We start from the raw sequence: 144,179 nt of genomic DNA on the forward strand, positions 1-144,179 counted from the left end.
ATCAAGTCTCCCCTTGCTGTTATTTCAGATCATTTGAAACCATAGCAGCAAGTTTTAGTCTCCCCTCCATCAAGGCCAGAGGTTTGGGGAAAATATCAGATATTTTGTAATTCATATGCAAAACTTGGGAAAACAAATGACTATGATTGAAACGATTTCTATATAAAAAAAAAATCTGAGATGACTGAGTCGTGAAATGATTCCTACAAATGCAAAATGCAAGTAGCTCTAATAGCTTACCCTCTTTTCTTCTCCACTTTGTTTGGATTTGCTTTCTTCCTCACTTTCTAAATCAAGTAAGTTTTCACAGGGACGCGTTAACTCAAAGTATTTTCAACCAATGAAAATTGTCCCAAGCTCCAAAAATATCACTTACGTGTGAAAATAGTAAGCTAATGCAAAGTTAAAAACTTAGATAAAACAGATTAAAACTAGAGAGACAGAGAATTCTCAAGATGGCTCACCTTTAACAGGACTCAATAACGTTTGCTCAAGATTCTCCTCTGGCCTTTAGTTAGAGGAAGTGGGAAAAACTTCCTTTGCTAAAACATAACTTTTATACCCAATTTACAATAAATGTTGGTGTGTGTTAGGAAGTGAGTAAGAGATCTCATTTCGATTGTGAATCTTTCTTTGCGAGAAAGCAACAAAATTAGCAGGAGCAGCGAATACATTGTGGAACGTTTCAGTGGTGCGTGCAGCTGCTGTATACGGTGCAGGATATGACCTTAAACTATATCCAGTGGTGAGGCCCCAGCTTGCAGGCTTTGGGGAGTGTGGAGCCACCCTTTAATTGCCATTGCTCCCAGGTCCACTCTGACCCAGAGTCGTAGTACCTGTAAGGGTCCCAACTATGGGTTAAATAGAAACTGACTTGAAAACAACAAATATATTCTATTAAAAGTTTTTCTTAAATCTTTGGATTCGGCATTAAACAACCTGAAAAGGGTTATGTTGTAAAACAAAAACAACCAACCAACCAACAGCTGCTGTATACACCCACACAATTTTTGCGATTGTCAAAACTAAAACTTGTCTTGTTTTCGCCAGCACAGGGATGTTGTGTTTTAAGCCAATCACATTGCAAGGAAAGAGAATATAAAAATATTTTCCTTAACAGCCTTTGCTGGGGGCAAATGCGCCATAACCCGTCAGTCGAGCCCAGAGTTGAAGTTGAATCAGGATGCTGTAATCACCGGCTCTATCGGATTTCTTTTTCCCGACGTTAAACAATCACCTTCGCGCACATCATTCATCAAACTTCTCCACGTGGAAGCTCCAACAGCGAGAATTAACATTTACATTTCTTATTTCATCAGGTTTCCTATTAGCGCCCAACTTTTCTCTCCTAAGAAGTTACAAACATTAACTTTACACCAAAAATCTTCTTCCCTGAGCATCCTCACATCCTTACGGACTTTGAACACTTTAGTTTGTTTTTGCTTTCGTTGTTTTTTGGGTTTTTTTTTTTAAATAAACGATTGAGAAATCAATCATTTAAAATTTAAATACATATTGTTTGTCTGGTTCCTTCTTGCCACCATACGCTTATGCATAATATAACATGTGGTTCTCAGCAATACACAGGGGGCAAGCCACTGTAAGTCATCATGACTGCTACAATCTATCTATATATATATATAAAAACGAAAATGTGTGTATGTATGTATGTTCGCTTTTTGTGTATGTCCGCAAAAGGGTTTTTTCCGGTAGCTTCTCGAGGCCGTCGCTCATTTTTAAAACTTTTATATCACGTCAAAATCATAATATCTACGAATTATGAACGGGGGTCGCATGTGTATTTAATTTGCCCAACTTTGAAAAGCTAAATATTCAACATTTTTCGATTGCCGCATGTAGATTCACCTTTTTCGTATAATAAAAGTGAAACTAATACAAAGGCTGTTGCATCGTTCCCAGCGCGATCGCAGGGAACGTCCAAAAGCAATCAGCTTTGATCAATGCATTTTTTTCCTTATATCAGACAATTGCTATTCAATTTGAACAATGCCCTTTTAATGGGGAGCTGGTTTCGCCCTCCCATCATCTTGGGGAAGCCCAAACTACCCCGCAGTAAATGAAAAAACGACCCTGCAGTGAAACAAAGTAAACAAACGCCAAAAAACTGCCCCGTCATCGTGACGCTCCCGCGATGACCTCATTAAGCATCCACCTGTCAATCAAACCTCCTTGACTTGATTCACTTTAATCGCTCTTGCATTAACATTGTTGCCATAGCACAGGTGTTCAGGCTCAGTCTATAGGGCTCCGGGTTCGAGCCCACGTGCCACCAACCCCCCTTTTTTTTTTTTTTTAAATCGCTATCATTAAGTTTCCTTTTTGTTCTGATTAACCCCCCACCCAAACACACACACCTATAAATACCCGAGCAACGCCGGGGTCCCCCCCCCACTAGTTACATATAAAACTAACTCGGTTAAAAATTGGACCATACTGCAAAAAAGAAAATGTATAATATTGAAATGTTGTGCTCAATTGATGATAATTAGAATTTATTTGGTTTTGTTCAAGATTTTTTTTTTTTTTTTTTTTTTTTTTTGTCATTTCACCCCAAACAAGGCACAGAGCCACTTTGTCGTGAGGAGCTACTATTTAGGACCAGATTTGTTGCAGGGGTACTATTTATGGTTTTGGGCAGTGAAATGTCTGTTCACATTACACTTGAATTTCTGCATGTCAGTACAGTCAGGGAAGCAGGGCCTGAGCGGAAATTCCAAAGTGCAACAGTCCGAGGAAAAAATCTATTTGAGTACAAGGCTTTACGGTATCTAGGGATCTCTACAGTGAAGGGGTTGAATTTTGCTGCTTGTTGTGTTTGTCAAGGGTATTGTCATCGATGGGGTACTAGTGTTATGAGTTTGCTAGAGCACTTGCCATTGAAATACTATAAAACAGGCACAAGAATGCCACGTTTCAACGATGAGACAGAGATAGGAGTTGCTGGTTCAGGACCTTTCAGGTTGGTGACACTTTTTTAACCCTGTCTAAGAGTGAGAGACTAGTGGCAGCTGCACCAGCCCAGATATGGTAACAATGCTCCATGCTGGGGCGAACCATAGCCGTGTAGAGATACGAGATACTCACAGTTGTGAGTAGCCTTTTAGCACGGTAGACAGAGCCCACCTTCCTCGCAGCAACCTTGACAATTACCTCAATGTATTTGTTCCAATTCATGTTGTCTGTGAATGTAAACCCCAGGAGCTTAAGGAAAGTACTTTCAGGCAGTGTATCATTAACCATGGTAATTAGTGGTTGAAAAGGTTTCTTGTAATTATTAAAGGAAATGAGCTTAGTCTTGACAGCATTGAACATTACCAATGAGTTCCAGCCCCATTCCATTACTGGAGATCTTCCACTAGAGTTTCCTTAGATGTGTGTTTATTAGTTTTACCCTTGTATCTGTTATAGAGCGTGGTGAAGTTGAAAGCAGAAGTGTATCCGTGGGACCATTAAAGGTAAATTTAACGGGATCGCCAATTAATAGAAAGGTTTCACCAATCCACATCTTTACACAAAGAAATAAAAATGAAATCCAGAAAATAGCGGCACTCGACAAAGAACACAAAATAATAACAACATTTATTTATGTGTTAGAAATATTAATTTAAATTGTTCCAACATAAATGTGTGGAATGTTCATAATGAAGGATTAATGAAATGAGGATTTTGTGAGAATAATACGAGGTTTGAAATTACTGATTTTTTTATGATAAGCGGGCAGTCCACGTGGCTAATTTTGAGAGGAACAGTTCATAAATTATATAAGCGAATACGTGGGTGTGTGTTCATATCATCCCTTCCCTGTATAAATAAAATGAACTCATTTTTCCCCTATGATTTTGACCTTAATAGGATTAAAAATCAAGACATTTCATGCAAATATAATATGCACAAACTGTAGCACAATATCTGAGGTGTGTTATAGGCATATTACCTCTCCACTTCTTCAATAATCGTAGATCCCTATATTTTTTCTGCTGAGAGTTTACTGCCATAATCGGCTAAAATCAATGGAAGTAGTAAAATCTTTTCTCTCTAATTAATTCCTACTTCCCCCGCCACTACTTACACCGTGTCTATGATCGTTTACAAGGGACAGTTACAAAGGAACACCGGTTTGGGTTTTCTTTATTTCGTAGTTGCTTAAAAAAAACTAGACTGGATTTTAACGTTCCTTTTTTTTTTTTTTTTTTCACATGGAAGTCACCACTTATCAACGTTGGAGGCCACTCGGGGATAAAGGTTACTGCGTGTACAGTAATCAATGAGATAGTATTGTAGTAATCATTAGTATTGGAGATTTGATAGTGTCTTACTTAAGAGAGCGGTTTGTCAGGAATTTGTTTATGTTGGACTTGAAGACATCCAAATTGTAGTCAGGTGGGAAACAGGCAAACGAAAGAGAGTTCCACGGTCATGCACTTCTGAGAAAGAAGCTTTGCTTATGGAATCTACATTTGGATTTAGGCACAGATAAAGAGTGGGGAAAATTATTGATAGTAGTTCAGCCAGACGGGTGTTTGCCATGAAAGATTGGCGAGGGGGGATGAGAGATTGGCGCTCAGACGAGCACTTGCCATGGAAGTAACGATAAAACAAAGAGAGGCTTGCAACGTCTCTTCTGTGGGAGAGAGGCTGCAGGGAAGAGAAAAGGGCATTCCCCACTAAGCTACAAAGTCTATTTTGTACTCTTTCAAGGCAGGATAGGCTGTTTTTAGAAGCTCCTGTCCACATGTGGCAGCAGTACTCCATCCTTGGACGTACTTGGCTTTTATACAGATAGAGAATTGCATCAGTAGTGAGATATCTTCTGGAGCAGTAGAAGGATCCCACCATTTTTCCCACGTCCTTGGCAACAGACCTGATGTACGTGTTCCATTTCAGATCAGGAGTAAAGGTCAAACCCAGAAGCTTGTCAAAACATGGAGCCTCTCCAAGACGAGACCCATCCATTTCAATTGATGCCAGATGGGGATCAGAGCGTTGCTGATGTAAAGATAGAAGTTTGGTTTTAGATGCATTAAAAGTTACCAGCCACCTCTTCCCCCATTGTACCACACGCTCAAGATCAGAGGAGAGAATTAGAGAGAACTTTGTCATTTACGGCCTTTGATGTGTTGCCATAGATGGTCGTGTCATCAGCATAGATGTTATCGAATGATTTAAGTATCTGATTTGGGAGATCGTTGATGTAGATCAAGAAGAGAGTTGGGCCCAGGATGAACCCCTGAGAGACTCCAACATTAATACTGTGGGCCTCTGATTTCTGCCCATCAACCATTACTCTTATGAACCTATCGGAGAGAAATGATTTAATGATTGAGAAAACATTTCCAGTGATACCGTAGCTGGAAATCTTGTGAAGTAGGCTCTTATGCCATACCTTATCGAAGGCCTTCGATATGTCAAGAGCAATTGCCCTCGAAAGGAAGCCTTTGTCAAGAGATTCACTAATCCTGTGAGATATAACCGTTAGCACATCTGCTATAGATCTTGCAGAGCGGAAACCATATTCCATGTCATTAAGAAGGTTGTTTCTACTGAGGTGGTTGACTATTTCTCTATTTAATATGGATTCTAACAACTTACTCATGACACACATGAGACTTATTGGTCTGTACTGAGAGGGAGATGACTTTTCGCCTGAATTCTTAAATACAGGGCATACTGATGAAATTTTCCAGGGAGATGGGAAACTATTCTCCTTAAGACAGCGTTTAAACAGTTTTGTAAGTATGGGCGCTAGTTCAGGTTGAAGTTTTTTGAGTACTATAATTGGAATACCGTCAGGGCCAGTTGCTTTACTGGAATCAAGGTTTTTGATTTGCTGATGAGGTTTTCCAGGTTGTTGGAAAGAACTTCTCCTTAAGGCAACGCTTAAACAGTTTCGTAAGTATAGGAGCAAGTTCTTGTTGGATCTTTTTCAACACTATAACCGGAATGCCGTCAGGGCCAGTTGCTTTACTGGAATCAATGTTCTTGATTAGCTTGGCTGCCTCACACACGGATATTTGTTGCATAGTGTGTTGTCTGTTATAGGAGGAAATATGGGGGGGGGGGTGATGGCCTTCGTCGCATAGGGTAGAATTAGCTGCAAAGTTCTTGGCAAATAGTTTGGCCTTGTCTGATTCTGACGAGATTAACTCAGGTCCATTGATGATGGTTGGGATAGAATACACGCTTCTGTCCAGGATCCTGTTTGCTATTTGCCAAAACTGGTGGGAACCAAGCCGTTGCTCAGCTACTTTGGATTTAACGGACTGAGCATATAGCTCTCTTGCATTTTTTATTACTCTTTTACAGTGATTGCTGGCAGTCCTGAAAGCAGCTTTAGTCTCAATACATCTATTACGTTGGTAGCTATGGAAAAAGTGATTTCTGTGCACAATGGCAGCAGCACATTCTGGGAAGAACCGTGGCTGGCTGTTAGGTTTTTGTTGGAATTTTTTGGATGGTGTGAATCGGTCTATGCCTACAAGTAACCATTCGGTCAGGTCTGATACTATAGTGGACACATCATTTTTAAACATGGAATGCAGAGGTAGATCAGATATGAATGTACGGAAGCTATCCCAGTTAGCCATAGAGTATCGATATACAGTATGGTGGAGAGGTACGTCTGAAGACTTATTACATTTCATTTTTATCTTAACTGTCAGAGTATCCCAGAGGAGATAGAACGGAACTACTGGGTGATACCATTTTTTTTCGCTTTATTTCGTTTTGTAGTTGCTTAAAAAAACTGGAATGGAATTTTAACATTCCTTTTCGTTCTATGCTTTCTACTGTGTTAAACGCACCATGGACTTAACTGAATCGAAGGGTTATTCATGCCATTTTTTTTTTGCTTTTCACTGTGTTTTTTTGTTTTTGTTTTTCCAAACATATTCATAATTTTTTCACCTTATTTTTGCTTTTTGTTTTTCTGATTTTTTTTTAAAAGAAGTTTTATGTTTTTTCGCTGTTTTTTTCTTTTTTGTTTTTGTTTTTGTTTTTCCTATTTTTTAAAGAAGTTTAACATCGTTTTTTTTTTTTTTAATATTTAAACAGGGTTATTACTTCGCTTATTCTTTACTTTACCCCCCCCCTACACACACACCTCCAAACACCCGGGAAACGCCGGGTACCCCTGCTAGTAAGAAATAAAATTGTTTAAAAAGGAGATTTAAATCCTTGCTTGATGATGTAAGTTTCTACACTGGGTATTATAGTTCATGTCTGTCGCACAGAATATCATGACAGGGGGTTTCATGCCTCTCACAGACGGAGGTTACTTGACGTGTGTTGAACTTGTGAAATTGAAGAGATAACTGATTTGATTTTTAGTGGGCAAATCTTTATATGCAGGCCTTCTCGAACATTCCAGCCTGTTTACTGTATTTATATGCAAGGGAGCGTAACATAGTTCCTTTTGTTTTATGTGTGCGGTGGTCGCATCACAATGTTGTTCCTACACTTACTTCATACGCATGGGTGTATCAAAGCGCTAATCACTGTGAAATGTTCCTGCCGGCTTAGCAGTTGCTACAGATCCAAGGATTGACCTCTGTGGCACACCCGCACTTAGATCATGTTGTCTTGATGTACAGGTCCTGGCTATGACCTTAAACTATATCCGATGGTGAAGCCCCAGCTTGCAGGCTTTGGAGAGTGTAGAGCCACCCTTTAATTGCCATTGCTCCCAGGTCCACTCTGACCCGGAGTGGTAGTACCTGTTAGGGTCCCAACTATGCGTTAAATAGAAACCAACTTGAAAAAAATATTCTATTAAAAATTTTTTTTTCAAAATCACTGGATTCGGCGTTAAATAACCTGAAAAGGGTTGATATGCCGTAAAGCAAAAACAACCAACCAACCAACCAACCAACTTGATGTACAAGAACAACCTGGATTTTTCTCTTATCTAAAAAGGATTTGATCATATTAAGTTTACATCCAGTAATACCATATAATTTCATTTTCATGAGAAGTTCTGCATGTTTGCGTTTACTTCTGTTTTCTGCAGATCGTTCTGCTTCATGATAAACGCCCTGAAAAAGACCCTCCTGATTAATGTTTATCAGTTTTAAAATAAGCAAACGAATTTGTCTGTTTTTCAGAATATTTTCAAACTGGTAAACATAAATGAGAAGAAACTTTTTCAGGGTATTCCTCGTAAATCGGGACGATTAGTAGAAAACGGAAGTGAACACAGACATGCAAAACTTGAACAAGGCCATTTTTTTCTTAATTCTGTAATATTCATTAAAAATTTGGAGGTAGGTGAGGGAGGGGCGATGTGTGTACATGTTCGTCACTTTAACATTAGATTTTTTGGCAAATATTACCTTTCGCTACGACAGAACACCGACCACTCTAATTTGTTTTTTTAGGGGTATTCGAGGTCGCTAACAATGAATCTGATAATCAAACCCGTCTCAAATTTACCGTTTGCATGGTATGAACCCCTGGAACCTGGGACTTCTTTGCCCCATTACACCACCTTCGTTTACGCAATGCATGATCGGTTTCTTACTCAAATGTACGTTCGTGCATGGACGCGCATAATTACTTGATGTTTCACAGGGCGCATGAATACATGGCAGACATTGTAAATGACAAGAAATATTTTTCATCCAGAAAAAATGTCGTTCATTTTTGTGTGTATGTTACGTAGTTTGTAATGCTTTTTAATAAATCTAAAAAATTAAGTTTTCATGAGCGGTTTACAAAAACATATTTTTATGTTTTTCGTTTTTTTGAGGGGGTGGGGGTTGAGCTTGTCGAGTTCAATATGTGCTTCTGCAGTTTAATTAACCGTTTAAAATTAAAATTAAAACCAATGTAAACAGAATTTTTGTGAAATGTTAAACTGTATTCTACTCGGTAAATGTCGGCGCCTTACTTACGAAAAAATAGTTAATTAAACTGCAAAAGCACTTGTTAAACTATATGAGTTTTATAATTGAATACCCCCCCCAAAAACAAAAAAGAACGAAAAACATCACCTGTTAAACTACACTAGTTCTATAATTGAATACTTGTAGTGAACTACTACTATGGTGTTGCTACGGTATGCTTCCCTTATTTCTCTCTTTCTCCCTACTCTCCTACTTTTCTCTTCCTTTCTTCTCTCAGCGTCACCAGAGGTTTCAGCCAATCGGAATAGAGGACTGTCTTGGAGGGAGATACAAAGAAGAAATCTGTCTCAGACATGTGGGAACGATAGAAGCATCATAAAAAAAAAATGTACTATCCTCTTTGTACCCCTAAATCTTGGAAACCTTTATAAAACATCATCTATCCTAAAGTCTCATCGCCCTTAATTATAATCCAATGTGTTCTTTTCCCAATCTTTCTTTTTCAGCACTCTTGTTTTCGGAGGTGCCCCAAAAAGAGGACAGACCAAAATGGTGACCCTTTTTCAAACGTCGTTAAAATTTATGGTAACCGCCATATACTCCACCCCACCCAAACTCGTGAAAACTTTTTAGATCAATTAAAAAAGATTAAAGATTACATAATAAAAAAATTAGACCACATTTTTTTTAACTTTATCTGAAAAGATTCCTCCGCGATGTAATAAGTCATTTCACTACATGCAACCGCACATGACACATCATGTAAGAAAACACTAGTGAAGGCGGGGAAATGGCGTAAATAGTCTTAAGTTTCATACCATGCAAACGGTAAATTTGCGACGGGTTTGATTATCAGAATCGTTCTCAGCAACCTCGAATACGCCTAAAAAAAAAAAAAAAAAAAATTAGAGAGGTCGCTGTTGCTGTTCTGTTGTAGCGTAAGGCAATATTTACCGATATTTTTAATCAATTATAACTATGTCGATAACTGTTAGATTGTTTTAAATACCGAAATTCCAATTAAAAGAAATGAAAGTGAAAGGGAAGGAAAACGTGTCACCGCTAGGTCATATGAATGACCTCTAAAAAGCACGTGCTTTTTTTTTCGTTTTAAACTATGCTGAAAACCAAAGTGCAAAACGGAAGTGACGTAAAACCCAAAACCGGATGACGTGTAAGTTAAAGATGGCTTCCTTCACACAATTAACGAAGCTCTTTAATAAAAGTCAGGTTCGTATAACGATTATTGTTATGTTTTAGAGAAAGATATTATGCGTTTTTTAGTTTCATGCGAATTGAAGTTTCAAGTTATGTATTTCCTCAGATTTTTGATCCGTTGTTTCTTTCAATAAAGCCCGTTTTTGCTCGCAACAGTTGTGTATATTCGACACGGGATATTATGTAAAAAGCACATGTTCAGTTGGACGTAAAGAAAAGAATCCGGCTAATACATTTCCAAAAACAGATTTTTGCAATTTTTTTTCTACAAAATTATCGATTTTTTTTTTATTTCATTAAAAGACTAAACATGAAATGGTAAAATTGTATGGTTTTCTCATTCAAGTCGATTATAGCATTTATTTTTTAATAATAAAAATAGATATTAATACGAACCATAGTATTTTTTCATAGGATTTTCGGGTATTTTGTACTATAGACAACAGAACTAACCGCTAGTAAAGAAAAATAAATGGGTACTAGTGAGTGCACGAGTCACGACTTATTGGTCAGCGCTATTTTTTTAAATAAAAATTTTCAAGTTTAAAGTTTTATGATATCTGCTTTTACCAAATTGTACAGATTAGATACAAAACACCCTCCCTGCTCCCCACTCCATGTTAAGAATAGCTTTCTAAATAATGTTATTTCAGCACGGATCAATAAGTGCACTAGTACGAATAAACGTCCTCAAAAGAAAGATAAGTTATTCTTCTACGTAGCTGGATGAGGTTTTAATGTTTTCACTTATTTTAAAGCGTTTATTCAGTTAGAGAAAAAAGTGTCGAAGATTAAGTGAGAACAAGAAAAAGTCTGAATAATCGTTCCAAAATAGGAAATTACATAAAATACTGATAGAAACGTTACGGTAACATTTATTGGTTGGGGTTCTACCACTTTTTCGTTTTGTTTTCTATGGTAAAAAATACCGTATCCATGTTAAGAATGAGTTTCTAAATAATAACATTATTTCAGTACGATCCGTATTCTGCAGTTTAAGACTTCAGTAAATATTGAGATCTGAGAGATTCTACGGATAAACTTTCTGATAAATTTGTGTGAAATGGTTCATGGTTCATTTATTTAATAGTGGCACTACCGAACAATACTGTTTTATTCTTTGATTTTTCGGAAAAAAAAAAAAAATTGTGGTTCGATTGCATTTTTATTTTTAAATTCTAGCCAGAAATTTCGAATAAACTATATTTTCGGATTCTGATGCTTGATGCTACGCTTCAACTTTTCTGACCTTGGCCAATGAAGGAGAAATCTTTATAGACTGAGGTAATTTTTAGGTTCGCCCATATCCAGGGTGTCCCTTTTGAAGAGCTAGATTTTCTTCGCTTTAAAAATCGACTTTGTGTCTAACTCTGCCCTCATGGTGAGGCTGGTAAAATAGGGACAGATGAAGGAAGACTTCAAAAATTACTTGAATTTCTCACGGCCAAGGTGAAATCAAAGTGATAACATTTTTTTATCTATAATAATGAGGATGGTGCCGAAAACATAGTTTTCTATATTCGAAAGTGATTTTGAAGTCTTTAAACTGCCACTCGGAAAGAAAGAATTTTCTGAGTAAAATGGAAGTTTATTGGCAAAATTTATTATAGTTCATTTGTGCAACAACAATTGGCCTTCGGGACAAGATCAAAGTGTAGTATCTGTTCTTCTGCACTTCAATTTCTTGTTCTCTGTTGGTGGAGGAGAAATCCTTCACGACTGAGACAATTTTTATTTTTGTTCCTTTTCTCCACGTTAAAAAACGACCCTGGTGTTTAACTCTGTCCTGTGGGTAGGCATTGTAAATAGGAACAATACAAAGCAGTGTTTTTTATTTATTATTTTTTTTACTGCACCTCTTTTGTATTACGGAAGCAAAGTGTAAATTCTAAGTTCATCTTCAAAAAAAAAACAAAAAAAAAACGGTGCTAGTGCAGCAGCAGAGAGTGATCCGCGCTATTTGTTAAATCGTATTTCTAAGTTTATTTAAAGTTTTATGATATATATTTTTTTTTATTCAATTGTAAGGTTGAAGTATAGAATAGGCACAAAACACCCTCCCCTCCACATGTTAAGAATGTTTTTTTTTTGTTTTTTTAAATAATAACGTTATTATTTACGTCCGGCCGGGTCACTCTTCTGCACTAGTACCAAAAAAACTTTTCTCGAAATCGAATGACACCCTTTTTACCGTTGTGTACGTTTTCAGCGTCCCAAATTCTCTCTACAAGAAGTCTGCATTCTATTAATTTTTTAATTTTAAAATCGCATTTTACGATGTAATTAACAACCTGAGAATATTTATAAAGATTTAAATTTAATATCAAGTCTTTTAACATAATGTTCTTTTTCGATACTGACCGTGCTGAAATGGTCGGTGCTTGTTAAGTCAGATCGATTTTTGAAAAATATGGCATTTTTAGCAAAAACAATATTACGTACTTAATTGCCATGCCGAAAATAGTAATATATCCAGAAATTACGAAAAATCATCAACTAGAACAAAACAACTGATATTGTGTTTAAAAAAAAAAAAACGTATATCGCTATAGACAACAAATATTACACGTCATGAATAAATAATTTAAATCTAACGTTCTGAGTTTGTCCTCTGTGTATGATGAACTCTTCATCGTGTACTTTATAACATAAAAAAATGCAATTTTACCCAATTTTCCGTAAAAATTACTTTAAACTATAAATAACTTTCTACTCGACGAATTTTCGTAATTTTTGGATATATCACTATTTTCGACATGACAATTAAGTACGTAATATTGTTTTTGTTTAAAACGATATATTTTTCACAAATAGATTTGTTGACTCTATCTTAAGCACCGAATGCTCTTATTATTTAGAAACCTTTTCTTAGCTTCGGGAGGGAGTTTTGTAAATATTCTGTACTTTCACTTATACCGTAAAAATTAAATTTACCTTGAAAACCTTACTAGTACTAGAAAATAGCACGGTCAATAAACTGCAGAAGTGCTGAATATTTGTTAATACCATGAGTTGCAATGTAATTTTAAAATTGTCTTTAAAAAAAAACAGAAGAATTTGGGATGCTGACTCCTTATTAAATAAATAAATATTTTAATTTGTCCATTTTTGTCAACGTTTATTTCGTAGTTTTAATGACAACATTTACAAAAATCTGTCAAGGTTAATCTTTGCCATTTTCTGGGGCGAGGGTCATTGCCTTCTCGTTGAGACAAAAATGACCATTTCCGTCTTTTGTTTTGTTTCCGACATCAACTAGAAAACATTTCTGATGCAATTTTGTTTTTTATTTAAATTACATTTCGTTCATTTTCTTTGTGTTTTTTTTTTTTGTTTTTTTGTTTTTTGCGTTTGAGCTAAGTATTATTAAATGCTTCACAATTATGCTTTATTTAGTCATTTTTTTTAATATAATATTTTAGAAGTTTGTGTATAAAATCATTTCCTTTTCCACCTTGAACATGGTGACCCGACGTTGTTCGGGATTGAATGAGGATCAAGAAATGTTCCACTCTCCCATAATTTATTATAAAAATTGGTGTAATCGCCCATTTTTTTAATCAAATTGATTTGAAGTCTAAAATGCAAAAGTCAAGTATCATGGTTCAATTGTGCTCTAAACAGGAAACTTCATTTTGAACGCCCCCCCCCCGTCTTATTAAAGAATCTACAATTGATTTTATTTAATAAAAATAAATTTATTTAATAAATGCACTTGTGATATTAGGTTATATCAAAATGCACTTGTGATATTAGGTTATATAAAAGTGTTATTTTTGGTAAAAATCAGACTTTTTCTTTTATCGGATTTTATCGATTTTCGATACTTATCTGACGCATTCCGGTACAAAACCTACATAAGAACCCTACCAGGTATATCAAGTGCCTTTGTGTGAAATTTAACAAAAAAATCAGCCTAGCCATTCTCGAGTCCATAGGAAACGAACTTTCACACACAGAAATTTCCTTTTATATAATAGTAGAATATATATATATATATATATATATATATATATATATATATATATATATATATATATAACAATCATTAAAGATTAATTTTAGAAGCCAAAAGATTCTGTAAACTTAAAGTGAAAATAAATATTAATATTTATATAGTACCAAATAAAAAATAAATAAAAAAGATCAATACATTCAAGATAGGAAATAGAGCTTGACATTTCTGAATTTTTTGAGATGAGGATGTGTTATTCGTATTATTTGGATTCATCAGACTACTGTTCTCATCTTGGGTCCTGGATATGACCTTAAACTATATCCAGTGGTGAGGCCCCAGCTTGCGGGTTTTCGGGAGTGTGGAGCCACCCTTTAATTACCATTGCTCCCAGGTCCACTCTGACCCAGAGTGGTAGTACCTGTTAGGGTCTCAACTATGGGTTAAATAGAAACCGACTTGAAAACAACAAATATATTCTATTAAAAAATTTTTCTTCAAAATCTTTAGATTCGCCATTAAATAACCCAAAAAGGGTTGATATGTCGTAGAACAAAACCAACCAACCAACCTGTTCTCATCTTGAGTGTGCTTTTCACAACGTTTCGGTCGATGTAACCTCCGACCTTCTTCAGGTGTATCTTGTTGAACTCGGGAACGTTTCTACCAAATTCGGGAAGTTGGATGGAATTTCAAGCAGAACCCTTTATTTACTTCACGGGGGGTAGCATGCTCTTGTTCTGTCAGCCATGACTGGATAGTGGTCCTAAGTATTTCGCAATTGTATTTTTCGGTTGCCCACACTGAGGATTGAACCTTCAGCCTTCAGGATAATATCACTTTTTACAATTGATTTTTCCAAGTATTCTAACCGCTATGCCACAGGTCCGCAAATTCCCGTGTTCGACACAAACATTTCCGAGGTCGACAAGATACACCTGAAGAAGGTTGGAGGTTACATCGACCAAAACATTGTGGAAATCACATTCAAGGAGAACAGCAATCCAATGAATCCAAATAATATGAAATAAAGTTTCAGAATACAAATTTAAAATTTCAAACTGTGGATTTAGGAAATCGGTATATCTTATTTGTCGAACTATAAATTCATGTAAAATATCATCAAGAATGAGAATTCATATAGAAACGTTGATTTAATTTGAATAAAATAAAATATGCATCAAGTGCGCTTGAAAGCCAAATCACAACGTAATATTAGAAAAATAAACAAATATTTTACTTGTTTGAAAGTTATCACAAATATATTTCAGAGGTATACTCAATTTTCAGCGTATTGTTTTGTTTCTTTTTTTTTTCCTTTTCTTCTTTCTTGCCATGTTGTAAAGTTGGAGAAAGAAGTCTGTTTGTAAAGAGCCGCGTGTTGTATCTAGCGGTTGTATTTTGAAATGTTTGAACTGTGCGTAGGCAACGCGAGAATAACGTCAATATTACGTTGTGATTTGGCTTTCAAGCACACGTGATGCATATTTTATTTTATTCAAATTAAAACAACGTTTCTATACGAACTTCCATCCTTGACGTTATTCTCACATTGCCTACGCACAGTTCAAACCAAAATATATCCGCTAGAAACAACGCGCGACTCTTTACAGACTTCTTTCTCCAAATTTACGACATGGCAAAGAAGAAAAAAAAAGAACAAAGAAAACAATACACTGAAGATGGAGTATACCTCCAAAATATATTTGTGATAAATTTCAAACAAGTAAAATATTTTTTTTATTTTCCTAATATTACGTTGTGATTTGACTTTCAAGCGCACTTGATGCGTATTTTATTCATATTGTAAAATATCTTTTTTCAGTCTTGAATTTGCATTCTTCTCATATTAGCAGTTCTGTTTATACATGTTGTGTTTGTTATGTATTACTCTTAAACTTTGTTAGAAAGGATACAGTGTCTTTGGTGTATCCAAGTTCTCGATTATATATTCATATGACCAAATAAATCTGATGTAGGAATACAACTATACTTGTGTAGATATTTTAGATTAAAAATCATATTATTATTGTTATAAAGCTTTGCATTATATTGAGTACATTTGAGATGAATACAGGAACCCATATGCTTTAATACACTATGTTGAGACGACAACAACAACAATAATAATGATAATGATGATAAATTTTTAGCCGTGAGTGAGCTGACCAAAGAGAACTCTTCGAGGTAGTCGGTTTGAGGGAATCCTGATGACGTGACCCAACCATCGAAGCTGAGGACGGATAAAGAGTGACTCTAGAGGGCAACTCCAGCTCTACTGCGAATCTCTGAATGGGACACTTTGTGCCACCACCAATAATAATAATGATATTAATAATAATAATGATGATGATGATGATGATAAATGTTTAGAGTATAATTAATTAATTCTATCAATTCATCTTTCTAAAACCAATGAAAAGGTTTTTCCTCTGTGTACCTAAAATTAAACTAATTTCCATGAATTGAGTATCATTCTTTGGACACATTGCCATGGGACTGCTTCGCTGCATATTACAACATTCTCACATTTTCAACAAATCGAGTGTCATTAATCAAACTGTGTCCATTGTATTAATCATTTTCAATCCTCTCATATTATTGTTCATAATCCAATTGACATTCTCATTAGCCCTTAAAATTAAGTGGCTTTTTGACTATAAATGTTGATAGATTAGAGTGTGTGTGTGTGTGTATATATATATATATATATATATATATATATATATATATATATATATATGAGAATAATGGAAATAGTATTTCGAAATAGAGAGATAAAAAAAGGAACAAACCAAGTTGTATGTTCGTTTCATCTTTATTGTAAGACTTCTTCTGGATGAAAAAGAAGTCTTACAATAAAGACGAAACGTTGATGGATGTATAACTTGGTTTGTTCCTTATATATATATGTGCAAAATGGTCCTAAAAGAAAGAATGTTGCCTAAATACACACAGACATACATATATACACCTAAATAAATATGCACATATATATACTAGCAGGATGGCCTAACATTGCCCGGGATTGAATGATCCACAAATGTTTCACACTCCCATATTTTTATTGCCATTTTGAAATCAGTGAAATTGCCCATTTTTCAGTTACCTTCTCTATTTTGAAGTGCACCTGGAAGAAACGTCACATGCCTCTTGCAGCAACTTCATATACTGTAGTTTACATTGCACTGTAGAAAATCTACTGTTGATTTTATAACTTTTTTTAATAAATATCTTGCATTGAAGTTTAATGCAAGTCAAGTATCATAGTACAGTTGTGCTCTAAACAGAAACATTGATTTCGAATGCATCCCTGTCATATCAAAGAACCTACTGTTGATTTTATATGTCGGGCCTTTCGGCTTGTGTGGTAATAAAACTTCTCAAGTGCACTTGTGATGTTAAACTGTGTAAGGTGTTAACTTTGGTCAAAATTACCTGTTCCTTCTTTCATCGGATTATTTCTATTATCGAAACTTATCAAAGACATTCCGATACAAAACCTATCTAAGAACACTGCCAGGCACATAAAGTACCTTTGTGTGAAATTTAATAAAAATCGACCCAACTGTTTTTGAGTTCATAGGGAACAAACTCACACAGGCATATAATAGTGGAGATAGAGATTATTATTTGGATTCTTCAAACTATTGTTCTCATTTTGTGTGTTGAATGCACAAGTTTCTGGTTGATGTAACCTCCAACCTTCTTAAGGTATATCTCATCAAACCCTGGAATCTGCACAGAATTTCAAACGGCACCCTTTATTTAATCCACGGGAATAGCATGCTCTCGTCCCATCAGCCATGACTGTGTAGAAGTTTTAAGTAATTTGCAATTTAACAAGATATACCTAAAGAGGTTACATTGGCCGAAACGTTGTGTGAATAACATGAAAGATGAGAACAGTAGTCCAAATTATGAATCGTCATCTAAAAAAATCCAGAAACGTAATTGTTTTGCTTTGTTCAGTACCGTGAAGGGGGGGGGGTATAATGACAAATACCCATTTTTCTTAAATATTTGTTGAAATCGAAAATCGACAGCATAAAATAAAACAAAATTCAGTTAAAAAATTCACAAAATTAAATCCACCATAATGCTTTTCTGATCCTTTGAAAAACAAAACAGTCATTTTAATCTTAATTATTTTTGTGATTATTTGGAATTTGGAAGCATTAAATATCATCCTGTTTGTCTTCTCATCTGTTATAAGCAAAGTTTTTGAGAGGTTGATCAACAGCAGGTGTGTTCATTTTCTGGAAAGTCTGGGCCTCTTTAGTCATATTCAGTATGGCTTTCGTGGTTTTCATTCAATATCTGATCTATTAACTGTTGTAATTAAACAGATTTGTCTGTTTAAAGATAATTCAGGTGAGAATAGAATCATTGCACTTGACATTTCGAAGGTATTCAACAGTTGGCATCATAGTCTTCTACATAAACTTTGAGGTTATGGTATTGGTGGTAAAGTTCTTGACATTGTTAGGTCCTTTCTTTCTGATTAAAGCTTGTGAGTAACTCTAGATGGAGTATCTTCATTTTCTTTTCATATTAATGCCGGTGTTCCTCAGGGCTTTATTCTAGATCCAATGTTGTGTCTTCCTTATATAAATAACTTTCCACAAAACATTATTCAGAAAATTAACATTTATGCTAACAACACCATCATCTATTCCGATATTGTTTCTAGCACATTTTCTTTTGATCAACTGAAATATGCAGTTGATCTAGAAATTGATCTGTGTTCAGTTTTGGATTGGGGTAAGAAATGGATTGTTTCGTTTAATCCTGTTAAGACTCCGCTATTGTCTTTCAGTTGTATTCGTGTCCATTTTCTTTCTGGCATTCTTATGAATTGCTCTGCTCTTGATGAGAAATTGACTCTACAACTTCTTGGTCTTTCTTTCTCATCAAATCTTTCTTGGAGTTCATATATTAAATCCATTGCTCTTTCTGCTTATCATAAAATCAGTTCTAAATTGCTCTAAATACTTTCTCACACCTGACCCTATTCTCTAAATCTACTATCAGACCATGTATGGAGTACTGTTGTCATATTTTGGCCGATGAACTTCTGTGTTCCATTCGAAAGTTCTTGATAAATTACAGAAACATATGAGGGGCGTGCAATAAGTAATGGCACTGACCCACTTCAAGTTGTCTAATCTAGCTGAAATTTTGCATGTGCAATGATTTATATCTCTACGGGTTATGTGGCAAATTACAGCTCTGGACTAATTGTGGTTTCTGTTTTACAGGTGTTTGAACGGAGTCAGGTGTGAAATAGAGCCTGTTGAATGTCGAGCAGTGATCCGGTTTTCGTATTTGAAAGGGCGCACACCACAGGAGACTTTTGATGAAATGAAAGAAACTTATGGTGATAATGCCCCATCATATGACCTTGTAAAATGCTGGCATCGTGATTTCAAACATGGCCGGAAGTCTGTGTAAACAGCTCCCAGACCTGGTCGCCCCCCCCCCCTTCTGCCATTGATGAGGCATCTGTCCGTCAAGTTGAGGCTGCCATTTTGGAAGATCGGTGCATTACTATTCGCCAAGTAGCCCAAGATGTCAAGATTAATACAGGGTCTGTGGAAACTATTATTCATGACCATTTGCATATACATAAGGTGTCTGCCAGATGGATTCTCAGGTTGCTCACACCATTCCAGAAGCGAGAACGCGTCGAGTGCTCGAGAATGAATTTGGAGATGTACCAAAAAGATGAGTCAAAGTTTTTCAAAAGACTGATTACACAGGATGAAACCTGGGATCATCACTATGATCCAGAGACCAAGGCCCAGTCAATGCAGTGGACTCACCACCTCCAAAGAAGGCAAGGGTGCAGCCCTCTGCTGGCAAGGTCATGCTCACAGTCTTCTGGGACCAGGACGGAGTAGTGATGACAGATTTCCTGGCAAAGGGTACCACAATTACAGGAGCCTATTATGCTTCACTTTTGAGGAAATTAAGGGAAGCTATCAAAATCAAGAGGCGGGGCAAGATCAGCAAAGATACCCTCCTCCTGCAGGCCAACACTCCAGTTACCAACTCGCATGTCGCCAGATCAGAAGCACGGGCGTGTGGTTATGAAATCCTTCCCCATCCTCCCTACTGTCCTGACCTTGCACCCTCTGACTTTCACCTCTTCCCAGCCATGAAGTTGTTTTTGAAAGGAAAACATTTCCCAGATGATGCAGCCTTGATTTCTAAAGTCACGTCGTGGTTGGAGAACCAACTTGGGGTGTTCTACAAAAACGGTCTCCAGAGCTGCATCAAACGATGGGAGAAATGCATAACTCTGGGTGTTTCCTATGTAGAGAAAGACTAATAACTGTGCCAAGTTTCGTTACTCTACTGCTATGGGAAGTGGGTCAGGGGCATTACTTATTGCACACCCCTCGTATTTTGATTGACTCTACCATTTCTTCTTCACTGCAACCTCCCTCTTTCACAGATGTGATGTTGCTAGTCTCAGTCTTTTCTACAAATACTATTATGGCATGTGTTCTTTCAGAATTATTTGATCTATTCGCTGCTTCTTTTGTTTCAGCTCGTTTGACTTGTTGGTCTAATGGTTTCCATGAATTCATTGATTTAATACCTCATTGTAATACAGCTTCCTATTCCAGTAGCTTCTTTCCAATGGCTGCAAGATTGTGGAACTCTCTTCCTGCTCACTGTTTTCCTTCTACCAACAATCTTGGTCTTTTCAAGACTAAGGTCAATAGGGATCTTCTGTCTTTGCAATAATCAGCTTTCGTTCTTAATAACTCATTACATCAAGTGGTTTCATACCTTGTCTCAAACGATTTTCATTAAAAAAAAATTAACTAAGCTGTCAAATAGAAACTAATTTTTGGCTTTACAATTCTTAGCAAAAGTTTTCGTAGCAATCTCCAATAATTTTAAAGATATTATAGAAACATGAACTTGATAAAAATAGTTATAGTTTCATAACAGTTTGGTTCAATTAATAATTTAATCAATAAAAATATGAACAAACTGATCAGCAAACTTTCCATTAAAAACCAGAAACGCTGTCAGGCATGTGTATGCAGTGTGATGATGTATCATAGTGAAACGTGGCTAGTGAGGGTTGAGGCCATGCTTTTGCATGGAGAGAAATGAGACGAAAATGATCCAATGAATGTATAATTTGACTCTTGGAGACAGATTTAGATCAGATGACCTCAGAGGAAAATTAAATCTTGACAATATAGAGAGAGATGGTTGCAGAATAGATTTTGGTGGCATAGCCACACTGAAAGAATGGATGATAATTCTTGTGTTCGTAGATGTAGAACAGTTGAGGTAGCAGGTTCATTTCACAAAAGGCCAAAGAAAACATGGGAGGAGGTGATGAAAATTCTCCTGTGGGGTATGTAAAGACTTGGGCATAGATAGATTACTTAATTTAATAATTAAATTTAACTTTCAAAATGTTTGGTATTTTTTAACAAGAGCAAACAGAACAAGAATGAAAAAAAAAATAAATAAATAAATATGCAACAAATAACTGTTACCAAAGGCAAGATAAGTGACTCTTCTTTTTACCTGGAATAGCTTTTTGTTTCAATTTATTTTAAAGTGTTTTTACTTCAATACAAAGCTAGTCTTAGAACAAAAAAATGGCTGACATTAGATTACTCTGTGAAGTCTCGATTATTTCAGCATCCAACAAGGTCAAACCTTTCATGTCAAACTCCACCCTGTGTGATAACTGGCTACTCTCTTAATTTCCTCCCAGGACTGAAAATACTATAAAAAATATTCATATATCTGTCCTAGATGCTTCCAAACTTAAGAACCTTGATTCCAGCAAAGCAACTAGCCCTGACAACATTCCAATCATAGTGCTAAAAAAACTGCAACTGGAACTGGCTTCCATACTTTCAAAATTGTTTAAATGATGCCTTCAAGAGATGCTTTCTAATACCTTGGAAAACCTCGTCTGTCCAGTATTTAAAAATTTCGGAGATTGGTTTTCTACATTTTAGTACAGACCAATCAGTTTCCTGTGTGTCATAAGTTGCTTGAGTTTGTGATGGAGAATCACCTGAGCAAAAACAACCTATTCAGTGACAAGTAATATGGTTTCTGTTCTGAGAGATCCACAGCTAATGGTAGTATCATAGAGGATCAGTGAATCTATTAAAAATTGCTTCATTTCTAGAGCAATAGTTCTTGACATATCTAAAACATTTGACAGGATTTGGAAATAAAGTCTTATTTCACAAGATTTCCAGCTGCAGAATAGCTGGAAATATCCTCTTAGCCATCAAATCCTTTCTTTTCGATAGGTTTATTAAAGTAGTTCTTGATGGGCAGAAATCTGAAACTCGCAGTATTAACACTGACATGCCTCAGTGATTCATCCTGACCCAACTGTCTTCTTGATCTTCATCAATGACCTCCCAAATCATATACATTTGGTCAACAACTAGGCAAACGATACTACCATCTATGACAACATTTCAGTTGCCGATAATAACCAGGATCTTACTGATTATGCGATAAAAAAAAAAATGGCTAGTTACCTTTTAATGCATCCAAAACCAGACTTAATGCTCATATCCGCACTTTGTCCCAATTGAAATGAATGGCTTTTGTTTGGAGGAAGTGCCTTGCTTTGACAAACTTCTGAGACTGACTTTCACAAAGAGTAGCAAGGAGATAAGAGAGCAGCAGTGAGGAAGAGGAAAGACACAAATGGCAGAGTGCTGTAACAGAACTCTTACAACCAGTCATCACCACATCTGTTGCATTGGTCACAGAGCCTGTTGATCCAGGATAGACTTGCAGACACTGTAATCTACCGATGGACTAATTTGAGGACTCTATCGTCTCCTGAGGCAAACAGATGCCAACAACCATGTTTTGTAATTTGTACGTGTTTCTTCTTGCTTGTGTACGATTTGCTGAGGGCCTTCTAGGTCCAGTGAGGTCTGGGGTGAATTGTGATATTTACACACTTTTTTTGGAGTCACCACTTATCAAGGCCCGGAGGCCACGTGAGGATAAAAGTTAATGACTGTATGGTAGTCAATGGGACAATATCATACTAATCGTTAGTAGTGGAATTTAGTAAATTGGATTACTTAAGGGGAACGGCTCATCAAGAACTTGTTTATGTTGGACTTGAAGATGGTCATGTTGTAATCAACTGGAAAGCAGGCAAATAGAACAAAGTTCTACAAGCATGCAGTTTTACAAAAGAAGCTTTGTTCGTGGAATTCATGTTTAGGTTTAGGCACAGATAAAGATTGGGGAATTATTGATAATGGTTTCAACTAGATGAGTGTTTTTCATGAAAGTTTGGCAAGGTTGGGCCATACATTGGTGCTCAGACAAGCACTTGCCATTAAAATAACGATAGAGCAGAGACAGGCTTGCAATGTTTCTTCTGTCGGAAAGAGGTTGCAGGGAAGAGAAAAGGGCATCCCCTACTAGGCTTAGAACATCTATTTTGAACTCTGTCAAGGCAGGATAAGGTGCTTTTAGCAGCTTTTGCCTAGGTATGGCAACAGTACTTTATCTTTGGACATACTTGGCACTTATACATTTGTCAAGTATGGAAGAAAGTACTTTCCCTTCCACTAAACAGAAAGCAGAACTTAAAATGACATAAGTTTTTTTTTTCAATTTAACTTACAGCGATTATGATTTGAAGAAATTGTATTGTTAGTCAGACATTTTTAAATTATAGAAACTAGAAATAAAGCATTTCTAAAACTCTTTCTAAAGATTAAAATAATTTACAGCAAATTTGAAGATCAAATTAGTTTTTTAAAAAAAAAAGTATATCTAGAAAATCATCAATTTTTAAAAAAAATTTATCCTTTCATAGAAAGGTATGTAAAATAATTGTCAATTTTTTTTTTTTTTTTTTCCTAAAACAGTGCGTACATTTTATTTACATTTAAAAAAAAATTTTTCTTTATAAATAGTTTTTGAGTGATGCAAAACAGTATTTCTACAAAATTTGAACCAAACTTTTCTATTATTTTTAATCTTAAACTAATCCTAACCTAAATTTTATGTTTAGTTTGTCAAAAGTTGGTTGGGTTCTGTTCAAATTTTGGAAAAGCTTTTGGACAAAACTTAGGTTTTGTACAAAAGAAATGGTTTCATATTATTTCAGGAAATCTTCAAGAAGTTCATATTATTCAGGAATGAAGTCAAAATTACTGCTTTGCTTTCCTGTAAGCATAATACTCAACATTTGCTTATAAACTTCATTTCTAGCTAGCAATAAATTTCTATTTACACTTTTGAATGTTTTTAGGTATTTTTTTTATAATGGCTGTACAACATTTCAAAATGAATTCCTCCTATATTAAAAAACAACATAAAGAAAAATCTGTATGATGTATGTACCCGTGACAGAACAAAAATATCATATTCCAAAAATCATATAAATTAAGTAGTTTCATTTCTAAAGAAATCAAATTTTATGAATAAGAGAGGAGCGACTATCTTGTGTCACCATCTTGAAAATAATCTAAAGAAATAAGGAAGATAATTCAATAATAATTCAAACTTGAGATTTTTATTTGTAACATCTACAAATTCCCATTAATTGCTTAAAAATGATTTTTATAAAATTAAACAATTGATAAATTTATATGATTTTTAGGATATGATATTTTCATTTTGTCAAGAGTCATACAACATACAGATTTTTCTTAATTTTTGTTTTTTAATATAAGAGAAATTTTGAACGAGAACAAAAAATACAAGGTGTGATAGAAATATCTCTCACATTTTAACATGTGGTCTTCCCAGTCGTGTTCCTGCAATTTCTAAGCAACCATTAATTTGTATGGATGGAATTGTATATCAGTGAGTAGAATTCTTCTGACTGTTCGATTAGACAATCCCAAGGCCAAAGCCGTTTGCAAGCTGAACGTGTAGGAGACTGAGTAAGAGGCTTACAGCTCGAATACTGTCTGGCATTCGAGGCCTTTCAGGTAGCTTTCTTTTAAGTGCCAAACTCTGAAATTTGCAACTCATAGCTGTGTTGATTTTCTGTCTGGAACATCATCCTGTTGTCCTAATTTGTAATGAACTCCGAAAGCTCTCTCTCTCTCTTGCAGTTACCGATTCATCATTTTTCAAAAATGTTTCTACATTAAAAGCACAATGTGCACCAGTCCGAACCAATATTGCTTGATGAAGGTATCTGAAAAAATGAGTTATTAGCTAAATGAAAACATCATTGGCACTTGCATACGTTCACTAGCAACATATAGTAAAAAGTTTAAAATGAGAGAGGTATTTCTTCCGCATCCTGTATTATGATTCTTTTTTTTTTTTGGTTCCTAAATTAATAAAAAACCGATGTTATTTTTGGGTTTTTTTGTTCCTAAATTAATGAAAAACCGATGTTATTTTTGGGGGTTTTTTGTTCCTAAATTAATAAAAAACCGATGTTATTTTTGGGGTTTTTTGTTCCTAAATTAATAAAAAACCGATGTTATTTTTGGGTTTTTTTGTTCCTAAATTAATAAAAAACCGATGTTATTTTTGGGTTTTTTTGTTCCTAGATTAATGAAAAACCGATGTTATTTTTGTTTTTTTTTTTGTTCCTAAATTAATGAAAAACCGATGTTATTTTTGGGTTTTTTTGTTCCTAAATTAATGAAAAACCGATGTTATTTTGGGTTTTTTTTTTGTTCCTAAATTAATGAAAAACCGATGTTATTTTTTGGGGGGAGGGGGGTTGTTACTAAATCAATGAAAAGCCCACATATTTTTTTTTTTTTTCTTATTATTATATTAATGGACCAGTTGTTCACCATTTATTTTTTTGTGTCATGTTTTCTTCATTCTAAATCTGCCATTTTTTTCTCCTGATCATGTTCCTCTTCATTCCTATTAAATAAAAACAAAAAAAAATGTTGATTATATTTATTAGTTTTTTTTTCTTCTTTTCAGATTCTCCGCATTAATCAAGGGAGGCATCAAATCTGTCATCATGCTGGCGTGCTTGGCGGACGTTGTCCCTCAACAATCGATATCGAAAGACACAAATTGTCTAGCACGACACATCATGTCACCGTTTCTCCAATGCATATATCCCAGGTTAGTTTTAACATATTTTTTTTCCTTTTTTTCTCATAGATTTTGTCAATGTTTTTTAATTGTTATGAATTTTAGAAACTATGATTTGTTGTCAAATAAAATGTGTTTCTATCCCGACAAAAAAACAATAACTTACTAAACTTGTTCTCGGGTTATTTCAACTACTGTTCTCATCTTGAGCGTTATTCGCACAATGTTTCAGCTGATGTAACCTCTGATCGTCTTCAGGTGTATCTTTTCAAACGTAAGAATCTTTAACAAACTTGGGAACAAATCCACAAATTTAATCCACAATGAGTTGCATGCTCTCATTCTGTCAGCCATTATTGGGAATTTGTTCTTGGAGTTCATATGATAGAGGCATTGCTCTTTCTCTTCTTGTAAAGTCGTTTCTCTCTATTGCTTAAAACACTTTATCACATCTAGGGCTACTCTCTATCTCTCAGACCATGTATGGAATACTGTTGCCATATTTGGGCTGGTGAATCTCTGTCCCGTTTTAAGGTTCTCTATAAATTGCAGAAATGTATCTATAATTTGATTGGCCCTACCCTTTATTCTCTGTTCTGTTATTAATCTATTTTTTTGTAAAAATACTATAGCCTGTATTTTTCAGAATTATGTAATCTACTCCCTGCTTCCTTTGTTTCAGCTCATTTGACTTGTTAGTCTAGTCATCTTAATCAGTTCACTATTATAATACAGCTTTCTATTCCAGTAGCTTCTTTCTTAGACTCCAGGCTTCTAAAACTCTCTTCCTGCCACCTTTATAGCCTTCGTCTTTTCAACACTAAGGTCAGTAGGAATCTCTTCTCTTTGTAATAACTATCTTTCATTGTTTTTAGTTCCTTGCATCAAGTAGCTTCATGTCTTGTCTGAAGCTATTTCTATAAAAAAAATAATAAATTAAATAATGCACAGAGGAACATTTTTTCAGCTTACCATCAAAGATGTCATGACAATAAATAACGCAATTCTATTACTGTAAAACTCTCGAGAACTGCAAAATATCAACTAAAAGGTTTTGTTATTAAATGGGCTGATTTTCATTTTTGAAATTTATTTTTTTTTTTTTTAATATTTGCTTCATTTATGTGATCATCTACAGAGTGTTCTATAATGTTACAATTAAATAAATTATACAGATTAAACCAAAATAAACAGATATGCCATTCTTATTTCCAAATATCCAAAACTTATTCAATATGATCCCCATCAATGTCAATGACCTGCTGATAATGCTTAGGGAACACTCTACAAGAATCATGTCTTAAGGGATTTTGTCATATTTATTCCTCAGTTTTGTCTTGAAAGCATCCAAAAATCATGCAATGTGAAGCTGAAACTTTGCTCTCCAAAATGGACCAAATACTGAAATCCAGAAGATTAAAATCTGGATGTGGTGCCGGTAATTCTTCCTTGGAAATGAACTTTGGAACATTTTTGGATAATCATTTTAAACTTATTTTTTTTGTTATGTGTAAGGAAGATGACTGCTGTTGGAATAACCGACGACGTTTTGCAAAGTCAAGATTCATACAGACTTGAAAAGCTCAAGCTCAAGGTAAAGTTCAAAATTCAAGAATTTTGAACTTTACCTTGAAAAAGCCTTATTTCTATTATTACCTTGAAAAGATGGGAAATTTGTTGAAAAGGCTTAGAAAATCGTGTTCTTTATGTGAGTAAAAATTAGTGTCACAATATTAAAAATAAAATCAAAATAAATACTATTTAAATTATTTTTTAAATATTGACTTTGAAGCCGACTTCAAAGATGTGAGGTGGCATGATGTGACCCACACTTAAAACCACACTAAAGATCATAACCGTGGCCGGAAACTTAGTTTTCATCACCCTGGGTACATCGCTGTTATTCATGGCAATCCAATGATGCATTTTGAGGGTGTTGGCAATGGTCCTGTTGTCATAACTTGGTAGAGAGCATGAGTTGTACAGTGGCACATCTCCAATCTTGCTCGTTGAACATTGTGTCACTTTCAGACATGATAGAAGGCTCCTATTACTCTTGGGATTTGTACACAACTGGTCAACTAATAGATGGTCTGCAATAAAAAAGAAAACCTGTTTTCAGCAAACGGAAATGGAATCATGTTGTCTTTTCTAGGGCAACAATTTTATCATTCAATCCTGTGTTTCTGTATGAGATTACATTGCTTGTTCACTTGTGTGATTTTCATTTAACACACATCAAACATGTCAGACTACCAACTACATTAATACTACAAACCACAACAGATACTATGTAGTCTTCCTGTGGAAATCATTGCCACAGGACTCTTTCCCAACAGATTACAACTTGTCTTCAAAGGTAATAGCAACAAATTCTTATCAAGATCTGTTTCGACGAGTATTCAACCTTGGTCCGGACAATCATTCTATCTCATTATGTAACGCATCCACTGACATTGGGTTAGCAGCAACAGCAATATGCAAATGACCAAGCTGCCTGCACAATGTGAGAGCAGAAATAAAGAGAAGTAGGTATTCAAGACGTAGAGGATTCGAGATGTGTTCAAGGCACAAGAGATCGGAAATAGATTTGTTACAAACATGACCACAGACAGGGAAAGATAGGTCTTAAACATGGTCGGACAAAGACAGAGTATCACGTCTTTGATACGACAGTCTTGTTTAGCACATTGGACAACGAGAAGACTTTTGAACAAGAGACAAAGCGTTATTCTGGAAGTACCTGTAAATAAATGTCCGTTTCAATTGAAAAATAAGTGAGTCGAATTCTTTCCTTGTCTTTGTTTCCTTGCGGCTGTCTGCATAAAACGTGTGGGTCCCGGGTGTTAACATATAACAACTGTTATAATTAATCCTTATCCTCAAATGACATCTCGCCTTGATAAGCGTTTGTTTGAGTTTAGTGTTTATTCACTGTAATATACACGTGTGTAAACTATTTTTTTTGTGATATATTTTATTATGAAAGTTGTCATAATGTGTTTTTTTTTCTATAATTATCTTCTTATCTGTTCATGTCTAAATGACATCAGTTTAAATGTTTGAAAAACTCATACAATAACTGAAGAAGAATATATCTTTGAAATAAACAAATGTGTTATTTTTGATCTTAATATTTGTCTCTCTTGTCACTTCTGACAATTTAGAATAATGCTGAAGAAATGGTGAGATTTCTGTAAATGCTCTTGGCCATCAAAAGATTCTGAGTTTCCCATGTTATAAACTAACTTTATATCAGATCAGCAGGCCACCTAGCGTTGCCCAGTCATAAAATATACTTAAATATAATATTTTAATTTATGCAGATTTCATATTTATTATTATAGAATCAATTCTCTATTGATTATTATATTGTACCCAATATATAGTAATGATTTAAAAATAAAAAATGTGACTTGGGTGCCATCAGCTAGAATCAAAATCAAAATATGTAGCTCACCAGTGTTATTCGTTACTATTTCAGCTAAATCCATATGTATATCAAAACTTTAATGTTGTTAAATTTATATTTACGCATGCGTAGAAGATACATGTTTAGTTGACTTATGCCTGCCAAGTTCCAAATTTTAAATTTTGACTCCTTAGCAGCTATTTTTACCAAAAACTTTTTCCACAAGTCCAAATCCTCTATATCTCAAGTTTCAAGTATGTAGACCAAAAACTAACAGTAGTTTGGTAGAGACTATTCTGCACACAGAGAAGGTCACTTTTATATAAATAGATGGATAGATTATACCAACTTGAGTATTTACTATGAAGTACTTAAAAAAAAAAAAATAAATAAATAAATTTCTTGAGAATGTCTTCTTTTTAATTTTTTTTTTTTTTTTTTAAATATGGAAAAATATTAGGAAAATGATACTGCGTGTGAAAATGACTTCAGAAATGGTCACGTGTTTATGTGCTTTGTAGAGTCCAATTACCAAAATGGCAACACACAGCTGATTTTATCCTTCACGGTCATGTAAAATTATATAAATTCTTGTCGCTCATATGCAAATTAACTGATCCTAGGCTATAAAAACGCAAGCTATTTGTACCATGTTGAGGCATGACGGATTACTTACTTGAATCAACAAAGAAAGGTGAAAAGGAGACGAAGGAGAAAAATACAGTTTTTCATTGCTGGAATGGTTATTTTGTTGGAAAAAAATTTTTCTTTTCTTTCTTCTATTGTAGATTTGATGTGCTCTTATTTTTGTAAATTTTTTTTTCTTTTATGATACATTTAACATTTTGTTATTTGTTCGAAAAAAACTTTTCATTTTTTTTTAATTGTTTCTTTCTTTCTTTTACAATAGATTTGACATTTTGTTATTTTGTAGAAAAAACTTTTCATTTTTTTAGTGTTGGGACGATTCCTAAATTTTTTCCGATTCCAATTCCAGGAAAATGTTGATTATAACAAGAGAGGCTTATCACCAATTTTCCTGTTAATAATTGAATAAACACCGGCAAAAAAAAAAAAATGTCCATCCATCCAAAAAAAAAAACAAAAAAAACAACAATAAAATCATAATAACAAAAATTGGTGAAGCTTAGACAAGTAGGTCTGGTAGATGAGCCTCATTCTGACATTCGGAAAATTTACAATAGATTTGACATTTTGTTATTTTGTAAAAAAAACTTTTCATTTTTTTAGTGTTGGGACAATTCCTAAATTTTTTCCGATTCCAATTCCAGGAAAATGTTGATTAACGATTCCGATTCCCGTGGAATTGTTGTTTTGAAATATACCATTATATAATCAAAAGTTTTTGTGTAGCGAAAAAATTTGGTACAGCGAAAAAATGGAAATACAATTAAGGGAATTTCGAAAACGATTTGATTTTTTTCGGAAAATTTCTTTCATTGAAGATAAAAGTCAAAAAAGATATTTTAACCATGAATTAAACATGCACCATGAATTTAAGTTTATATAATTATTAACAGGAAAAAATGGAATTGGCGCTATTTTTAAATATTATTTTCAAGTTAAATTATGTTCACGGGACTATAAACCATTCACAAAATTTTTTTGATCCGCTTACTAGTGTTTGCACCAACAATATTGAAGCCTACTGGTTTCGTATTAAAAGAAGACTGAAATACACATCGGGATCAGTAGGAGAAATGAAATGGTCTCATGTCGATGAGGCCATGTATAAAGAGGCTTATAACAAGAGAGGCTTATCACCAATTTTTCTGTTAATAATTGCATAAACACTGGCAAAAAAAAAATGTCCATCCCCCCAAAAAATAAAACAATGATAAAATCATAACAAAAATCGGTGAAGCTTAGATAAGTAGGTCTGGTAGATGAGCCTCATTCTGACATTCGGAAAATTTAGGTTAACAACCGGTGAAGCTACCGAAAAGGGCGAAGCTGAGATAAGTAGGTCCCGCAGACGAGCCTTATTCTGACGTTCAGAAAATTTAGGTTAACAACCGGTGAAGCTACCAAAAAGTAACCCTTTTGAATGAAGATGGGTATAAACAATATTTTTAAAATTAATTTAATTTTACTTAAAAACAAAATGTAAACATATAAACAAAATATTTTAGAAAATAATTTCTTAATTTTAAATAAAACTTGATTGTAAAGAATTTTTTTTTTAAGTATTATTGAAAAATATTGCGAAGTGTTTACATTGCTGGTTCTTTGGGATAATAGGGGCGCCTGAAACCTCCCTTCCAAAACGAAAAAAGCTTTAGTGTTTTTACTATTTTAAAGTGCTTTATTTTTTTTTTTTTTTTTAAAGTTTGACACACAAGTAGTGGCTAGTTAACTTAGAACAACAAGGGCACATGGCAGAAATTCTTCATGGTTTAAATGTATTTTATGGTGGTCGAAAAACATTTTTCAGCTGCCATATTACTTCCTCTTTACTTGCCTCCCCACGAGGGCAGAGTTAGACACAAAGTCGGTTTTTAATGTAGAGAAGCATTTATTACTAAAAAACGAAATGGTGAAAATATAAAAGCAAGTTAAGCTAAAAATAAAAAAAAAAAATTTTTATTATTCAAAGAATTAAAGAAAGAAAAAAAATTCAAAGAAATTTTGAAACCCATTAAGATAAATAAAGATTACTTAAAAAAATAGTTAATAAGTTTCTTGTACATCATATTAAATATGTTATGAAAAGTTCTATGACGTTTTTATCATAAATTTTTTAGAGCATTAATCTCACTTAAAACAAACAGTTCAATTTAAAAATATAAGAGAATCGTAATGAAAGAATCGTAAATCTAAGGTATTTTTTATGATGCGATCCCCCCCCCCTAAAAAAAATACCCAATTCTTACGATTAACGATTCTGATTAATCGACCCACCACTACATTTTTTTAAATTCTTTTTTTTTTTACCATGGATTCAACATTTTGTTATTTGTTGGAAACAAAATTCTCATTTTCTTTCTTTCACCATAGATTTGATATTTTGTTATTTTGTAGCAAATGACTTTTCATTTTTTTTTTTTTTTTTTTTTTTGTAGGAAAAAATTTTTTATTTTATTTAATTATTTTTTTCTTCTATCGTAGATCCGACATGCTTCTGGTGGAAATAAGAAAAATTTCTTTTCTGATTTTGTTGACAACATTAAACAAGAAATGGCCAAAAATAAGGAAATGAAGGTATAAGAATTTCTTTCTTTCTGAAGCCCCCCCCCCATCCACTCCTTATTCAAGTACGAGTCATTCCAAAAGTAAGGTCTTCTATTTTTTAAACTCAAAAACTACAAAGATTGGGAGTGGTACTATTAAAAACAAGCAGCTCCAGAATTTTTGTTTTTCTCTCAGCCCCCCCTCCCTATTCAAATATTATCTTGTTTCTTTTTTTTTACTTTGATTGTATGATCCGTTCTAGTGGAATAAAAAAAATAGGACGCATTACTTTTGGAATGCCTCTTGTATTGTTTGTTTTTTTTTTAACTTTAAAGTAAATTTAATTGATTTTTTTTTAAATCTTTATTTTATTAAAAATAAATAAAAGTTTTTCTTTGTGTAATTTTCTTCCTCCTTGTAAGAATTTACAATTGTACTCCATTTGCATTGCATATTCATTGTGTATTCAATACTTACACATATCAAAACAAAAAATGAATTGCACCTGTCTCCAACAACAAACTAATAAAAGTGAGTTAATTTTAATAAATATTCTACCATTTTTTTTCATCTAACATCTAGCAGAGGAGTAATCTATATATATAAAAGCGAAAGTGTGTGTATGTATGTTCGCTTTTTTTGTATGTCTAAGAAAGGCTTTTTTCTGAGAAGCGGTCGGTCACCTAACAACTTCTTAAAACTTTTTATATCACATATAAATCATGATATCTACAAGTTAACAACGGAGGTCGCCTGTCTATTTAATTTGCTCGACTTTGAAAAGATAAATATTCAATATTTTTCCCATGTGGATTAAGCTTTTTCGTATAATAAAAGCAACACTAATTCTGGCGGTATTTTTCCGGTCGCTATTGCCGGAAATGTCTGAAAGCAATCAGATTTAATCAATGTGGAAATATTTTCCTTATATCAGACAATTGCTATTCAATTTGGACAATCCCCCTTTTTATGGGGAGCTGGTTTCCCCCTCCCCCTCCCAACATCTTGGGAAAATAAAAATAAAAAAGCGTTCCCGCAGTAAATAAAATACTACCCCACAGTCAATGTTGACCTCATTAAGCCATTAAAACATGCACCTGCCAATTCTAAATAATTAAATAAATTCAAACGTGTTTCCGTTAGTATTTTGCGGTGGCCCAGTGGTTAACGTCGCACGTTTTTTTTCACACTTCAATTTCCAACTTTGCCTCAAAGGTTCGGGTTCAATCCTCATACTTCCTTACCAAAACTTTTTTTTTTATTTTAACCCCCACTCCCTCCCCGGAGTTTTGATTTACCCAAAACCACACACCTCCAAACACCCGGGCAACGCCAAGTACCCCCCTCTAGTCTATAATATAAATCTCACCTATCTGCTTAAATGTATGTTGGTATGTCTCGCAAAAACTTTTGACGAGATCAGTATCATTTTGAAGCTCAACCCTTCGGACGACAAATCTCGAAAAATTGGTCAAAAATATTAATTCCTTCACCCTCAACTGGGCACTTTTCTACAGCAAGTGGTCACTTTTTTCGCCGATATTTCGAAAATCATTGCCTCTTTTTGATTATCTAGCCTTAATTTAAACCTACGTCACTTCCGGTTTGATGATGGGTGCAACAGCTAACGCATCACGTTTTATTTATTTATTTTTTTTTTTTTTTTCACTTTCGTTTCCTCTTTTGCAGTATGAGTTCAAGCCTGCCTGCCTATTACCACTTTTTTTGCGCTTGCAATTTTCCTTTTTTTTCTTTCTTTTTTTTTTTTTCTTGCTCAACCAACACCCTTACAAACACCTCCACTTTCTTTTTCGCCTTCGTGTCACGGGTTCGGACCTGCCTGCCTACTACAACTTTTTCTTTTTTTTTTTTTGCTCAACACACAGCTACAAACACCCAGGCAACGTCGGGCACCCAGACTAGTTTCAGAATATAAGTAAAATTGAACAGAAACAATTCTATATTTAATTATATTAAATTTTTATGTTTCTAAAAAGATTTGGAAGAATTCTTTCTATTAATTCACTTGGAGTGGGTTGATCCGCATCATGAGTCAAGGGAGTCCATCCATGTCTGTCTGCTACTGACTTCTCAACATACTTCAGCCATTCGCGATTCCATCCTCACACACCGAAAATGCGAGGGCTTTGATCACTGTGAGCCACATCTTCAGTTGACCACCACTCTTCTTGCACCATCTTGATAGTCGTATTGGTGCTATTGCCTTGCGATTCAGGTCAGTTGGTGGACGAGGGTGGGCCCAAACCATAGGAACTTCTTGATAAGTAGTATTTCATCAAGTCTAGGAAGCTTACATTGTGTGTAGATTGTGGCGTTTGGGATGTGGTTGGATATATGAATCCCAAGAATGTGCCAAAGACATCGCCAATCCAAAACTTCCAGCCTTTTACTAACATGAAAGGTAAGTCACCTCTAAAAACTTTTACATTTGGCGCCAATTGAAATGAACAGCTCTCGTTTTGAGGAAGCACCCTGCCTTGACAAGTTTCTGAGACTGATCTGGAAGATATATCAGATCTGTTGCCAAAGTCGCTGGGAAAATGGTTAGTTGGAACAGATACATCAAGAGCATTGCCAAGGCTGTTGCGGAGAAGGTGGGTACTCTCAACTGTGCAAAAAGTTACTTATACCTGAAAGTATTCTTTACAAAGTCACCATTCACCATGCATGGAGTACTCTTGTCATATTTGGGCTGATGCATCTGCTACTCGTCTCTCACTCTTGGATTCCATGAGCAAAGCTTCTGTACTTGGAGCTGTCCGTGTGTGGAACACAATACTATGACGCTGCTCTTTATGGTTGTTTTCAGCTGTAATAATAAGTACTCATTTAGCTGTCCTTGTAAATAATTCATTTCTATCACAGAGAAATTTTAGGCATTTTTTTGAGAGAATTTCATTATGTTTTCATTGAAGAGTCTAAAAGATTTTTTTCTTTCTTTCTTTTAAGGAAAGTTTAAAAAAGTTTCGGGAGGAACGGAACAAGTTGGAACAGTCAGAAGCCATCCAAAAAGCCCGGGAAAAATTTGTAAGTATTTTCTCTTTATCATTATACATATAAAAATAAACGGTCATACGTATAGCATGAAAAGAAACTGGAATCTTAGGAAGATCATCATTCCAGTAATTCTAGGAGCAGCCAGGCTCATGAAAAAAATTTCAAAAACTATCTGACAAATATACCCGGTGAACAAAGTTCATGAAAGATACAAACAGTTGTGCTTAAAGAGATGGTTAGAATCTTAAAAAGATCTCTCGGTTGGAGTCTCTGAAATAGCAGGTAAATGTTTGGCACCTGGTAGGAAAAACAAAAAAGATAAGCCAATTGAAAAAAGTAAATAAGTTGCCCTGTCAGTGGAGTATAAGAATACATCGACTGCCTCCCTACAGAGAGTAAAAGTCCCTACTGAGCCTGATGATACTAGATCAGGCTGTCTGGAGATAATGGCTTCCTGATCAAAAATGCACTAAACATTAATCTTGTTTTTTCCTTTCCCTTTGCAAATCTCAATCATGTTCTGCAAAAGCAAAAAATAAAAAAATAATTTTCTTCTACAAAACAAGCAAACCAAACACCATGAATGAATATTTTGAAAGATAAAAAACATTTTTATGCTTCAAACAAAAATGTTTTTCCAAAAATACTGAATTTGTTATTAATGGATCCAAAAATGGTTGATATGCCATAAAACAATGAACCAAATAAAAAAGACGGATTTAATACAAAACAATTGATTAATTTGCAACAAAGGAGGGATTGAACCTACGTTCGTTTGTTCGCTTTTTTTCTCAATAACCACGCCTAGGATTTTTTTGAAATTTTGCACAAACATGGTGAAAGTAAATTTTTGCCAGAACAGATTTTCCTGTTTTTCAGATGCTACACTTCAATTTCTTGTTCTGTCAGTGGAGGAGAAATCCTTCACGACTGAGACAATTTTTTTATTTTCGTTTCTTTCTCCATGTTAAAAAAACGACCCTGGTGTCTAATTTTGTCCTGTTGGGAGGCAAAGTAAATAGGAACTCTGGTTGCCCCCTTAGAGGACATTATAGGGGTAAAATTGCCCCCAGATCGTTCGTCCGTTCTCAATAACCAAGCCTTCGATTTCTTTAAAAATTTTGCTCAAACATTAGACATGAAGAAAGTAAATTTTTCACTCGTGGAGGAGAACATTGCATGCTAAAACTTGTTTTGAAACATGAGTATGATGTTTTTCTAAATGTATACCATTGAGTCAAAAATGTTTGCAATATTCAGAGCAGTTTGAGATACTTTTGCCGAGATTGTTATGTTGTTATGGTGACGAGTTACATTGGACTTTGAGATGCTGATACTCTAGTGATACTCATCAGATTTTTCTATTGACTTGGAACAACACCTTGGATTCTGTGATTTTGAGCAGACCTTATCGTCAAGGTTCACTAAAAAGAAATTGGTTCTTGTTCAGAATTCCCCCTATATTAAAAAATCAAAAATAAAGAAAAATCTATATGATGCACGTACCCATGATATAACGAAAATATCGTATTCTAAAAATCACGTAAATTGATCAAGTAGTTTTATTTTTATAAAGAAAATTATTTTTAAGCGATTGATGATTTTTTTCAAGACTAAAGCCAAAAAACATTTCCACTCTTCATGATAATCATCTTTCATTCTTGTTAACTCTTTACATCAAGTAGCTCCACACCTTGTCTGGAGCAATTTCCATAAAAAAAATAATAAAGATAATATTATTCAGACTTAGTGTAGGTCCCATTTGGATTATGCATTTTAAAACAAGAACTAGTGTGCTATTAATGCCGGACTTCATCTCTATATTTATAAAATTGCATTATTTAAGAATACTAGGTGCTGGATATGAGCACAGTTTTCCAAAATAAAGAAGGTCAAGGAACGAAAGTCATGTAAACCTGGTGACATCATTGGATTTGGTCTATAGAATCTAGTCATGTGTCCCAAGAAACAACCGGAAGCTGATAACATCTTATGACAAAACTGTTTTCAGGAATTTAGCAGAAAAGCCAACAAACAAAAAAAGAAAAGGTCAATAATTCAAATATATAACAAATGAATGTTACAAAGAGCAAGATAAGTTACTCTTCTACCTACCGGAATAAGTTTTGTGTGTTTTAATGGAATCTAAATATTTTATTCGGTTCAAAAAAGAACTTGCGTCGAGCTGCTAAAGTAAACATGCAATAAAAACATCAAAAATGGTTTTGGAACATCAAAAATGGTTTTGGAGCATCAAAAATGGTTTTGGAACATCAAAAATGGTTTTGGAGCATCAAAAATGGTTTTGGAGCATCAAAAATGGTTTTGGAACATCAAAAATGGTTTTGGAGCATCAAAAATGGTTTTGGAACATCAAAAATGGTTCAAAATTCGAAAAACAAAATACTGATAGAAATCCATCCAATAAGTGTTAGGAAGTGTCCCAGCGACAAAGCGTTGTTTTAAGGTGTCGATAATGTAAACATAGTTTTAGTCTTGTTTTTATTACTTTCGTACGCTGAAAAATTAATTTTTAAAATATTACTAGCTTACTTGAAGCTTCTTCTTTTAAATGGTACAAAAGTTATAATATTAAATTAGATCATAGTTATCACGTGTTACATATGGGGGTAAATCTGTGGCCTGCATTGGATGTACCTATTGTTTATATATCAAATTTTGTTTTGAAAACTTGAATTTTGTCTGAAGAAAGTCCTTGAAAATTGACATTGAAAATTTGCATGAACCTTGTAATGTAAGGAGGATGTTGTAGTTTGCTTGAAGCATTGTGCATAGTGTGAAATTATTATAATTGAAAATTGAAATTCCTTCAATATTGTCATTATTCTTTATACACTGACTAGCATTCACTGTGTTTCCTACAAGCTGCATTGTAATAGCCTTCAAATACAACTCGCTTTCAAACATCTTTATATTTCTTCTTACCTTTGCTGTATACAAAAAAATGCAAGTTCAAATAATCTTAAAAATCCTTCCGATGTCAAATTTTATGCAATCGAAAAATTACAATCGTGCATGAATTCTGTAGATACTAGTGTATTATGTAAATAATAATAGGCGTTTCTACAGAATTGGGACAAGATTTTGTAGTCGATAAATAGAGTTTTCAGATAAAAAATAATGGTTTCAACTGACTTTTTTTGTCAATTCTAATAAGTTACAATGGTAGCTTCCAAATTATGCAGTCGAAATTACCTGAATATTACTGAATTATTAAATAAAACAACTTTAATCGTGTTAGCAGGTGAAAATTGCCGCCATCTTATTTAAATCAAAACAGAAAATTACCTCCCTTTTGAATGTTCCTGTGTCTTACAATCGTTTTCATCAAATTCTATTTTCTATCGATTTTTGTAATTGTTGGATATAATCATCTTACAAATACAAGGAATATGTAGATACCACTATTTTCATGTGAAATTTAGTTTTATGATTTCTGAAATTTCGTCCTAATAGTGTAGGAGCACCTAATAATATATTACATAAATACCAGTGTATTAGTAAATAATATATTACATAGATTCCATTGTGCCAAAAATACATTTTTGCTTTTCCTTTTAATTTTAGGAAAATATTGAAGCTGAAACTTTAAAAAGTTCTGCTGCCTTCAAGAAGACAATGGAAGATGTCAAAGGACGCCTCTCGAAAGTAAGTCGGATAACACAGAAATTATTTTTTCTTTTTCATTTTTAAATCCTGTTGACAAATGACAGGTTTTGACAACTCAACATTTGATAAAAAAAATGATCATAAAATCAAGTTACATGATTGAACCAACTAATGGAATGCTAACCAAGATCTGAATTCACAATCAAATTATTCTTCAATTTCAAATTTTACACCACAATATTATGTGATATAGATACATCATAATGCACATATTCAGGTTGCCATGGGTCTTGTATGTCCACGTTGCTATACATCTTGAACATCTGTATGGTCTTAGACGTCCATGTTGTCATGCGGCCACATTGCCATGTCTTCTGCGTCCATGTTGCTCTATGTTTTCATATTTCATGTTTTCATATTTCATGTTTTCATATTTCATGTTTTCATATTTCATTTTGTCATATTTCATTTTTGTCATATTTCATGTCATATTTCTCATGACTGTTAAATATTTGCATTTCAACATTGACACAAGTCTCGCACGCGTACATTGCCAAATTTCAAGAATCAATTTACAACTAATCCATTACTCAATTATTAATATTAATCAAATTTAATTCTTTTATTTTTGCTTCGATTATAAAATGCCAAATGTCTGTTTTTGTAGACAATTGAAGATGTTCAAAAGACAGAATTTGCCAAAAAGGGCAAAGAAATCACAGAAGAAATCAGCAAATCTGCAGAGAAAGCTGCAGAGAGTATTTCCAAACAACGTGAGAATATTGGACAGACCTCAACATTTAAGAACCTCAGTCAGGTATGTTTAAAGCTGAGGAGGCATTTTTTTTTTTTATCGATTGTTTTTCTTTTGTAAGTTGTGTGTTAATGCAGTGCTTTGATGATTCTCTATATGTCTTAGAAGATTTTAAATATATGCATTTTCAATTCAAAAATTTTTTAATAAAATTATTAGAACTTCATGTGTTTTTGGCAAACTTCAAGAATCAGAGGGAACTATCTCCACAGGCATACCTCGCTTCATAGTTGGAAATTGCCAAGATAGCATCATCACGATCAGTCTCACTAAAATTTGATTTTCCTTTGTAAAAAAAAAAAAGAAAGCTACTTGATCAAATTAAGCGATTTAAAAAAACAATTTTATGAGAACTTTATTTCAAACAGGCACATCATAAAGATTTTTCATGTTCATTTTTTAATATCTTTGCTAAACTGCGTAAGTTTTTGTTGCAATATTTTTTATATATTTAGAGGGTATGATCACCAAAAGTTGGAAGGTTCTTCTTATAGACACTAGCAATAAGAACTGACCAATCAAATGGAGCCACATTCCGCTAGCAACCAATCAGAAACCAGAATTACTCCATGAATCTTTTAGCATCCCATAATTTTTTCGTGTCCACACAAGAAAGATCTTTTGCTCTTTACCTGCAAAAGTATAAAGTCTGTGACTTATACAGAACAGCTGAAAACTCTTCATCTGTAGGACTTGTACAGAATAGCTACCCATGGGAAACTTTTCTGAAATTAAACATCGTTTTCAATTCAAGAGTTTTTGTTTGACACGTACCAGTTTTTTCCATAACTTGCAGGAATATGCTGGTGATATTGTACCTATTTACTATGCCTCCCCACGGGACAGAGTTAGACACCAGGGTCGTTTTTTAACGTGGAGAAAAGGTACAAAAATAAAAATTGTCTCAGTAGTGAAGGATTTCTCCTCCACCGAAAGAGAACAAGAAATAGAAGTGCAGCATCTGAAGAACAGATACTACACTTTGATCTTGTCCCGAAGGCCAAGTAGGTATTTATTTGCTTCCCCACGTAAGCAAAATGTGACACAAGGTCGGCTTTATGTGAGGTGAAGGGGAGGGAGGGAGAGGGGATGGCACATATAGGGTTGCCCCTACATGTACCAATAACCAATTGCCACAAGGGCAATGGTCACAAAGTGCAACATCTGCAGAACAGATACTACACTTTGCTCCTAGCAAAAGTGAAGTATTATTTATTATTGATTCTAAATACAAAAAATCATATTTAATTACCACATTTAACATTGAAAATACGATTTCAAATTGAAGCATGACAGAAAACCATGACATGTTGTCCTTTGTAAAATTATTTTTTTTCATTATTATTATTATTTTTTATCTTAGTTTTATGGAATTGATAATTGTTTTGAAGTTCAAAAATAAAAACGGTTTTTATACAGCCTTTAAGTCAGACAAAACTGACTTTCACTCATACAGAATTATGTAAACTGATGGAAAATCCCAAATGGAAATAAACCGGTGTCCTATCAAAATGTTCCCACAGAAAAAAAATAAAACAACAAGCAAGAAAAACGCTCATTCATTTTATATGGATTTTTCAGATCTCATCTCGTTTTGGTTGATGTAACCTTCGACCTTCTTCAGGTGTGTATATTGTTGAACTCGGGGCATCTTTCTGTTGACCTCGTGAATCTGCACGGAATTTCAAACAAAACACTTTATTTAATTCACAGGAGTAGCATGCTCTCATTCCATCAGCCATAACTGGATAGAGGTCCTAAGTAATTTGTAATTATATTTTTTAGTCACCCACACTGAAAATTGAACCTTCAACCTTCAAGAGAATATCACTTTTACAAATGAATTTTTCCAAGTAATCTAACCGCGGCGTCACGGGTTACAGTTGCGGACAATTATAGTATGAATTTTAAGAGTCTTAAACATACTTTATTTCTTGATGTAAATATCACTATTACTACATATTACTATATATATATTGCTAAATTCAACAAGATTCGCCTGAAGACGATCGGAGGTTACATTAAACGAAACGTTGTGAAATATGACATTCAAGATGAGAACAGTAGTCCGAAAAATACAAATATGGATAATCAATCATCATCTCAAAAATTCAGAAACAAAACACTATTTTTGTGAAAATAATTTTTTAAGAAAAAAACTTAATAAAAAAAAACATATATATATATATATATAATTTTTCTTTTTTTTTTTTTTTTTTTTTTTTTTTTTTACAACAGTTATTTTTTTTTTTTTTCTTTGGAAATTTTAGACAATCACCAGTTTATAATTTAATAAATTTACAATGTAACTTGCCATCTGCTTTTCTCACCTTCTGATTGGATAAGTGCTTCGGCATCTGGCTGTTCACGTAAACAATGAGAAAAAGCCAAACAAAAAGCCGATGTTGTCTTGTTTAAAAGATGTGCTACTACCATTAAAAAATTGTCTGACACAACACTCATGACCCCATTAAATGTTAGTGTGTCCGTTTGTTTAGTTTTAGAAAAATGTCTATTTTATGAACTCTTGATAACCGTTTCGTATAAGATGTTTTTTTATGTGAAGCTGATTTATTTCTAACATTTGTTTTGTTGTTCAATTCAGGGTGTGAAAGCTGTTAAAAAAGAAATTGAAGAAACAACATTATCCCGGGCGAGGACTTACAAAGCTCCAGGTAATGTTTGTTCTTCTTTGCTTAAAATTGTAAAAATAAAGAAAAAAAAATTATCTTTTTAAAAATAAATGTCATGATTGTTGTTTTGCTTAAATAAACACTCAAATACAAATTTTAAATGTCAAACTTTTGTATAAAAAAAAAAAAAATCTTTACAATTAATTACATTTTCCAGTCCATCTTGAGTATTTTTCTTACATTTTGGCTGATGTAACCTCCCAACTCATTCAGGTGTATTTTGTTAAACTCCGGAATCTGTATAGAATTTCAAATGAAACCCTTTATTTAATCCACTAAGATAACATGCCTTCATTTCATCAGTCGTGACTGGGGTAATCTTAAGTAATTAGAAATTCTGTGCCAAAACCTAGACATAAATTCCATGAGCAAAGTTTCTTTCCTATACACAAGACAAAATTTTTGTTGAGCCGTCTATTAAATAATCAAATTTCGCCCAATTTCCACCACTACTAATCATCATGGGTTGTCTCACTGGCTACCCAATACTCATTAACCTTTATCCTCGAGTGGCCTTTGGGTCTTGTAAAGTAATAACCCCTTTGTAAAAAAGGAAAAAAAACTGTCACTTACAACTGAATTTTACTTAGTACTTGATCAATTACATTACAGGTCTTTGTCGAAACGTTGTGCAAATAACACTCAAGATGAGAATAATAATCCAAATCATTAATCCTCATCTCAAAAAATAAGAAATAATTTTCAGTCTAGTTTTCCTTATTCTTATTTTATGTTGAAGATTTACATGTGAACATATCTATATTGATACCATTATCATGTTGTATTAATCCAAAGATTCAATTGTTAGCGCTTGCCCAATAAAAACATTGGTAGACATGAACAAAATTTTAAAATAATTTTTTGAATTAATGCTTTTTATTTTAAGCACTACATTTTCAGTTTATAAAAATACATTTGAAAAACATGTTCAATTTCTAGGAGGTGGATTCAGTTTGCTATTTATCTGCCTCCTCATGATGGTAGAGTTACCAATCACGTTTTTTTAATATAGGATAGAATTCAGCTTCCAAAAAGGTGGCACTCTAGATTAGGACAAAAATAAAAATTGCCTCTGTCTAAAACAATTTCTTCTTCACTGACTAAGGACAGAAAAGATACTACATTTTGCTCCTAAACAAAAGGCCAATATGAAATGGTTCTTCTGTTTGATATTTTGATCCATGTTTAGCCATATGAAAGTTCTTTGCACAAACGCCTTTTTGGAGAATAAATAATTTTTTTACAAATTTACTTTTTATTTTTTTAATTTGAAAAAAAATAGTTTAGTAAAAGAAAGTTTTAATTGAAAAAGAAAAGTTCAAATATTTCAAAAATCCTTTGCAAAAACACTTTTTGGTGAATAATTTTTTTACAAATTCATTTTTTGTTTTTGCTTTTTTTAAATCTGAAAATGTAATAGCAATCTTTCTGAAAAAAAAAATGTTCAGTAAAAAATAGTTTTGATTGGGAAAGAAAAGTTCAAATATTTCATCTTTCATCAAATCATCTGATAAAAATAAATCATTTCAAATATTTGTCTTATGTGAGTTTCTTCCTCTGCATTTGCAGGCAGGAAGTCTTGTTTTCTTTCACATTGGAAGCACAAAAATTAACACGACTTGTGTGGTTTTATCTCACACTACAAAATTTGATGAATCCAGAAAATAAATTCTATTTTGCTCAAAATTGGATTTTTTTTTTTTTTTTTTACTTTTTACAACCATTAGATTTTTTATTTTTTTTATTGAATTAATCAGAAATCTATTAATTAGTAAGTTTTGTAATATTTAAAATAAATTTTTTTAACTGAAATTTATTTTGAGTTTACTAAGTTTTCTTTCTTTTTTCTTTGTTCTGATTTACATTTTTTTTTTGATTGGGTGTTTTTCTGTCTACACACACACACTCAGTAACTTTCTCTTATTCTATAAATGCATTTATATGCAATAGTAAAAGAAATTGAAACATTGCTATGGTTGCAAAAAAAAAAATTATGTAAAATTGAGAGAATACTGAAGTTTTTATATTTTTAGCAAAGTTTAAGTAAAATCAAAATCAAGAAAAATACTAATGAAAGTTTTATTTTTTACAATCATACTAAAGTTTTCTTTACAATAAAAACTTAATATTTTAAAAACTATATTGTCAAGCTCTTGTGACAATTACACAGAATATCTGATTAGGGTTGAATTGACTGAAAATTTTGAAGTTATTAAAAAATGTAAAAAAAATTTAGTTTTTGTCCAGTATATTGTCCCTATATTAAAAAACAAAAATAAAGAAAAATCTTCAAGTGTATTTTGTTAAACTCTGGAATCTGTATGGAATTTTGAAAAGAACACTTTATTTAATCATGTTAAATAAAGGGTTCTTTTCAAAATTCTGTGCAGGTTTCTGAGTTTGACAAGAAACAATCTAAATAATAGAAAAAGAAACCAAAAAGAAAATTTTCTATTGAAAAACAATCTTCATTTGCCAATGGTAATCATAATTTTATTTTCACATCTCTATTGAATCTGTAAAAATAACCCAAAATAATGATGAAAATTTTGGCATTATTGCAAATGTTTCTTAGTCTGTAAGTTTCATTTGAAAATTATGGAAAAACCTAAAAATCCATGATTGTAACAGTGTTTTTATATTGTTTTTAAAAAATCGTTGATGTGTCCCTTTGCTTCCTAAAATTCTTATGGGTTCCTCTGCTCTTGATGGCAAATCAACTCTGAGGCTATTCTTTATCTCTGCAAATGAGGTTTTCAAATTTTTTTCACTTCAAACCATGTATGGAGTAGTGTTGTCGTATTTGAGGGTTTTTGATTAAGTGCAAAAACGTATCTAATTCAATTGGTCTTTCTTCTTCTCTGCAGTCTAACTCACTGATGATGTTACTAGTCTCAGTCTTTTTTATAAATACTATTAAGACATGTTCCTCAGAATTATCTGATTTATTCCCTGCTTCCTTTGTTTCAGCTCGTTTGACTCATTAGTGGTTTAATACTTCATTGTAATACAGCTTCATATTTCAGTTGCTTCTTTCCAAGAACTGTTTTGTTTTATATCGATCGTCATTAATATTTCATTTTTTTTTTTTCTAGAAACGCTGAGAAAACGTTCAGAAAAATCTTCGAAACAAAATGCAGAAAAACATGTTGAAGCGAACGAGTATGTCATCTTTATAAAAATTATTTCATTAAATGTTTCTCTTTTTCTAAAAATGCAACCCTTTCCATACTTTATATATTATTAAATATGTTAAAATGTTGAGTATTATTTATCAGTAATTTCATTTGGAGTGTCCTTTAAATAATAATGATTTCAATATATCTGTATTTTTTGTATTTTTTTTTTTTTTTTCCAGAGATGCAACTGGGGTCGTTTTACACAAAGATTCTCGTTGGTACCAGAGTTGGCAGAATTTCAAAGATAATAATCAATATGTGCATAGTAAGTAAAGACTTTAGAAATCAAAAACACTTATATTAATTATTTAAATGAGAAAATTTGAAAACCTGAAAAATCGTTTTTTATTACTTTTTTTTTGTGGTTGTTGTTAAAGTTCAAATTTTTGCCAATAACCTGGCTTTATCAAGATGTCAGTCTGATTAAGTTTTTTTTTTTTTTTTACTTCATAATTTATAAGAGGTTGAAGCCTCACGAAGAGAAAATATGTCTTGTATCGGTGCTGTTTAAATCCGTGTGTGTAGTCGCTTCATTTAAGCGCGAAATTTAAGCAATTAAGAGTCACACATTTTAGAAAAAAATTTTATTTTTATGAATTTAAATGAAAAAATTTGAAAACCTGAAAATGTTGTGAAATGATAAAATCATTTATATTTACTTTTTTTTTTTTTTTTTTGTTGAAAAAAATAAAATAAAAAATGATTTTATCTAAAATGTGTGACTTTCCATTGCTTAAATTTTATTATATTTGATAAATGTTCTCAGACAAAAGTTTGTTTTTTTTATATAATTCTTTTTATTTATTTGTTTTCCATTTTTAGAATTATTTGACTTGAAAATGAAATACGATGAAAGTGATAACGTTTTAGTTCGAGTCACCAGGTCATTCACGGATAAAGTTGGTGATGTTTTTGGTAAGTAAACCTTTTAGTTCTTCTTTGTTATTGTAACATAATTCGAAAATTGAAATATTTAATTTCAAGGGAAACCAATGGTATCTGCTGAATTGGCATGTCACAATAATGAAAATATCGAAAAATTACGAAAAAAAGATTAATTATTAAAAAAGGATACTCTAACTTAACATCTAAATCTGACCCCCAAGATCGCCATGGACATGGAATATGTGCCTACATTAAAGATGGCTTCCCATGTGGTAGAGATATCTCCAGAGAAGATTCTAATTTACCTTATATGTGCTTCCGGGTTGCACTTGCTTACACCACCGCATTCATATTTGCCCTCTATCACCCCCACAATAGTGGGGCTACTGTCCTTAAGAGTATATCTGAGAAAATTGATCTCATCCTGTCTGCTCATCCTTCGGCTAACATTCACATTTGTGGTGACTTCAATGTCCATAATGTGGAATGGCTAACCCACTCAAACAAGACAGATGATGAGGGGAGGTTCTGTCATGATTTTGCCATTGCCTATGACCTCACTCAAATTGTTCACGAACCCACCCGTGTGCCCGATACTACCGGTCAGTATGCAAGCCTTCTAGACCTTTTTCTCACAACTTCCCCTGAGTTATGTTCATGTTCCGTTCTATCTCCCCTGGGATCCTCCGACCACACAGTTGTATCAGTTAAGAAAAAATGAAATACAATAAGTCTTCAGATGTACCTCTCCACCGTACTGTATATCGATACTCTATGGCTGACTGGGATAGCTTCTGTACATTCATATCCGATCTACCTCTGCATTCCATGTTTAAAAAGGATGTATCCTCTAGTATCAGACCTGATCAAATGGTTAATTGTAGGTATAGACCGATTCATACCATTCAAAAAATTCCAATAAAAACCTAATAGCCAGCCATGGTTCTCCATAGAATGTGCTGCTGCCATTGCGCACAGAAATCACTTTTTCCATAGCTATCAACGTAATAGATGTACTGAGACTAAAGCTGCTTTCAGGACTGCCATTGCAACCACTGTAAAAGAGTAATAAAAAAATGCAAGAGAACTATATGCTCAGTCCGTCAAATCCAAAGTAGCTGAGCAGCGGCTTTGTTCCCACCAGTTTTGGCAAATAGCAAACAGGATCCTGAACAGATGCATGCGTTCTATCCCAACAATCATCAATGGACCTGAGGTCATCTCATCAGCATCAGACAAGGCCAAACTATTTGCCAAGAACTTTGCAGCTAATTCTACCCTCTGCGACGAAGGTCATCAGCTCCCCGTATTTCCTCCTACAACAGACAACACGCTATGCAACATACAAATATCTGAGCACGAGTTCACCAAAGAACCTTGATTCCAGTAAAACAACTGGCCCAAACGGCATTCCAATTATAGTGTTGAAAAAGCTTCGATCAGAACTTGCCCTCATACTTACAAAACTGTTTAAGCGTTGCCTTAAGTGCTTTCCAACACCTTGGAAAAGCTCGTCAGTATGCCCTGTATTTAAGAACTCAGGTGATAAATCATCTCCCTCTCAGTACAGACCAATAAGTCTCTTGTGTGTCATGAGTAAGTTACTGGAATCCATATTAAATAAAGAAGTAGTTAACCACCTCCGCAGAAATAACCTTAGTGACATGCAATATGGTTTCCATTCTGCTAGCTCTACAGCTGATGTGCTAACAGTTATATCACATAGGATTAGTGAATCTCTCGACAAAGGTTTCCTTTCTAGAGCAATTGGTCTTGACATATCAAAGGCCTTCGATAAGGTTTGGCATAATGGCCTACTTTACAAGATTTCCAGCTACGGTATATCTGGAAATGTTTTCTCAATAATTAAATCATTTCTCTCTGATAGGTTCATAAGAGTAGTGGTTGATGGGAAGAAATCAGAGGCCCACAGTATTAATGCTGGAGTCAATGATCTCCCAAAACACATACTTAAATCATTCGTTGCATCTATGCTGATGACACAACCATCTATGGCAACACATCAAAGGCCATAAATGACAAAGCTCTCTCTGATTCCCTCTCCTCTGATCTTGAGCACGTGGTTCAGTGGGGGAAGAGATGAGTTGTTACTTTTAATGCATCTAAAACCAAGCTCCTTACTTTACATCATCAATGCTCTGTTCCTCATCCTCATCTAGCATCAATTGAAATGGATGGCTCTCGTCTTGGGGAGGCTTTATGTCTTGACAAGCTCCTTGGTTTGACCTTTACTCCTGATCTGAAATGGAACACGTATATCAAGTCTTGCCCGGGCTGCTGGAAAAATGGTGAGATCCTTCTACCGCTCCAGAAGATCTCTCACTACTGATGCAATTCTCTATCTCTATAAAAGCCAAGTACGTCCAAAGATGGAGTACTGCTGCCACATCTTGGCTGGAGCTTCTAAAAACAGCCTATCCTGCCTTGACAAAGTACAAAATAGACTTCGTGGCTTAGTGGGGGATGCTCTCTTCTCTTCCCTGCAACCTCTCTCCCACAGAAGAGACGTTGCGAGCCTGTCTTTGTTTTATCGCTATTTCCATGGCAAGTGCTCATCCGAGCTCCAATCTCTGGTCCCCCCTCGCCAATCCTCCACGATAAACACCCGTCTAGCTAAAACCACTGTCAGTAATTTCCCCCACTCTTTATCTGTGCCTAAATTAAAATGTAGATTCCATGAACATAGCTTCTTTCTGAGAAGTGAACGCCTGTGGAACTCTCTTCCGTTTGCCTGTTTCCCACCTGGCTACAACTTGGATGTCTTCAAGTCCAACATAAACAAATTCCTGATTAATCACCCCCTTAAGTAAGACATTTTATCAAATCTCCAATACCAACTATTACGACGATATTATCCCATTGATTATTGTACACAAAATAACCCTTATCCCCTAGTGGCTTCCGGGCCTTGATAAGTGGTGATCCCCATATAAAAAAAAAAAAAAGATATAGTTTTCAAATAAATTAGCAATTTTAGCTTATATAACTGAAGGGCGCTTATATTAGCAGAGGAGGTAATTCATTTATGAAAACTCAAAAACTTAGGCAGATTCAAACTATGAGTTATTTGTTGTTGCGGCAGTCACACTGGATCAGTTGAGCTGGCTCCATCCAACAAGTCCACTGCATCCCGTAAAACCGCCGACCAGGTACAGCAGTTCAAGGTTGTTTCCGCTACAAGCATAAGCCATTCGTGGTTCCATTAATGGAGCCTGTAGAAACGGAGGCCAAGGATCATTTCAGTATCCTGTTTCACCGTCTTTGGTTTTGAGTTGGCCACCGCTGCATTTTTTCCAGTCTGGTAGTAGTGCTGGGTCGATGGCTTCGCGAATTAGAGGTCACCAGGGTTTTAACGAAGCACATGGCCGAACCAACGAAGGTGTCTGGCAAGGAGGGATTGTTGAAGGAGCGTATCTTGCAACATGTTTGTTGTTAGAAATAAATTGTTGCCAGCTGCACATAGAATGCGGCGTAGGCAATGATGGTTGAACACCTCCAGCTTGCGAAGATCACTTGCGCGCATAGGCCTGGTTTCGCAGCCGTAAAGCAAAATAGTGCGGACTATGGCCTAGTAGATCCTAATCGTTGTGTTGAGCTTTATCTCTGAGACCAGAGCCATAATCGCAGTCAACAGAAGGCAGGACGAGCATTGCTGATGCAGTTGTGAATATCTTCTTCACCTTGGCCTGTCGCGATCATGATGGATCCAAGGTATTTAGATTAATTGACCTCTTCGAGGGTTTCTGTGTCAAGCACAATCAGCTGTCTTTCAGTTGGAGGGAAACCAGTAGGCAGAAGCTTCATCTTATTGGCTTGATCTTCATGCCGATCACTGATGTGTAAGATTGCATCTTGTTTATGGCTGATTGTATGTGAGCAAAGCCTTCACTCAGAATAGCGATATCATCAGCATACTCAAGGTTTGAAAATTGGAAACCATGACCGATTGTTATGCTGGGAAAATTGGCCAAGGCCTTGGATGGTATATTTGAAGAGTGTGGGTGAAAGAACGCAGCCTTGATGAACACCGGAATGAATATCAAAAAAGCATGATTCCAGATCAATATGCAGACTTTTATGTGGGTGGAGTGGTAGTAGGCCCTAATAAGGTTGAGCAGTTTTTGTGGGATGCCGTCAGCATTCATAACCTTCCAAAGGGCTCCACGATCAACAGAGTCAAAAGCAGCAACAAAGTCAATGAACCAAATGATGGTTTTCTGCAACTCTTCTGAGGGTAAATGTTTGGTCAATACAACCACGGCAGAATTCCAATTGATTGGGTCTTGTATGTGTGTCTCTTTGTTCTTGAAACTGCTCTAATAAAATGGTGACAAAGATTTTTGCGCTGATATCGATAAGGCTAATACCACGATAATTACTGCAGATACGGTTATCTCCGTTTTTGAAGAGAGGAAACAGGACAGTGTCACTCCAATTTTGAAGAAGGTTTTCGGTTTCCCAAACGCGACTGATAATTTGAAGCATGTTTGAAGATTTCAGATGGAAGACCATTTTCACTGACCACTTTATTGTTTTTCAGCTTTTTGATGGCGTCCAGGACTTCATTCATTGTAGGAATGACGATAACACCGTGGTAAGCATCAGAAGGGACAGCAGTGATCTGGGATGGTTGGTGGGTTTGGTTGGAGTGGTTAAGCAGTGAGGCAAAATGATCAGGCATTCAAGGTTTGTGATTCGTTCACCTTATAGATTAAGAATTATTTCGCTGCTGACCCCAAAAGGTTTGATGGTCAAACGGAGAATGCTGTAAAGTTTCCTTGTATCACGTACTGATGAGGCTTGCTCTAACACTGGCAATTTTTTTGCCAATAGGTGTTGAGGTCAACTCTCGTGGAGTGGGTGGTTTCATGGCATAGCTGACAGAAGTCATTGGAGCTGGAGCGTCAAGTTCGTTTTGTTTGGTTTGCGAGCTCAATTGTGTGGCCTGATATCCAACCTTTGGCACATCTTTTGGTTGTGCTGAGAGTGGTGTGTTACTTCTTTGACAATGAGTTATTTTCCTTATGTTTATGTCACACTTAAAAAGCAAACATGGCAAAATAATTTTTTCATTGAATCATGAAAATACATGTTTTATGTAATATTCCAGAAATATTTAACTAGTTGTGATATGACAATTAGGTAGATAACATTGCTTATTGTTAAGATATCATGGATTGTGCCGTTATCCCATATGGATTGTGCCGTTAGCCCTTATCATGGAATCAAAGATAGGAGAAAATGTGAATTTATTCCTTTCCTAAAAGTTGTTTTCAGAAAAAAGATCTGTTAATGTTGGATCTGTAAACTTGCATAGCATGACCCTGGTTCACTGCATCATTGTTTCGCATGTATGAGACGGCTTGTATTTTTCTCTATTTTAGTTCATTATTTTAATTGTGTTTTCATAAAAGTGTCTTTTGATTTTGATTTGTTAGAATTTTAGCTTTTGTCCAGAATTCTTTCTATATTAAAAAAATTAAAAAATAAGGAAAAATCTATATGATTTACACATCCATCATGAAACAGAAATATCATATTCCAAAAGTCACATGAATTAATAAAGTAGTTTTATTTTTTAAATAAGAAAATCAAATTTTATAAGTAACCTAAGAGCAGCTGATGTGTCGCTTGCAATCCATGTTTTTCGTTTCTCTTTGCAGGAAGCATGTTTTCCAAGACGGAAATGTCTGAAGTATTAACAGAAGTCTGTCGAATCGATCCTGGTTTTGACAAAGAAAAGTTTTTAAAAAGCTGTGAACAAGAAATTATTCCAAATATTTTGGAGGTAAGAACTTTTTTTGCTGACTTGTTTTGAATTTTGCTAAAAAAATAGAACACATTATTTTAAAATACACGAGATCTAACTTCATGTAATTATCTCCCCTTTGATTGCAAATATTTTTGAAGTGCTGCATATCCCCACATAAAAAAACTGACCTTGTGTTTAACTTTGCTATTGTGGCAAAGTAAGTAAATAAGAATAGAAGGGATTTTAGACTTTTTTCACGTAACTTTTTTTGTCTTATGACTATTATTTGCATCTTATTTTTTATATTCACGATGTTTCGACCGATGTAAACCTCGAACTAGGGAATCTTATTTCTGCCACAGGAGTAGATTGTTCTCATTTCGTCTTCTATGGACATACTAGCCTGGGTGCTCGGCATTGTCCAGGTGCTTTTAGGTGTGTGTTGAGCTAAAAAAAAAAAAGTTGTAGGCAGGCAGGCTTGAACCCGTGACGCAAAGGCGGAAAGGAAAGTAGAGGTGTGTGTAAAGGTGTTGGTTGAGCAAAGAAAAAAAGGAAAATTGCGAGCGCAAAAAAAAAAAAAAATGACGCGTTAGCTGTTACGCCCATCGCCAAACCAGAAGTGACGTAGGTTTTAATTAAGGCTAGACAATCAAAAAGAGGCAATGACTTTCGAAAATATCGTCGAAAAAAGCGACCCCCCCCCCTCCTTATAGAAAAGTGCCCGGTTGAGGGTGAAGGAATTAATGTTTTTGGCCAATTTTTCGATATTTGTTGTTCGACAGGTCGAGCTTCAAAATGTTTATGTGCTTCTGGGTTGCACTAACTCACACTACTGCATTTATATTTACTCTCTATCGCCCCCATAACAGCGGAGTTACTATCTTTAAAAGCATATCTGAGAAAATCGATCTAGTTCTATCAGCTTATCCTTCAGCTAACATTCACGTATGTGAAGACTTCAATGTTCACAATGTGGAATGGTTGACCCACTCAAACAGGACCGATGATGAGGGAAGGTTCTGTCATGATTTCTCCATTGCTTATGACCTCACTCAGATTGTTCAGGAACCCACCCGTGTGCCCAACAATGACGAGTCTCCTAGATCTTTTTCTCACAACTTGCCCTTAACTATGTTCAGTTTCTGTTCTGTCTCCTCTTGGATCTTCCGACCACTCAGTTGTATCAATTAAGATAAAAATGAAATGTAATAAGTCCTCAGACGTACCTCTCCATCGTACAGTATATTAATACACTATGGCTGACTGGGATAGCTTCCGTACATTTATATCGGATCTACCTCTGCATTCCATGATTAAAAAGGATGTGTCGTCTATAGTATCAGACCTGACGGAATGATTAATTGTAGGTATAGACGGATTCATACCCTCCAAAAAGTTCCAGCAAAAACCTATCAGCCAGCCTTGGTTTTCTCCAGAGTGTGCTGCTGCTATTGCACACAGAAATCACTTTTTCCACTGCTTCCAACGTAATAGATGTATGGAAACTAAAGCCGCTTTCAGGACTGCCAGCAACCATTGTAAGAAAGTAATAAAGAACGCAAGATAGTTATATGCTCAGTCCGTCAAGTCCAAAGTAGCTGAGCAGCAGCTTGGTTCCCACCAGTTTTGGCAAATAGCAAACAGAATCCTGAATAGAAGTGTGTGCTCTATCCCAGCTATTATCAATGTACCTGAGTTAATCTCGTCAGCATCAGACAAAGCCAAACTCTTTGCAGCTAATTCTACCGTTTGTGACCAAGGCTGTCAACCCCCAATATTTCCTCCTGTATTAGAAAACACGCTATGTGATATATGTATATCTGTACGTGATGTAACCAAGCTAATCAAAAACCTTGACTCCAGTAAAGCAACCGGCCCTGACGGTATTCCAATTATAGTACTCAAAAAACTTCAACAAGAACTAGCGCCCATACTTACAAAACTGTTTAAACGTTGTCTTAAGGAGAATTGCTTCCCATCACCCTGGAAAATCTCATCAGTATTCCATGTATTTAAGAATTCAGGTGATCGCTCATCACCCTCTCAGTACAGGCCAATAAGTCTCCTGTGCGTCATGAGTAAGTTGCTGGAATCTGTGTTAGAGAAGTAATCAACCATCTCAGCAAAAATAACCTTCTTAGTGACACGCAACATGGTTTCTGTTCTGCTAGATCTACAGTAGATGTGCTTAGTTATATCTCATAGGATTAGTGAATCTCTCGACAGAGGCAACCTTTCTAGGGCAATTGCTCTTGACATATCAAAGGCCTTTGATAGGGTATGGCATAAAGGTTTACTTCACAAGATCTTCAGCTATGGTATAGCTGGAAATGTCTTCTCAATTATTAAATCATTTCTCTCTGATAGGTTCATAAGAGTAGTAGTTGATGGGCCAAAATCAGAAGGTCACAGTATTAATGCCGGTGTCCCTCAGGGGTCCATCCTGGGCCCATTCCTGATCTACATTAATGATCTTCCAAATCACATCATTTGTAGACATTTTTGCTGATGACACTACCATCTATGGTAGCACATCTAAGACAGTAAACGACCAAGTTCTCTCCGATTCTCTCTCCTCTGATCTTGATTACGTTGTACAATGGGGAAAGGAGTGACTGGTTACTTTTAATGCATCTAAAACCAAGCTTCTATCTTTACATCATCAACGTTCTGATCCCCTTCTGACATTAATTAAAATGAATGGCTCTCGTCTTGGGGAGGCCTCAAGTGTTGACAAGCTTCTGGACTTGACCTTTACTCCTGATTTTAAATGGAATATGTACATCAAATCTGTTGCCAAGGCTGCTGGAAAAATGGTGGGATCATTCTATTGATCCAGTAAATATCTCACTGCTGATGCAATTCTCTATCTATATAAGAGCCAGGTATGTCCAAGGATGGAATACTATTGCCACATATGGGCAGGAGCTGCTAGAAAGGACTTGTCCTGCCTTGATAGGGTTCAAAATAGACTTTGTAGTCTCGTAGGAGATGTCCTTTTCTCTCCTCTGCAACCTCTATCTCACAGAAGAGATGTCGTAAGTTTGTCTCTGCTTTATCGTTATTTTCATGGAAAGTGTTGGACTGAGCTTCAATCTATGGTCCCCCCTCGCCAAACTTTCACAAGAAACACTCGTCTAGCTGAAAACACTATCAATAATTCCCCCCACTCTTTATCTTTGCCTAAGCCTAAACATAGATTCCATGATCAAAGTTTCTTTCTTAGAACTGCACGCCTGTGGAATTGTCTTCCATTTTCCTACTTTCCAGCTGTCTATAATATGGTTGTTTTCAAGTCCAACGTGAACAAGTTTCTGGTGAGCCGTTACACTTGAGTTAACAAATTTACCGAACTTCCATTACTATCGATTACTATATTGTCCTTTTGACTACTGTACACTCTTTAACCCTTATCCTTGAGTGGCCTCTCGGCCTTGATAATGTGTAAAAAAAAAAAAAAATCTCATGAAAATCCGTCACCTCTGTTGAAAGTTTTTGCCAGACATACAAACATACATACATACATGTAAACAGACAGGTGAGATTTATGTTTAAATGACAGCTCCTACTTACTATTTTCCCCATGATTGCAAATAGATACAGGGTCGTTTTTAATGTGGTGGAAATTCGGCTCCCCTTGAAAGTGACATTTTCGATTGCGATAAAAATAACCTCTATCTAGAAAGACTGTTTATAGATTTCTTGATTATTTTTATGCAGTCATAGAAAAGAAAATAAACTAAGTAGGCAAAAGGTCCTTTTTCATTATTAGAGTGAAATTCGATGAGGTAGAGTTTTAGTAAATTAACCTAAGATTTTCAAAATATTCAGAAATTAATTACCTTCCCCGTTACAAGTTGAACTTTCCATTTTCTTTTTTTCATTTTTTTTTTTTTTTTTTTTTTTTTGGCAAAACTCAATTTTCAATAACTCTTCAAAAACTGTTTTCATTAAGAATTAATTTTTTACTTTATTGTTTTTCATAATTTTTGGATATGTTCATTACTGTGACATGACAATTAAGTAGGTACCATTGGTTTTTACTCGAAATTCAATATTTTGATTTTCAAATTTTGCTATTATAACAAAGAAGCACCTCCCAAAAGTTTAAAAGGACAAATCATCATTTACATTGTATGAGTGAAAAATTAAAACCGATTTAGTTAAAATGGCCATTGTTCGTAAACACATAAGTATTCAAACAATATCAAATATTGATACGTATGCAGAATACAGGCTGCATTATTATTAGCATGTTCGACAGATTATGTAAACCTTTTCTTTTTATGAAAATGCTGGCCAATGTTTAAAATGCAAACAATTGGGTAAAAAACAAACTTCTTATAGAAGAAAAGTCATTGAATGATAATTTAAACAATGAAAAAAAAATGTTTTTTATGAAAAGAAATTTTTTTATTATGAAAAAAAAAATTTTTATTATGAAAAAGAATTTTTTTATTATAAAAAAATTGAATGAAATATTAATGAAAAATTTTTTTAGAAACTTGAAGAAAATTGGTGCTTGTGTAGTTTATGCACCATTCTGAAATTACTTTATTTAGAAAGCCATTCTTAACATGGTGAGAGGAGAGGAGCTTGTTAACTATTCTTTCCATTCACTTAACAATTAATAAAAGATACCATAAAAATTAAATTTGATGTGAGAATCTGAACACAAATTTATTGAACTTTCCATAATATTTTTATCACATTTGCCAATTGTCAGCTGCTGTGATTTCATTGGCTAAACATTTTGACCTTTTTCAACGTTTTCTATAACCTGTTGGAATATGCTGACAAAACCTCAGTTTTAGTATTGTGTGTATTTTGCATAAGTTAAAATCTTTCAAAGTATCTCTTGGACATGTTCATTTGAAGATCCCAGAAGCCTGGTAGACCATGCAAGACATGGTTTGTGGGTATTTAGTTTTTTTTTTTTTTTTTTTTTATTTAATTAATATAAATTTTTCATTATTCCTATGGAATAATTCTAATTAAATTGCATGGGAGTAGGAGGTGATGATTAGGGCTATGATAACAGCATATTCTTTTCATCCTTTTGACTCTTGAGTATATATCCGACACAGACAGCTGAGAACCACATCACTCTATATAAAAGCATATAAGATATCAACGGATACACACTCGAGAGTCAAAACAATGAAAAGAATATGCTGTTGTCCTAGCCCAAGTGATGATACTTGTTGTTATAGCGATTATACTCGTAATGAAAATTAAGCCAAGTTAGAAATTTAATGATGTATGCATTAATAAAATTTGAATACAATATTGTGTAATTTGCGTCAATTTGCAAAATAAAGTCATTTGTGGATTAATAAAAATTTACAAAAAAAAAAAAAAAAAACTGATGATGATGCTATCATTAGAATGAAAATGTCAGAGCAGATTTTGTAACTGGACAGCAAAGACATCCTCAGCGTTTGCTCTCATGGAGCCCCTATGATACAAGCCTTGCGGACTTTTGCATATAGCTGCCAGCAAAGAATAAAGGAGTATAATGGATCAGGAGACCAGAGTTCAGTTTTCAATCGGTCATACCAACGACTGAAAAAAATGGTATTTATTGCACTCTTATTAAACATAGGGAGGATCAAGGGTTAGTTGAGTAATTCTGGGAAAGGAATAATGCCATCCCCTACGCTTCATGTGTCGCCTTTGACTATGTTTAACAACCTTTAATATTTATATAATTCTATAAAACTTTGATCAAAAAATTAAATTTGACTTTTTATGTGTCTGATAATTTGCTAGTTTGATCCTCATCACCTGTCAGTTGCTATTTAGAATTATGAATTTATTCAATGCAAAGAAATAGTTATTTAATGTCACTAAAATTTTCCTTCTTAGTTTCCAAATGATTACACCTTTTTTTCTAGTGTTACATTATATTAACCATGCTAAATATTTAAAATACAAGCATGATGCAAAGTAGAATGTATTTGAATTGGAGGAGCGCCTATTATTTATGTTCTTAATCTGTTATAGTCTGTTATAGGTACAGTAGAACTCTGGCACTAAAAATTAGTTACAAGATGCAATGCAGTATATAATAGACGTGTATATAATCAAATAATATTATGAATAACACCGGCAAATACTGTAATCGGGGGCTGGAAAAACACTGTATTCCACATCGTAACCTGAAAACAATGTATCCTAGTGTTATATTATAAACCCTTTTTAAGAATTCAAAACACAACAACTATTGGTGTAAGCAACAGTCCGTTTTTTTATTTCTCCTGTTGTTCTTGCTTATGGTAGATAGAGAGAGAGAGAGAGAGAGAGAGTGGGGGAGCGACAGAGAGAATTATCGTGGCGTCCACTCGGTTGACAATCAAATCTCCAACTGCAATCTTTTTCCTTCTGTCACCTTTTTCATGTCAATCTTTTCAAAACATCCACGTAACCCGATTCCTTTCTGTTACATTTTTCATAACAATAACAAGGTTTGTTTATATTTGTGAGAAATATTGAAACAATTCCCGTTTAGCTTGTCAATTTCTGACATTTCATCCGCAGACGCGTGCCACATTTTAATTCATGAACATACATATATGTATATACACCTATACACATTTTAATTCATGAACATACATATATGTATATACACCTATACACATATACTAGCATGTCAACCCGGCTTAGACCGGGTCATTCGTGTAACACTAGGGCCACTGTATTCTGGGGTTCTACTGTAGCTAGAATATGTTAAATAATAATAGTCAGGCAGAAATAAGTATACTTGTTAATATTGTAACTTGATGATGTGAGTGACATGAGAGGATTTAATATATAGAGAGTGAAACTGTTTGCTATGACCTTTATGTGAATATGTTTGTTCAGATTAAATGTAACAAATTTGTTAATGCAGATGAAATGTATGCATAGTTTCACCGAACATGCTATATAGCAAGTGTTGAAAGTGATGTATGCAAGAGATTTCTCAAATAAGTATTTCCTATTGAAACTGATTCGTCAGCAGAAAAATAAGGATCATCTTATTAATAAAGTTAAGAAAAAAAAATCTTTTATTTCTGTATACATTCTTAGCAAAGATATCAATAAGTTGCTGAAGAAAAAACAAGTGAAGCATGCATGGTCTCCCGGGAATGCACAGTGAATGAGGCATAAAAAAATGACTAAGTTCAGCATTTGCCATCCCCCTCCCATTTGGCCCAGGGGACATCAAATCCTGGTAAAAATGAACAAATGGTGCAGTTTTAGGCCTTAACATATGTAAATTTGAGTTCTGCACCATGCAAAAAAATAGAAATGACTAAGTCCATCATCCCCCCCCTACAATCCATTTAGCCCCAAAAGTCCCCAAGGACTTAACATATTTAAATTTGAGTTCAGCACCATGCAAAACTGCTAAATAGACACCATCCAGATATTTCACTAATATTTGTTACATAGCTGTGTCTGGCATAAGGCTATTTTTAATGAGAACATTGTGCTAGATGAGCAATATCCTATTTTTCTAATCATTTAGAATAATATTAGAAAGTAGAAAGTTGATCTTGGATTTACTTTCGTCAGCCTCGTAACTCTTCCTGTTCTTATCTTATTTTGTCCTTTAGTTCTCATATTTCATGAACGATGTTTCTGATAAAGAGTTGCTGCTTTCTGAGTTGAAATCTTTTAGCACTTATCGTTAACTAGTTTTTGATTTTGAAGTAGTATTTTCTTTTTTTATCTCCTTACAGCAAGTAGCTTCATGCCTTGTTCAGAGCGATTTCCATTAAAAGAAATTATAATAATAAAAATTATTAAAAACTTCTTCCAATGAAATAACCTTTTTGAAAGTTGTGTTTCTTTCTGCAGAGAAATCACACAAATTCCTTTCATAAGTTAATCTTGCTAAAAAAAATTGCTTGAAGCAAATTTGTTTATCCATGAATAAAAGTCGATGAAATGCACAGCAGGTTTTTCTACACCACCTTCCCCTTTCCTGCACAGTTTGTCTCAATTTCTTTTCCTTTGGCAATCATCAGAGACGATTTTCGTATATTTGGCCAGACATTCTTAATCAATGCCAACTTTTAATTTAGAAGGGGGAGAGACATTAAATTGTGAGGATCATGGGTCACTAATCTGTTGAATATAAATAATTCTGTTTTCTCAGCATCGCTTCTGCTCCCCCAAGAAAAAGGCCAATCTATTTATGAAGCTGAGTGGGATCACTTATTATTATAATAGGAGAGGTGGAGGGAGATGCCACAAAAGAAGAAGGTTCCATAAACACATTAAGTGTTGCTGGAAATAAAAGTAGAGAAACACTTGGTGCCAGGGTTGAATTCAGAAACAAATCCTCTGTTCTATAATAAATAAGTCGATTTTTTCTGTAGGTCATCAGAAATGATAATTTATATATAAATAATTAAACTATGTATGTACTTTTATGATTTTATATGAATATTTTAGTCATATATATTTTAATGATTTATATTTTAGTCATATATATTTTAATGATATATATTTAGTCATATATATTTTAATGACATATTTTAGTCATATGTATTTTAATAATATATATTTTAATGATATATATTTTAATATATATTTCAGTAATACATATTAACATGTATTTTAATGATATATATTTTAGTCATATATTTTAATGATAAATATTTTAGTCATATATTTTAATGATATATATTTTAGTCATATATTTTAATGATAAATATTTTAGTCATATATATTTTAATGATATATTTTAGTCATATATATTTTAATGATATATTTTAGTCATATATATTTCAATGATATATATTTTAGTCATATATATTTTATTGATACATATTTTAGTCATATTTTAATGATATATATTTTAGTCATATATATTTTACTAATATATATTTTAGTCATATATATTTTAATGATATATATTTTACTAATATATATTTTTGTCATATTTTAATGATATATTTTTTTGTCATATATATTTTAATGATATATTTTTGTCGTATATATTTTAATGATATATTTTTGTCATATATATTTTAATGATGTATTTTTGCTATATATATTTTAATGATATATATTTTTGTCATATTTTAATGATATATATTTTTGTCATATTTTAATGATATATATTTTTGTCATATATTTTTATGATATATATTTTTGTCATATATATTTTAATGATATATTTTTGCTATATATATTTTAATGATATATATTTTTGTCATATTTTTATGATATATATTTTTGTCATATATATTTTAATGATATATATTTTTGTCATATATTTTAATGATATATATTTTTGTCATATATATTTTAATGATATATATTTTTGTCATATATATTTTAATATTTTTGCTATATATATTTTAATGATATATATTTTTGTCATATTTTAATGATATATATTTTTTTCATATATATTTTAATGATATATATTTTTTTCATATATATTTTAATGATATATATTTTTGTCATATATATTTTAATGATATATATTTTTGTCATATATATTTTAATGATATATATTTTTGTCATATATATTTTAATGATATATATTTTTGTCATATATATTTTAATGATATATATTTTTGTCATATATATTTTAATGATATATTTTTGCTATATATATTTTAATGATATATTTTTGTCATATTTTAATGATATATATTTTTGTCATATATATTTTAATGATATATATTTTTGTCATATATATTTTAATGATATATATTTTTGTCATATATATTTTAATGATATATATTTTTGTCATATATATTTTAATGATATATATATTTGCCATGTATATTTTAATGATATATATTTTTGCTATATATATTTTAATGATATATATTTTTGCTATATATATTTTAATGATATATATTTTTGTCATATATATTTTAATGATATATATTTTTGTCATATATATTTTAATGATATATATTTTTGTCGTATATATTATTATTAAGATACATATTACTAAAATATATATTTTAGTAATATATACTAGCGGGGTCTGTGGAAATTCCACAGCGGACTCTTTCACATGTAATATATTTATGTTGGCATTCTGTGGATGTTCAGCATAAATTGAGACGCCTTGATATTATTGTAGCTCTTTTGTTAAATCTGCAGAAGTATTTATCTAAGCTAGTAGATGAGAAAGATACCATGTGCAACATCAAGGAGAAGCTGATTGCCAAGATTCAGGACATTATCAAGGCTGTTGCCTTTTACTGTGCATGAGAATATCCTATATCTTTACAAAGCTACCATTCACCCACACGTGATGTATTGTTGCCGCATCTTGGCCAGTGCATTTCTTTTTCTTAGATAAGCTCCAATTAAAGAGTCTCAAATCTAATAGGTCCCACACTATCAACCAAGCTCCAACCTCTGTCCCATCACCACAGTGTTGCATTCCTGTGTCTGTTATACAAGTATTTTAATGGAATGTGTTCTGAACTTAAAGCACTTGTGCCCCCTTGACGTAAATATATCCCCCCCCTCCTGACTAAGTCAACAAGCAGCAAAGTCTGACCTTTGCACTATTGACATCCCTAGATGTCGAAAAGTCTTCTACTTTAATAGTTTTTTTTCTCAAACTGCTAGACTTTAAAATTCTGTTTTCTACTTTCCTGACTGTACTACCATGCAGAAATTTAAAGCTAATGCAAACATACATCTCACTGTTCAACTCTCTACATAATGCCTGCCCATGGATCCCAAATAATAGCCTTTATGTTCAAATGGCAATATACCTTTTTTGGGGTGAGTAAGAACAAAAAACAAAAAAATGCAGTTCAGGCATCTCTCAAATGTCTCCGTGAAGGCTGCCAGCTCCAACTTTAGATCCTTTCTGGACGCTGTGATAAAAGCTCAGGTTGGCTTCTTCAAGTGAATTGTATTCAGCGAAAGATCTACAAAGAAAAGGACTTTTCACATCGATTGTTGGCCAAGATATTACATTTTTAGTTTTCTTTTTTAAAACACGTCAAATACAGAATGTAGATGCCACAGACATTTTCAGTATAAATAAAAAAGCGAAAATGTGTGTGAGTGTGTGCGATTTTTTTGTATGTCCGGCAAAGGCTTTTCGGGGGGGGGGGGTTACTATTTCTTAGAACTTTTTATATACTCTCTAGATTATAATATCTCCGATTTACCAGAGGAGGTCGTCTCTATTTTTTATTTGAGCAATTTTTATTTTATAAAATTCATGCTGTTCTGTCTTCTCGCATGTTTGTTTGTGGTTTTCGTATAAATAAAGCGAAAGTATTTGAAGAAATTGTGTTTCCCTGGCAAGAGTGCCAGGGACGACCAGAAAGCAATAAGCTTTGATCAATGTGGGGAAAACCCATCATATCAGACAATTGCTATTCATTTGGACTCTCCCTTTTTTATGGGGGATCTGGTTTTCCCCAACATCTTGGGGAAACAAACAAATACGCAGAAACTGGCTTGCAGCCAAAGTTAAGTGGATGATGTTTGACCTCGCTAAATTTATGCAACTGTGTGAACTCATTCACTTAACTTTTTAATCGTTTAATTTCAACGATTCTCACTTCTCTGCCTTCTTAGCGTCGCAGTAACATATCACCTTTTCTTTCACTTTCTTTTCCGCCTTCGCCTCAAGGCTTTGGGTTCGAGCCTACCTGCCTACTAACACTTTTTTTCCACACATACACACATTGACAAACATCCGGGCAGCGCCAGGCACCCCCGCTAGTATAAATATAAAAGAAAAAGAAATTCTTAATTGCAGATTTTCTGTGTGCTTAATTTTTTTCTTTTTTATTTTCAGGCGATGATTCGTGGTGATTTGGAAATTCTTAAAGATTGGTGCTATGAAGCTGTAAGCTTTTTTATTTTTATTTTTTATTTTTTTTTTTACATTGAAAATTGCTTTAAATAAATAAAAATTCCAACATCTTTTTTTGAAAAAAATACATGTTAGAATTTTTATTTATTTATTTATATAAAGCAATTTTCTGTGTTTGTTAAATAAAAGATATGAACAGATTTCTCTTAATACATGTAACTGATGACCTCTATCTACGAAGGTCATTACTAGGGCTGTGACAACAGCATATTCTTTTCATTGTTTTGACTCTTGAGTATATATCCGTTAATATCTTATATGTTTGTGTCTTACTGTGTCGGCTATATACTTGAGAGTCAAAAGAATGAAAAGAATATTCTTTTATCACAGCCATAGTCATTACAAAAGTAAGGCCTTCTTTTTTTTTCTTTAACTCAAAAACAAAAATCTAGAAGCGCTACGAAAATGGAATTGGTTCCATTAAAACAAGTGACTTTTTGTACTCCAGAATTTATTTTTCTACATAGTCATCACTATTCTCAATGCACTTTTGCTAGCATATTTTGACGCCTCGGTCATTAAAGTCCCGAGCATGCTTTGTCATTGAAAAATGTCGCCACTTTAAAATTAACAAACTCTTTTCCTTATTGTACTGACATCAACTGCATCAGCAAAACGTAAATGTTCGGCAGGTGCTGATGAATATTGATCATTTCAATTTTTTCTGCATGGAGGAATTCAGTGGCACATCTTTGCTTCTGACATATATCCATAACAGAGGTTGCTTTCTTAGAGTTTCACACCATCAAGATCTACAACAGAGAGATGAAACTTTCAGGTCATGAGTGCATGAGTTCAGTCATGATAACAATGCAATTTGCAATACTGCTCCATTTGGGCGGAATAAAAAAAAATATAGACATTGTTTAAAAACGTAGTCAAAAGACCATAAATTTATAGCAGGGGTAAAAAAAAACAATAAACAAAGAGAGCGAGAGAGAAATTGTATAGGGAATAGGAGACAAAAAAAAAGAAACAATCTCAGCGAATACCCATAAGTTCTAAATTATGGATATACTCTCTTTGCTTACGCAGAGATGGTTGGCGCAAATTAATAGATACAGCCTCGAGAATTTTTAAGTGAATTCTCGAGCGCGCTCAGTGTAAAACCGAGAAAGTTTCATCCGTGTATCCGTCAGTGCAAATTTGGCACTATAATAAATGTTCACCAATGGCCGACTTATGAGCTGGTAAATGCATGGATGTTGGCCTTTTTTGTGCCTACGTATCGAAGGAGGGACATGTTGGAAAATTCTAACCTCCAAACGTTGAATGGTATGGCTCACATAGTCAGCTTCACACTAGCCGTTAAATCGATAAACAACCATATTGTATTGAGTGGTAGGGATACGATCCTTTCAAAAGGAGGGGAAAGCATTTCTTGTCCCAAACGCTGTTCGAACCTTCGTTGCAAAATAGCAACGTGAAACGACTGTAGCAATTTTATGCGGGAGTTTCACATATGTGTGTATGATAAACGGCATAATCATGTTGACACACCGTTTCCTGTCAGATCACCGAAGTTAAGCAACGTTGAGCCTGGTTATTACTAAAATGGGTGACCAATTTTGGAATTCCAGACGCTGTATGTAGGAGGACGTCGACACCTCTCTGCAAGAGTTGCAAAAACCTAACGTCGTCATCTCTCCTAACGGGGATATACATGCGATTGGGGACCGCTTGTGAATTTCATACTCCCATGAAACTTTCTCCTTCGGAGGAAACCAGTTAAACCCGAATAGGGTTAGTGCCGACTGACACACACATACATATATATATGCATATGGGCATGACTCAGAAGCTAAAGAATGAGGGTGGAGAGTTGTATGTTTTGGTTTTGATTCTAGCTGATGACACCTAAGTCATATATATTAGGTACAATATAATAACCAATAGTGAATTGTCTCTATAATAATAAATATGTATCTGCATGAATTAAATTAATTAAATCATATTTAAGCATGTTTTATGATCAGCCAACACCGGGCAGCCTGCTAGTATTTAATTAAAAAGCCACTCAAGGATAAAGGTTAATGAGCATTAGGTGGCCGGTGAGGCAACCCATGATGATTGATAGTGGTGGAAATTGGGCGAAATTTGATGATTTAAGAGGATGGCTTAACAAGAAATTTGTCTTGTGTCTCAGAAACAAACTTTCCTCATGGAATTTACGTTTACAGATTTTTCTTAATTTTTGATTTTTAATATAGGTGGATTTCTGGACTATCTCTATCTATTTTTGTATATAACAGGAACATAAATAAAGAACGTTAATTAGAAATGAAAAGTATATTTCTGTAAGTCGCTATTTATTTGCCTGCACATGAGCACAATATTTTTATTTTTTCATCACGGACGTTGCAGGATGACCTCATAATAAACATAGCATTGCATCGGATGATTGCTAGAAGATGCGTTCAAACATTCAAGTGGTTTTTTTTTCCAGGCTTGGACCTATTTCCTATAAGTAGATGAAAAATTTGATTGAAGTTTTTTTTTTTTTAACTTCTGACAAAGGAAGGAATGGACCTAGTAATTCACTTCTCACTTCGTTTGTTCACGCTTTTCTCAATAATCGCTCCTTAAAGTTTTTAAAAATTTTGCACAAACATTAGTCATGGTGAAAGTAAATTTTTGCCAGAACGGGTTTTCTGGAATAACTCTGGTTGCTGCCCTAGAGGGTATTATAGGGGTAAAATTGCCCCCAAATCATTCGTCTATTCATTTGTTCACACTTTTCTCAATAACCACGCCTTGGATATTTTTGAAAATTTTGCACAAACATTAGTCATGGTAAAAGTAAATTTTTTACTCATGGAAGAGGCCCTCGCATGCTCGGCTTGTTGAGGATTAAAACTAAAAGCGACACAATGTTTGATGCTTCTGCAGTATAATAGAATTTCAAACAAATACATTTCAGGTAAAAACACTATTATGCACTTATTTGTCTTGTCAAAATTAGTTTAAATTACAAAAAATTACGAAAAATGATAGAAAATGTGCTAGAACTTTTTTTAATCATAGATACTACCCAGCCAACATTTTCTATTTTGAAATGGCGGATTTTAATAGAAAGATAAAACAGTATGTCATTACAGAATTGATCGCAAAGAACTATTCCACATTAAAACAAAGAATAAATTTAATTCAATGAATTTTATTTTTATTTGTCATTATTTTTCCATGGGATCATTTTAAAAAATTTTTTAAATTCATACTAATTTGGACGTAACATGTAAGTATGTAATATTTTTACCTGAAATGTATTTGTTTGAATTGGCATTATACTGCAAAAGCACCCAATGCTTTTTGGTGTTAGTAAAATAAAGACTTTTATGGATTTTTTTTAGCTTTGAAAATGATTTAAGCATATTTTTTAATTTTTTCTCCAAATAACTTAATATTTTTAGGTGTGTGTGTGTGTGTGTGTGTGTGTGTGTGTGTGTGTGTGTGTGTGTGTGTGTGTGTGTGTGTGTGTGTGTGTGTATTTTACTTATTTTAGATTTTTTTTTTTTTTTTTTTTTCAAATATAACTAAAAATATCCTCCTTTGTTCCCCTGGTTCTTGTCCAAAGTTCCTTCGTTATTAATTTTTTTTTAAATTAAAGAAAAATCTGCATTATGTATTATTCCAAAAATCATGTAAATCGAACAAGTATTTTTGGTCGCTCGAGTTATCTGAGACCTATATTTTCAGTGGCATCCGTGCTTCCAGATAACCGTTGATTAGTTTTTCCTGTAATTTTGACAAAAATTGTATTTTATTAAATAGATGTGCACAGTAAAAACATTGTTTTTGCGAAAAATTCCCATTGTGTCCCCAGGGGCTCAAAAGAGGTTAAAAATGCTCCAAAATGGCCAAAAATGACACGTTTTACCCATCCATTAGATTTTTCTAAAACTTGGCCAAAATATGGAGCCCATTGTTCTTAATATAAATCCAGTATGGGTGAACCTGGCAAAATTCTGGTTCACATCCCCGAGAACTTTCAGTGCTAAAAACGCCACTTTTTATGGCTCTTTTTTCATATTTCTCAACAAAAACTTGATATGTCTGACTATATAGTGGTTTTTCACGGTGGTCAACTCAAATATACATGTGTTAAGGCCTTAAACTGCACTGTTATCCATTTACACTGGTATTCGGCATCCCTAAGGTCTCAAAAGAGGTCAAAAATGCCCCAAAATGGACAAAAATGACACTTTTTGCACCCCCATAGCGTTTGATAGATCCATTAGATTTTCCTGAAACTTGGCCAAAATGTGGAAGCCATTATTCATTATATAAATTCAGTATGGGTGACCCTGGCAGAATTATGGTTCGCATCCGTCTTGAACTTTTAGGGCTAAAAAAATGCCTTTTTGGAGCTCTTTTTTTATATTACTCAAAATCTTGATATGTATGTCGATATGCTGGTTTTCCATGGTGCTGAATTCAAATATACGTCTTAAAGCGTGAAATTGCACCATTTGTCCATTTTCACTGGGATTCAGCATTCCCAGGAGCTCAAAAGGGGACACAGATTCTTCTAAATTGCAAAAAATGACACTTTTTACCCCATAACTTTTGCTCCATCAATTAGATTTTTCTGAAACTTTGACAAAATGTGAAGGCAACGTTGGCCCTTCACACTTCTCACATTCATCATTTCTTCACTATTTTTTTGTGGTGTCATCTCACATGCAGCACGAGAGGGGGACCACGCATGCGTGGCTTGTTATTTTTATAAAGAAAATAATTTTTAAGTGATTAATGGGAATTCGTAGGCATTACAGCATGTTTGAATTATTGAGTTGTGTCCCTTTTTTAAGATTGTTTTCAAGATGGCTGCTCTTTAGTTACTCATAAAATTTGATTTTCTTATTTGAAAATAAAACTACTTGATCAATTTACGTGATTTTTGGAATATGATTTTGTTTTGTCATGACTATGCACATCATTCAGCATTTTTTTTTAATGTAAAAGGAATCCTGTACAAGAACTGTTCCCATTTCCTCAGTTTGTCTGAACAAATAAAAACACAATTAAAATGAATGGCTCTCGTCTTGGGGTTCTCCATGTTTTGACAAGCTTCTGGGCTTGACCTTTACTCCTGATCTGAAATAGAATACTTACATCAAATCTGTTGCCAAGGTTGCTGGAAAAATGATAGGATCCTTCTACCGCTCCAGTAGATATCTCACTCCTGATGTAATTCTCTACCTATATAAAAGCCAGGTACGTTCAATGATGGAGTACTGTTGCCACATCTGGGCAGGAGCTGTTAGAAGCAGCTTATCCTGGCTTGACAGAGTTCAAAATAGACTTCGTAGCTTAGTGGGGGATGCCCTTTTCTCTTCCTAGCAACCTCTTTCCCACAGAAGAGACATTGCGAGCCTGTCTCTCCTTTATCGTTATTTTCATAGCAAGTGTTCGGCTGAGCTCCAATCTCGCCAAACTTTCACAAAAAACACTTGTCTAGCCAAAACCACTATCAATAATTTCCCCCACTCTTTATCTGTGCCTAAACCTAAACATAGATTCCATGAACAAAGCTTTTTTTCTTAGAACTGCACACCTGTGGAACTCTGTTGCGTTTGCCTGCTTTCCAGTTAACTACAATTTGATTGTCTTCAAGTCCAACATAAACAAATTCTTGATGACCTGTCTCCTTAAGTAATTCAATTTACAAAATTTCCACTACTTACGATTACTATGCTATAATCCCATTGACTACTGTACACCCATTAACCCTTATCCTCAAGTGGCCTCCGGGCCTTGGTAAGTGGTGACTCCTATGGTTAAAAAAAAAGAAAAAAAACGGTCAAGGATGGCTGAAAATTAATTCTTCAAAGAAAAATCGGGTTTGTATTACTGTACACATAGATTCGAAAAAGTTGTCAAAAAACAAATATATAACAAATAAATGTTATCAAAAGCAAGATAAGTTACTTTTCTACCAAACTGGATATATTTTTGGTGTTTTTATTCAATGTAACATGTTTATTCAGCTCGAAAAACATACATTGTTTACCGATGTATTGGAAAATTCAAAATGGCGCCCGACTCTCTCTTTAACACGGTAAGTTCAGGAAAAGGTGTTATAAATAATAAACTAGACAAAATACTATTAAAAAACCACCGAATATATGTCAACCTATGTCACGGGAATATATATTGAGTGAGTTTCTAACAGTATTTTGTCTAGTTTTATATTTATAGCACCTTTTTCCAAACTTACCGTGTTAAAGAGAGAGTCGGGCGCCATTTTGAATTTTCCAATACATCGGTAAACACAGTATGTTTTCGAGCTGAATAAGCATGTTGCATTAAATAAAAACACCGAAAACATATCTAGTTAGGTAGAAAAGTAACTTATCTTGCCTTTGATAACATTTGTTTTTTGACAACTTTTTCGAATCTGTGTACAGTAATACAAACCCGAAAAATCTTTCTCATCAAGTAAATAAAAATAGCTATAAGTCTATATCTGTGTGAGTGCATGTTGACTTTTACAAGTTTAAGTTAAAAACTTGTTGAAGGCACAATAAGAAATGTCTTCGTTAGACATGACCAAATGAATCATTATTTTCTCTTTTTTTCTTTTTCTATTTATAAATAGTTTCCTACCTTTCTATTATAAAAACTGCAAAGATTCAAATTGTATTGATATTGATAAATTTAGTACAAAACAGTTTCTTATTCTGTTTTATTTCTTCATTCGTTTTTGCTGTTTTCTATCTCAAAATCTATCCATCTAATACTTATTTATATATATATATAATATAAAGCTGAATGTGTGTGTGTGTGTGTGTGTTCACGAATAGGCTCCTATATGGTTGACTATTTTAAAAAACTGATTACATATAATGATAGGAGATGTATCGAGACACAGGAATGGGTATGTTTGATCTGGCAGAACGGTGGTTCATTAAAATTGTGGGGTCTGCGTTCGCGCCTGGTCCACAAAGTATGGAAATAAAAAATTTAAAAATTAAAAAAAAAACGTTTACAAGTGTTTTTGATATAGATATACATAAGAATACTTTGATAAATATGTTTTAACTTAAATAGGGATGATATAATAAAATTGTAGGTTCTGCGTTCTCGCCTGGCCTCCATAGAATGGAAATAGGCACAAATTTTAATAAAGACTTTTCATATCTATCTGCGTAAGTATACTTTGATAATTATGTTTCAGTGTGAAGAAATATGGTATAATAAAATTATGGGGTGTTCGTTCTTGCCTGACCTCCATAGAATGAAAATATGTCACAAAGTTTAACAAGGTTTTTTTAATATAGCTCCACAGAATATTGTGATAAGTGTTTCAGTGTGAACAGGTATGGTATAATAAATTATGGGGTTTATCTATTTTTTTTTTACTTTCATCATATTTTGCTATTCGAAGCTATCTCTTTACAACCCTTCCTTTTCATAACCTATCATAATTTCATAAATCAGAGTCCATTTTCTGTAGGCTGTTTTTGAACCCAGTCAACGATGGGTACTTTTGCTAGTATGTATATATGTATATATATATATATATATATATATACTAGCATGGGTGCCCGGGTGTTTGGAGGTGTATGCTGAGCAAAAAAAAAAAAAAACGTCAATTTTTTTAACTTTGACCGCTTAACATTATTGTTTTGGGCTCAAATCAAGTTATTAGATCCATGTCCAAGGAACCTATATTTAAAATTTCAAGTGTTTAGACCCAAAATTGTCGGAGGGGTTTGGTAGAGTTCTCAAAGGTCAAATCGTCGAACTTTGACCCCTTAACAGCCAAATTTCTGACCGAAAACCAATCACATAGATTTTCTCAAATCTCAGTACCCTGTCTATCAAATTCCGAGTCTGTAGACTAAAAATTGACAGAGTTATTGCGTAGGGAAATGTACACAGACAGACACACACACAGATAGACACATGGACACGTTCACTTTTATAGATATATACATAGATAGATAGATTAAACAAAAATATATACGTAGACATAAATATACAATATTGTGTGTCCTGTAAACTTTTTACGCAAATATTATGCAAGTATAAATCATGTAGAATATCTGCATGAATATAATTACACGTAAAAGTTAACTAAAGATGATCATCCCATAAGCAAACTGAAAAAACTAATAGGGAATTAATTAAAATGAATGTTTAAAAGAATATGCAAATTAGCTAGATCTTTTGCAGATGAATACAATTCCATGACCCATATATAAGAAAATTGTATTTTCTTTTTAAATAAATAGAAAAGAGGGGTTTTTGATATGAATATCAATACACACAAAAGAAAAACGAATTTATTAACTCCTTACATCAAGTGGCTTCCTGCTTTGTCTGGAGCAATTTTTATAATAAGTCTTCCCCCCCCTTTTCTTTGATCTCTCAATAAATAAATATTGTAATCTATGTGCATGCGAGCATCACATACAAAAATGTTTAATTTTTTTTATTTCATATTATTTTGCAGCCTTTCAACACGTTAGCTCATCCCATCAGGCAAGCTCTTGCGGCTGGTTACAAATTTGATTCCAAGGTTTTAGATATCAACAATGTTGACGTGAGTTACTTTATTTTTATTTTGTTCATCTTTCAATTTGTTTTTTTCCACTGTTAAATACATAAAACCACCCTCCCTCCTATCTTGGGCACACATAGGGACACTATGGGAGGGGAAACAGGATGTATTTAAGAATGACAGCTTGATTTCCTGACTTCATCTACAAAAACTGAATGATTGACTTTAGGTGATTGCCTTTACTTTTTCTATGTGACATGTCATGTTATTTTGTGATGACATGTTTAAAAATGTCATGTTATTTTGTGATGACATGTTTAAAAATGTCATGTTATTTTGTGATGACATGTTTAAAAATGTCATGTTATTTTGTGATGACATGTTTAAAAATGTCATGTTATTTTGTGATGACATGTTTAAAAATGTCATGTTATTTTGTGATGACATGTTTAAAAATGTCATGTTATTTTGTGATGACATGTTTAAAAATGTCATGTTATTTTGTGATGACATGTTTAAAAATGTCATGTTATTTTGTGATGACATGTTTAAAAATGTCATGTTATTTTGTGATGACATGTTTAAAAATGTCATGTTATTTTGTGATGACATGTTTAAAAATGTTAATTTTACAATATCTGGTGCTTCCAGATCAGGCTGTCTGAAGATACTGACTTCCTGGTCTAAAATGCACCAAACATTGATGTTATTGAATTCTTCTTTTTTTTTCCTTTCCTTTTGTAAAACTTAATCATATTCTAAAAAAAGAGCTAAAATAAAAAAGAATTATTTATAAAACAATCAAACCAAGCATATCTATATATAAAAGGCAAAATGTGTGTGTGTATGTTTGTATGTCTCGCAAAAACGTTTGACAGACGCGACAGATCCTAATGAAATCAGTGTCATTTTAAAGCTCCGTCGTTTGGACGACAATATAAAAAAATTGGCCAAAAACATTAATTCCTTCACCCTCAACTGAGCAGTTTTGTACAAGGAGGGGGTTGCTTTTTTTTTTTTTTGCCAACATTGTAGTAAGTTATCATCTTTTCGATTAACTACGCTTAATTTCAACGCTCCAAACTTCCGGTCGGGTGATGGAGACATCAGCTAAGATGTCATGTTTTTTTAACCTTTTTTTTCTCCTTCGCATTACAGGTTTGAGCCTGCCTACAACCATTTTTTTTTTTTTTTAAACACCTCTGCATACTGTTGTTTGTCCCCCCCCCCCGTCTCCGCGCTACTACCACTTTTTGTTACAACTCCCTACAGGTTCCTTACTGCACCACCTACACACACCCTGGCAGTCCCGCTAGTCATAAATAAATATATATGAAGATATGAAGAAATTAATGCATAAAAACTTGTTTTAAAATTACTGAAAAATGTGTTGATATGCAATAAAACAAAACAACTAAACCAAATCAATTTTACAACCTTCAATAAAAATCAACTATAATATTTGACTTTGGTCATTTAAACTCTGATTCTAGCCAGAAATTATTTTCAAATTGTTTCCTAACCTTTTCGAGCTTTTCTTTCTTCTTTTCATCTTGCCGTCTCCTCTCACCCCTACCTAACTAGTGGATATGTTACAAAACTATACTCAGTGACGAGGCCCTAATTTTGGACCTTTGATATGTGTGTAGTCATCCGAAGTGATAGTATCGGCAGGGTTTTCTGGTTTCTGGGTTAAATAGAAACTATTGTTTACAAAACAAATTAATCTACAATCTGTAGTTCATCTCACATTCCCAAAGTAGTTGCCTTTCCCTTATAGAGTATTTCTGGATCCTTGGAAAAAATGTTTTGTTTTGTTTTTTTTAATTGGGGGTCACTGCTTATCAAGAATCGAAGGCCACTTTAGGATAAAGGTTAGGTAGATGGTGAGACAATACCAGGAATAGTAGAAGAAGGTATGTTCACACATCAGCGCACTGCATACAACTGCCTGATTAAAAATAGAATTTCCATGAACTTATTCCTTCCGCTTCTCTCACAATCACACGAGCATCAACTGCTTCCTCATATCACCAGAATAAGAAAAGTTTCGAACGACCTCAATAACTTTGCCATCCCAGTATACTTTCATCGCTACTGAGTTCTCATTCGTCTCCATTGTCTTATTGTTTTCTTGAAGGCAGTTGAAGCACTTTTTAGTGTTGGCAGGCAATCACCTATAAATGGCTACCCATCACCTCACTTGGTAGGCATCAAGCAGAGCATCAAGCTGCTAAAAAAATCTTGCCTCAGCTAAGAAAATGACTTCCAAAAAAAATCTGTCACATTTCATGTTATGTAGTTTAAATAATAACCTGACCAGAAGGAGGTTAGTTTAATTTCTAAAAAATAAAACCATCCAACACATGCCACCATTTTTTGGGCAGTGAAATTTAAACTTCCCTTATTTTGCCTTTTAGTCCTCACATTCAATGAGCGATGTTTCTGACAAAGAGAGAATAATTGCTGTTTTCTGGGACAGAATCTATTCCATCTAACACTTGTCAGCGGCAAATTTTTTACCTTGAAGTAATATTTCAATTTTTTTTTAATTTTTTAGCTCCTTACATCAAGTGGCTTCATGCCTTGTCTGAAGCAATTTCCATAAAAAAATAGATATTGAACTGAATATGATGATTATAATCTCATTTTTGTTTACTTCGTTGAATGTATTCACTTAATTTGAATGTCTTTGGTGTTTTTTTATGCATTTTTGAATCTGTGTGTGGATATTTTTGGTCCAGTTTTGTTTTGTTCTTTTTTCCCTCAATAAATCTTATTATATAATTCACATCAAACTTTATAAAAAGTCCTGAAAAGTCTGGGTTGGATTGACTTGAGAGTTTTATCATGATTAATTTGAAATTGAGTAGCTGCATCTTAAAAATGTGTTTTTCAAACAAAATTTGAAAAAATTTTTTTTTTTTTTTTTCCAAACATTTTCACATTTTATTTGTTTTTTGTTTTTTTATTCAACATTTTCAAATTTTATTTGTTTTTTTCAAACATTTTCAAATTTTATTTGTTTTTTTGCAAACAACATTTTCATATTTCATTTGTTTTATCTCCAAGCTACATTTTAAAAATTTTTTATTGAATATCTTTAAAGTCTGTTTTCTTTTAAGTAAAGATTTTATTTATAATTTTGAAATTTATATTTGCTTCCATTGTCATGATTTCAGGTTGCTGCTGGCAAAATCATGGAACAAGGCCCAGTGTTAATTATTAGTTTCAATAGCCAACAAATAATGGCCGTACGAAACAGCAAAGGTCATGTAGTTGAAGGCAATCCAGTAAGTTTTCTTTTTCTTCTTTTAAGCTTTAGAGATGTGAAGAATCTGGTTTATTGATTTTACCATTTTTTTTTAATATACAAATTCTCATAGGTTTTGCATGAAAAAAGTTTTTTTAAAAGTAGTGAAGAGATTTCCTTGAAAATCTACGAGTCAGGATGGCATGCATTTTCAGCAAAACAAAAATTCTTAGATCTCATTTCTTCCGTCTTTCAAGATGTTTCACGAAAGAATTCACACCACTTTCGATCTTGCTTGATCATTTGCAATTCTTGCCTGTTCTCCAATCTATTCCCTGCTTCCTTTATTCCAGCTCATTTAACTCGGTCTAGTTGTCTCCATCAATTTGCGGTCCTTGATATGACCTAAAACTATATCCGATGGTGAGGCCCACCTTGCGGGCCTTGGGGAATGTGGAACCACCCTTTAATTGCCATTGCTCCCAAGTTCACTCTGACCCGAAGTGGATTTATACAGATTGGCTATCCATTAGAAACTTTTCTAAAATTTAAAATGGCTTTCAATTTAAAAGTCTGACTGAGTGGATGATCATACTTTTCTCAATGAAATCATCATAAACTGATAAAAATTTGTTAAACTATGAAATTAAATGAAATTGAAGAACTGCAAACTTATAAAGGTGTATTGTTTCTTATTTTCATTTTAATAAAATTTATCAGTGAGACAATGAGGAACATAGTGAATATATTTTTTTAAAATATCACTTACTTTAAATGGTGTATTGTTTATGAAACTTACATTGATGGCAATCCAATCAAATCTGCACCCAAAACATCAAATAAACAATGCCATTTAACATGGTCTATTTTCAGTTTAATTTGCCAGTTAGTTTTATTGTAAGCTTTTCTCAAAGTTAAACTTATGTGAGCTTTTAAATATCAATCGTTGGACAAAGGGAAATATTTACAACTTTTATAAATATATAATTGAATTTTTAATTAGAAGAAAAAAAAACATTAGCTTTTTTTAGTTTTTAATGCTTATACAGGGTGTCCAAAAAGTAACTGAAGAGTTTTGAACTTAAATAAATTCTTTATTTTTTATTTTTTGATATTTTTCTGTAATTTTAACTTAAATAATTTTTTTACTTTTCGATATTTTTCTGTAATTTTAACTTAATTAAATGTTTTATTTTTTGATATTTTTCTGTAATTTTAACTTAAATAAATTTATTTTTTGATATTTTTCTGTAATTTTAACTTAAATAAATTTTTATTTTTGATATTTTTCTGTAATTTTAACTTAAATAAATTTTTTATTTTTTTATATTTTTCTGTAATTTTAACACAATCTGACTAAGACATTGGAAAATTATTTTTAAAAAATGCAAAATTCAAACAATCTTTTATTTATGAAAAATAATGTCTTTTAAATGTTGCCCATTTTCAGCTTTGCATATTTGTGCTCTTTCCAAAACCTTATTCATGACAGATTGCAGAATCTCTGGCTTGCGATTGAACTCCCTTATTTCATTCCTGATGCTTTCCTTGCGGTGACTTTTTGGACAGCCTAAACCCTGCAAGAATTGAAGGAAAACATCAGGAATGAAATAAGGGAGTTCAATCGCAAGCCAGAGATTCTGTAATCTGTCATGAATAAGGTTTTGGAAAGAGCACAAATATGTGAAGCTGAGAATGAGAAACATTTAAGACATTATTTTTCATAAATAAAGATTGTTTGAATTTTGCATTTTCTTTTTATAAAATTTCCCAATGTTTTAGTCAGATTGTGTTAAAATTACAGAAAGATATCATCAAGCATAAAGAATGTATTTAAGTTCAAAACCCGTCAGTGACTTTTTGGACACCCTGTATTAAAATTTTAATCTCTTATTTTCATCAAAAGTAAGAAAAAATTAAAGGTTAAATTTTTTTGTAATTTTAATTGAAATCTGTTATCATCACTCCAATATTACTGTGCTATAATATTTTACCAGTTCCAATAAAATGACCATTCATAAAAATTGTTGATCTATTTCTATCATCAGAAAAATATTAAAGTTATAAAATTAAAATTCTAACAACTTTTCTCTTGTATTTTTAATTAATAATTTTGTTTTTCTTTTTACACAATACTTTAAAAATCTTGAATTTTATTTGTGTTACATTTTAAAACAATGTTTAATAAATGAAATCAAAATCTTTTGAGCAGAGAAAAATTCTAAAACAGACTCAAATATTAAAATACATTGTAACATCAAATAAAACTGATTTATTTAATGAACATTTTTATTTCACATTTCTTCCTGTAGATTGTATTTATTGATTCTGCTCATTTTTTAATTGAATGAAGAAAAACAAATAAATTTTAGGAAAATTTCTCAAATTTTTTTTTCTTGGCATTTGCTGCATTTCATCAATTTTTAAAAAAAATTCTTTTGCATTTGGTTCTGTTGGTGACATCAAAAAGCTTGAAGTTTGCCCATTGCATCAGTTTTTTTTTTTTGAAGGGGTGGGGGCGTTGTGTGTGTGTGTGTGTGTGAGAGAGAGAGAGAGAGAGATATAAGTTTGACCAGAAATGGGAAAAGATTGTGATGAAAATATTTGGGCCAAACTTGGATTTTAATTTGAAAATAATACCTAAAGGAAATTTAAATGGTATGACATGGAAACTATACCATTACTCGGCTGAACATTAATTCTGAGAAGCATACTGTTATAGAATACAAACTGTGCTGATCCTTCACCTTTATGTAAGCAATGTTTCTCCCTATTGGTGACAAATGAGTTGAGTTTTTAGGGAATAAAAAATTACGTAATTGAACATTAATTCTGAGACACAAACAAGAACTGTATATCTGTTTTAACTTAAAAGTTTGAAAACAACACTTTTTTTTTTTCTTGCGACAAAAATCAAAAGATTTTAAATATGTAAACTTTTTTCTTTCATTTGTGCTTTTATTTTCTTTTGTTTTTGTAGGATCAGATCCTCAGAATATTTTATGTCTGGGCTTTGTGTCGTGACCAAGAAGAGCTTGACCCTCGTGCAGCCTGGAAACTTATGGACATCTCGGCTAGCTCGGCTGAACAGTGGCTGTAATCAAACGCAAATATTTAGGACCACATGAAGAAAACGAAAACAAATCTTGACTTTCATAGAAAAACCAAAAAGCAAAAGCAGTTAGTTAAAACAAAAAAAAATCCAGTGTTGTTAAAAAAAAAAAAATGTCAGAAAACTGAAGAAGCTGTGATATTTTCTGCATTGACAAAAAGGAAAACTTTCCACGTTTCTTTGTAGCGTCTGGTTAAGATTGGGGGCTCGTTTAAAGAATACTAGAACAGTTACTCCAGCACTGCAGATTGCGAAGCCTTTTTGAATCCCTTTGGTGTTAATGTGCCACCACCCGTCACCACCACCACCATTACGGCATCTCCTGCTGCTGCTGTTGTATTTTATGTTGAAAGCCGTTCTGTAATATAAATTATTTTTTCTCAGATTCAGTCTCTCGTCATCTGATTTTATTTTTTGCTACCTGGTGTTGCTTGGTAGAAATAACGTATAAGTTTGTAGCAATTTTTTTTTCATCTCATTTTTTTTTGTTTAGCCATGCTTTTAAAAACTAATTTAAAAGATGCGTTTTTTGTCTAGAATCTCTCCTACATTAAACAGTAAAAAAAAAAAATTTGCGTAATGTGTGTACCCATAACAAACTGAAAATATTATATTTAAAAAATCACATAAATTGATCAAGTAGTTCTATTTTTATAAAAGAAAATTAAATTTTATGAGTAAGCAAAGAGGGGCAGTCTCATCTGCTTGTGTTACTATCACTTGCCAGGAGGTGTGACTTACTTTACCAGTGTCATAGGGACGTTTCTAGAGCAGCTAATATATCCTGGCATGGCAAGCAGCTCTCCGGTTGGTAAACAATAAGACGACAGGCGCATCCCCTTTAAATCAAAGGTTCGATATGATGCTTGCTACGTCTGGATTTGTGTCGAGTTCTCAGTGTCATTAATTCTCTCCTGAGAATTTTCTGGTCAAAAACTTTTCATGCTGAGAATGAATGTTATATGAAATAAGAAAACAGTGTTTTTTCATCAGAATAGCATTCTTTTCTTTAAATATTTAAGGAACATTTTTAAAACTCAAGAGTTAAGGTATGCGATCTATTTCCTTCAGGGTCCCAATTTCAACTGCTCACGACAGATCATAGTATAGTTTCAGCTCGATGAGATTTTCATGAAAGTCAAGACGGGGGAACCATAGATTGGAGCTAAGACAAGCACTTGCCATGAAAATAATGATTAAGCAGAGACAGGCTGTGGGAAAGAGGTCAACAGTTTCCTGATACCTCTAATTTACAAATCTTCCCTCATGGCAAAAACGATAGAAAGAGGAACATATTTTATTATTAAACTTCAACAGATTGTTCTGAATTTTGAGCATTTGAAAAACCAGTGTCAGTAAGCATTGATCTGACCTTTTTGCATCTCAGCTTCACTAATCTATTCTGAAGTCGCCATGTTTTTATAAACATATTTTAAATTATACTTGTTTCCATCCGAGTACAAGAAAATATGGGTAGAAGGTTTTTAAATGAGCTTACCCAAAAATACCTCTATCATTGTGCCACACGGCATTTTGAAAAATGTCAAGAAACAAAGGGAGATAACTCAACAATAATTCATACAAGTTTTATCTTATAATGCCTACGAATTTCCATTAATCACTTAAAAATATTCTTTTTAATTTATGAATAAAACTATTTGATCAATTTTAGAGATATGATATTTTCGTTTCATCATGGGTACATACAGTATACAGATTTTTCTTTATTTTTGTTTTTTTATAGAGAGGGGGAATTCTGGACAAGAAATAAAAGTTTTAGTGCTTATTTTTACTGAGACTCGAGTTAAATATAACAGTTCAAAATAAAATAACAGTAAAACTTGTGAATATATTTTCTTATCAGTAAAAATGTTAGTGTATGTCAAAAAATTATGGAAAATTATCAAGTAAAATTTTAATTTAAAAAATCAAATTAATTTACTATTTGGAGTCTACGAACCCCAAAAGTAATCCTGCATGTCGTCTTTACTTTAGAAGGGAACAACAAGCTGGTGTACACTAATATTTTTCACTGATAAGTATATTCAGAAGTTTTTGTGCTTTTTGTTTTGAATTTCCATATTTCACTGGAGTTTCAGTGAGAACAAGCACAAAAAAATTTGGGGAGAATCATAATATCAATTTACTATTATTGAAACTGAAATTTTTGTGCTTATTCAGATTGGCACTTATGGTAGCATTTAAAATTAAAGAAAATACAGAAATGTCTGTATGATGTACGTACCAGTCATGATGGGATGAAGATGAAAAATTCCAAAAATCACATAATTTAATCAAGTTTTTTTTTTTTTTTTTTTTTATTAAAGTGAAAAAAGCATCCAACGAATCTGTGGACAAACGCAGACAATCCATGTGGAAATTGCCAAAATAATAACTGATTATCTCCCCTTATGTCAAGATAAAGATTGACTTGTCTGTCACTTACTGATAAAAAAAAAACATGAAATTGTTTGTTTTTTTATAAAGGAGTCGCCACTTATCAAGGCCCGGAGGCCACTCAAGGATAAGGGTTAATGCGTGTACGGCGGTCAAAGGGAATATGTCATAGTAATCGTTAATAATGGAAATTAGGTAAATTTGATTACTTAAGGGGATGGTTCATCAAGAATTTGTTCACGTTGGACTTGAAGACAACCATATTGTAGTCAGTTGGAAAGCAGGAAAACGGAACAGAGTTCCACAGTCATGCAATTTTAAGAAAGAAACTTTGTTCATGGAATGTACATTTAGGTTTAGGTACATATGCAGAGTGGAGGAAATTATTGTAGTCGTTTCAATTAGATGAGTTTTTAATGAAAGTCAGGACAGGGGGAACCATAGATTGGAGCTCAGACGAGCACTTGGCATGAAAATAACGATAAAGCAGAAACAGGCTCACAAAGTCTCTTCTGTAGGAAAGAGGTTGCAGGGAAGAGAAAAGAGCATCCTCAACTAGGCTACAAAGTCTATTTTGAACTCTGTAAAGACAGGATAAGCTGCTTCTAGCAGCTCCTCTCCATATGTGGACGTACTTGGCTCTTATATAGGTAGAGAATTGCATCAGCAGTGAGATATCTACTGGAACAGTAGAACGATCCCACCATATTCCCAGTAGCCTTGGCAACAGATTTTACGTACGTGTTCCATCTCAGATCAGGAATAAAGGTCAGACATAGAAGCTTATCAAAACATGGAGCCTCTCCAAAACGAGAGCTATTCATTTCAATTGATGCCAGACGGAGATCAGAACATTGATGATGGAAAGATAGAAGTTTGGTTTTAGATGCATTAAAATTAACCACCTATCTCTTTCCCCATTGCACCACGTGATCAAGATGAGAGGAGAGAGAATCAGAGAGAACATGGTCGTTTACGGCCCTTGTTGCTATAGATGGTAGTGTTGAATATCTACGAATGATGTTAGGATGTGATTTGTTTTTCATAAATTAAAAAAAAAAAAACTACTTGATCAAGTTTTGGGATTCTTGGAATTTACAATTTTCATTCCATAATATAAGTTGTTGCAATATAAAACTTTTCTTCATTTTTTGCTTTTTGCTATAAGTGCCAATCTGAATAAACACTAAAATTTTAAATGATAAAAATTTAATTTATTAATTTCGGTAAATGTTTACTTTAACTACAACAGAACCAATAAAATTTGTTTTTTTATAGGTTTTCGGGGTCGCTGACAACGAATCTGATATTCAACCCGTCGCAAATTTACCGAAAAATAAAAATGCTTTTGTAGACCGCTCGTGAAAACTTAATTTTTTAGATCAATTAAAAAAGCATCATAAACTACGCAACACAGAAAAATGAACCACTTTTTTTTTTTTTTTAAATTTTCTTGTTATTTCAAATGTCTGCTAAAAAAATTCTTCCGCGATGTGATAAGTCACCTTACTACATGCATCCATGCGCGAACGCATCATGTAAGAATAGCATAAACGATGGCAGTGAGTTGGCACAAAATAGTGTGTGGGTTCAGGGGTTAATACCATGCAAACGGTAAATTTGCAACGGGTTTGAATATCAGATTCGTTGTCAGCGACCCCGAAAACCTATAAAAAAAAAACAAATTTTATTGGTCGGTGTTTTGTTGTAGTTAAAGTAAACATTTACCTAAATTTCGGTAAATGAAAGAAAAACAAACTTATAAATCATTAAATATTAACATTTTGTTAATTTTAACAAATTTATTGATCACTTAAATAAGATCAAGGAAATGAAAAGAAAGAAAGAAAAAAATCAATTCACCTGAACGATGAAGTGTGTGTGTGTGTGTGGCTCTTTTAAAACTAATAAAAAAGACATTTTGTGGTACTAGAGGAGGATGAGAGAGATGGAATGAGAGCAACACTAAATTTATTTAATTTTTAAAAGAGAACCCCCTTCTTATCATGCACGGATAGAGAGAAGAGAGTTAGTGCCCCATCTCTGAATTTTTATACCTTACTATGTTTCTAGCTAGTTCAGATCTATTAATATCTCTTGGTTGTTAATGAGTTTATTTTAAGAAAAGCTTTCGCAATTTATCCTATATTTGTATTAACGTACTTTAATTGATTACTGTTAATATCCACAAAACTATTGCATGTGTATAGAAAAAAATAACACCACAAAATTACAAATGAATAACACCAAACATTATTATGGATTGTTTAAAAGTTATGCAAATTAGATATATAAATATGGATCTTTATCAGATTTATTTTGTGCTTTATATTCAGTATTTTAAATTATGTTATATTAATTGAAATAAGTAACCTGTTTTGATTGTAATATATTAGTGATAAATGAAAAGAAAACGTTCACATTTATTTAGATTTGGCCATCATTAAACCCTTTTAATCAATGCAAGAATTCAGACTCCCTCAAAAAGTGTAATACAATGTTATTTGTAGATATTCTTTTGGGGCGAATTGATTGAAAAAAATTAAATTTTGAGATTGACGTTTTATTTATTTTTTGGATTTTAGGGGTTTCAAAATTATTTCAAAATTTGATTTTTATCTTGTGTAGTTAGTTTAAATCGGATTAAAATCAAATGTAAAACAATTTAAGTCCTAAAATAAACTCATTAATAATGAAGGGAGATAAATAAGTCATAAAATAAACTCATTAATAATTAAAGGAAATAAATGTCAGCCATTTTTATATATAATCTTGAAACTTTTATGCAGTTTACATTTTTGATGAAAAGTTATGAATTCATCTGACTATGTTAAACCTGTTGCAGCTATACTCATTTTATAGAGAAGAGACAAACTTGTTGTTTTTAACTATATATACATATATACTAGCTGACTTCCCGTGCTCGCTACCACTTTGCAAAGTTTGCTACTTCAAATACTTGAAACAAAATTTTAAATAAAGATTTATTTATATTATTTAAATTAGTCAGACTACTGTTCTCATCTTGAGTGTTGTTCGCACAATGTTTCAGTCAACGTAACCTCTGACCTTCTTTAGGCATATCTTATCTCTGTATCTTTCTGTTGAACTCCGGAATCTACAGGAAATTTCAGATAGAACATTCTACTTAATCCATGGAGGTTGCATACTGTCATTCCATCAACCATGCCTGGGTAGAAGTAATTCACAATTGTCTTTTGAGTCTCACCCACATTGAGCTCCTGTGGTGTAATGGATAAAATTCAGCTTTGACACTTTTCTGGAGGTTGAAGGTTCAGTTTTCAGTGTGGTACAATACAAAATTTTTTTTTCTTAAAGCATAAAAGCCAATGTCAGGTGATAATTTGAGGCATTATGTCATCCCTATACATGTCACAAACTCCACAAGCTTCTTTGAACTTTTAATTCAAAAAACAAAAATGTTAAAAATGAACAGGTTTGTTTTATTGGTTTTCTATTTTCAGAGTTAAAAATAAAACTAAAACGTAATGAAATTAACAAAAATATATGTAAATATTAGAACAAAGACATTCTCTAAATGTTTAAATGACAAAGAATTTTTAAAGCAAGAAAGCAACTTATGATAATCTTATATGGATTGAAAAGTCTTAATGCAAAACTTGATTTTTCTAAAAAAAAAAAAAAAAAAAAAAAAGAAGGAAAGTATAATCTATATACAGCAGAACCCTGGGATACGGGGACTCTAGGATACATTTTTTTCAGGTTATGATGTTTTTCCAGCCCCTGGTTATAGTATTTGCCCCTGCCTTACAGGGTTATGTATAATGTTATTTGATTATATACATGTGTATTATATACTGTATTGTATTTTGTTACTAATTTTTAATGTTGTATCCCGGGTTCTACTGTAAATAAAAGTTTAATTGTTTATTACTAATAGATAGTCTAAAAATTCAATTGCTTCAACATTTTGCTATAGTATTTTTATCGTGCCCATGCGTGTCTTTATATATCATTTTTTAATTATAATGTTCTACAAATTTTTATTTAATACAACAGAAACATTGATCAGATCAAGTGGAGAGAAGCAATTCGACCAAATAGAAGAGAGATGGAGTCATGCCCATCAAATTCTCAATGTAAGGCTAAGTGTAACAAGCATTGAAGACTTCTCTCCCACGTCATTAAGAAACAGATTCTGGACTTAGGGTTGATATCGCCAAACTAAAATTGCCTTGTTTTTTTTTTTTTTTTTTTTTTAATAGCAATTAATACGGCATAATCACGTTGACACACCGGTTCCCGCTGGATCACTGAAGTTAAGCAATGTTGAGCCTGGTCAGTACTAAATGGGTGACCATTTGGGACTTCCAGATGCTGTATGTGCTCTCCGCTTATCTCGGCATTGTTTTCAGTCGTTCTGGTCTTCTCCTTGCCACTGGACTCAAACAGTGTCGATTCAGGAGAGGTGTGGTTGTAGATTGCGCAACCCTTGCCTCACAATTACACGCGCTACTGCCCCTAAGGGGTATCCTTTGTCTTTCGAGACTGAACGGAGGCATTGAATCGAATCGAAGTAGTAGAACATGAACAGGACATATTTACAACAGTATGTGTTAACTACAGGTTTAGTTTGATGAAATACACACTCTCCTGCATGCTCCATGCATCTTCTTTTATACATCCAGGTGACAGGAAGTCATGTGATACAAGCCACGTCACAACAAAAATGAACTCGCCTCTTAATTCAATACACTCAAAAAGGGGCGTATCACCCCTATACAAAACAAAAGAAGAAAACCCCTTTTTTGAGAAAAACCCTGGCATTTGCTAATGAAAACATCAACTGATGAGAGAGAATAAAAATGAATCTGATTGGTCAGCTAGCTAGACTAACCACTATGTGGATATATAAGTACTCGGTAACAGAAATTCAATGCATTTTAGCCTGACGATGTTCTACAGAAATGAAACATAAACGCTTATGTGTAGCTTAATTTCCATAAATATATTTTCATAACTTACAATATATATATATATATTAGCAGGCCGCCTGACATTGCCTGATTGTAAAATATGCATACATATATTTTAATTCAAACAGAAACTGAGACGTGCATGCAAGTATTATGTTTTTTCTAAACAGTTCACTTGATACTCTAGCTGAGATCAAAACCAAATCCTAAAGACAGTGAGTCAAGTATGATAACTATCAGGTCAGCTTGACATGATCTTTAAAAAGTGTTTTCAAACCTACTTATTCTTAACATAAGGAATTTGTAATGTGAATGATTCGTGAAAAAGATAATAATCTAATGACCCCACATACCAATTTTTCAATTTTGACCCCTTAGTAGCGCTTTTTCCCGGATGAAAACTGATTAAAATTTTTCCACATGCCTGTTTGTAGATAAAAGATTTGTTGAGTATATAGTTTGAGAATTGTCCTCACACACACATTCTCACTTTTATATTTATATGTATATATATATATATATGTGTGTATTATTATTACAATGTCAGCAAATTCAAATACCTAGGGACCACGGTCATGAACAACAACAAAATGGACGAGGAGATTTCTACAAGAATGGCTAACGCCTTCATATCCTATGGAAAACTCAAGTAGAAGGTCTAGCAAAATAAAGACCTGACTTTCAGATCTAAATGCTTGGTGTACCGCGTCATCGTCCTCTCGTCACTCTTATACGGTGCAGAAACTTGACCAGTGTACAAACTGGTAGCCCGCAAGCTCAACATCTATATGATGAAACACCTCTGGCAGATTTTAAATGTCAAGTGGTATGACTTTGTCAGCAACAGGGAGATCCTATCAGAAGCCAACCTCCCAAGCATGTATGACCTGCTCATCTGGAAAAACCTGAAATGGCCGGGCACGTAAACAGAATGGAGAACTCCCGACTACCAAAATAGATACTGTTTTCACAACTGGAGGATGGGGTACGAGGCATAGGCAGACCTAAGCTCAGGTTTCGTGACATCCTCAAACGAAATCTAAAGGACAGGTTGATCCCTACTGGAAGCTGGCAGACCCTCAGTCGCGACAGTGACAAGTGGAGAATGATGATTCACAGGAAGTCATCTTCGGACACGAAGGACAGCACATGATGATGATATATGTATAATCTTGGAAGTTTTTAAACCTTTAAAACTATATAAAAAAAATAAACCTTTTAATCCCAATTCTTTCATTGGAAAACTCTTTTGCTTGTAAATCAACTTATCTCTTGCAGTTTGCTTCCAAGAACTTACGCCAGTCTTAATAGCATGGTAGGGACGATCATCAGTTGTTTACTCTGAGAAACTGTTTCGGAAGATTAAAAAAAATTATTATTATTATTATTATTATTATAAAGCAAATTCTTTATTGATTATTATATTGTACTCAAAATATATAGTCATGATTTCAAAAGTTTTAAAAAAATGACTTTGGTGCCATCAGCTGGAATTGAAACCAAGACATTCAGCGCTCCAGCCATAGTTGTTATTTAGCACTTCAGCCTTCATCATTACCATCTGAGCTATCGAAAGATGGATAAAAAAGATTAAAAATAAAGTGACTTCAAGCTAAAAATGTATATGTACACATGCTCTGATAATAGTCTCTTTACTCTTGCCAAGGTCAACTGTTTTATTTTAACAGCTATTTTTGCAGTCTAAAAACCAAATCAAAAGTGTTCCCGGGATCCAAATAAGCTATATATCAAGTTTCAAGCTGTAGACCAAATATTTAGAGAGGAGTTTGGTAGAGACATTTTGCACACGCACACAGACATAATTATCAAGCCAATTCTCTATTGATTATTATATTGTACTTGCAAGGGAGATAATAAAATTTCAGCAAATCATTTCTTAAAAAACAAAACAGATTTATTGTAATTTGAAGATATAGCTTAGTGGTAGAGCATTCGACTACAGATCGAATGGTCCAGTGTTCAAGTCCGGGTGTTGTATCTCACCATTTTATTTTAATTTTTTCTTATTAATGAGTTCAATTTACGATAAAAGAAGAAGTACCATTTAGAATCGTTGCAAATCAGTTCTTCAGTTGCATATTTTAAAACTAAATATTAATCAGAAGTGATTTTTCCAGGGCATTCATCATCAAGCCCAAATATCAGCTGACGTGATATTGTAAACAAAATCAGATGGAATTTGATGAATGACATTATTATTATTATTTCATTTTTTATTTTTTTGTGAATTAGTAAACCAGGCAAATTATTTCTCATATTGTAATATATAATAATTAAAAGAGGATTGATTCTATAATAATATGTACGCAATCTGCATAAATTGTTTAAGCGTATTGTATGACTAGGCAACACTAGTAGATAATATATATAATAATACTTTTATTTTATAATAATCTTTTACTTTAAATCCCGCTTGAAACTGAAGCACTACACACTTGAAACCACCAGACTAACACATAAATTCTCGTCTCTTCACCATAACACCAAAATGAAGAAAAAGAAAAAGAAATTCAAAACCGGACTTTCGACCCTGATGAGGCTATGTATTAGCGAAATATAGGACTTTCAAAAAAAAAAAAAAAAAAAAAAAAAAAGCAATAAACAAAAATGATTTTATCATTATATTCGACACTTCAAAGTTTTCAAAAATTTCTCAATTAAATTTTACTTTTAAAAAGTGTCTTCAAAAAGTGTGACCATCTTATATATATATATATATATGTATGAAGATAGCACGTAAGATGAGAACAGTAGTCTGAATAATTCAAATAATATGAATAATATAAAATTAAAGAAGCAAAATTGTTATTCAAATTTGTCGACTTTACATTTTATAAATTAATCTACAGTTTAATTTATAAATTTATTTGGAAAAGAAATTCATCTATATTGCGTTTGTTACTGAAGTTATTTTTTTTTCTTACTGTGTACAATCTATCTGCACATTTAAAAATGATAATACTGTTTTAGCTGTGACAAACGTGAGGTCAACGTCATCTCAAACTTGACAGTGACAGACTGACCAACAGAGAGAGTATCTCATAGAGATCTTTAGGTAGTTTTAGGATTAATGCGCCCTACTAGCTGATTAGTCAGTGCGTGACCGCATCAGTCAGCAAAGGGATATTAATCCACAAGAGAAAATAGTATGCTATGGTGACTGCTACAGATCTTTGTAGACATGTTAAAAATAAATTGCGTCCATTAAATCTGAATGTTGTTTCGTAAAGAAAAATTTATTTTAAACTTAGGCATTGTGTAGTGAGCTTTCTTTTTTATTAAAACTTATTTAAGGAAATTGTTTCTAGGTTTATACAAAGGGAATTCAGTAGATAAGATATCGAGGAAGTCGAATTTAAGGACCGTGAATCATCCACAGGTAGGGAAAAAAAAATGTAATTAAAACTTCCCCATTTAATTACTCAAATAACATTAGATTAAAAGTTATTAATAGAAGTCAACTTGATACAACACATGGGCCCCACATGGCAACGGATAGCTCGAGACAGAGTTAGATGGCTAAAGTCCAGGGAGGGATTCATCATTGAGTGACAAAAGCCTTATTGATTTTTATTTGATTTGAATAAAAATCAATGTTACTTTGCTGCATATGATTTTCGCTGTGGAAAAGTTTGGTGAGAAATGTTAGGATTTAAATGAATAAATTTATACATTTATTTCCAATAAGCAGACGACATGTGAAAGTTAATGAGTTGTGTGTATGTGTGTGCGTTAGTGCCATAGTGTGTATGCTTATGACTGTGTGTATGCGTGAGTTAAGAATTGTATTATTATTTAACTACCCCAAGTTCGACAGAGAAGTGATGGAAGCTGGAGTAGACATTAGCTCACTCATGGCTCAAATTCCTTGTGAAGGAAAAAAAATCTAACTTTTTATGCATTCAGGTTGGATAAAAACATCAATTTTGATGAATTTAGAAAAATGAATCTGATCGGTTTAAAAATTTTTTTTTATTATTATTATTATTTTTAATTCAGACGAAAGTATGCACAGAGATATTTGCACATTTTCATTTTGGACACCAAAGTGTAAATATTATCACTTTCTACAGTATAACTGAAGTACCGGACCGCTCGAGAAAAAAAAAATCTGAGTTGACATTGAAAGATCGTTCAATATTTTCCATTTATTAAATTTATTTCCTTTTCAATTTTTTCCCCTTTCAAATCGGCATTCACTCATGCTCGTTTTTTTTTTTTGTTTTTTTTTAGATTTCATTCAATATCATTTTATCATTGGAATTGATTCAATATCATTTTTACATTAGATTTCATTCAATATCATTTTATCATTGGAATTGATTCAATATCAATTTATCATTGGATTTCATTCAATATCATTTTTACATTGGATTTCATTCAATATCATTTTTACATTGGATTTCATTCAATATCATTTTTACATTGGATTTCATTCAATATCAATTTATCATTAGATTTCCTTCAATATCATTTTAACATTAGATTTCCTTCAATATCATTTTTACATTGGATTTCATTCAATATCATTTTTACATTGGATTTCATTCAATATCAATTTATCATTGGATTTCCTTCAATATCATTTTAACATTAGATTTCCTTCAATATCATTTTTACATTGGATTTCATTCAATATCATTTTTACATTGGATTTCATTCAATATCATTCAATATCATTGAGATACCATTTTCTAAATTCAAAGAAAAATATCAAAGACTTTTTTCATTTACAAATTGAAAAGACATTTCATTGTTTTTATTAAGTTGAAGCATTGAAACAGAGCACGAGCGCACGTATGCAAATGCATGCGAAATGATATCACCAGTAAAGAAAAAAAAAACTATAAAAGAGAGAAAGAGTACATTAGAGAAAGCGATCACATTATAGACATGGATGACGTTCAAGAGCACATTATAGACGTGGGTGACGTCACAGCCATAACGAGAAGTCATGTGTGGCAGGAGAATAAGGAAATAAATGAGAAAAAGTGACTTGAAGTTCTTTCGTATTCTTTGTCTACTTTGCGACTGAGGATACAACATGTTGGGTAACATTACAGTATGAAATCAAAACCATATTAATTTTTGTTGGACTTAAATGCATCAACAGACTAGCATCAAAACTCAAAGTATGGGAATGAAAAATACTGTCTTCACATCAGGTTTTGTCTGTCAGTTGCGATTAAATGTCTTCTTTCTTTTTTTTTTACAAAGGAGTCCCCACTTATCAAGGCCTGGAGGTCACTTGAGGATAACGGGTTAATAAATGTACAGTAGTCACTGGGACAATGTCGTAGTAATCGTTATTCGTGGAAATTTGGTAAATTGGATTAATTAAGAGGACGGCTAATCAAGAATTTGTTCACATTGGACTTGGAGATGACCAAATTGTTGTCAGCTGGAAAGCAGGCAAATGGAACAGAGTTCCACAGGTGTGCAGTTCTAAGAAAGAAGCTTTGTTCATGGAAGCTACATTTAAGTTTAGGCACAGATAAAAAGTGGGGGACATTATTGATAGTGTTTTCAGCTAGATGAGTGTTTTTCGTGAATGCTTGACGAGAGGGAACCATAGATTGGAGCTCAGACGAGCACTTGCCATGAAAATAACGATAAAGCAGAGACAGAGTGAGAATGTCTTTTCTGTGAGAAAGAGGTTGCAAGAAAGAGAAAAGGGCATCCCCTACTAGGCTACAAAGTTTATTTTGAACTCTGTCAAGGCAGAATAAGGTCTTTCTAGCAGCTCTGCCCAGATGTGACACCAATACTCCATCCTTGGACATACCTGGCTCTTATATAGATAAAGAATTGCATCAGCAGTAAGATATCTACTGGATCGATAGAAGGATCCCAGAATTTTTTGAGTGACCTTGGCAACAGATTTGATGTATGTGTTCCATTTTAGATCAGGAGTAAGGATCAAGCCCAGAAGCTTGTCAAAACATGAGGCCTCCCTAAGACAAGAGCCATTTATTTCAATTGATGCCAGATGGGGATCAGAACGTTGATGATGTAAAGATAGAGGCTTGGTTTTAGATGCATTAAAAATTACCAGCCACTTTTTCCCCCATTATACCACATACTCAGAGGAGAGAGAATCAGAGAGAACTTGGTCGTTTATGGCCTTTGATGTGCTGTTATAGATGGTAGTTTTGTCAACATAAATGTCTACGCATGATCTAGGGAGGTGATTTGAAAGATCATTGATGTAGATCAGGAAGAGAGTTGGACCCAAGATGGACCCCTGAGGGACTCCAGTATTAATACTATGATCTTCTGATTTCTGCCTATCAACCACTGAACTTATCAGAGAGAAATAATTTAATAATTGAGAAGACATGATGATGTCTTAAAAATTTGGTACAAACCTGTTCTCTCAGCTGCCTGTAGTGTCTGGTGCAAACAAAATGGATGAAAGGCATGGTTACTGGGACAGAGATGCATGACAATATCGAGATGGACATTAGGTTGATTGGGAGACATTCACAGAACTATGGAGATAATAAACAACAAAAAGCTGAACAAGAAACACTGTGAAGATCCTAACGCCACTGACAGTCACTAAGATGGTTGGATGACTACTTAATGTGAGTGATCCAAGCTATCAGGAGGACGTGTAATTAAATATTTTTAAAATTTGATACAAACCTGTTCTCTCAGCAGCCTGTAGTGTCCAGTACAAACAAAATGGACAAAAGGCATGGTTACTGGGGCACAGCTGCATAACAATATCAAGATGGACAGATATACAACCTGTCCTCTCAGCAGCCTGCAGAGTCCAGTGCAAACAACAAGAATGAAGAAAAGAAAAAGAAAAATCTCTGCTGCTGGCGATATTGTCACTTCATATGCAAATGAGATGCTTCCGGTTTAAATATAAAGAAAATGAGATGCTTCCGGTTTAAATATAAAGAAAGCCTGATTTTTCAGAGACTCGGTTGATTTGGATGTTGGAGTAACAAGTTTTCACTTTAACCACGGAAATTGTTAGTTGGAAGTGAACCATAGCTAAAACTTGATCACTTAACCTCATGAATCACATTACCGGTGGAATTGGCATTTTCGTCACTAGAAGTACAACTGAACAGATGCATCCTATATTTGAAGCATCTAAACCCAATTATAGTCTTTATATGAATCATTAACAGATAAGAAATAGTGCTTACCATGCGATCATTAACCAGTATTATAGAGGGATTTTTTATGAATCGTTAATAAATTTATAGTGCTTGTTATATGACAATAAATCAGTAGGGGAAGAGGTTACATAAATAATTAATAGATTTATAATAGTATATGTTATTTGATTAATAATGACTATTACACAACACCATGACACAATCATTAATGGTATTTTTTACTTGACTATTAACCAGTATTACACTGAGACGTTACAAAACTCATTAATATATTATTATACAAAAGCTGCGTCAATTGACGTTTGTTTTACTAAGGCTTGTTCATTTTAATTATACAAAATACATACTAGAATATTCTTCAGTTTTGGGATAAAGGTTTTTTTGTTTTTTTTACTTACTACTGAGATGTAAAAGGGGCTACTGTAAATTAGGACATCCCTGTGTAACGTGGCAGTTACAAACAGACAAAAGAAATAAATAAAAATCTTGATCATCTTTTTTTTTCTTTTTTAACAAGACGTTTTCATTACCAACTTTCGACTCCACTTAAAAAGTCTTTCACTGCTACCTGTCTATTTTAGTTAGGCACACATTTCTCTTTCTTCTGACCGCATGCTGGGCACAGCCAGCCCATTCTTATCTTTTTTTATCATGTCAGTCTCCTTCGGTGCCAACTTTGTTTCTCTTCAAGCACGTGGGTCATTTTTTCTCCTTCTTTTTTTCCTTTTTCTTCTCTCGCACACTTCCTAATTTGCATATGCCTTTCTTTTGGCTGCTGCTGCTAATCTCTTCGCAGCCAGCCATCCTTTGCTGCTGATGATATTTTCCCATGTGCTCATATTCACTATGTTACACCTGTAAGTAAGCTCCCTAAGTAGAGAATTAAGCAGTGAGATGTTTGTTCACATTACATCTAAATATTTGTATGTTAGCACAATCATGGAAGCAGGGATTTCCAAAGGCTAACAGTTATGCTTAAAAATGTTCCATTTTTTTATTGTTCGAATTAGCTGTAATTTGCAAATAACTCATGAAGTGATTAATTTCCTTCTAATTATCTATCACTTTTACCCTCTCTCTCTCTTTATGTTGTTTGACTCCCGCCTCTTTTTGTTTATTTCTATATGATGTCTTGTTGCCATCCCCCACTCACTCTCTCTCTCTCTCTCTCTCTCTCTCTCTTTCAGCAGTCAAAAGTAATAACGAAAAGAAAGAATAAAATGATTGGAATAGTCCATTATAAACGAAAGGGAATATCATCACAGGTAGTATTACTATTCAACCCATAGTTGTAAAGGAAAAACTAAAATAGAGATATATAGCGAGCAGAAAGAGACTAATTTTGAATTTCGTCCTTTTATTTATTTATACATAACTGGCTTTGCAAAACACTTTTTTCTGATTCAAATAGCGTTCATCACACAACTGTTAACCATCATTAGGCAGGGACATTACATGAATAATCGATAATAGTGCTTGTAACATATTAAGCAGTATTACACACTGTATTATATGAACAATTAATAAACTGATAATAATGTTATTTGCTGTAAATATTAACCAATATTATGCAAGGGTGTTAAACAAATTTTTAGATTTATTAGCAGAGTCCGTTAATCGGCATTGCCCCGTGAATGCATGACCCGCCCTTTGTAAAAAATTAAATTACGGTTGTTGGTGGTGGCCAACTCCCAACCTCCTCATGTAAAAAATAGCTTTCGGAATTGACATCCCCAACTTCCACATGTTAAGAATGGCTTTCAGAATAGACACTCCCCCAACCTCTCCAAGAACGGCTTTCAGAATAGGCACCCGCAACCTCCCCATGTTAAGAATCGCTTTCGAAATAAACACCCCAACCTCCCTATGTTAAGAATGGCTTTCAGAATAGACACCCGATTTTTTGAGGAGGGGGTTATCAAAATATTTGCCCCAAATTTAACCTTGATATTCGTTGTCAGGATACCTACCCACAAATACTATAAACCAAAAAAATTGGGTTGTGGCAGTGTCGATTGGAGAGAAGTAGATTTGTTTATCGCCCATGCATACAAATCTGGCAGCCAATGAATTATAGTGCATAATACAGGTCTTTATATCACAAAAACTACTTGTCTCTGCCAAATTTAATTCAGATTGCCTTATACAGCATAGTCAAAAAACTGTAAAAGTCATCATTTTAAAGAAAATTGTGGAGCTAAGGTAAAAATTTACCTAAAAAAAAAAAAAATAAAAACAAAGTTAATGTCTGTGCAGTTTCGATAATGAGTCCAGAAAAGAGAATTAAACAAAATACTCCACAGGAAGTATAATTGCTAAGAAAACAAATATATAACAATGTAATTTAGTTAAGAGCTACCTGCATAAAATATTGGAGCGTTAACTTATTTGTAAGCAGTTAATGAGTTATATGAAGAAATTGCGGACATGATATGTAACATAATTGAAGTGTAGGTAATCGTTGGAAAATATATAAGTAATTCAAACCTCGTCCACGGTAATAGTTAATAAAAAAAAATAAGAAAAATAAAATGCCCCCCCCCCCCCCCGCCAATAAACTAAAACAAAAAAAAGCATCCTGTAAGGGTTGAAAAGCCACTCCAAAATTGAAAAATAAATAATGGTACCGGTAAATATTGTTTATTTTTTTCCAGGGGTTGTTTTGGGGAGGGGGGATAATGGCGTATAGGCCCTTTCTGCATGGGAAAGTGTAAGGTAACCAGTTATGTATGTGTAGCTAATAACCAGTTATGATGGGTGTAATAAAAGTACTGTAAGAAAATGTAGAATTGGTCCCAGTGTCAACTGGTAGCAGTGGGAGGACTAAATATTTATAGATAAACATAGGGTCTTCTTCCTCTATAGATGTTGCAATTGTGATGGTGTTGCTCCTAGGATGGAATGTAGCATTTTATTATAACGGCTTAATGTGTCTAAAATTGTGTTCGAAAATTACATAAGATAGTGGCTAATAGCCTAGATATACTTAATCAGTATGTGGCATCTGTTATTGCAAACCTAAGATACTTTTGTCCAGAGGAGAATTTCTGCAGTCAAAATATTATATAGAAGAGGCGATAATAGTGTACATTTCTCCACTATTAACAACTGTTGCTCTAGAGTTTACGCAAGCCTTTTTATTTATAATATTCTTCTTACTCAACTCTTGACCAGTATTATACATGGTCATTATATGAACCAGTAATAGATTTATAATAACCTTTTTTATGTGACTGTTGACCAGTATAACACAGTGGTGTCACATGAATCATTTACAGATTCATAATACTGCTTAGTTTCTTCTTCTTTGTGTGTCTCTGAAGCATTTAGTCATACAACAGTTTCTCCCTTCTTACACAATCCTGCATTGTTTTTGTATTCCGTAAGATCTTTCAAGCTGCACTAGTTGTGCAATAGAGAGCAGGCAAGGCATTATCACATCATATAGTCCTTTCTGTCCACATTCGCAGATGGTTGTATCAGTTTTGTAGCCTTATCTGATCATAGCAACTTTCAGTCATCCCTTCCTGCTTTTAGGTGTTTTCTACTGGAACCAGGGTGTTTCTGAACCGGGCATCGGAAGGAGAGATTTCAATATCAGTACAAGAAGGCTATTCTCTAGCCATCTGATTCATAGCTGTAATTTGGTCTTTTCCCGAGATGTTGTTAGAGATTTGGCATGGCTGAGGATCAAGGTAGAAGCATTCACATCACAATTCTTGTCAAGTAATATTTACAATTCATATTATGTCAATTATCCAGACTACTGTTCTCATCATGAGTGTTTCGGTCAATGTAATCTCTGACTTTCTCCAAGTATCTTATCATAAGTCGCATCTTCCACTTGGTGTGCATTGCAAACTCACGTGATTTATTTTTCGCCATTCCTTCTGATCCAGGGCAAGTTGGTTGATGGACGCCCAACTGTTGAGAGATGTCCAATAAAAAACATTTTCTATTCTCCTTCTCCTTGACTGTCGGCGGTTGATCGTTTGATATGACTAAAAAGTTTAAGGGTTTTATATTTAAGTTTATCAAATAGAGGGGGTAGGGAAGTACTTTGATGGAGCGTAGATTTTTTTTTCAATCAGATGTCTGAGAAGTCTTAAATAATTCCCAATTGCATTTTGAGTGTCACCCACACTGAGGATTGAACCATCAACCTCCAGAATTATCATATTATTTTTCATCTCCAAAATTCCGAAACATAATACTTACCATTATCTGTGAATTCTACCAAACACTTTGATGCGAGCCAAAAAACGAGCAATGGTGCTTAGTGTGTTATTATTAATCAGTATTATTGTTATGATGAAGATCGAATTCAATGCTTGCAAGATTCATTTGTAAATGATTGATTTTTAAATGAATTCTCATAAAGAAAGTGCATAATCGATCACCAAATAAAAAAAATCTTGTTAATCAAAATCGAAGGGTAGAAATATGCAAATAAAATGAAGAAAGGAAATCCATATTTTATGATTAATTCTAATTAACTCAAATCGATAGGAATTTCTTATAGAAGAAAGAATTGATAAATTTTATTTTTAATGTTCAAAAAGCAATTTTTATTCTAGGAAGACTTAATTAACTTTTGATTTAAAAAACAGATTTTGTTTGTCTCTGTGTTGTTCATCTTCTTAACTGGGAAGGGTCTAGTGGTTGACGATATGGATTGACGACTTGGGTGTTCCAAGTTCGAATCCAGGTCATTCCACAAAAAATTACTTTCACTTAGAATATTGGCAACCTTTATGTGGTTCCTCCCTGTAATCCCTAATTTCTAGAAAGAATGTTTGGCGAGAAAAATACCAGGGAAACCAATGCCAACAATAGAATCTTCAGATTCATACAGTATGGTGATAGTCTTCTCGACTGATATTCAACACATACATTTTAATAACCAGAAACTGAATAAAACTGATCAAATTTCCAGTTTTATTTTTATTTTTTAATTTCTTCCCATGTTTAATTTTTATTTTCTTGAAAAAAGATTTTAATTTATGCCCCCCCCTCCTTTCTCATTGATAAGTAATTTCCTTGTTCCTTTCGGTTGGCAGGATTTGCAGTTTCTGCTGCTTTAGTATTCACGTGAGGTAGCTTATAATCTCCCCCCCCTCCGTCGTATGAATGCGTTCTGTTTCTTTTTTTGCCTTTTTTTTTTTTTTTTTTGGATCCACCAGCAGGATGTGGCTGAGGCTCGAGAAGACAATGACAGAAATCCAGTCCCTTTCCTACTATTACTGATCTGAACTGAAGATTATTTGTGACAAACCCGAGTACACCTTATTCATCATTTATCGCCGAGTTCCTGCTTGGATTGCAACCAAGTCTGATAAGAAAAGAGCCAGAATTGAAGGATGCACACATGCAAGTTGTTTCTCGACTTTCTATTCCCAGACGTTTTTCGCAAATGTTCTTTTCTGTAGCATTAATTTTTTCTTGTATAATTTGTTCACTCAGTCAAATTGCTTTAAATATTGTACTTGTGTTGCTTCTCGCAAACCAATCATGATATTCTGTTTCAGAGTTTATCCTCGATTTGTTCTCACATTCTTACATTTGAGAATCGAACTTTTTTCGGGGTAAAATTAATCCCCATAAAAAACTTAGGTTGTTAAATTATCAAAACTGATGTGGTAGTTTACTCTAAACCTGTTGAGTAAGAAAAGGTTTCTCATTATTTAAAAGTTTTTTTTTTTTGTGTGATCAAGCTATACTAGCAATTAAATCACATCCATAATTATAATAAGACGATACTGTAGAAATAGCTAATTTTATTGAAACGGCTTAGATGTTTTAGAAAATTGTAAGTGTTGAAGAAATTTATAGTGATATTAAGAAGAATGATCCACTGAAAAAGATGGTAACAGATTCAACCTTTCTTTGTTCTAATTAAACAACTCAAGTGTTATTTATTCTGCACTTCAAATCACCAATTTCTCGGTTAAATGCGATACTGTTGTCAAAACTTCCGACTTCCAAACGCAACAATCTTTCCAGCTGACTTCCACACGTCTGCATAAGTAACACGCCTTCTCTCAACTCGCCTCATGCTCGCTCCACGTCCGCTTTTTATAGATCAGTCTAATTTGCATAAACATTTAAAATCACATAATTATTCACCATAAAACAAACTGTCTCGCCATGTTAGTTTTTCCTTTTCCATTTCGTTCCACGACTGCGCGAGCCTTTTCTAGTCTCACACAAAAACACGAGTTCACATCTCAAGCTATATTACTTGTCATATACATACGCGCACACAAACATACGCACGCACGTCCACACACGTACATATATTCATGTTCGCGTATATACACTTACAATCACGTGTATGCACACACACGCTAACGTACACACATGTACTCACATATGCACACACATATGCACACATGGGCAATGTCACTTCCCCTTTCAAAGGAAATCCACACATGCACAAAAGACCACTGGAAACAACTATAAAAGCAAGAGACAAGCTGTTTCCAACCCTTTTCCAACTCGCCTTCCGAGGTGAGTGGTCTACGGACTAGCTGCCACTGTTTTGGCAGGCATGCGCGCGCCTCACACCACTTGCTACCATGTGGGGGAAAAATGCTAACAAGCAGTACGTACACTTTATACACTTTCTTTCTCCTTAACCTGGATTGACTTTCTCTCTCTCTCTCTCTATGTACAACTTGTGCCAGAGAACACCACCGCATAGCTGATGGCTAACATGGCGCACAATTTAACTGATGTCAACCCTCTATCTTTGTTTTTGTCTACACGCTGAACTATCATTCCAATTTCCACTACATTACTCACTCTTCCCATGCGCGAACAAACGATAGTGACCTGAATGTGAGATAAACACACATTTCCTTTTTCCTTCTATACTACCAGTCCCGCAACAAACGATGGTTACACCCGCACAGACATGAACACGTGTTATATCTAAAACATTCATTCTTTCAACAGTAAATAAACGACATGTTTATTTTATCCAGCAACTGAGTTTTTGTTTCCTTCATTCCATTCGTTTCATTATTTTCTTTGGTAACGGGATTAGGATTTATATATCCTAGTCCTCTACAGGAAAATGGTGACCCCGTTATTTTAAAATGAAATGGATGCGTTTGAACAAAACACTCATACACACACACACACTCTCTCTCTCTCTCCACAACAATACACTTTCCCTCTCACCAGCTAACAGCGAGAGACACACGCCAAACTAAACACGTGTAGTACCCTTTTCTTTCATTTGTTTCTACACGAAATAAATCCTAGTTCGTTTAATTCAATTTAACATGTACTTTGTCTCTTTCTCAATTCAATCCATTATTCCTAATTTGCACCACCTCAACAAATTGGTGACATCCAAACGCGAGAGGAACACGCATTTCCTTCTATACCCTAGACCACTACAAAATTGTTTCCTTCATTCCATTCGTTTCATTATTTTCTTTTGTAATGGGATTAGGATTTATATATCCAAGTCCTCTACACGACCGACCCTTTGAATCATGCACACGTGCTAGTCGAGTAAGTCACGTGTTTCCCTACACTTCTTTCTTTGTAATTCTGGAAAAATGACACAGAAAATGGAAAGCAATGAAGGAAACAAGAATGAAATCATTAACAAGGAATACTAGTTTAACCAATGAACATATATGCTATGGTTTAACTGATGTTTGTAAATATTTGCATAATTTTCCAAGCAGTTATCATGTTTTATATTTCCCTCCTTTTTTTTTTGCAAAGATTTTATCGGTTTTATGTTCTTGTTAATGTAAGTGGATTTTATTATTGCCATTGGTAACATTTATTTGTTATATATTTGTTTGTTTTTTTATCACTTTTTAGTTTTTTCCAAAAAAAAAAAGATAAGATTTTATCATCTACAAAATAATCAATAACCGCACAAACTAAATCGTCCTTTGGTCAACTGATGTCATTATTGATAAAATCTCCAGCGTTTTTTTTTTTAGCCTTTATAGCTGTACTCAATGGATTTACTCTACAATTATTTGGATAATTTATCATGACCCATCCCCTTTATTAGGGTTGCTGAGTGAGGAATTGTCTGAATCTTTCCCAAGGCAGAAAACAGGACAATTAATTTTTTATGTGAGTATTTAGAATGGCAACAGACATGTATATAGATAAAGCTGATTTAGATGGACCTGTCATGTGGTCACCCACGCATGGTCGACCACATCCACCAACGGATTACGTGCGTCATCTCATCGTGATTGCCAGTCGTGATTGTCGGGTTATTAGCCTTTCGATCAACATTTTCACTCTTTGCTGACATCTGGATTCTTCAATTCAACTCCGCAGAATAATAAAAACATTTTTTTTTCAACATATTCAACCATTTTTCCTTTTATTAATCTTCCTAAGCAATTCGCTTTGATAAAAGTTAAATATGACAATCCCAACTGTTGATCCGACAGTCTCCGGGAACAAGTTTGACAAATAACACCAACTTATGGTACCCCCACCTCCGCCCCCGGAAACCTGAAAATTTTATTATGAGATGTTCCTGAATTTTATAGATGAGGATCGATAATTTGTATTTGGATTATTTGGATTTTTCGGATTACTGTTCTTATAGAGAGTGTTATTTGCACAACGCAAAGACCTGTGGCGTAGTGGATAAAGTACTAGGTTAAATTCGATGTAAGTGATTCTCTTTCAATCTTGTGGATGATACAAAAAATACAATTGCAAGTTACGTAAAATTTCTACTTGGTCATGGCTGATGAAAACAAGAGTATACTACTCCTGTGGATTAAATAAAGGGTTTTGTTTAAAAAAAAATCCGTGCAGATTCCCGAGTTTAGCAGAAATATACTCCAGTTTGACAAGATATACCTGAAAAAGGTCAGGGGTTCTTAATTGGCTTAAGCGTTTTGTGAATAACATTTAAGATGAGAACAGTCGTCTGAATAATCTAAATAATATGAATTATTATGACATTTTGTTTGTATTAACAATTTCTGTTCTCTCTTTCTGCTGTCGAAACAAAAACTGTCGTTGTGCTTTCAACTCGTCCTTTTCATAACAGTTTCTGTCTTCTTATGCAAATCAAGGCCATGTATATAAAATCGAACCTTCTACAAATGAAGATTTTTTCTTTCTCTTTCCCTCCTTCATTCCGCCATCTGACAGAAGATACGTGCACCTGTTTGTGTGATTTACTTTATTCCTTTCATCACGAATTCAATTTATTTAATTACATTTTAGACCATAGTATGCAAATGAAAACGTGATCGGTTGACAAAAAAGAATAGGCAGAGTTAACATTATTAAGGCAGAGATTTTTACAATGTCAATACCCAATTGTGAATCTCACTTATGTCTAAAAGATGTTGTTTTTAACTGGATAAGTCTTTTAAAAATTGAAAGAAATTAACAACAAAAAAAATAATACATAAATATTTTTTTAAAATTAAATGAGTATATTTTTAATCAATATAAAAGGTATTTGATATTAGTTTGTTAAAATTGAATTATTTTTGCTTAAAAATAATTTCTGTTTTTTATCAATAAAGCGAATGTGTAAATACATTCATCATATATTATTTGATTGCAATTCATTGAAATGAGTTTTATTTATTAATTTTATTTATTAATTTTATGTATTGATTTTATTTATTAATTTTATTTATTGATTTTATTTATTGATTTTATTTATTGATTTTATTTATTAATTTTATTTATTGATTTTATTTATCAATTTTATTTATTAATTTTATTTATTAATTTTATTTATTGATTTTATTTATTAATTTTATTTATTGATTTTATTTATCAATTTTATTTATTGATTTTATTTATTGATTTTATTTATTAATTTTATTTATTAATTTTATTTATTAATTTTATTTATTGATTTTATTTATTGATTTTATTTATTGATTTTATTTATTAATTTCATTTATTGATTTTATTTATTGATTTTATTCATTGATTTTATTTATTAATTTTATTTATTAATTTTATTTATTAATTTTATTTATTGATTTTATTCATTGATTTTATTTATTAATTTTATTTATTGATTTTATTTATTGCTTTTATTTATTAATTTTATTCATTATTTTTATTTATCAATTTTATTTATTGATTTTATTTATTGATTTTATTTATTGATTTTATTTATTGATTTTATTTATTAATTTTATTTATTAATTTAATTTATTGATTTTATGTATTGATTTTATTTATTAATTTTATTTATTAAGTTTATTTATTAATTTTATTTATTAATTTTATTTATTGATTTAATTTATCAATTTTATTTATAAATTTTATTTATTGATTTTATTTATTAATTTTATTTATTGATTTTATTTATTAATATTATTTATTAATTTTATTTATTGATTTTATTTATTAATTTTATTTATTGATTTTATTTATCAATTTTATTTATTGATTTTATTTATTGATTTTATTTATTAATTTTATTTATGAATTTTATTTATTGATTTTATTTATTGATTTTATTTATTAATTTTATTTATTAATTTTATTTATTAATTTTATTTATTAATTTTATTTATTAATTTTATTTATTAATTTTATTTATTGATTTTATTTATTGATTTTATTTATTGATTTTATTTATTGATTTTATTTATTAATTTTATTTATTTATTTTATTTATTGATTTTATTTATTAATTTTATTTATTGATTTTATGTATTGATTTTATTTATTGATTTTATTTATTAATTTTATTTATTAATTTTATTTATTGATTTTATTTATTGATTTTATTTATTAATTTTATTTATTAATTTTATTTATTGATTTTATTTATTGATTTTATTTATCAATTTTATTTATTAATTTTATTTATTGATTTTATTTATTGATTTTACTATTGCTTTTATTTATTGATTTTATTTATTAATTTTATTTATTAATTTTATTTATTAATTTTATTTATTAATTTTATTTATTAATTTTATTCATTAATTTTATTTATTAATTTTATTTATTAATTTTATTTATTGCTTTTATTTATTGAGTTTATTTATTGATTTTATTTATTGATTTTATTTATTAATTTTATTTATTAATTTTATTTATTGATTTTATTTATTAATTTTATTTATTAATTTTATTTATTCATTTTATTTATTTATTTTATTTATTAATTTTATTTATTAATTTTATTTATTAATTTTATTTATTGATTTTATTTATTGATTTTATTTATTAATTTTATTTATTAATTTTATTTATTGATTTTATTTATTGATTTTATTTATCAATTTTTTTTATTAATTTTATTTATTAATTTTATTTATTGATTTTATTTATTAATTTTATTTATTAATTTTATTTATTAATTTTATTTATTTATTTTATTTATTAATTTTATTCATTAATTTTATTTATTAATTTTATTTATTAATTTTATTTATTGCTTTTATTTATTGATTTTATTTATTGATTTTATTTATTGATTTTATTTATTAATTTTATTTATTAATTTTATTTATTAATTTTATTTATTAATTTTATTTATTGCTTTTATTTATTGATTTTATTTATTGATTTTATTTATTAATTTTATTTATTGATTTTATTTATTAATTTTATTTATTTATTTTATTAATTTTATTTATTGATTTTATTTATTAATTTTATTTATTGATTTTATTTATCAATTTTATTTATTAATTTTATTAATTAATTTTATTTATTAATTTTATTTATTAATTTTATTTATTAATTTTATTTATTAATTTTATTTATTGATTTTATTTATTGCTTTTATTTATTAATTTTATTTATAGATTTTATTTATTAATTTTATTTATTAATTTTATTTATTGATTTTATTTATTTATTTTATTTATTAATTTTATTTATTAATTTTATTTATTAATTTTATTTATTGATTTTATTTATTAATTTTATTTATTGATTTTATTTATTAATTTTATTTATTGATTTTATTTATTGATTTTATTTATTGATTTTATTTATCAATTTTATTTATTGATTTTATTTTTTATTTTTATTCATTAATTTTATTTATTAATTTTATTTATTAATTTTATTTATTGATTTTATTTATCAATTTTATTTGTTAATTTTATTTATTGATTTTATTTATTAATTTTATTTATTGATTTTATTTATTAATTTTATTCATTAATTTTATTAATTAATTTTATTTATTAATTTTATTTATTGATTTTATTTATTATTTTATTTTTTAATTTTATTTATTGATTTTATTTATTAATTTTATTTATTAATTTTATTTATTAATTTTATTTATTAATTTTATTTATTAATTTTATTCATTAATTTTATTTATTAATTTTATTTATTAATTTTATTTATTAATTTTATTCATTAATTTTATTTATTAATTTTATTTATTAATTTTATTTATTAATTTTATTCATTAATTTTATTTATTAATTTTATTTATTAATTTTATTTATTGCTTTTATTTATTGAGTTTATTTATTGATTTTATTTATTGATTTTATTTATTAATTTTATTTATTAATTTTATTTATTAATTTTATTTATTAATTTTATTGATTGATTTTATTTATTAATTTTATTTATTGCTTTTATTTATTGATTTTATTTATTGATTTTATTTATTAATTTTATTTATTAATTTTATTTATTAATTTTATTTATTAATTTTATTTATTAATTTTATTTATTAATGTTATTTATTGATTTTATTTATTGATTTTATGTATTAATTTTATTTATTAATTTTTTTTATTAATTTTATTTATTGATTTTATTCATTGATTTTATTTATTAATTTTATTTATTGATTTTATGCATTGATTTTATTTATTAATTTTATTTATTGATTTTATTTATTGATTTTATTTAATAATTTTATTTATTGATTTTATTAATTGATTTTATTTATTGATTTTATTTATTAATTTTATTTATTGATTTTATTTATTAATTTTATTTATTAATTTTATTCATTGATTTTATTTATTAATTTTATTTATTAATTTTATTTATTAATTTTATTTATTAATTTTATTTATTGATTTTATTTATTAATTTTATTCATTAATTTTATTTATTGATTTTATTTATTAATTTTATTTATTAATTTTATTTATTAATTTTATTTATTAATTTTATTTATTAATTTTATTTATTAATTTTATTCATTGATTTTATTTATTAATTTTATTTATTGATTTTATTTATTAATTTTATTTATTAATTTTATTTATTAATTTTATTTATTGATTTTATTTAATGATTTTATTTATTGATTTTATTTATTGATTTTATTTATTGATTTAATTTATTAATTTTATTTATTAATTTTATTTATTGATTTTATTTATTATTTTATTTTTTAATTTTATTTATTGATTTTATTTATTAATTTTATTTATTAATTTTATTTATTAATTTTATTTATTAATTTTATTTATTAATTTTATTCATTAATTTTATTTATTAATTTTATTTATTAATTTTATTTATTAATTTTATTCATTAATTTTATTTATTAATTTTATTTATTAATTTTATTTATTAATTTTATTCATTAATTTTATTTATTAATTTTATTTATTAATTTTATTTATTGCTTTTATTTATTGAGTTTATTTATTGATTTTATTTATTGATTTTATTTATTAATTTTATTTATTAATTTTATTTATTAATTTTATTTATTAATTTTATTTATTGATTTTATTTATTAATTTTATTTATTGCTTTTATTTATTGATTTTATTTATTGATTTTATTTATTAATTTTATTTATTAATTTTATTTATTAATTTTATTTATTAATTTTATTTATTAATTTTATTTATTAATGTTATTTATTGATTTTATTTATTGATTTTATGTATTAATTTTATTTATTAATTTTTTTTATTAATTTTATTTATTGATTTTATTCATTGATTTTATTTATTAATTTTATTTATTGATTTTATTCATTGATTTTATTTATTAATTTTATTTATTGATTTTATTTATTAATTTTATTTAATAATTTTATTTATTGATTTTATTAATTGATTTTATTTATTGATTTTATTTATTAATTTTATTTATTGATTTTATTTATTAATTTTATTTATTAATTTTATTCATTGATTTTATTTAAATATTTTATTTATTAATTTTATTTATTAATTTTATTTATTAATTTTATTCATTAATTTTATTTATTGATTTTATTTATTAATTTTATTTATTAATTTTATTTATTAATTTTATTTATTAATTTTATTTATTAATTTTATTTATTAATTTTATTCATTGATTTTATTTATTAATTTTATTTATTGATTTTATTTATTAATTTTATTTATTAATTTTATTTATTAATTTTATTTATTGATTTTATTTATTAATTTTATTTATTGATTTTATTTATTAATTTTATTTATTAATTTTATTTATTAATTTTATTTATTAATTTTATTTATTGATTTTATTCATTGATTTTATGTATTGATTTTATTTATTGATTTTATTTATTAATTTTATTTATTGATTTTATTTATTGATTTTATTTATTGATTTTATTTATTAATTTTATTTATTGATTTTATTTATTGATTTTGTTTATTAATTTTATTTATTGATTTTATTTAATGATTTTATTTATTGATTTTATTTATTAATTTTATTTATTAATTTTATTTATTAATTTTATTTATTAATTTTATTCATTAATTTTATTAATTAATTTTATTTATTAATTTTATTTATTGATTTTATTTATTATTTTATTTTTTAATTTTATTTATTGATTTTATTTATTAATTTTATTTATTAATTTTATTTATTAATTTTATTTATTAATTTTATTTATTAATTTTATTTATTAATTTTATTTATTAATTTTATTTATTAATTTTATTTATTGCTTTTATTTATTGATTTTATTTATTGATTTTATTTATTAATTTTATTTATTAATTTTATTTATTAATTTTATTTATTAATTTTATTTATTAATTTTATTTATTAATGTTATTTATTGATTTTATTTATTGATTTTATGTATTAATTTTATTTATTAATTTTTTTTATTAATTTTATTTATTGATTTTATTCATTGATTTTATTTATTAATTTTATTTATTGATTTTATGCATTGATTTTATTTATTAATTTTATTTATTGATTTTATTTATTAATTTTATTTATTAATTTTATTTATTGATTTTATTTATTGATTTTATTTATTGATTTTATTTATTAATTTTATTTATTGATTTTATTTATTAATTTTATTTATTAATTTTATTCATTGATTTTATTTATTAATTTTATTTATTAATTTTATTTATTAATTTTATTTATTAATTTTATTTATTAATTTTATTTATTGATTTTATTTATTAATTTTATTCATTAATTTTATTTATTGATTTTATTTATTAATTTTATTTATTAATTTTATTTATTAATTTTATTTATTAATTTTATTTATTAATTTTATTCATTGATTTTATTTATTAATTTTATTTATTGATTTTATTTATTAATTTTATTTATTAATTTTATTTATTGATTTTATTTATTAATTTTATTTATTGATTTTATTTATTAATTTTATTTATTAATTTTATTTATTAATTTTATTTATTGATTTTATTCATTGATTTTATGTATTGATTTTATTTATTGATTTTATTTATTGATTTTATTTATTGATTTTATTTATTGATTTTATTTATTAATTTTATTTATTAATTTTATTTATTAATTTTATTTATTTAATTTTATTTATTAATTTTATTTATTGATTTTATTTATTAATTTTATTTATTAATTTTATTTATTGATTTTATTTATTGATTTTATTTATTGATTTTATTTATTAATTTTATTTATTGATTTTATTTATTAATTTTATTTATTAATTTTATTCATTGATTTTATTTATTAATTTTATTTATTAATTTTATTTATTAATTTTATTTATTAATTTTATTTATTAATTTTATTTATTGATTTTATTTATTAATTTTATTCATTAATTTTATTTATTGATTTTATTTATTAATTTTATTTATTAATTTTATTTATTAATTTTATTTATTAATTTTATTTATTAATTTTATTCATTGATTTTATTTATTAATTTTATTTATTGATTTTATTTATTAATTTTATTTATTAATTTTATTTATTGATTTTATTTATTAATTTTATTTATTGATTTTATTTATTAATTTTATTTATTAATTTTATTTATTAATTTTATTTATTAATTTTATTTATTGATTTTATTTATTGATTTTATGTATTGATTTTATGTATTGATTTTATTTATTGATTTTATTTATTGATTTTATTTATTGATTTTATTTATTGATTTTATTTATTGATTTTATTTATTAATTTTATTTATTGATTTTATTTATTGATTTTGTTTATTAATTTTATTTATTGATTTTATTTAATGATTTTATTTATTGATTTTATTTATTAATTTTATTTATTAGTTTTATTTGTTAATTTTATTTATTGATTTTATTTATTAATTTTATTTATTGATTTTATTTATTAATTTTATTCATTAATTTTATTAATTAATTTTATTTATTAATTTTATTTATTGATTTTATTTATTATTTTATTTTTTAATTTTATTTATTGATTTTATTTATTAATTTTATTTATTAATTTTATTTATTAATTTTATTTATTAATTTTATTTATTAATTTTATTTATTAATTTTATTTATTAATTTTATTTATTGCTTTTATTTATTGATTTTATTTATTGATTTTATTTATTAATTTTATTTATTAATTTTATTTATTAATGTTATTTATTGATTTTATTTATTGATTTTATGTATTAATTTTATTTATTAATTTTTTTTATTAATTTTATTTATTGATTTTATTCATTGATTTTATTTATTAATTTTATTTATTGATTTTATGCATTGATTTTATTTATTAATTTTATTTATTGATTTTATTTATTAATTTTATTTATTAATTTTATTTATTGATTTTATTTATTGATTTTATTTATTGATTTTATTTATTAATTTTATTTATTGATTTTATTTATTAATTTTATTTATTAATTTTATTCATTAATTTTATTTATAAATTTTAATTATTAATTTTATTTATTAATTTTATTTATTGATTTTATTTATTAATTTTATTCATTAATTTTATTTATTGATTTTATTTATTAATTTTATTTATTAATTTTATTTATTAATTTTATTTATTAATTTTATTTATTAATTTTATTCATTGATTTTATTTATTGATTTTATTTATTAATTTTATTCATTAATTTTATTTATTGATTTTATTTAATAATTTTATTTATTAATTTTATTTATTAATTTTATTTATTAATTTTATTTATTAATTTTATTCATTGATTTTATTTATTGATTTTATTTATTAATTTTATTTATTAATTTTATTTATTAATTTTATTTATTGATTTTATTTATTAATTTTATTTATTGATTTTATTTATTAATTTTATTTATTAATTTTATTTATTAATTTTATTTATTGATTTTATTCATTGATTTTATGTATTGATTTTATTTATTGATTTTATTTATTGATTTTATTTATTGATTTTATTTATTGATTTTATTTATTAATTTTATTTATTAATTATATTTATTTATTTTATGTATTGATTTTATTTATTTATTTTATTTATTAATTTTATTTATTAATTTTATTTATTGATTTTATTTATTGATTTTATTTATTGATTTTATTTATAGATTTTATTTATTAATTTTATTTATTAATTTTATTTATTGATTTTATTTAATGATTTTATTTATTATTTTTATTTATTGATTTTATTTATTAATTTTATTTATTAATTTTATTTATTAATTTTATTTATTGATTTTATTTAATGATTTTATTTATTGATTTTATTTATTGATTTTATTTATTGATTTAATTTATTAATTTTATTTATTAATTTTATTTATTGATTTTATTTATTGATTTTATTTATTAATTTTATTTATTAATTTTATTTATTAATTTTATTTATTAATTTTATTTATTAATTTTATTTATTGATTTTATTCATTGATTTAATGTATTGATTTTATTTATTGATTTTATTTATTGATTTTATTTATTGATTTTATTTATTGATTTTATTTATTGATTTTATTTATTAATTTTATTTATTGATTTTATTTATTGATTTTGTTTATTAATTTTATTTATTGATTTTATTTAATGATTTTATTTATTGATTTTATTTATTAATTTTATTTATTAATTTTATTTATTAATTTTATTTATTAATTGTATTTATTGATTTTATTTATTGATTTTATTTATTAATTTTATTTATTAATTTTATTTATTAATTTTATTTATTAATTTTATTCATTGATTTTATTTATTAATTTTATTTATTAATTTTATTTATTAATTTTATTTATTAATTTTATTTATTGATTTTATTTATTAATTTTATTCATTAATTTTATTTATTGATTTTATTTATTAATTTTATTTATTAATTTTATTTATTAATTTTATTTATTAATTTTATTCATTGATTTTATTTATTAATTTTATTTATTAATTTTATTTATTAATTTTATTTATTAATTTTATTTATTGATTTTATTTATTAATTTTATTCATTAATTTTATTTATTGATTTTATTTAATAATTTTATTTATTAATTTTATTTATTAATTTTATTTATTAATTTTATTTATTAATTTTATTCATTGATTTTATTTATTGATTTTATTTATTAATTTTATTTATTAATTTTATTTATTAATTTTATTTATTGATTTTATTTATTAATTTTATTTATTGATTTTATTTATTAATTTTATTTATTAATTTTATTTATTAATTTTATTTATTGATTTTATTCATTGATTTTATGTATTGATTTTATTTATTGATTTTATTTATTGATTTTATTTATTGATTTTATTTATTGATTTTATTTATTAATTTTATTTATTAATTATATTTATTTATTTTATGTATTGATTTTATTTATTTATTTTATTTATTAATTTTATTTATTAATTTTATTTATTGATTTTATTTATTGATTTTATTTATTGATTTTATTTATAGATTTTATTTATTAATTTTATTTATTAATTTTATTTATTGATTTTATTTAATGATTTTATTTATTATTTTTATTTATTGATTTTATTTATTAATTTTATTTATTAATTTTATTTATTAATTTTATTTATTGATTTTATTTAATGATTTTATTTATTGATTTTATTTATTGATTTTATTTATTGATTTAATTTATTAATTTTATTTATTAATTTTATTTATTGATTTTATTTATTAATTTTATTTAATAATTTTATTTAATAATTTTATTTATTGATTTTATTTATTGATTTTATTTATTAATTTTATTTATTAATTTTATTTATTAATTTTGTTTATTAATTTTATTTATTAATTTTATTCATTGATTTTATTTATTAATTTTATTTATTAATTTTATCTATTAATTTTATTTATTAATTTTATTTATTGATTTCATTTATTAATTTTATTCATTAATTTTATTTATTAATTTTATTTAATAATTTTATTTATTGATTTTATTTATTGATTTTATTTATTAATTTTATTTATTAATTTTATTTATTAATTTTTTTTATTATTTTATTCATTGATTTTATTTATTAATTTTATTTATTAATTTTATTTATTAATTTTATTTATTGATTTTATTTATTAATTTTATTTATTAATTTTATTCATTAATTTTATTTATTGATTTTATTTAATAATATTATTTATTAATGTTTTTTATTAATTTTATTTATTAATTTTATTTAATAATTTTATTTATTGATTTTATTTATTAATTTTATTTATTAATTTTGTTTATTGATTTTATTTATTAATTTTATTTATTAATTTTATTTATTGATTTTATTTATTAATTTTATTTATTGATTTTATTTATTAATTTTATTTATTAATGTTATTTATTGATTTTATTTATTACTTTTATTTATTAATTTCATTTATTGATGTTATTTATGAATTTTATTTATTAATTTTATTTATTGATTTTATTTATTGATTTTATTTATTAATTTTATTTATTGATTTTATTTATTAATTTTATTTATTGATTTTATTTATTGATTTTATTTATTAATTTTATTTATTAATTTTATTTATTGATTTTATTTATTAATTTTATTTATTGATTTTATTTATCAATTTTATTTATTAATTTTATTTATTAATTTTATTTATTAATTTTATTTATTGATTTTATTTATTAATTTTTTGTATTGATTTTATTTATTAATTTTATTTATTAATTTTATTTATTGCAGACAATTATCCTTATCTTTTATTAGTTGTTTCACGACATTTCGGCCAACTATTCCTCTGGCCTTCGTCAGGTAGTGAATGCAGTCAGGAGATTCAGAGTTCCTATCCATCGCAATTACAACCTGATGAAGAGAAATCGCTCGTAACAAGGCATGAAACCACTTGATGTAAGGAACTGGCAAGAACGAAAGATAATTCTTGTAAAGACAGGAGATGCCTATTTGAAAAAAAAACAAAACAAGGTCGTAGGTAGAAGGAAAACCGTGAGCAGGAAGAGAGTTCCACAATCTTGCAGCCATTGGAAAGAAGCTTCTGGAATAGAAAGCTGTATTACAATGAGGTATTAAAACAGCGAATTGATAGACCACTAGACCAATGAATCAAACGAACTGAAACAAAGGAAGCAGGGAATAGATCAATTCTGAGGAACACATGTCATAATAGTATTTGTAGAAAAGACTGAGACTAGCAACGTTACATCTGTGAGAAAGAGGTTGCAGTGAAGAAGAAAGGTTAGGTCCAATCAAATTACATATACGTTTCTACAAGAACCTTCAAATGGGACATAGAGTCACCAGCCCAAATATGTTAACAGTAATTAATACATGGTTTGACAGTAAATTTGTAGAGAAAGAGAATAGCCTCGGGTGTGAGAAAGTGTTTAGAGCGACAGAGAAGCACAAATAGAAATGGATTTGATACATAGATTCCAAGAAAGATTTGATGAGAAAGAAAGACCAAAAAGTTTTAGAGTTGATTCCTCATCGAGAGCAGAAGCTTCCATAAGAATCTCAGGAAGAAAAGGACGCGTCTGTGATTGAAAGACAATAGCTGAGTTTTAACATGATACTTACTCTATCACCTATCTGTTAAGTGGTATTTTTTTTTTTTCACGAAATTTCACAAGCATTTTTCTTGGCATGAGATATAAAACAGTAGAAGCTAAGTAAAGATGGAAATTGACATACCCATGTACTGTACAAAGACAGTTATCAAGTAGGGGGGCATAAACATATACCATTATATTTTATGTTTTGCATTGAGTAATTACCTGTTTCCATTTCTATTATGAACAGAAAATATTTGCACTTTTCCACATTACTGTGGAGTTGTAGCAAATTCATTGTTTCGGGAGTTGGTGAAAAATTTCCGTCTGTAACTCCATACATGGTGTGAAATGTTGAAATCAAGAAAATATCAAAATATTAGTGTAATTATTAAGTGAAGTCGACAACCTATTAAAAAAGTTTTGGTTTGTTTGTTTATTTCACTTTGCTTTAGTTGAAGTTCTCAGAAATCAAGGGATTCCCTTCTTAGGGTCAATAATCTCTATATGAGATACATAGATATTCGAATATTCAAATATTCCATTTTCTCTACATCTCAAACACTGAATTAGTAAAGAAGTTAAGAACATAATTTTAATATGTTATCGTATATTTGTCTTGTGGTATCTTGGTCTTACTAGATTCCAGAACAAGAATTCATTTAGTTTAATGGAGTATTTAGCTTCTTGCTGTTGCTTGAGATAGCATCACTGGGAGAAGGGGCACCATTGTTCATAAAAGTCAGTGTGTATTAGCCATACCAAGGAGATCTTATTTGGGCTGCGAATACAATGTGACTGTGATAAAGATCAGTTGGGTGTGACTATGATAAAGATCAGACTTTAGGATTTCCGGTTAAAACTTAATATATTCAGCAATCAGAGCTCAGCAGAGTAGAGATGAGACGAGATCAGTGCCGATTTTAGATTATAGAAAAAGTTGGGCAAAAGCATATCAGAGAAGATCGGGACAAGCTCAAAGAGGCAGTCAAGAGTTCAGCAGAGATGTAGCAAATAGTTAGATAAGCTGACAACTTCGACCAAACAACAATGATGGTCACAACAAATTATCTCAGATTTTAGTTGATATATTGGAACTTAACGAAGATGTGGGCGCTAGTGGTTGAGGGCCCTTCCCCACAACAGTACCATACAGACGCACAGAGTACAACTGATTTATACACAGTTTGTTTCTCAATTTTTGAAATGGGGGATCGATTATTTGTATTATTTGGATTCTTCGGACTACTGTTCTCATCTTGAGGACTCATGGCGTAGTGGATAAAGTACTTGGTAAAAAAATTTAGTTGTAAAGTTGCACTCTTCTGCAGGTTGAGGGTTCAATTCTCAGTGCGGACGACATTCACAATACAATTGTGAATTATTTAGGACCTCTACTCAGTCATGGGTGATGGAACGAGAACATGCTACTCTCGGTTTATCAGTTAAATATTTACATACGTACACACGTACATGCATCTGTTTTCTTTATATAGTGTTATTTTCACAATGTTTCGGTCTGACTTTTTTTGGGTGTATCTTGTCGAACTCAGGAATTTTTCTGTTGGATTCTGGAATCTTTCTGTTTAATTTGTGAATCTGCATGGAATTTCGAATCGAAGCCTTTAATTAATTCACGAGGATAGCAACCTGTTCTTCTCTCAGCCAAGAACCTGTAGCATAGTGGATAAAATACTTGGTAAAATTTAGATATCAGCTTTACTGTTCTGGATGTTAAAATCTGAATCCTGTGTGTGTGTGAGAAGGTGGGGGGAGCGGCACCCAAAATTACAATTGCAAATTACTTAGGACTTCATGTGCTTTATGCCATATTTCTAGAATAAATGTGGTATTGTAATCCATAACTGTGCATCAAACAGATACCATAATACTTAGTTCCCTTCAACTTATCATAGCAAACGTCCATACAGATTGTCCCAGTAGTTTCTGAGAAAAAGAGGCACGGACAGACAAAAACAGATATAGATATAAATATATGAAATGAATGAAGAATGAAAAATTTATGAATATAACAATTTCCATGCGGATGTCATTTTCTGACAGTAATGATTTACAGTAGGAAAACCTTCATCTTCTTCCTAATCCTAACCCCGTTCTTCTCTCATCTTTGATTCCAAGAAAATTTATCTTGCACAATTTAAGCTGCTGTATTGGGATCTAGCACCAGTGAGATGACATCCTCAAATTCGATAACATTCAAATATTAATTTCCCTAGTTGAGAAAACAAAATAAAAGAAGAGAAAAAAATTATTCATTTTTTAAAATATTTGTGTGTCGGGGGGGGGGGGGATCGGGAATGGCAGCATTTGCCAAATGGATACAGACGATAAAATCGGTTATTCTGAGTCCGAATCCAGTTGTATCTATTTTCTCTTGTAAATTAATGCCCCCTCCTCGCTGAGTGATTCAGCCGCAGACTGATCAATCAGCTGGCAGACCGCATTGATTCATCAATCTCCTAAGGAACTTCTTTAACCCCTTTTGAAAAACCCAGTCAGCCAGCAGAGAAAACCCGATCAGCAGCGAGGCCAGACATCTCTCTTGTTCCTGTCCACTTGACATTCCAGCATTAACGATTTTCACCAAAAATAACTGCTGCCAACCTGAGACTACACAAAGAATGACTTCAAAACTGGCAGACCCAAAGAATCTTCTATTCCTTCTTTCTCAACCCGGAAACAATCCAACCTTTAACTTTCTGCTGTTCAAATAAATACTTTTGTTGTTTTGTTTTAAAAAAGTTTCTGTTATTTATTCCATGCTTTTGTGTTGGACAAATTAATTATTTCATTAGGCGTGCTAACAAATTATCCTCCCTCTAAAGATCACACAACGTTCTTTCAGTTCTGGATACAATTGTAAACTCGTGTTCAATGAATCATTTGTCCAATAGTGCTAGTTATAACAGCTACTGTTGGGGCAATTAATCGGAATCGGGAATCAAAAAAATTGGAACTTTGGGGCATATCGAAATTGGTATCAGAAAAATGTGGGTTTATTTTCCGATGCTTAAAGCGATTCTTCTTGTTGTTTGTATTTCTTTGTTTTCGTTTAAACCTTAATTTTCCATGGCTCATATTAATGAATTGACGAAATATTTATTGATTTGAAACTACCAGCAAAACTAAAATTTACAGGTCATACCAATAAGTATATTTATGCATTTGCGAAGATATATGAACATATTTCATGGGTTACTGGAATTTGACTCATCCTCTTCCATAAAAAACAACTTTATATGTAAAAATCTAAAAAGAATTAAAATCGGAATCAGTGGTTGTATCGAAATCGGGACTTTAGAACAGAATTGGTAATTGTATCAGAATCGGGAATTTAGAACAGAATCGGTAATTGTATTGGAATCGGTAATTTAGAACAGACTCAGTAATTGTATCCGAATCGGAAATTTAGAACAGAATCGGTAATACTATCAAAATCGGGACTTTAGAACAAAATCGGTAATTTTATCAGAATCGGGAATTTAAAACAGAATCGGTAATTGTATTGGAATCGGGGAAAAATATTGGAATCGTTCCATCACTAATCATAATAACACAGAAAAACGATCTGTACATCATTTGTTAACATTGATGCAGACAACACAACCATCTATGCCATGGCAATACTTTAAATAGCAGCAATGAGCCAGATTTTTCTGATTCGCCCTCTTCTAATCTTGGGAATTCTTGAGCATGTGGTACAAAGAAAAAAAAGATGGTTAGTTACTTTTAACGTGTCTAAAACCTTCTTTCTTTTCCCCACTAACTTTCTGATTCCCACATGGCATCAATTGAAACGAATGGTTCCCATTTTGATTAAGTGTTCAAGACAGCCTTAGTTCCTCAGAGGAAGATTAAATTTCGACAGTACAGGGAGATGTGTGCAAAACAGGAGACTTCAATGGGTGGCCATGTTGAAAGAATGGATGAGAGACCTAAGGTTAGTAGATGTAGAACAGATGAGGTAGCAAGATCAGTTTGCAGAGGTAGGTCAGGGAAAACATGGGAGGAAGTGACAAGGATATATTTGAGAGACAGATGAATATATAAAGCTAGGTTAATTTGAAATTCAATTTCGAAAAGCTGGCCAACACATGCTAGCATGTAAAATGCACATTGAACCGATGATTATGATGATGATGGTGGTGGTGGTGGTGTTGATGATGATGATGATGATGATGATGATGGTGGTGGTGGTGTTGATGATGATGATGATGATGATGATGATGATGATGATGATGGTGGTGGTGGTGGTGGTGATGGTGGTGGTGATAAAACACACATTTCTTTCCAACATTAATGGGGAAAATCCACAAAGTGCATCAGCTAATGCTGCACCAAACTGCAAGAAAAGCATCGATTTTCTTTCTAAACATAAATGCTTGTGGAACAGCGTAATAATGGAGGGAAATGTTAGTTTGGAATCCGGGCGATGGAATCGCTTCCTAAAATGTACCAAATTATAAAAGAGTTTGCTTTTTTTTTTTTGATTATATTTCCCTGACGAATCACATTTTTTTTTTTTGCATATTTGTTCCATTTGTTTCAGGTTTCATGGAATCGCTTTGTCATAAATGGATGAGTATGGAAGGATAATTTTGTAATATTGTATGTTTCACATCTTGCTATCTCGAATTACACACACACACACACACACACACACACACACACACACACACACACGTACATATATATAGGAACGCACCAGGTTTATCATGTACAAAATTAACTCTTTGTTGGTAACATCGGAAGGAAATCACATCTAACGAATTGGTGGGAATAAGGAGATTTTTATGAAAACATAAAACAAAAAATTGCCATCCCATTAACAAAACGGCTGTAATGAAGAGATCCAGGATAAAATAAACAAAAGTTATAAAAAAGAAAAAAATGTAAGTCTTTGAAGTTTTGTACTATATATATATATATATATATATATATATATATATATATATATATATATGCAATTACAAATATTAATAATTATTTTTATACCTACAGACACTAACGTTTCATAAATTTACTGTTATCAGTATAGGAAGTGATAATTACTGCTGCTTGGGAGATTTGAACCCAGTTACAAAATCAACCTTTTACTTCATTGGCTAAGATGTTATCTCTAGGTCACCATGAATTAACACGAGAATTAAGGGTAATTAAACATCTATAAATGCTATAGCAGTAAATCAGACAAAGGTTTTCTAATGACCAAAAGTTGAAATGTTGCATATCGTTAGTTGACTGCCTTTTCTTAATTCTCTAGACAGGGCTCAAATTTTAATAATTTCAAAGTGGCTTATTAATAATCACTTTTATACCTACAGACACTAGCATTTCATGATTTTGTAATAATCAGTGTAAGAAGTGATAATTGCTGCTGGTTTGGAGATTCGAAATAAATTACAAAGTCAACCTTTGACTCCATTGACTAGAACGTTACCTCTAGACCATCAGTAATTAACACGAGAATTAAGAAACGTTAAACACCTATGAATGCCAAATGCGGGCATAACATAGTAATGTAGCCAGAGAGAAGTCAGAATGCTGTATATATTAGGTAAGTACAAAAGTTGCGAATTTAAAATTTATTCTTTAAAATAAAAGAAACTGTAATTTTGAAAATCTTTATTCATAAAAATAACATTTTCTCTCTATAATTTGATTCTATCTGTAAACGAGCTTATAAATGCCTCGCTAGTAAAATTATTTAAGTTTTAACTTGAAATATGAATCTAACAGATGTTCAATTGTAACGATGCACACGTTTACATATGTGTTAAGTTGTTAACATGCAGGTACCCAACACGTTGTAGATTCCATCGCGAGGAACATAAGAAAAGGAATAACTCACTTTTTTCCTTAGTGAAACATTTACAGACATTTATTTACAGGCCTTTTTTCCTGTCGCTCTCGGCTACTGTGTGTAACACATCTATCTCTGTCCTCTGATGTGATCCCCGGTCTGTGCATTTATAATCTTTTCTTCCTTTCTCCCTTGCTGTGATGTCATCTCACACCCGGCTTGGTCATTTGCATACAGTTGTGATATGTGCATCCACGTTCTGTTACACAATGTCCTCTCATGATGTTAATCTAAAACCATCTTTTGTGATAATCAAAGGCAGATAAGGTATGCAAGATGGGGCAAGATTTCCCAACCAAATTCTCCTAAAAGATCTTTAGTCAGAAGTGCTGTGTGAGGACAAGCATTATCAAAACGGCTTCATGTTTTGACAAGCTTCTGGGTCTCACCTTTACTCCTGATGTGAAATAGAACACATACATCAAGGTTGCTGGAAAAATGGTTGGATCATTCTACTGCTCCAGTAGATATCTCACTGCCAATGCAATTCTCTACCTGTATATGAGCCAAGTATGTCCTAGGATAGAATACTGTGGCCACATCTGAGCAGTAGCTGCTCGAAGCACCTATTCTGTCTTAACAGAGTTCAAAATAGACTTCATAGGTACACTTTGGTGTTGACTTTGAAGCCGACTTCAAAGATGTGAGGTGACATGATGTAGCCCTCACTTGAAACCACACCAAAGACCATAACCATGGGTTGTCTGATTGTGACTTCTGACTCAGTCCAAGTCACAATGGTTGTGATCGTCTTCTCTCCGGGAGTTCTCTACAGGACTGTTCCGCACCGCAAGCCTCGTCTATCGGGTTGATATACCGGTTTCTGCTGAAAATAATTAGCTTTTCATGCAGGCAAAATAAGACAAATTCAGATATCTCTATTTTACGCAATTAATTCAAGCAAAATTTACAAAGTGTGATATATACTTATATACAATTGTTCAGTTCGATTTCATACAAAACACTTTTAAGTCCCAAATAGATTTAGTGTCTCGGTAGTGACGGACGGCAATGAGATAGGAGTGTGGCGACAATCCCTTGGTTTGATTTCGACTCGCTCAAACTTGGCTCCAACTCTACTCTGATATTTTTGGCCCGAGCATTCACTTATATTTCGAGGGAAGGGTTGGATCAGAGTAAGCTGCCGGGCCAATCACCGGCAGGTACGTAATTTCAGGGGCTGTCCCGATTTCTTACATGACCTGAGAATCTGTGATTACAGCTCAACTCTATTCACATGATTAGAAAGTTTATCACTTTGACCCCAGTCTGGCCTTGTACTCAGAAGCCAGAGATCCTTGTGTTGGGTTTCGCCAGGCCAAGAATGAAATTATATTTCGTTCTAGCTTTCTAAATGACATCACTTGTCATTTTTCCCAAACAACAGATTTAACTGTCGGGTTTCATAAAAAAACCCAATAAAATTCATTTTGATCAGCCGGGACAACCGCCGCTGTCAGGGCATATAAAAATACTTAATCATATCTGCTCAGCATTCCCCAGCATTTCAGGAGTTCAAATTATCCCCAATTGGGGAGCTTTGCCGCTCCCTGGGGCAGTCACGTCACACAATGCATTGAACTATGCCCTCAAGTGTTAATCCGTCCAGATTTGCATTTTGAGGGTTCTTGCAATAGTTTTGTCATCATAACTTTGATCGGTAGAGAGCATGAGTTGTACAGCAACATATCTCCAATCACGCTCGTTGAACATTGTGTCACTTTTAAACATGATACAAGGCTTCTATCGCTCTTGGGATTTATACACAACAGGCCAACTAGTAGATGGTCTGCAACAAAAAAAAAAACGGTTTTCATCAAATAGAAATGGAATCATGTCATGTTATTAAGGGCGACAATTTTATTATTCCAACCTGTATATTCTAAAACTACATCAATCACAGTAAGCAGATAAATATGAATTAGAGATTTCTTTTTCCTTTAATGTTGAATTGAAAAAGTTATGAATTCAATAACACATAGAACTTTTTTTTTTTTTTTACAACTTTCAATTAGAATTACATAACGCTTGCATTAAGAAGGAAGAGATCTCTAATTGATTACATGCGAGTCACCGAACATTGAAAAAAAGACTCACTATGGAAGATGATATTTGCTTTTCTTGTTGCATGATATCATAATTCAGTCATGGATTACTAAGATTTATTGATAATTTTACTCACTCACATACATTTTTGAAACTTTTTTCTCCATAACTCTTTAGTTTGGGTTATTCAACAAGGCGTAAATAAAGTTGATATATTATATATGGATAGACGTTGTCATTATTTTTTATATTACCTTAAACACTATAATATATATACATAATTAAAACATTGAAAAGAATTCACTTTGAAATTGTAGGAATATTGATGAATGTCCATTAGAAGGTGAATGTCTCATTTCTATTATAGTATATAAATGTGACGTAATAGATAATAATAGAACCAGAACATATGTTGGGGCTACTGAATGTAGATTTAAAAATAGATTTAACAACCATGTAGCAGCTTTTAAGATACTAGCAGTTAATAATATGAAAACAACATCATTAGCAAAGTGGATAAGGAAACTAAGAAAGAATAAAATTAAATACAAATTGAAATGGCCTATACTAAGAAGCGCTAGTAAATACTCACCAAATAAGTTTGGATGATGCAATCTTTGTAATATAGAGTCATATCATATAATAATATCTAAAGAAAGACTTCTAAACAAATGACAGGACATAATACAAAACTGTTTCCATAGATCTAAGTATATCTTGTCTCAACTAAAATCTAATGAGGAGCATGGAAATATTTTTTTAAAAAGAATTTATAGAGATAAGTATATTAAATAAGATAAAAATAAAAAATAAAAATGAAATGAAATAAAATAAAATAAAATAAAATAAAATGAAATAAAATAAAATAAAATGAAATGAAATGAAATGAAATAAAATGAAATGAAATAAAATAAAATAAAATAAAATGAAATGAAATGAAATGAAATGAAATGAAATGAAATAAAATAAAATAAAATAAAATGAAATGAAATGAAAATAAAATGAAATGAAATGAAATGAAATGAAATAAAATGAAATAAAATGAAATGAAATAAAATAAAATGAAATGAAATAAAATGAAATGAAATGAAATGAAATAAAATGAAATGAAATAAAATAAAATAAAATAAAATGAAATAAAATGAAATGAAATAAAATGAAATAAAATGAAATGAAATAAAATGAAATGAAATAAAATAAAATAAAATAAAATAAAATAAAATGAAATGAAATGAAATGAAATGAAATGAAATAAAATAAAATAAAATAAAATGAAATGAAATGAAATAAAATAAAATAAAATAAAATGAAATGAAATAAAATAAAATAAAATGAAATGAAATAAAATGAAATAAAATGAAATGAAATAAAATGAAATGAAATGAAATGAAATGAAATAAAATAAAATAAAATAAAATAAAATAAAATAAAATAAAATGAAATAAAATGAAATGAAATAAAATGAAATGAAATGAAATGAAATAAAATGAAATGAAATGAAATGAAATAAAATAAAATGAAATGAAATAAAATAAAATAAATTAAAAAAGAATGAAATCAGCAAATTGGGGGAATAAAGTGGAAATCGTAAGTCAAAATAATCCAAATAAATAAACTAAACGCAATAATATAATGCTAGCAAATAATAAGAGTGTGGAGCTTGAAATATTCTAACTGTTAGTACCTTTAATTGCGGTTGTTCCCAGGTCCACTCTGACCTGGAGTGGTAGTACCTGCTAGGGTCGCAACTATGGGTTAAATAGAAACCGGCTTGAAAACAACAAATATATTCTATTAAAAAGTTGTTCTTCAAAATCTTTGATTCGGCATTAAATAACCCGAAAAGGGTTGATATGCCGTAAAACAAAAACAACCAGCCAATCCATCATTACTAATCATCACAATGTTGTCTCATCGGCCACTTAACACTCATCCTCGAGTAGCCTTTGGGCCTTCATAAGCGGTGACCACGCCCTAATAAAAATATATCACTTTGACTGCCTCATGCATCGTAAGACGTGGAAGTTTCTAAGTTAAAGTAAGTTAATTTGTAGACAAATTTGCTTCAGGCTGTGAACAATAGTCAGCCATCTTATTTATTAATAAAATAATTAATTTCTCAGTCTCTCTTATTCTCTCTCTTTCTCTTCTTTCTCACTCTCTTTCTTCCCCTCCCCCCTCTCCCTCTCTCCTTTCAAATGCCATCGAGCTTATAGAGGTGAAAGCGGGCCGTTTAAGCTAAAGGTCAAACGTAAAGAGGCCAGAAATGTCAGCGTCGATGGCATCACATCAGATGTGGTAATTCACATCTTCAAGAATGAATCAAATATGTCATCCTCTTTGAGGAAATGTTAAATGACTGACGAGGAAACATTAAAAATAAGATTAAAACTAAAGGAGTTATGTTAAATATGAATTTCTTTGAAAATATTTGCTTCATAATAAAAAAGAAAATATCGATCACGGCTAAGTACTTAACGCAATGATATTGATTGAAAATTGTGTTTTTTTTGTTTGGTTTCTAACAATGTGAACCAATGTACGAAATTTGATTACTTGTTGGAACAAATAATAAATAAGACAACAGGGCGGTATATTTACAGAAATATAGAATAATAGGTTACAGATGTTGCTGATGCAATTCTCTATCTATATAAAAGCCAAGTACGTCCAATGATGGAGTACTGTGGCCACATCTGGGCAGGATAAGCTGCTAAAAGCAGCTTATCCTGCCTTGACAGAGTTCAAACTAGACTTCGTACCTTAGTGGAGGATGCCCTTTTCTCTTCTCTGCAACCACTTTCCCACAGAAAAGACGTTGCGAGCCTGTTTCTGCTTTATCACTATTTTCATGGCAAGTGCTCGCCTGAGTTCCACTCTATCGTTCTCCCCTTGCCAAACTTTCATGAAAAACACTCGTCTAACTGAAACCACTGTCAATAATTTTCCCCACTCTTTATCTGTGCCTAAATCAAAACGTAAACTAAGCCTGTTGAATTCTCTTCTGTGTGCCTGTTTTCCATGTGGCAACAATTTTGTTATCTTCAAGTCCAACATAAACAAATTCTTGATGAACCGTTCCCTTAGGTAATCCAATTTACCAAATTTCCACTACTAACGATTACTATATTATCCCATTGACTACTGTACACTCTTTAATCTTTATCCTCGAGTGGCCTCCGGGCCTTGATAAGTGGTGACCCCTAAGTAAACAAAAAAAAAAAGAAGGATTGCTTGCGATTCATATTATTTAGATTCTTTAGACAACTATTTTCATTTTGACTGTCATTTATCACAACGTTTCAGTCGATGTATGCTCTGATTTTTTTTAACACCCGGGCAACTTTCTTTAAAAGTATTTTGTCAAAATCGGGGAATCTTTTTGTCCATAAGAAACGATAGTATAATGGTTAGAACACTTGGAAAAGATCAATTGTAAAAGTGACATTCTTCTGAAGGTCGAAGGTTCAATCCTAGGTCTTGATAAGCGGTGACCTCCCCGTAATAAAATAATATCACTTTGATTGCCTCATGCATCGTTAGACGTGGAAGTTTCTAAGTTTAAGTTAATATGTAGACAAATTTGCTTTAGGCTGTAAACAACAGTCAATACTCAATTAAATACAATTGGGAATTACTTAGGTCTTTTATCCAGTCATGGCTGACGGAACACAAGCATTCTAAACCCCCCCCCCGTGACCAAGAGGGTAGCATAAAGGGTTCTGTTTGAAATTCCGTGCAAAATTCTAAGTTCAACAAAAAGATTCCCGAGTTCGACAACATTCACCTCAAGATCGGAGTTTACATCGACTGAAATGCCGTGAAAATAAAACTCAAAGTGAGAACAGTAATCTGAAGGATAAGAATAATCAATCCTCATCTCAGAACTTCAGAAACATGTCGACTCCTAAAAACTAAAGTATATATCTTATATTTTTTTTATAAAAAGGACTAATGTATATCTATTATATTTAACTATAAATGCATGTTTATTATATCTTTTATAAAAAGACTAATGCATATCTATCTATCTATATATCTATAAAAGTGAACGTGTCTGTCTGTCTGTCTGTATACATATCCCTACGCAATAACTCTGTCAATTTTCAGTCTACAGACTCAAAATTTGATATACAGGGTACTGAGATTTGGAAAAATCTTTGTAATCCGTTTTCGGACAGAAATCTGGCTGTTAAGGGACCAGAGTTCAACGATTTGACTTTTGAGAACTCTACCAAACTCATCAGCCAATTTTCGGTATAAACAATTGAAATTTTAGATATAGGTTCCTTGGACATGGATCTAACTTATTAACATAGTTTGAGTCCAAAACAATAAATGTTCAGGGGTCATAATATGGGTCAAAGTTTAAAAAAAATTAAACCTCTGCGGTCTCTACCAAATTATTCAGACTATTTCTGGTCTAAACATTTGAAATTTTACATAAAGGGTATTCAGAGATAGGGCAAGATTTTTAATCGGTTTGGATCGAAAATTTGAGCTACCAATATATAAATATATATATGTATGTTTGCATATCTGCCTAAAATTTTCGACAGTGGCGACAAATTTTCACTAGATTAGTATCGTTTTGAAGCTCAACCCTTCAGACGACAAATACTGAAAAATTGGCAAAAAAACATTAATTTCTTCACCCTCAACTGGGCACTTTTCTACAGAAAGGGGTCGATATTTTCGTCGATATTTTCGAAAATCATCCCCTTTTGTCGATTGTCTAGCCTTAATTTTAACCTACGTCATTTCTGGTTTGGTGGTGGTCGTAACAGCAAAGACGGCACGTTTTTCCGCATTCTTTTCCTCCTTTGCGGTACGGGTTCGAGCCTGCCTTTCTACTACCACTTTTTTTTTTGCTCAACACGCACCTCCAAACACCGGGCACCCATGCTAGTCTATACTCCTATAAATTCGTTTTTCTTTTGTGTGGTATTGATATTCAAAGTAAAAACCCCTTTTTCTACTTATTTAAAAAGAATATACCCTTGTTTGATATATGGGTTGTGGAATTGCATTCACTAGCAAAAGATCTAGCTAATTTGCATATTCTTTTAAACATTCATTTTAATTAATTCCCTATTAGTTGCTTCGGATTTCTAATGGGATAATCATCTTTAGTTAACTATTACGTGTAATTATATTCATGCAGATATTCTACATGATTTATACTTGCATAATATTTGTGTAAAAAGTTTATAGTAAACACAAAATTGTTTCCATATATATTTATGTATACGTATATATTTTTGTTTAACAAATTTTGTCTACCAAACTCCTCCTTGAGTTTTTGGTCTACAGACATGAAACTTCATATATAAGGTATTTGAATCCATGCAAAACTTTATATTTGGGTTTTAGCCCAGAAAAATAGGTGTAAAAGTGTGAAAATTTAAAAAAAATGAAATTTACCAGGTGAAATCGAGCGCCAGCATTACGAATGCATAATGTAGTAGCTATTGGTTCATGTTTTAATTTTTAGCCTTCCAGTGAACATGTTTTCATAGCTCAGTCATTGACGGCAGAGGCAAAATAAATCGTGAGCTGAACGTTTTGGTTTCGATTCTCGGGGGTGGCGCATGAGTCATTTTTTTATATACTTTTTAAATCATTACTATATATTGCATCCAATATATCTATCTATCTATCTATCCCTATAAAAGTGAAAATGTCTGTCTGTTTTTTCTCTATGGTAATTAAGGAAGACTATTATACAGAAAGGCATTACTTTACATATTCACACTTTTTAATATATACATATGCACATAACCTTATGAACAGTAAATAGGGCCCAAACAAAGCCTGGCGGAACTGCTAGTATATCTATAAAAGTGAACGTGTCTGTGTGTGTCTGTGTGTCTGTATATATTTTCCTACACAATAACTCTGCCAGTTTTAAGTCTACACTCAAAATTTGATATACAGGGTACTGAGATTTGGAAAAATCTTTGTAATAAGTTTTCGGACAGAAATTTGGCTGTTAAGGGGTCAAAGTTAAACGATTTGACCTTTGAGAACTCTACCAAACTCCTCCGCCAATTTTGGGTATAAACACTGGAGATTTTAGATATAGGTTTCTTGGACATGGATTTAAGTTAATAACTTGATTCGAGCCGAAAACAATAAATGTAAAGGGGTCAAGTTAAAACAAATTTGACCTCTACAGTCTCTACCAAATTACTCAGACAATTTCTGTTCTAAACATTTAAAATTTTACATAAAGGGTATTCAGAGAAAGGGCAAGCTTTTACTCAGTTTGGGTCGAAAATTTGAGTTACCAATATATAAATGTATGTATGTATGCATGTATGTTTGCATGTCTGCCTACAACTTTCGACAGAGGCGACGGATTTTCACAAGATCAGTATCGTTTGAAGCTCGACACTTCAGATGACAAATACCGAAAAATTGGCTAAAAACATTAATTTCTTCACCCTCAACTGGGCATGTTTCTACAGGGAGTGGTCGTTTTTTTTCGCCGATATTTTCGAAAGTCATCCTCTCTTTTCGATTGTCTAGCCTTAATTAAAACATACGTCATTCCCGGTTTGATGGTGGTCGTAACAGCAAAAACGTCACGTTTTTCCCCCGTTCTTTTCCTCCTTCACGGTACAGGTTTGAGCCTGTCTTCCTACTACCACTTTTTTTTTTTTTTGCTCAACATACCCCTCCAAACACCCGGGCAACGCCGGGCTGAAATGCTAGTATATCTATAAAAGTGAAATTGCCTCTGTGTGTGTGTGTGTGTGTGTGTGTGTGTGTGTGTATTTCCCTACCAAATAGTCTGTCAATGATTTGACTTATGAAAACTCTACCAAACTCGTCCGACAATTTTGGGTCTAAACACTTTAAATTTTAGATGTAGGTTACTTGGACATGGATCAAACTTTTTAATTTGATTTGAGCCCAAAAAAATAAATGTAAAGGGGTCAAAATTGGGGTCCAAGTAAAAAAAAATTGACATCTGCGATCTCTACCAAATTACTCAGCCAATTTTTGGATAAGAAATAAGTTTAATGAATATGTCAACACGTGATAATCTCCGCAGCGGTATTTTAAAAATCATTTTGGTGTTAAATTGTCCTTATTATAATTTCTTTATTTTGACTTAATTTTGCCTAATATATTTTATTTCAGTCAGTCGTTAAATGCAAAGTTATCTATAATAACCCCCCCCCCCCCGAGAGGAAAAAAAATTGTTTTAGGATTACTACTTAACTTTTTCTGTGTAAATATAAACGAAATCATCCCTCTCACCGCGACCCTTTCCCACCCAGTCTGCCATAAGACAGAAACTCGAAAGCAAGTTAATGAACGAAAAGTCTTCAAACACGCTAGAGGTGTCTTTTGGATGAATATGTCAACATGTGATAATCTCAGCAGCGGTATTTTTAAAAATATTTTGGTGCTAAATATCCTTGTTATATAATTCTTTGGAGGTGTCTCTCAGACAAGAAAAATGTTTAATACCTTAAACGGAAATTACAGTAATGTATTCTATTTTCATTTCATTTGTAAACATAGTAGGGGAATTTATCTTCAAATATCTTTAATTTCGAATTAGAACCATGGACTTATACTAAGTAAATATTAATAAGTCTTTTAAACCTCCCCACCTTTTTTTTTAATGGAGAGCAGACAACGCATTGTGGATGCATTATCGGCAACTCTCATTACTCTCACTTCTCCTTATTTGTCCCTCAGTCCTCATCTTGAATGAGTGATTTTTTTCCAGGATGGCAGTACTTTATGAACAGTAGCCTGAGATGTCGGAAATCTTCTGTCTATCCTTGTGGCCATGTCACTAGTAAGGGTGGTGGAGGTAAATGTTTCATCTGGGCTGACGTTATCTGCCTCATAGTCAGGGACCCGAACCTTGGATTAACCACTAAGGAATCTGTCCTATCAGCAGGTGCAAAGTACTGGGGCTGCTGTATTGCCATCTGGTGAATGGATTCTGGACCATGCAGTAGTTTCTGGTGGGGCCTCTCGATGCAATACTAGTGGGTAATTGTTACGGCTTTACCTTATCATGTACTAAAAAAAAAAAATTTCCTATCTTTTTTTCTCCAGCTTTCCTTCTCTGTCCTGCTCTAACCAAGTCTGTCGATCTGTTCCACAAATCCCAAAACCTCAACATGAAATATCTCCACAAAAAAAATCATGAATAAACCTAGAACCCCATCCTCCAACGTAGACCCCTACTAACATGTCTCCTTCTCCAACATCAGGGGTCTACGTTCCAACCTTCCAGAGGTTGAAACCCAATTACAGGAGACGAAACCGGACATATTCTTCCTAAGCAAAACTGGCATAGGACCGACCACTTCCGTGGACGAGTTCATAATTAAAGGATACTCTAACTTACCATCTAAATCTGACCCCCAAGATCGCCATGGGCATGGAATATGTGCCTACATTAAAGATGGCTTTCCGTGTGGTAGGGATATCTCCAGTGATTTAATTTACCTTATATGTGCTTCCAGGTTGCACTAGCTTACACCACTGCATTTATATTTGCCCTCTATCGCCCCCACAACAGCGGAGTTACTCTCTTTAAGAGCATATCTGAGAAAATTGACCACATCCTGTCTGCTCATCCTTCATTTGTGGTGACTTCAATGTCTACAATGTGACTTCAATGTCTACAATGTGAGATGGCTGACCCACTCGAACAAGACAGATGATGAGGGGAGGTTCTGCCATGATTTCGCCATTGCCTATGACCTCACCCAGATTGTTTACAAACCCACCCGTGTGCCCGATATTTCCGGTCAATACCGCTAGCATTCTAGACCTTTTTCTCACAACTTCCCCTGAGCTGTGTTCATGTTCCATTCTGTCCCCCCTGGGATCTTCTGACCACTCGGTTGTATCAGTTAAGATTAAAACGAAATGCAATAAGTCTTCAGACGTACCTCTCCACTGTACTGTATATCGATACTCTACGGCTGACTGGGATAGCTTCCGTACACTTATATCCGATCTACCCCTGCATTCCATGTTTAAAAAGGATGTGTCCTCCATAGTATCAGACCTGACCGAATGATTAATTGTAGGCATAGACTGATTCATACCATCCAAAAAATTTCAACAAAACCCTAATAGCCAGCCATGGTTCTCCCCAGAATGTGCTGCTGCCATTGTGCACAGAAATCACTTTTTCCATAGCTACCAAATTAATAGATGCACTGTGACTAGAACTGCTTTCAGGACTGCCAGCAACCAATGTAAAGGAGTAATGAAAAATGCAAGAGAGCTATATGCTCAGTCTGTTAAATCCAAAGTAGCTGAGCAGCAGCTTGGTTCCCACCAGTTTTGGCAAATAGCAAACAGGATCCTGAAGTCATCTTGTCAGCATCAGACAAGGCCAAACTATTTGCCAAGAACTTTGCAGCTAATTCTAACCTATGTGACGAAGGCCATCAACTCCCCATATTTCGTCCTATTCAGACAACATGCTATGAAACATACAAATGTCTGTGTGTGAGGTCGCTAAGCTAATCAGGATCCTTGATTTCAGTAAAACAACTGGCCCTGACGGCATTCCAATTATAGTGCTGAAAAAGCTTCAATCAGAACTTGCTCCCATGCTTACAAAATTGTTTAAGCGTTGCCTTAAAGAGAAGTGCTTTCCAACACCCTGGAAAACCTCATCAGTATGCTCTGTATTTAAGAATTCAGGTGATAAGTCGTCTCCCTCTCAGTACAGACCAATAAGTCTCCTGTGTGTCATGAGTAAGTAAATCCATATTAAATAGAGTAGTCAACCACCTTAACAGAAATAACCTTCTTAGTGACGTGTAATATGGTTTCTGTTTTGCCAGATCTACAGCAGATATGCTAACGGTTATATCTTATAGGATTAGTGAATCTCTTGACAAAGGCTTCCTTTCTAGGGCAATTGCTCTTGACATATCAAAAGCCTTCAATAAAGTATGGCATAAAGGCCTACTTCACAAGATTTCCAGCAACAGTATAACTGGAAATGTTTTCTCGATAATTAAATCATTTCTTTCTGATAGGCTCATAAGAGTAGTGGTTGATGAGCAGAAATCAGAGGCCCTCAGTATTAATACTCAGTAGAGACCATCAGTATTAATGCTGGAGTCCCTCAAGGGTCCATCCTGGGCCAAACTCTCTTCCTGATCTACATCAATGATCTCCCAAAACACATACTTAAATCATTCATTGACATCTATGCTGATGACACGACCATTTATGGCAACACATCAAAGGCTGTAAATGACTCTCTCTCCTCTGATTTCGAGCACGTGGTACAGTGGGAAAGAGGTGGCTGGTTATTTTTAATGCATCTAAAACCAAGCTCCAATCTTTAGATCATCAACGCTCTGATCCCCATCTGGCATCAATTAAAATGGATGGTTCTCAATTAGGGGAATCTCCATGTTTTGATAAGCTTCTGGGATTGACATTTACTCCTGATCTGAAATGGAACACGTACATCAAGTTTATTGCCAAGGTGCTGGAAAAATGGTAGGATCCTTCTACCGCTCCGGAAGATATCGCATTGCTGATGCATTTCTCTATCTATATAAAAGCCAAGTACATCCAAGGATGGAGTACTGCTGCCACATCTGGGCAGGAGCTGCTAAAAACAGCCTATCCTGCCTTGACAGAGTACAAAATAGGCTTCGTGGCTTAGTGTGGGATGCCCTTTTCTCTTCCCTGCAACCTCTCTCCCACAGGAGAGACGTTGCGAGCCTGTCCTTGTTTTATCGTTACTTCCATGGCAAGTGCTCGTCTGAGCTCCAATCTCTGGTCCTCCCCTCGCCAATCTTTCACAAGGAGCATCCGTCTAGCTGAAACCACTGTCAAAAATTTTCCCCACTCTTTATCTGTGCCAAAACCAAAATGTAGATTCTATGAACAAAGCTTCTTTCTTAGAACTGCATGCCTGTGGAACTCTGTTCCGTCTACCTGTTTCCCGGCTGACTACAGCCTGGATGCCTTCAAGTACAACATAAACAAATTCCTGATGAACCGCCCCTTTAAGTAAGATACTTTATCAAATCTCAACACTAACGCACTGTACACGCAATAACCCTTATCCCCAAGTGGCTTCCGGGCCTTGATAAGTGGTGGCCCCCTTGTAAAAAAATAAAAATAAATAAATAAACATTTTAAATTTTACTTACATTTTCTACATATACGGCAAGCTTTTTAATCGGTTTGAGCTGCCAAGGGGTCAAAGTTTAAAAGTTTTATCTCCCTTTTGCAGATATTGACGGTGTGAGACTAAAAAAGCAGACTCTGGAATGGCCATGCCTCAGAAGTAGAGATGTATTATTGAATTCCTCCATGCAGAAAAAGAATTGAATCGATTGACATTCACAGGTTGAACATTTATGAAGCCACTGATCTAGTTGATGTTAGCACAATTAGGAAATAGGTGCGTCAATTCAAAGTGGCAACAGAGATGTGAGTGACAAAGTGCGCTAGACGCCCATATACAGCCACCATCACAGAAAATATTGCACCTCAACCAACCCATCTGTACTGATTGACGGATAACGGTGAATGAAATGCGTATAGAATTGGTCATTTTCATATGGATGCTGCTTCTGCTAACCATACGCATGTTGTAGTATCTGTTCTTCAGATGCTGCACTTCTATTTCTTGTTCTCTTTCGGTGGAGGAGAAATCCTTCACGACTGAGACAATTTTTATTTTTGTACCTTTTCTCCACGTTAAAAAACGACCCTGGTGTCTAACTCTGTCCCGTGGGGAGGCATAGTAAATAGGTACTTTGGCACGCTCCACAGATTGACTTTTACCTCAGATCTGAAATGGAAGACTTGCATCAAATCCCTCGCTAAAGTCATCAAAAAGAAAATGGTTGCATCATTCTATCGCTCCAGAAAGTATTTGACTCCCAATGCAATCGTCGACTTGCATAAGAGTTAGATTCGGACCAAGATGGAGTACTGCTGCCACATCTGGGGTGAGATGCTGCTTAGAGCACACTTTCTTGTCTTCACGGAGTACAAAACCGACTTTGCAATCTACTGTGAGATTATTTCTTCTCATCCTTACAGCCCCTTTTTCACAGTAGTCTTCCTCTACTCAATTAGTGTTTCCATGATAGGTGCTCGACTGAGATTCAATCCACCCCATAAGATCTTCTAAGCAATACCAACGCTACTAAGAACTCTCCCTTCCTCCTCTGTATACTTAAAATAAAACAGGCTTACATGAACAGAATTCCTTATCAAGGACTCTCTATGTGTTGAAAACATTACCGCAGGAATGTTTCATTAATAACTACAACATGGTCGTTTTCAAGTCCACTGTCAACAAATATCTGTCGAGTCATCCTGCAACTTAATCATAGTTCTCAATCCTTTCATAGTACTGTTTCATCATCCAATTGAAAATCTCACAAACCCTTATCCTCGAGTGGATTTTGGTCTTAGTCAGTGGTGTTCTATTAATGTATAAAATATTCTCTACTGATTCTGATGTTGTTAATGAAGATGACAATGGCTTCCATAATAATTTAATTCGCCTTTTCTGCTTATAGCGATGATGATGATGATGATGATGATGATGATGATGATGATGATGATGTCTTCTATGACAATTCTATTCTTTTTTATTCAGTAGTATTATGATTAGGATGGCTTTTATGATAATTCAATTCTCTTTTTCTATTCTTTATTTTGATGATGATGATACTGTTCCTGCTGTTGCTGTTGCTGCTGCTGCTGCTGCTGCTGCTGATGATGATGATGATTGTTCCTATGACAATTTGATTTACTTTTTTGTTCATTATTTTGAAGATGATGACGGCAATGACAATGATGATGACGGTGATGGCGATGACGACAGCGACGACGACGACGATGACGACGACAACGAGTATGATTATGATGATGATGATGATGATGATGATGATGATGATGATGATGATGATGAATTCAATAGCAATTCGATTCTTTTTTGTTGTTTTTCTTGACAATGATGCTGCTGCCACTGTTGTCTATAACAATTCTTTTCGCTGTTTGTCTTCTTCCTGGCCGATGAAGCAGTCAATGAGTTTAGTTTTGCTGTCCTGCATTCTTCATCTTTCCCAACATGTTTTCTTCTCTCCATCCTTGTCTGATGCAGCACACTTCAATCTCATCAATATCTGTTTTTCTTTCATGATTTGCCCCGCAAAGCTAAGTAGAAGTTAGGCTCAGTGGCTGGTGAATTGAATTTGGAAGCACAAGTTTAGGACTCTTTGGGTGCAGCTGGCTTTCAGGCAGATTTGCATCGCCATCTTAAGAAACCTGGCATTAAAAAATTGTTTAATTTCTTAAAATCTCAGATATAAAATTTTTATGACATGAATATGAATGAAATCGATCTTTTAACTTTTGATATGTGTCAAAAATGTGTGCAAGTAATTGTTGCATTTATCAATGAAAATATCATTTTCAAACTTGAATAGAATAGGCCAACAGATTAATGAATGTAAGTGCAAAGCGCAAGAAACATGCTATTTCAAAATTCAGTGTGACTGAATAGAAAAAAAATATTTAAAACTTTAACGTGACAAACCAAAGAAAATATCATTTTCAAACTCAAATAACATACTAAAAAACATTATCTAAAACTTAAATGTGAGAGACCAATAAAGATAATATTTGACAGCAATTACCAGCTCAAACTTAACAGAGAGACACCCTCCCTTCCCCTCAAGAAAAAATGCTATTTCAACCTGAAGTGTGACAGACGATGAAGAAAATCCCTCATAGAGATGTGAAAATACATCTGAAACTGAAGAGGTTGCATCCAAGATCTTAAATTGTTTAGATAATTTGCCATCATAAACATGATGCTTATTGTCATCAAAAACAAAGAAGAATTTCCCAAATGTCTGTGAAAATTCTTTTTTATTCGTCAAAAAAAAAAAGAAAAAAGTAAACCCCCAAAAGAAAAAGATATATTTTTTCTTTGCTCGGTAAAATTGAGTTTTAACCATTCCCCATATTTTAATGTCCTTCATTAAGTGTAGCACTAATTTTTAGTTTAGGTTACAATCACCCCCCCCTCCCCATAAGCCCTTCCTTCCATCTGTGTACATGTCAAACAACTATAAACAGCAAATAATTTCATAGTACAATGTTACAGCCTGGAATTTCATGATTAAATATATTTTACCGGGCAATTCTGGGACACGAGTCCTGTTAGCAATAAATAAAGTATGGCTTATTATATTATTCGTATACTCTAGTTTTATATATTGTAATTTTATATATGTATGTGTGTTTGCAAATGCGAGTTGCTTTTGTAATTTTGCATAACACTCTAGAAAATTAAAATTATCATCTCTATTATTATATAAAAGGAACTTTGTGTGTGTGTGTGTGTGTGTGTGTGTGTGTGTGTGTGTGTGTGTGTGAGTTCATTCCCTATGAACTCGAAAACGGCTGGGCTGATTTTTATGAAATTTCACTTGAAGATAATTTATCTTGCAGGCAGTGTTCTTAGATAAGTTTTGTATCGAAATGTCTTTGATTTGTATCGGATGTCTTGATATGATAGGGGCGTGTTTGAAATCTCCCTATCTTGAGTTAAGCATACTGGGGAGAGAAATAGAAAACTGCAACTAATGCAATGTTCTTTGTGTAAACAAATGGAGCTTAGGTGTTTGGACAAAGTGTGATTATTGTAATTTCACACATCCATCATAGCAGCGACCAAATAGCATAACGTTTAGAAGTGCCGACTGTTGCTTAAGTGGTCGAGTTTCAATCCTGGCTTAAGGTAGTTGCTAGTCTAGCTGCACTGAAGAGCCATGATACAGTAAAACCGTCTGTTTATGGATGTCTATATATGTACGTTTGTTTGGCATACTCACGTTGACACACCAGTTCTCGTCAGATCACTGAAGTTAAGCAACGTTGAGCCTGGCTAGTACCAGATGGGTGACCATTTTGGAATTCTAGGCGCTGTATGTGCTTTCCGCTTATCTCGGCATTGTTTCCAGTCGTTCTGAACCTCCACTTGCCACTGGTATTCAACAATATCGACCCAGGAGAGGTGTGGTTGGAGATTGTGCAACTCTTGCCATAAAAAAATTTCACGTGCAGGCACCCTTACCCTGGGTATCCATAGTCTGTCAAGACTGAAGGGAGCCATTATATATGTTTGAGAAGGGATATTCAACATTACCCGCGATTAAATGAGGATCAATGAACGTTCAACAGTTCCAATACTTTTATTGTTATCAAAATCGATGAAATTGCTCATCTTTCAATCAAATCAATTGATTGCTTGCTCTAGTCCAGGACCCACCGTGGTGCACTGGAAGAAAGCTTCACATGCCTTCCTGCAGTGACTTAGTTTTCAATACATTGTAGCCTATATTGCACTGTAGAGAACCTACTGTTATTTTAATATAATGGTTTGAATTAAAGTTTAACATGCAAAAGGCAAGTATCATGCTTCCATTATGCTCTAAACAGAAACATTCATTTCGAATGTGCCCTTGTCATATCAAGGAACAAGTAGAAAGGTCCGGCATATAAAATCAGCAGTAGATTTTTTGATAAGACATGAGCGCCTTAAAAATGAATGTTTCTGCTTAGAGCACAATTGAACCATGATACTTTATATAAAAATAATTTTATAAAATCAACAATAGGTTCTCTAAAGTGCAATGTAGACTAGAATATATTGTAGACTAAGTCACTGCAGGGAAGCATGTGAAGATTCTTTCCTCATTTGCACTGCAGTGGGTCCCCAATTAGAGTAGGCAATCAAGTGACTTGATTGAAAAACGTTTAATTACACTAATTTTGATGGCAATAAAAATATAGGAAGTTTGGAACATTCGTTGATCCTCATTAAATCTAATGTTGCTCCTCATTAAATCTAATGTTGATCCTCATTAAATCTAATGTTGATCCTCATTAAATCTAATGTTGATCCTCATTAAATCTAATGTTGGTCCTCATTAAATCAAATGTTGGTCCTCATTAAATCTAATGTGGGTCCTCATTAAATCTAATGTTGGTCCTCATTAAATCTAATGTTGGTCCTCATTAAATCAAATGTTGATACTCATTAAATCTAATGTGGGTCCTCATTAAATCTAATGTTGATCCTCATTAAATCTAATGTTGGTCCTCATAAAATCAAATGTTGGTCCTCATTAAATCTAATGTTGATCCTCATTAAATCTAATGTTGGTCCTCATTAAATCTAATGTTGGTCCTCATTAAATCTAATGTTGGTCCTCATTAAATCTAATATTGGTCCTCATTAAATCTAATGTTGATCCTCATTAAATCTAATGTTGATCCTCATTAAATCTAATGTTGATCCTCATTAAATCTAATGTTGGTCCTCATTAAATCTAATGTTGGTCCTCATTAAATCAAATGTTGATACTCATTAAATCTAATGTTGGTCCTCATTAAATCTAATGTTGGTCCTCATTAAATCTAATGTTGATCCTCATTAAATCTAATGTTGGTCCTCATTAAATCTAATGTTGATCCTCATTAAATCTAATGTTGATCCTCATTAAATCTAATGTTGATCCTCATTAAATCTAATGTTGGTCCTCATTAAATCAAATGTTGATACTCATTAAATCTAATGTTGGTCCTCATTAAATCTAATGTTGGTCCTCATTAAATCTAATGTTGATCCTCATTAAATCTAATGTTGATCCTCATTAAATCTAATGTTGGTCCTCATTAAATCTAATGTTGATCCTCATTAAATCTAATGTTGGTCCTCATTAAATCAAATGTTGATACTCATTAAATCTAATGTTGATCCTCATTAAATCTAATGTTGGTCCTCATTAAATCTAATGTTGATCCTCATTAAATCTAATGTTGATCCTCATTAAATCTAATGTTGATCCTCATTAAATCTAATGTTGGTCCTCATTAAATCAAATGTTGATACTCATTAAATCTAATGTTGGTCCTCATTAAATCTAATGTTGGTCCTCATTAAATCTAATGTTGATCCTCATTAAATCTAATGTTGATCCTCATTAAATCTAATGTTGGTCCTCATTAAATCTAATGTTGATCCTCATTAAATCTAATGTTGGTCCTCATTAAATCAAATGTTGATACTCATTAAATCTAATGTTGATCCTCATTAAATCTAATGTTGATCCTCATTAAATCTAATGTTGATCCTCATTAAATCTAATGTTGGTCCTCATTAAATCAAATGTTGATACTCATTAAATCTAATGTTGATCCTCATTAAATCTAATGTTGATCCTCATTAAATCTAATGTTGGTCCTCATTAAATCAAATGTTGGTCCTCATTAAATCTAATGTTGGTCCTCATTAAATCTAATGTTGGTCCTCATTAAATCTAATGTTGGTCCTCATTAAATCAAATGTTGATACTCATTAAATCTAATGTGGGTCCTCATTAAATCTAATGTTGATCCTCATTAAATCTAATGTTGGTCCTCATTAAATCAAATGTTGGTCCTCATTAAATCTAATGTTGATCCTCATTAAATCTAATGTTGGTCCTCATTAAATCTAATGTTGGTCCTCATTAAATCTAATGTTGGTCCTCATTAAATCTAATATTGGTCCTCATTAAATCTAATGTTGGTCCTCATTAAATCTAATGTTGATCCTCATTAAATCTAATGTTGGTCCTCATTAAATCAAATGTTGATACTCATTAAATCTAATGTTGGTCCTCATTAAATCTAATGTTGGTCCTCATTAAATCTAATGTTGATCCTCATTAAATCTAATATTGGTCCTCATTAAATCTAATATTGGTCCTCATTAAATCTAATGTTGGTCCTCATTAAATCTAATGTTGATCCTCATTAAATCTAATGTTAGTCCTCATTAAATCTAATGTTGATCCTCATTAAATCTAATGTTGATCCTCATTAAATCTAATGTTGATCCTCATTAAATCTAATATTGGTCCTCATTAAATCTAATGTTGGTCCTCATTAAATCTAATGTTGATCCTCATTAAATCTAATGTTGATCCTCATTAAATCTTATATTGGTCCTCATTAAATCTAATGTTGATCCTCATTAAATCTAATGTTGGTCCTCATTAAATCTAATGTTGATCCTCATTAAATCTAATGTTGATCCTCATTAAATCTAATATTGGTCCTCATTAAATCTAATGTTGGTCCTCATTAAATCTAATGTTGATCCTCATTAAATCTAATGTTGATCCTCATTAAATCTTATATTGGTCCTCATTAAATCTAATGTTGATCCTCATTAAATCTAATGTTGGTCCTCATTAAATCTAATGTTGATCCTCATTAAATCTAATATTGGTCCTCATTAAATCTAATATTGGTCCTCATTAAATCTAATGTTGATCCTCATTAAATCTAATGTTGGTCCTCATTCAATCTAATGTTGATCCTCATTAAATCTAATATTGGTCCTCATTAAATCTAATGTTGATCCTCATTAAATCTAATGTTGATCCTCATTAAATCTAATGTTGGTCCTCATTAAATCTAATGTTGGTCCTCATTAAATCTAATGTTGGTCCTCATTAAATCTAATATTGGTCCTCATTAAAGCTAATGTTGATCCTCATTAAATCTAATGTTGGTCCTCATTAAATCTAATGTTGGTCCTCATTAAATCTAATGTTGATCCTCATTAAATCTAATGTTGGTCCTCATTAAATCTAATGTTGGTCCTCATTAAATCTAATGTTGGTCCTCATTAAATCTAATGTTGGTCCTCATTAAATCTAATGTTGGTCCTCATTAAATCTAATGTTGATCCTCATTAAATCTAATATTGGTCCTCATTAAATCTAATGTTGGTCCTCATAAAATCTAATATTGATCCTCATTAAATCTAATGTTGGTCCTCATTAAATCTAATGTTGGTCCTCATTAAATCTAATATTGGTCCTCATTAAATCTAATGTTGGTCCTCATTAAATCTTATGTTGATCCTCATTAAATCTAATGTTGGTCCTCATTAAATCTATTATTGATCCTCATTAAATCTAATGTTGGTCCTCATTAAATCTAATGTTGATCCTCATTAAATCTAATGTTGATCCTCATTAAATCTAATGTTGGTCCTCATTAAATCTAATGTTGGTCCTCATTAAATCTTATGTTGATCCTCATTAAATCTAATGTTGGTCCTCATTAAATCTAATGTTGGTCCTCATTAAATCTAATGTTGGTCCTCATTAAATCTAATGTTGGTCCTCATTAAATCTAATATTGGTCCTTATTAAATCTAATGTTGATCCTCATTAAATCTAATGTTGATCCTCATTAAATCTAATGTTGATCCTCATTAAATCTAATATTGGTCCTCATTAAATCTAATGTTGGTCCTCATTAAATCTAATGTTGATCCTCATTAAATCTAATGTTGATCCTCATTAAATCTAATATTGGTCCTCATTAAATCTAATGTTGATCCTCATTAAATCTAATGTTGGTCCTCATTAAATCTAATGTTGATCCTCATTAAATCTAATATTGGTCCTCATTAAATCTAATATTGGTCCTCATTAAATCTAATGTTGATCCTCATTAAATCTAATGTTGGTCCTCATTCAATCTAATGTTGATCCTCATTAAATCTAATATTGGTCCTCATTAAATCTAATGTTGATCCTCATTAAATCTAATGTTGATCCTCATTAAATCTAATGTTGGTCCTCATTAAATCTAATGTTGGTCCTCATTAAATCTAATGTTGATCCTCATTAAATCTAATGTTGGTCCTCATCAAATCTAATGTTGGTCCTCATTAAATCTAATGTTGGTCCTCATTAAATCTAATGTTGGTCCTCATTAAATCTAATATTGGTCCTCATTAAAGCTAATGTTGATCCTCATTAAATCTAATGTTGATCCTCATTAAATCTAATGTTGGTCCTCATTAAATCTAATGTTGGTCCTCATAAAATCTAATGTTGGTCCTCATTAAATCTAATGTTGATCCTCATTAAATCTAATATTGGTCCTCATTAAATCTAATGTTGGTCCTCATTAAATCTAATATTGATCCTCATTAAATCTAATGTTGGTCCTCATTAAATCTAATGTTGGTCCTCATTAAATCTAATGTTGGTCCTCATTAAATCTAATGTTGATCCTCATTAAATCTAATATTGGTCCTCATTATATCTAATGTTGATCCTCATTAAATCTAATGTTGGTCCTCATTAAATCTAATGTTGATCCTCATTAAATCTAATATTGGTCCTCATTAAATCTAATGTTGATCCTCATTAAATCTAATGTTGATCCTCATTAAATCTAATGTTGATCCTCATTAAATCTAATGTTGATCCTCATTAAATCTAATGTTGATCCTCATTAAATCTAATGTTGGTCCTCATTAAATCTAATGTTGATCCTCATTAAATCTAATGTTGATCCTCATTAAATCTAATGTTGATCCTCATTAAATCTTATGTTGATCCTCATTAAATCTAATGTTGGTCCTCATTAAATCTAATGTTGATCCTTAATAAATCTAATATTGATCCTCATTAAATCTAATATTGGTCCTCATTAAATCTAATGTTGATCCTCATTAAATCTAATGTTGATCCTCATTAAATCTAATGTTGATCCTCATTAAATCTAATGTTGGTCCTCATTAAATCTAATGTTGGTCCTCATTAAATCTTATGTTGATCCTCATTAAATCTAATGTTGGACCTCATTAAATCTAATGTTGGTCCTCATTAAATCTAATGTTGGTCCTCATTAAATCTAATATTGGTCCTTATTAAATCTAATGTTGATCCTCATTAAATCTAATGTTGATCCTCATTAAATCTAATGTTGATCCTCATTAAATCTAATGTTGATCCTCATTAAATCTAATGTTGGTCCTCATTAAATCTAATGTTGATCCTCATTAAATCTAATGTTGATCCTCATTAAATCTAATGTTGGTCCTCATTAAATCTAATGTTGATCCTCATTAAATCTAATGTTGGTCCTCATTAAATCTAATGTTGGTCCTCATTAAATCTAATGTTGATCCTCATTAAATCTAATGTTGATCCTCATTAAATCTAATGTTGATCCTCATTAAATCTAATGTTGGTCCTCATTAAATCTAA

General features: G+C 31.6%; 1 protein-coding gene across 1 annotated transcript; it reads left to right on the plus strand.

The window, feature by feature from the left end:
* Positions 1 to 9,922: 9,922 nt before the first annotated feature.
* On the plus strand, positions 9,923 to 79,819 carry LOC145276738 (mitochondrial import inner membrane translocase subunit TIM44-like). The gene is made up of 15 exons (XM_080127963.1): positions 9,923 to 10,091; positions 25,978 to 26,124; positions 32,636 to 32,728; positions 35,669 to 35,746; positions 39,305 to 39,385; positions 40,014 to 40,163; positions 42,766 to 42,835; positions 45,949 to 46,015; positions 46,212 to 46,297; positions 46,855 to 46,947; positions 52,602 to 52,726; positions 64,479 to 64,529; positions 73,018 to 73,107; positions 76,248 to 76,358; positions 79,299 to 79,819. Exons 1-15 carry the CDS (start codon positions 10,029 to 10,031, stop codon positions 79,416 to 79,418), a joined length of 1,425 nt encoding a protein of 474 aa, XP_079984089.1. The 5' UTR covers positions 9,923 to 10,028; the 3' UTR covers positions 79,419 to 79,819.
* The last annotated feature ends 64,360 nt before the right edge of the window (positions 79,820 to 144,179 follow it).

This window comes from Euprymna scolopes, chromosome 5 (assembly GCF_053919585.1).
Source record: "Euprymna scolopes isolate OS-2025 chromosome 5, ASM5391958v1, whole genome shotgun sequence".
In the NCBI taxonomy this organism is placed as follows: domain Eukaryota; kingdom Metazoa; phylum Mollusca; class Cephalopoda; order Sepiida; family Sepiolidae; genus Euprymna; species Euprymna scolopes.

Bases quoted from the DNA above. Each gene is read 5' to 3' on its own strand.
- LOC145276738 (XM_080127963.1), top strand. From the start codon at position 10,029: ATGACGTGTAAGTTAAAGATGGCTTCCTTCACACAATTAACGAAGCTC. The intron at 26,125-32,635 runs GTTAGTTTTAAC...CTTCTATCGTAG, and splicing joins CTCCAATGCATATATCCCAG to ATCCGACATGCTTCTGGTGG. The intron at 42,836-45,948 runs GTAATGTTTGTT...TTTTTTTTCTAG, and splicing joins GAGGACTTACAAAGCTCCAG to AAACGCTGAGAAAACGTTCA.